Raw genomic sequence first — 137,301 nt, 5'->3', positions numbered from 1 at the left:
AAATAGTTCATATCCATTTATGACAATATTTTTCTCCTTCTTTTTTACTTTAATATTTATGGGTCCCACCATCCACTATACAATTTCAACTACTTTTACTCTTTTTCTCTTACTTTACTAAATTACGTATTAAAACTCGTGTCATCTCTAAAGGGTCTATTTCTATGAGACATAGGGAGTATGAAAAATGAATTGGTACCTACTCCAAGGAAATATATACAAATATCCATTGATATTTTTATAGCTCCAAAGGCTGATTTGCCACTTGTCATGTGATTGGTGTGTTGTACCTAAATCAATTCAATAAAAATCAATAGAAAAGTTTTAGACGTGTCAACTTTGATGTGAAGTAAAACGTATTTTTGTCCAATATATGCGCTGTCTTAACATTTTGAACAATCACAAGTTAATTTTGATTTCATGTACCAATACTGGAATTATTCGTGGTTGTATGGTCTTTTCCAGTTAATTACTACAATTCTAAAAAATTGACCAGCAACAAAGAAAATTAGATTTTTTTTATAATAAAGCTCTATTTTCCCGTCGGAAGAAAACATGCTCCCTTCATCCTATTAAATATGCAACATTTAGGAATCGGGACGAGTTTATATATAGTGTTGTTTTGTGAGTTAATGAAGAGAGTAAATTAAGATAGATGAAAAAATAGAGATAGAAATATTTCCATTTTATTAAATATTTTATTTTTAATTACATAATCTAAAAAGGAAAACGTTTTATTTTTAATGAGACATGAGAATAAAAGCGTCGTGCATTAAGCATTGTAAGCATTATTAGTGGGAATAAGGAAAAAGCGTAAGCATCTAAGGTAGGGTCCATCTCTTATCTGCAAGCAACAATTTTACGCGCTGAGTGAAATGATTGATTCACGAAGCTTCCACCGCTGCCACTATTCATACTCGGCTGACGACGCGTGGCCTTTCCCATTTACCGAAAACGACCTCCATTTCTCATCACTCACACGTGTCACCATCAAACCGAGTCCCGCTCCCTATTTATGACCCATTGCTGCAACGTGCTTTCTCCACAATTACCTACCTTCCTATTTATAGAAATAATAATAGTAATACCAACATAACATTCAATTCAATTCAACCAGTCTTCTTCTACCATTGAAATTAGGAGTAGATACTTCCACTAAAAATACTTGCTAATAATTATAAAATGGGATTGTCGAATTTTCGTAGCCCGGCTGAAGGGGTGCTGCCACTGCTAGTGATGAACATGGCGATGTCGGTGGCTCTGGTGAAGAACAAGCTCAGATCATTGCTCCAAGTGGTGGGTGATGTCGAGGACGACGGATCGAGGACGGTGTCGATAACGCGCTATGGTGGCGGTCCGGCGGCGGAGTGCTGTGTGTGTTTGTGTAGATTTGAGGCGGATGAGGAAGTGAGTGAGCTTTCTTGCAAGCATTTCTTCCACAAAGCTTGTCTCGACAAGTGGTTCGACAACCACCATATTACTTGCCCGCTTTGCCGTTCCATTTTGTAATATTTGCTATTATTCCAATTATACCATTCACATACCTACAATTTTATATTTAGGTATAGAGGAGCGCTATATATAGTCTTGTTTTTTTTAAGTGTTCAATATCAATTACTCCCTCCGTCCCGCACTACTCAAACCTTTTCTTTTGGGCACAGAGATTAAGGAATGAGTGATAGACAAAGTCAGCAATTACGGTCGTAGGTATAAATTGCTACTAAAAATGGAAAGAGTGCAAATAACTTGGGACGCCCAGAAAGGAAATAAGTGCAAGTAGTGCGGGATGGAGGGGGTATATACTAATATTACAGGATTTCAAATGTAATTTCTTTTGTGGTGATGGTGGATGTCCAATTTCATCAATACTAAATATTACACACAAAGCTGTATATATCTAAAATGTTTATGCATGGCTTTTCTGCGGACAGTGACTTGTGTGTCTGTTGGAATCTAGGCTGGTCCAACGCATCTTGGCAAGGTCCTTTACAAATTAAAGGAGTACAGAATTAATTTACGTTATGAGTTAGATAAGTGAGCAGCATTTTGGCATAGACGTTTACAAATTAAATAATGATTATAGAATTGATTTATGTTTTGAATAGATAATTGTAATATACTAATTCTTCTAAATTAATTCTTGATAAGTGAAATATATGGAGTTAAAGTTTATCATTTGAATATAAAGTTATTAGATTATTGAATCAATTCATTCAACAGCTTTTGTTTATAAGAAATTAAACTTTTATTTGTAATAATTACGTGTATAAATGGCAAATGATGGGGTGTAAAATCTACACGTGAGCTGTTGCCACAGCCGGCATGGCGGTGCCACAAACGGGGTCTTGGGCTTGGGTTTGGGTTTGGGTTTGGGCCTTCGACGACTTAGATTTTGTATCATGGCAATTTAGTCTTTAAATTGTAGTACTTGGGTTTTATTAGGGTAGTTATTAGCTTAATCATTTTAAACCACGAAAATAGATGGCATTTTTTTTGTTAACTAACGCAGGCTAGGCAGAGCCTGAAAATAAAATTAAACTACCGAATATAAGAAACGTCTATTCTATCATGCAACAGCCAACTACGGAGCTCCGTAGGGACTGTTTTTAACACACGCATTCTTCTATGAAACCTATAAGCATAATGTAACATAAAGTCAACAGTAAAATTCTCTTCTCTGCGCACATGTTGTACCTCAACTGAATTAAAATCATTCAATAACTCTTGTACCTTGTGCACAATTGCCTACAATAGATGGATACCTCGAGGAGCACCATGATCAATGGGACCTGATTATTTAATTACCATCTAATACATAATACCCAATATACCCTCACATAAACCAAGATGTAATTGAGATTGTGGGAGGAAAGGAGCATGAACACGAAAAGCAATGTTTTAAAAACCGGACTGGACCGGCCGATTCGACCGGTTGGACCGCAAACCGGTAGGTAGTCCGGTCCGGTTCACCCCTTTAAACTACCACTGCATTGAACCGCCATGAACCGGTGGAACCGGCCGGTCGGACCGGTTGGGCCGTGAACCGGAAACCGGTTTTCTGTTTTTTTTCAAAAATTTTTAAAAATTGTTGTTGGTAGAGGTTGAACTCATAACATCTCTTCTAGTTAAGAAGACCTCTACCACTCCACCACATGGGCTCATCGAACAATTTGAACATTAAATATTTTTATACATTAACAATTAATTTTATCTACAAAAACTAATAATTCATTTTAATTTTATTATTCTTTAATATAATTGTTAATTATAATATATATATAATTATCATCCTTTATATTTTAATGATGCTCTACTTACCACCTATATTATTATTAGTACCATATAAGATTCATTATTTACTATAAAATAATTTTTTATATTACATACTTAATTTATATACCCTAGCTATTGACATTAATGAATAATCTTATTTAAACTAATTAATAAGTACTTAATTCGTATTTAATTATATATTATTTTATGAAATAAATTTTATTAAATTAATATAAACATTATCTATTTTAATACATGAAAATGATTAAACAAATGCTATTAAATGATCTTTTGAAGTCATAAATGAAGAGTGGGGTGGGGCCGCAAAACATTACCAGCACAACGGCTAGTAAAAGCAGACACCTAATTTCAGTCTCTAAATCTTTTTCTCAAAGTAGCAACGGCTAATAAAATGGAATGTATTGTGTACTAGTATATGATTTCAACCAAAAAAAGTAATATTACCTTGGTACCTCCAAACTTTGTAGTAGTAGTAGTATTTAGATTACAAGACAAAAACTACTTTTCCTCCACCCTATTTTCCTTTAATTAAAATTGAATTAAATATTGCATTTTTTTAGCACAAATATTCTTTGTCGCCCCGTTAAAGTTGAAATTAAATGCACACTTGTGTAAATATTATTGGTTATATTAATCGGCCGCCTAGAAATTAATTCCATTATTTCTTTCTGAAAATATAAAAAGAAAGTTAGAAAACTTCTTGAATAATTTGGGGTTACTCTTATTTGTCCCGTTTCCTTTTTCATGTACAACTATCTAAATTTTAATTTATACTACGTTAGGTATTACGCCAATTAATGATACGATTGTGATGAGCTACAAGTAGCATTCAATGATTAAAGTTGGGGATAATATCCAGACTGACATTACCAACCTTGAATAAACAGCAAACCATGTTACAACAATATTTGACTTTCCGAATTTTTTTATATTTAGCGTCTTTTTAATACAGGCATCTGGACAATTATTATTAATGGTTAATCAATTGCGGCAGCAACCCATAACGAACACAATAATTTGTGACTAATTCAATCATCCTCAAGTAAAATTGCATAAATATTAATATTACGATTAAATTGCACATCTGATCACTGGGATGATAGTAATCCTACAACAAAATTTTAGTAAGCTACCAAAACTAAGTGAGAAGATAGGCAGAAGCAAATTTTGAGAGGAGCATTCATGTTCAAGGCAAACGAGGGCTAACTATATACAAAAGTCACCATTGGAAACCAAGAACTGTGTCCGATTCCCCCAAACACTCGTAAAAAGAATGATATAAATACGCCCAACAAGCTGTAAAAGCGACACCTCTCGCTTGGTTGAATAAAAATATCCTCCATTTCAATCTATACAAAAAATATATAGATTCCCCACCTCAGCCACTCTCTCTTAAGCAATTCCCAGGTAAGAGGAACTTGAACTGGTCTGCATTCTCCAACAGATAAGCAGGAAGATGCACAGCTGAGTACGAATGTGGCACCGGTCCCATTTTCCCGATTATCTCCTTGAATGTGTACTCCTCAGGAAGCATATCAAACAAATCAGCACCTTTGCAGATTACTCTCTGCACCCTCTTGGGGTTCAAGAAATGAGAGAACCTAACCCGATCCACGTGACTGTAAGCCTTCATCTTGAATACAAACTCTTTGATGCGTCGGAAGCAGAAGCTACAATGCCACCCTGCATCAGCCAATATCTCATCAGACTGTCGATAGTGAGCATATCTCGTCTTCCCAGACTCATATACGTGAATAGAAGCTCTCCAGCTATTGTTGTCAACAAGAAACTCAAAGGAATAGAGATAGTTCCTCAAACGAAGATGGAGGATCGGAGGTATTCCATCGCACCACCTCAAGAGATTAATCGTGTGCCTACTTGGTATCTCATCAACATCCGACATTATTAACAAGTCATCATCCTGAATACCAGCTTGTTTCAGCAGATAATCCAATGCAAGTCTCTGATACGCTTCCTCAATAAACGGATTCTCCCCTTTCTTGAATCTCCCTGGAACTTGACCATACGTTAGCCGTGACTCAAGAAACTTAAACTCATCCCGGGATCCAGCAAACACAAAAGGCTTCGGCAGACCAGTGAAGGTTGAGTTGGACTCCAGCAGGACAAACTCTGAGACATAAGGGTACAACTCATTCCATCTTATCTTGAGGATGTCAAGCTCATTGCTGAACAACACGGCATCAAAAACACGCCTAGGATACTCACGGATTCCCCATCCGTGAAGCTTACACAGATTCTCCATTGACACGTTCTCGTGATAATAGTGAGGGATTTCATGGAAGGGCTTAGGCGGAGATTCCCACAACGGCCGCAAGAAGTAAGTGATCTTCTGGCCGTGCACATAAATGAAAATCAGAGATGTCGGGATCAACATGAATAGGAAAAGATAGGCTTTAATGTCCAATCCACGGAGGAAGCATTTTAATCTTGTCATGCTCGAGCTCTTTCCTGAATCCTGCTCGTTGAGAATACCAGACACATTAGACTCATTAAAGAGTAGCACAATTAATACCAAATAAAGAACACGAAAAATACCATAGTTGGGGGTTTTTATAAAACACAAGAACCCAATTCGACGCATAAGAAGTAAAGATCGAGCACTAGCAAACACCCAATTTAGTGCACAATATTCAGAAATCCATTAACATATAAGAATGCCTCCGAAACAAGGGCGGGGGAACCCTAAAAAAGAATAGGGCAAACAGATAGGAAAAAACACAAAAACAACAAAATTTATAGGGTCTAGAATCTGAAGTATCACAGATGTCTTACCCCATAAAACCTATAATAGGGATACAAATGTATGATCTATCACTGGGTTGTTACATATAGGAGTATTATTCAGAAAAAGATTTCAAAGTTTTCCATTTTTGAAATCCAATTTTGAGCTTCTAATTTCCACGGACTTTATTCTGAGAAACAAATACTACTACTAGAACAGCAATAACACCACAGTTACCTAAAAATCTCAACCTGGGCATCAAATAAAAAGTAGGAAGAAAGAAGAAGAATTGAACAAATATACCTCATCACATATATCATCAGACTTCTTGGAACAATACTGAGATTCCCCTTCCGCCATCATATATACCTTATCACAAAACTTGGTTACACTACACATATCCCTCCCTCTCTAGATCCGGGAATGTATGCCTAGAAGAATCCAATTACGCCCATAAATTGAAAATCTGGAGCAGGAGAGGAGGTCTGAGTTAGTTCCCAGTAATCCTCCCCAAATAGAAGAAGGCGGAGGAAAAGAAAAAGGGAATTATTGAAAGTAAGGAGACAATAAAATAGAGAAGAGAGTAGAAAGGGTCAGTTGTAAAGATTAGAAAGAAGGAAGCCGTTTACTCGTCTTCTTCCCCACGTCTGCTGGTGCTCAATTTACGAACAAGCCCCATTCAATATTTTGGTTCTGGGAATGCTGAAATGGGTATTATTGTCATTTACAGTACTCGGTGAGCGATTGAATTTGATACTGTTAATAATATGTTAACGAAAAATAGCTAGCTAGTGTCTGTCTAATAAGAATATACTGAAAATGTTTGATGGGCCTAGCCCACTCAGTCCAACGACAACCTAACCCCAAAAAAAGGCAAGATCAGATGGGCTTAACTTGCCAAATACTAGCCCAAATAGTTTCGGTGAGCTCTACAATTCCGCACGGTTTATTATTGCCAAAAATAGCATTCATAATATAAAATTATTATACACAAATCTAGGTCATCATCTATAGGAGTGGGTTGTGTAAAAATTAAAACCATTAAAATCACTGCACTCAACATATATAAAGTCATTGTATATTTGTATTCATAATGAACTTAACTACATTCGAAAAATATGAAATTAAATGATGTTTTTGCTCCTTATGGATTCTAACACACATTCAACCAGAAGATTCATCATCCACTTTAGACCTTCATGATTGAACAACTGAAATGATTTTCTCATTTGAATCTCTCACTTATATTATGCACATAGTACGAGCACTATTTGTGAACAATGCCCTTGTTTAGTCTACTCTAGCATTATTTTTTATACAGTTAGTCGAATATTAATGCCTAAATAATTTTTATTGACATTGTTATATTTACTCTAACTCAAAATTGAGCAAAGTGGAAAGAGACGTAAGCTAGAAGTGGGGAGAGATGATGGTGGAGGGATGTGGATCATAATGGGGTCGCATCACAGATTGTAGTGTCAACATTTGGTGTTCCCTTACCAACTGGCCGTTTAACTCTTTTCACTTCCAACACCAATGCATGGCCTTCACTCACACATTCATCACCCTATGCCTATATTCAGCGGCGGATCCAGGATCCGAAAATGGCGGGGGCGGAACTTATATTTAAATATTAAATATTTAATTTAATATTATTTTTAATAATAAAATAAATAAATATCATATTAATATTTAAGTAGCACTAGCTTCATTAATAAAATATAAACATGCTTCATCTTGCAAATATGTATTATTCATTTTAAAATAAAAAATTATATAAATATAAACATGCTTTAGCTTGCAAATATGTATTATTCATTTTAAAATATAAAATTATTGTAAATATATGTACATTTAAAATCACTGTAAATATTATATACAAAAGTGATATAAGTAGAGCACTAAATATTTATATTTCAAAAATATTTAAAATGTTTATTTTGTTACATAGAGAATAATTAAGATGCATGGATCAAATTATAAGTACTTTAGGATAAAAAAGACTTTAACACAAGATTAAAAATGATTTTAACTAAAGAATAAATATAACAACATAATATATGCAACTTAGTAGTATTTAAAGGTATTATTTTGATAATAAGAAGAAATATGAATTGATAAAATTAAAAATGAAAAATGAAAATAAATATGTTTTTGTTGAGGATTGAACCCCAGACATCTAGGGTTAAAAATCCAATAACCAAACCATTGGACTACTACATTTTATATGACATTTATTGAAAACAAAAATATTTCTACACTCTATGGAGGGGGCGGATATGCTATTTTCGGCTTGATTCAATGAAAAATTTAGGCTCTCCGGACGGTCGGGTAGGGGCGACCGCCCCCTCCTGGCCCCCTGGATCCGCCACTGCCTATATTAATTTCAATACCTTAATTTACTAAGAGTACTCCTATCTTTTCTTGCATAGCCTTTTTCGGCATATTTAGAATTATAATGTGACAAAATTTTTAATAGGCCCGACCAACCCCAATGAGTTAACCAATTCGTTTAAAGATTTCAAATATTGCCAGCTAGCAAAGTCCATTTGTGTCGCCGTTTATGGGAAGGCATCACATAACACACTCACACACTCTTTATCTCATTCCACATTACTCTCTTTACTTTGCTACTTGATAAACCATATATCAAAATAATTAGATTTCCCAATCCCAACTATCTAGTACTCCTAACTCCCTCCGTTCTAATATATATGAAACATTTGGTTTTCGGTACGAGATTTTATGCAGTGTTGTTTTGTGAGTTAATGAAGTGAGAGTAAAGTAAGAGAGATATATGAAAAAATAGAAATGTTGTTGTTTCAATTTTAGGAAATGTTTCATTTTCAATGAGATACCCTACAAAGGAAAACGTTTCATTTTTAATAGGACAGAGAAAGTATTACTACTCCACTCTATGTAAATGTCAAATCGTGTATATATAGCTACGCTTGATTTTCCAAAACCTCTGACAAATTTCATCCATAAGAGCATCCACAACCGTGCTCTTGCCAGCGGCACGGTTGTGGGCCCAGGCGGTACTATTCATGCCTGCTCTCTGGCAAGAGCACAACACCCACAACTGTGCTCTTTCGCAAGGACGAGCACAATTAATTTAAAATTCAATTAAACAATAACATTTCCATAATATTAAAATTCATTTAAAAACCACAATAAATATTACAAATGACAAATAGAATTAAACATTACATAATTAAAATCCTAAAATGAAAAATTACATAATTAAAATCCTAAAAATTAAAAATTACATAAATGAGTGATGAATGTGTGCATTTATAGATGATTTTGGGAAAAAAAATTAAAAAAAATCAAAAAAATTCAGAAAAAACGGGGAAAACGGCCATATTTTTGGGATTTGGAATTTTTTTTTTATTTTTAGCATTCTTTATAATTAAATACCGATTTTTTTTTAAAAAAAAGTTTGAATGCAACGGCTACGCCGTTGCCCAATCCCGTGGCGCCACGTGTGCGCCCGTTGGCACGGACGTGCTCGATACATCGAGCAGCGCCGTGCCAGCGGCGCGAGCGCAGCGGCGGCGGATGGCGTCCGTGCCAGCGGCGCGGACGGCGGTGGCGACGGACGCCACCGCTGCGCATGCTCTAATTCGTTAGAAATTGAAATTTATCAATTCCCAAAATTCATAGGTGAAGATGTTACTGTGCTTTAGTAACACTACAGAAATAATGTGTAAGGGCGTTTTTTCATGGTATAGATTTTGTCTTTCTACTATCAAGTGGATAATATTACTGATCCATTGTAGGATAAATCTGAAATATAAAAACTAATGCTATGGGACACAAAATTTAAAATAATGGGAAAGAAGACTAGAACCGACAAATAGATTAAGAAAAGGGTACTGTCCAATTTTCTGTTCATAATGTTTAGTTGAGTTGATTAGATGGATTAATTAAATGTCGTTGGCGATAATACTCAGGCAATTCGATCAAATTCCAAAGGACATGAAGGTTAATTCATAGTATAACTTATTACTATAGTGTATGTGTAATTTATACATAATTTAACACACACTCTTTGTATCTCTCTAAGTACAAAGTACAAACACAGAAATAGTTGATGCTAAATAAGATGCGCATGCAGGGGGACAGCTTATAATTAATCAGTGCCCATATATTCCGAATTTTGTGGTTGATATTTTTATTATTCCTGATTTTTGTATGTATATGCAATGTGCATGCACACATGCAAGAGAGGTGAAATGGATGTGTTAATGCATGCCTAATGCTGGAGATGCATATCTTGTTTTTTGGTGGATTGGGTTTGAGTTGTATACATCCATATATGTGTATTGTGTGACACATGGGGTTGGCTGTATTGACTGGTAATTTCATCCTAGAATAGTTGCTCTCTGCTTTTTTGAAGGGGTTAAATTAATGGGCCATCCCTAATCACAACTTTTGGTTACATGATTGCCACTCTTGGGGCCTCCATTTTCTGAATAATTCATCTCCTATTATTAATAATTTGGATGAATGTCAATCTGCAAAATTAATTATATTGTTGAAAACGATTAAGTGGGTGGGACTGTGATTTTAAAATCAAATTAATGAGTGAGTGCCTCACTCTTTCATTTTGCTTAAACTCAATTTCTCTTGATGGCTTGATTTGATGGGTGCCATATAAATACAACAACTTCCAGCTTATGTAACCAATATTTTTGTTCTGGATAATTCTTAAACTTAAAATCAAATTCTTAATTAGATGTTATGAAAAAGTCAAATAAGAAAAGTTAAGAGTACAAATTAATGAACTTGCAGTTCACATTATCTTGTTTCAGTTGAAATATATATTTCAGAGTGAGAAAATCTTTCTTGGATTTTTAACAAGCAATTGTTATTTGCTAATAATTGTTAATTTGGTTAACTTTAACTTTATTTGAAAATACTAATAAACTTACTTGCATGCTTTTTGCTTGCCTTGGGATCTTGTGCCACAAATCAATTATTCAATCTCTAATTATTTATCAAAGATTGGCGTGGATGGATGGTGTGACATATGACCAAAAGTGAATAACCGACGTCAAAATTGAGCATCTGCTACTACTCACACCATTATTAAATGTGGATTCACACCATTAAAAATGTTTATGTCTAAATTAATATGATTAATTCCATTATAAATTTTGTTTTAATGTTGAGCGAATTACTCACCACGTCAACTAACCTAACCTATTGATGGACAAACTTATCAAATAGAGTAGCCTTGTCGTTAGGGATGAGATGACAGCATTATATCATATGTTTTAAATCAGAATGTAACTGAGCCTCATGAGCATGATAGTGGTGCCTCAGTAAATCAAAATTCTTCTTGTTACTTGATTTTCAAACGCAATTACATTGAATTTAAACGTTTAATTATAAACTTGCAGATGTTTAATTAATACGGAGTATAATATACATATCATTTCATCTTTCTAAAAAAATTTTACTCTAAACAAATAATTCAACAATCCGCAAGATTGAACCGAAATTAAATTGGTAGACCAATTAAATTGTCAGAAATCATATTCTCATGATTCATTTTTTCAGATATTATTTTTGTTAGAAGAAATCACGGAAGATCACAATTAGAAGATACTGATTTATTCTATACCATACTTAGAAGATATCAAATCATGTAATTATGGTAATTAGGTTTTCCTTATGTGGATATTTCTAATTCTATATAAACACTGTACCTATGTAAATCAAAGTAAGAAAATAAAAGATAAAAACCTTCTTCTCGATTTTGATCTCTTTATCATGGCATCAAGAGCAGGTTTCGAATCCGATTAGGGCTCAGAAAAAGCTCATCACCGCCCAAATACCAATCCCGACCAAACGGCATAGATCAAGCCAGAAAACCAAACTCCTATCAAAACCAACCAGCAAAGATCAATAGAAACCATGGCAGAAGATGCTAAAAATGATCCAGAACGGCCAACAAGGTTGAAAGATAGCAAGAATGTCGTCGTGGCATTCAAACTCGACGGAAAGAATTACCCACTATGGTCAAGACTTATGAAAGTCAAGATCGGAGGCCGAGGAGCCTATTCGCATATCAAAACCGAACCCCCTGCACTGGGGAGCAAAGGATACGACGACTGGGAAGAAGACGATCTGGTGGTGTTTTCCTGGATCGTTGACAACATTGAGAACGAAATCATCGCTGATTTCGCTCATCACCAGACATCAAAGGCACTCTGGGACAGTCTCGCGGTGACGTTCGAGAACAAGGCGGACAAGTACCTGATTTACGACCTGGAAGAAAAGGCAATCGAGTTAAAACATGGGAACCTAGACTTGGAAACATACTACCGACGGATCCAAGGGCTGTGGATCAACATCGATCGCTGCCAGAAGCAACCCATTACGTGCTGCGACAAAGGAGTTAATCAATACAGAGCACATTCAAATGAGAAGAGATTGATTAAATTTCTGACCGGACTCAATCGAGAGTATGACTCGATCAAACGGGACATCCTCAAGGAAGACCCCTACCCATCAGTTGAATCGGCCTACGGGTGGGTGAAGACGGAGGCAGCTCGACGTCAAATCATGCCACCGGCATCGCCTCTGCCCACCGTAGACACCACCGGCGATAACACCGGGAATTCATCACTTGGGGAAATCGGACTTGGTCTCGCCGCCCAGAGCAGTCGTCCGCCGCACCGGAGCAGACCACCTCAGCACCCCGCCACTACCAACCGACCGGGAAATCGCCCCGATACATCCAAACTGTGGTGTTCCCATTGCGGGAAACAAAAACACACTCGGGAAACATGCTTTCAGATGGTAGGATACCCTGAATGGTGGGAAGAAAGACAGAAGAAGAGAGAGGCGATGGCAAAAATCGCCATCGCTGACGGAGCAGGACAACCGCAGCCGCGTCAAATCGCAGCCGGGAACAGAGGGCCAACCAATGGGGAACGCAATTCCGGTGGGGCCAGCGTGCGGGGTGCCGGAAATTTGGCCGAGAGAACGGAGATGATGACCGAAGGAGCTGCGATGGGAGAACCCTCTCAAAGGGGGGTAAACGGCGAAAGAGGTATAGGGTTTGGTTATCAACCAAACCCTAAGTCAATTTTTGCAATTCGGTCCCCTAGTATGCTTAAATCCCAATTGTTACCCCATTATATGAATATCCGACCCCCAGACTTCCAGAAATTTGAAATTGAACCCCAGACTCTTGAAAAACGTAAATTAGCCCCTAGGTTGAGTATATTTGAGTCAAACAACCCCTTTGCACCACTAGAACATTTTTCCGCTGCACTTCATGTTCAAACCGGGGTTGAGGGCACTAATAGGGGGTGGATTTTTTACTGTGGGGCTACTGATACTATGACTCCGTATAAAACTGATTTTAATAGCCTGGGTGGAATCACAAAATCATATATTAGAACTGCAAGTGGAGATTTGATCCCAGTAGAGGGGTCGGGCACCGTCGAAATATCCCCCACTCTAAAACTCTCGAATTGTTTATATGTCCCGACCTTGTCACAAAGATTGTTGTCTATTAGCCATGTAATGAGGGAATTGAATTGTACACTTCTAATGCAACCCAATTTCTGCATTCTACAGGATATTCAGACGAGGAGGATTATTGGGCGTGGCACTGAGAACCAAGGACTCTACTACGTGGACGAGATAGCTCAAAATGGTACTGCAATGCTGGCTCACGGATCCACGAGACAAGAGACTTGGCTGTGGCACCGAAGACTAGGACACCCCTCTCCTGGTTACTTTAAGCTTCTTTTTCCAAAACTTTCTATTCCTTCTGATTTTTGTTGTGAAACATGTGTTTTGGCTAAGAGCCACAGACAGTCCTTTAAACTCACAAACACCCGTATGAATTCCATATTCTCTTTAGTGCATGCTGATGTGTGGGGACCTGCACCTATTATTGAGGGGAATGGCTTTCGTTATTTCGTAATTTTTGTTGATGATTGCACAAGAATGACATGGATATATTTCTTGAAACATAAATCAGAAGTAGTTGATAGGTTTATCCATTTCTTTAAATTGATCCAGACACAATTTCACACCACAATCAAAACACTCAGATCTGATAATGGGAGGGAATTTGTGAACAGTACTATGACCGATTTCTTTAAGGAGAAAGGCTTAATCCACCAAACCTCTTGTGCCTACACACCCGAACAGAATGGGGTAGCTGAACGGAAAAATAGGACAATCCTAGAAATGACCCGTGCCCTTATGATTGAATCCCATGTGCCCAAACATTTTTGGCCTGAAGCTGTTGCTACCTCCATCTACCTCATGAATAGACTACCCACAAAAATCTTGAACAAAAAGACCCATCTCGATACCTTATCTAAAATGGCCAAAATTCCTGATCACCTAAACCTCTCACCCAAAGTCTTTGGATGTACAGTATACGTCCACATTCCAAAACACGAACGATCCAAACTATCCCCGTGTGCAACAAAATGTGTGTTTGTTGGGTATGGGCAAAACCAGAAAGGATACCGCTGCTATGACCCTGTCACTCGAAAAATCATCACCACCATGAACTGCAATTTTTTGGAAACCGAATTCTTTTACCTCACCCACCTTAGTAGTCAGGGGGAGAGTGATTCAGGTAGTTCTGCGGACTATCTAAGTTGGGTCGTGCCATTGCCAAGTCCCTCTATCGAGGAACCAACCGAGCCAGTGGTCGTCACTACCGCCGAGCATGTCTCATCTCCACCTGAGTCATCTCATCCATCACCCACCGATCCTCCTCAGACGATATCCGAGGTAACTCTAGACTCAATCTCTGGTGACTCAATCTCATCTCCACCTGAGTCATCTCATCCATCACCCACCGATCCTCCTCAGACGATATCCGAGGTAACTCTAGACTCAATCTCTGGTGAGAATTCAGTTTCCACTAATCTTGTTGGCACAGAAGAAGACAACACTATTGATAGTGATACAGGACAGTACAGACTCCCACATAGGACGACTCGGGGAGTGCCACCAAAACGGTACTCACCTGAGAAGATCGGAAAGAAAAGCAGATACGGGGTGGCAAACTTTGTACAAGGAAATCTGACCAAGATGGCCCGAGCCTTTGAGGCGGCACTATATGAAGATGAGGAGATCCCACAGACAGCAGAGGAAGCCATGAGGCACAAGCATTGGAGAGAGGCGATGTTTACTGAAATGAAGGCCTTGTTGAAAAATGTTACATGGGTGAAAAGCAAGCTACCAGATGATGCAAAGACTGTGGGATGTAGATGGGTCTTCACGATCAAACGGAGACCAGATGGCACTATAGATCGCTACAAAGCCAGACTCGTGGCGAAGGGGTACACTCAGACATACGGCGTAGACTATGCCGAAACTTTCTCACCAGTAGCAAAGATAAACACAGTGAGGGTCCTGTTCTCCATTGCAGCCAACAAGGAATGGCCGCTGCATCAGTTCGATGTAACTAATGCCTTTTTACACGGAGAGCTGCCAAAGCCAGTATATATGGAACCTCCGCCTGGGTTTACGGAAGAGTTTCAGGATGGGGAAGTCTGTCAGCTGAAGAGAACATTGTATGGTTTGAAACAATCTCCGAGAGCATGGTTTGGGAGATTCACTGAAGTAATGAAGAAGTATGAGTACAAGCAGAGCAACTCAGATCATACCTTGTTCCTCAAGAAAAGGGATGGCAAGATTACTTGTTTGATCATCTATGTAGACGACATGATTATCACTGGAGATGATGAAGAGGAGATAGCTGAGCTAAGGAAAAATCTTTTTAGAGAATTTGAGATGAAGGATTTAGGGCAGCTTAAGTACTTCCTAGGGATTGAAGTCCTGAGATCTAAGAAGGGAATCTTCATCAATCAGAAGAAATATGTACTTGATCTTTTGGCAGAAATAGGGATGCTGGATTGCAAACCCGCAGAGACTCCAATGGTACAAAATCATGGACTTCAAATTCGCGAAGGAGGAAAGTTGGCGGACAGGGGGAGATATCAAAGGCTGGTAGGGAAATTGATCTATTTATCTCACACGAGACCCGACATTGCCTATGCCGTAGGGATAGTGAGTCAGTTCATGCACCTGCCTCAAGAAGAACATTGGGAAGCTGTCCTAAGGATTGTCCGGTATCTAAAGGGGACGGCAGAACATGGGTTACTGTTTGAGAAACATGGTCATATGGAGATACATGGTTACACAGATGCTGACTGGGCAGGAAATCCGGTTGATAGGAAATCGACTGCCGGATACTTCACCTTTGTTGGAGGAAACCTTGTTACATGGAGAAGCAAGAAACAGAAAGTGGTAGCCCTATCCAGTGCTGAGGCTGAATTTCGAGGAATCCGAAGTGGACTGACAGAAATACTATGGCTAAGAAGACTGATGACAGAACTAGATCTCCGCTCGACACAATCGTGCCGACTCTTTTGTGATAATAAGGCAGCAATCAGCATCTCAGAGAACCCAGTGCAACATGATCGAACCAAGCATGTGGAGGTGGACAGGCATTTATTAAGGAAAATATTGAAGCAAAAGTGGTGGAGATACCATTTGTGAAATCCGAAGATCAACTGGCTGATATTTTGACAAAGGCTGTGAACTCAAAGTCCTTTCAAGAAGTACTGTGCAAGTTATGTATCGGTAATCCCGTTACTTAACTTGAGGGGGAGTGTTAGAAGAAATCACGGAAGATCACAATTAGAAGATACTGATTTATTCTATACCATACTTAGAAGATATCAAATCATGTAATTATGGTAATTAGGTTTTCCTTATGTGGATATTCCTAATTCTATATAAACCCTGTACCTATGTAAATCAAAGTAAGAAAATAAAAGATAAAAACCTTCTTCTCGATTTTGATCTCTTTATCAATTTTCTTTAATATAACTTTACTTCCTGTCAAACAAATATGCCCATGTATGTGTTCTTTGCAAATTATTTGGTCAAAATTTGCCCCTAAATATGTACATCATGAAAAATATGGTTGATTAAGAAGAGATACAGCATAGGTCAAATTGAAATTAATATTAATGTCAAAATACCTATGAAGTCAAAATTGCTGGCAAATTGGAATGGCTCCATCATATTATAAAAGGCAACAACAAGTCTTCAATTTCGGTGATTAAAATTAAAATCAATTTACCTTCTTTGTTGGGATAAAAGTCTTTCCACAATTAATGATTCCAAGAAAATAGATGCTTTTTATGTTTTTGTGTCTCCTACTCCGTTCACATATGTACCCAAATATTCGTACATTAATAAATAACAAGTTGAACTGGTGTAAACCATGCAGCCCAATTTTTGAAGTTGGGATTAACATTTGTTCTTCGTCCTCTACTAATTGCAAGCGACGATCGTTACACCGTCTATGCCTTCTGATGGAGTACGGACTAAACAAGCCCAACAGCAGTGGCGGCCCATCAGCCCAAAGCCCAAGGAAGAGTATGAGTTCGGCATTACCAAAGAGTTCGGCCTCAGCCTACAGCTCGGTAAAAGCCAACCAATCAAGCTCTGCTCTCAGGTCGGCATCAAGCTCTACTCTCAGATCGACAACCAAAGCAGTTCGGTCTCAGTATTCGACCGAACAAGGAGTTAGTGGACCCATACAGGATTTCCACAACTTCCAACACACCCACTACCACGTGGTGTCAACTCAGGCCACGATCGTAGGCCATGACCTACGCTACATCCACGATCTTAGGCCATGACCTACACGACATCCACGACTTAGGGTGGTGATGCAAGCCACGATCTTAGTTCAATATATAAATAGAACTTAGATCTGATAGACGAGGGTTTTTAAGTTCTCTAGAGATCAAATATCAAATAGCAAGTCTGTATTGTAAGCTGTAGAAAACAGATCAAGCAATACAATCTTGCCCTCCCTTCTTCCCGTGGACGTAGATTTACTTCAGTAAATCGAACCACGTAAATTCTTTGTGTCGTAGTCTTTATTCTCTACCAGCATTTACTAACATCAGAAATTCGCGGATTCATCACTGGCGCCGTCTGTGGGAAACAGAGAACCAAATTTGTGATAAAGCGAATTTTTGACCCTTTTTCCACCCCAAAAAAAAATGCATACCAGATCACACACTACCCGTAATACCGTTCGTGAAAACCATGAGGAAGCTAGTCCAGCCCGCAGGTCCGGAAAACAGCCTCGGGAGACATCTACTTCCAGTTTTCACGATGAAGGAACAAGCCGCTCAAAAGGTCCACACACCGAGTCTTCCCAGCAGCCTGATTTGAATGAGGCTGTCAAGCTGTTCTTGGCTGAGAAGCAGGATGAGTTCTTAGCCTTCCTGCAAAAGAGCCAAGAGCCGAAGACGAAAACGGTGGATTCTCCTTCCTCATCCAGACATGAAAGTCACTACCGCAGTAGTGCCGTGTCTTCCAGGAAGAAGAATCCTCAACCCCGACATGTTCTTGTTCCTCCTCGGTACCGGAATCACAGGAGATCTCCATCTCCTCCATACCGAAGAGATGTCGGGTTCGCCATGTACGGAGCATTGAAGACTCCGTTCTCGGACGATATCACCCGAACTCCCCTTCCACAGAACTACCGAACTCCGTCGATGACTTATGACGGGTTGGTGGATCCTCATGACTTCCTGGGACGCTATCAGTATAACATGGCGAACCAGGGTCTCAATGAGGTCCATATGTGCAAGCTGTTCCCCGAGCTGCTTATCGGGAACGCGAGAAGGTGGTTCGATAGCCTCCCCCAAGGCAGCATTAGATCTTACCGAGATCTAATGGATGCTTTCCACAGGAGGTTCTTTCAGAAAGCGGAAGCCCGGATCACTTCGGCTCAGCTGCTTTCTATACGTCAAGGTCGCGACGAAAAGATCAGCGACTTCATGACGAGATTCCACAAGGAATGCCTACAAGTAGATGATCTCAACGATCTACTTGTCATTTCGGCATTCCAAAATGGAATCCTGCCCGGACCTCTCTACAGAAAGCTCGTGGAATGCAGTCCGCAAACAGCTCAAGAGATGTGGGACATTGCGGACAAGTTTTCTCGTGCCGATGAGGCAGACCGTCGAAAACGGTCTTTAGACAGCTCATCTAGAGAAGACAAAAAGAAGCCCGATCATAGCGATCAGAGGCTTCCTCGCCGAACACCTTCCCCACCAAAGGAGGGATAGCGGTCATCCGAGGTGATCGAAAAAGAGCAAGTGTGTTCGCAGATTGCGCTTAAAAGTGCCGAGCAATCAGTTCGGCACCATCAAGCATAGCAATCACAGCAGCCGGAGTCAGAGGCAGGCGAAATGACCGAAGTCACACCGGAGCCGAACTCGATGGTGTATGGCACTGAAGCCGTGATTCCGGTTGAGATCGGCATACCCAGTCCCCGAACTCAATTTCTCCTCAGAAATGAATGGTGACGGACTGAGAGCCGAACTAGATCTTGCCGAAGAAAGAAGAGAATTGGCCTGCATAAAAGCAGCCAAGTACAAGGAGCAAGTAGCCCGGTATTATAACCAAAGGGTGAAAAAGCTGCAATTTCAAGTGGGAGATCTCGTCTTGAGAAACAACGAAGTAAGCCGAGCAGAAAAGCTGGGCGAACTCGAACCCACATGGGAAGGTCCATATCGGGTGTCAGAAGTCCTCGGCGAAGGGTCTTACAAATTGACTCACGTGTCAGGAGCACAAGTACCCCGAACATGGTACGTTTCCAACCTCAAAAAGTTCCATTTGTAAGAGACAGTCCGGTCAGTCAGTCTTGAGTCCTGTTCGGTCAATGTGCTTTCTTTGGTTTGCTTGGTCTTTGTTTGTCTCTGTGCGTTTTGTCTGTGTGTTTTGTCTGTCTCTGTGCGTGTCGTCTCTTACAAATGTTACTGAGGTATCTTGTTCTTCGAAGGCTGATCCCCTTCTTAGAACATATACAAGCCAACGATTGTGAAGTCCAAGCTTCTAAAGAGGATACAAGACCACAATTCAGCTTAAACAAGCAGTTCGTCTGAAACGAACTGCAATAAGCCAACGATTGTGAAGTCAAAGCTTCTAAAGAGGATACAAGACCACAATTCAGCTTAAACAAGCAGTTCGTCTGAAACGAACTGCAATAAGCCAACGATTGTGAAGTCCAAGCTTCTAAAGAGGATACAAGACCACAATTCAGCTTAAACAAGCAGTTCGTCTGAAACGAACTGCAGTAAGCCAACGATTGTGAAGTCCAAGCTTCTAAAGAGGATACAAGACCACAATTCAGCTTAAGAATCAAGCACTTCGTCTGAAACGAACTGCAACGAAAGTCCGATTCACGCGATAAAACTTGCCTGAATTAGGACAAGGGAAAGTCCGATCCACGCGATAAAACTCGCCGAATTAGGACAAGGGAAAGTCCGATCCCCAAATTAGGACAACGGAAAGTCCGATCCGAGCGATAAAACTCGCCAAATTAGGACACAAGCTTAGTCCGGTCAAAGATGTTTATTTCATCAGACCAAAGACGAGTCCGGTCAAAGATGTTTATTTCATCAGACCAAAGACGAGTCCGGTCAAAGATGTTTATTTCATCAGACCAAAGACGAGTCCGGTCAAAGATGTTTATTTCATCAGACCAAAGACGAGTCCGGTCAAAGATGTTTATTTCATCAGACCAAAGACGAGTCCGGTCAAAGATGTTTATTTCATCAGACCAAAGACGAGTCCGGTCAAAGATGTTTATTTCATCAGACCAAAGACGAGTCCGGTCAAAGATGTTTATTTCATCAGACCAAAGACGAGTCCGGTCAAAGAAGTTTACTTCATAAGACCGAAGACAAGTACGATGAAATTTTTTCGCTAAGCTGTAAATACACAGTGTTAGAAGCGAAAACAAAATTTCATTTTTCAAATCTTGTTCGGCACACAACTCCGCTACCCTACGAGATGGCGTTACGCTATTACAAAGGACTATCCTACTGTCCAGGGTTGCTAAAGTTGAGCCATCTATTCACAAAATCCTCGTGAAGCCGAGTTCGGGCGTTCTCGGCAGCTGAAGAATAAGCAGGTCGACGAGATGCTCTAATCGACCTACCGCCTCTTCCCTGAGCCCGAGAAGCCCTAGCACCTCGGCGGCGAAGAGTCTCTTCACGAAGCATTTGCCGATCTTGCTCACTCATAACCACAGCTCCTCGGCGAACTTCAGTCCGTCCTCGACTTGACGTCTCTGGTTGTCCCTGAGTTCGTTGCTGACTTGGAGTACGGTTTTGAGCAAGTGAATCAGAGGTTTGAGCTGGAGTACTAGCATCTGTTGGCGGGAAATGCCTGAGGAATCTCTCAATTGAGGGGCGCCGGGAAAGAACTATGTCGTACCGAGAAGCCCAGCGCCGCAATGATTTCATGACTTGTTGGCAAGCCGAGCTCTCCAGCGCATTGTTCCTCCGGAGTACATGATATTCCTCCCACAGTTCGTCAACTCGTTCCTGAACTTCAGAGATGGTCATTCCCCCACGCCTGCAGATGAAATCCTCATACGCAGTCCTCTCAGCGACGGCAGTGTTCAGCTCGGCCTCCAGATCCTTCTTTTCGGACTCTAAGTCCTTATTATCGGCCTCCAGCTTCATTGAACGAGCCAAGAGTTCGTCATTCTTCATCTGGTCAGCTATAGCTCTTTTCTCAGCTTCGTCTAAAGCCGAAGAGTACAGCCGCTTCCAGTGAAGTACCTCCAGCTCCTTGAGAGTTAAGAATACAAAGCAGCTACGTCAGTTCGGCATTTCAGCTTACCGAGCAGGTAGTAAACCACAACAGGAGTAAGAGAGTACGAAAGGCTATACGAAGACACAAGAGCAGAAAGAAGAATTTTTTCATTCATAAGAAAAAAAATTTTTCTACACAAGGGCTTCAAGGCCGTTTTACAAGAAGGAAGAAACTAAACTAAGAGAAGGAAGATGAAATCATACTCCGCTAGCTTCGTCTCCGCCTTCTCGGTGAGGTTCAGCTTCCTTCTCCTTGTCTGCTTCGGCTTCAGCCTCGGCCTCCCTGCTCTCCCCAGCCTGCTCGGCGCCACCGTAGCCGATCTGCTGCGCCTCCTGCTCGGCCTGCTCATCGCCGGTCTGCCGCTCATGCTGCTCGGTCTCACCCTCTCCATGGAAAATTGGAGCGGGTGAAACTGACCCTATGGAGGCAAAGATAGCCTCCATGTTCTCATCGCGGTCAGCTCGGCAACTACGAACTTGGTCTGCAGAAAGCAGGACCGAGGACGAAGCAAGCTCCTCAAGCACCGGCAGACTCTGAAGCCGAGCTGCTATCTCTCGGCCGTACAGCGGCAGGATGACTTCAGGACCCTGCTCGGCTTTATCGGTCATCAGTTTCAGCAGATTCGGAGAAGATTTCAAAATCATCGCACCGTTTCGAATCCCACCTTTTCAGGATTCAACGGCCGGATTTTACTGTCGCATTTAATGCAGTCACGCGCAAGGCACGTCCCCTGACGTCAGCCTCCCCCGTACCTTTATCCAGAATGCCGAAGTGACTCGCTTCGCCGAAGTGATTCACTTCGCTTTTCGGGGGGGGTAGTGATGGAGTACGGACTAAACAAGCCCAACAGCAGTGACGGCCCATCAGCCCAAAGCCCAAGGAAGAGTATGAGTTCGGCATTACCAAAGAGTTCGGCCTCAGCCTACAGCTCGGTAAAAGCCAACCAATCAAGCTCTGCTCTCAGGTCGGCATCAAGCTCTACTCTCAGATCGGCAACCAAAGCAGTTCGGTCTCAGTATTCGACCGAACAAGGAGTTAGTGGACCCATACAGGATTTCCACAACTTCCAACACACCCACTACCACGTGGTGTCAACTCAGGCCACGATCGTAGGCCATGACCTACGCTACATCCACGATCTTAGGCCATGACCTACACGACATCCACGACTTAGGGTGGTGATGCAAGCCACGATCTTAGTTCAATATATAAATAGAACTTAGATCTGATAGACGAGGGTTTTTAAGTTCTCTAGAGATCAAATATCAAATAGCAAGTCTGTATTGTAAGCTGTAGAAAACAGATCAAGCAATACAATCTTGCCCTCCCTTCTTCCCGTGGACGTAGATTTACTTCAGTAAATCGAACCACGTAAATTCTTTGTGTCGTAGTCTTTATTCTCTACCAGCATTTACTAACATCAGAAATTCGCGGATTCATCACCTTCCAATGCTAGAAACTACCTTTTGAGTTAAATCCCAAGATTTCCGTTTGTGAATCTATCGTGGCAGTAAAATATTTGAATGTTGTTATATTCGAAACATATTCTCAACTCAATATTAAATTCTGATATGGTCCTCATCTAGCATATCTCTTATTTTAGTTAGTTGTCCTTAGTTATTTTCCACATCTTTTGTAATCTTTTATTTTAATTATCTTTCTTGATTAGCAAGACACATGTTAGGGTTTAAGATTCTATATAATAGAATTCTATCGTATTTTCATTTATTGAGAAATATGAATTAACTTCTGTTCTCATTCTTGGTTCTGGCGGAAATCGCCCCTAGTTGAGGGTTTATCTTTTCCTCTATTTGTTCGTTCAAATCGTGGTGCTCAGTCTCGATAGGTCAAGGACCTATCAAATACCTACCCAAAAAAATGTATGGTTTAATTAGTGAGGTTGTAAAGTGAGTACTTTCCACCCTTTGGGTTGCTAAGCTATATTTAAGAACAAATGAATTGGGATATTGATCTTCTGCATCATGGCTTAGGCTATTGTTGTATGTTGCTGCTTCCGTCCACGAAAAGAGTAACATGAGATTTAATAAATCCTTGATAAGTATTTGATAGATACTTTTTGATATATTCAAAATAATTACACTATGAATTAGAAGGCTGTTTTTCGTAAAAATTGAATGTCTTAAAAAAAAGTGTAACACTATTTAGGGGATATTGAACACTAGCGAGCGGTGAACTATTAAAAGACATAGGAAGTATAAATAAATAAAACTAATACTAGCTAGATGATGATATCATTTTTTTCACAATAATACGGAGTATAATGTTAATGTGTTTCCAATATAAAAATCTAGTCTATAATTGAATTGAACGTCTAGGAAAATGTTGAAATCGCCTTAAATTTTCTACAAAAATATGATGAGAGTGGGCACCGACTGTAACGGTAATAAATTATAAACACGGGGGAAAATTAAGAAATACTTATAATCAATCAACATATGGGGTATTTATGTTGGCCATACAAATTACAGTTTTTTGTTTTATTTATTCTGAGTGGCATTAGGGTACTTTGCCGTAGCCTTTTTTGTGCCAAATTATCCGCACTCACGCTTTGTTTAATTATTTGTTGGAATTTAATGAATATATTACAATAATAGGTAGTAAGAAAGTGCTCGACACAATTCGTGTTTTATTCTTCCACTCTTTTACTTATATCTCTTCCATTTCTCTCACGATTTTATATATACTATAAAATGTCACATTGATCTTCCCAGGAATGGTGCATGACTTAATTAACTCCATATCCCAAATATCTATTGAAAACAAAATTGTTACAAATACCTATTCATACTGATCTTAATAGAAATATTGGATGTGAAATAAGTATGTAAAATGAAAAAGACTTGGTGTATATCCAAATTCCAAATGCACCATGTATCCATCATAATTATCGCTGATTGTTTTGAGGGAATTCGCCAATCACTAATTAGAACTATTAATCAGTATGTGTGATTTATTAATAAGAATTGATATTTCGTGGAGGAAATATAATGGAGAATTTATCATTTTTGTGACACGACACGACTACTACAAAACGATGTGGATGGAATCTAAACTAAAAGATGAAAAAGAAATGGGGAAGTGGGCTGGCATTGTAGAAAATACAAAGGAATTGGGGGCCCAATATACATCTGTTGTAACCCCGTTGGGTAGCACGGATTAAGACCCTGTACGCCGTTGCCAATCTAGAATCCACCACCACTTTTTCGTACCAAACTACCCTTGGTCGGGGATTAAAATTTCGAAATTGCCACTGGTTATATTGATTATCAAGAAAACAAGAACAGCGGTAACACTACAAACACACAAGTTAAATTTGGTTTATGGTTTTATAAACGGGGAAATGATATGTAATAAGTTTATTCTTTTTATAAAAAGGATTTTAGATCAAAATTACGTTACTTAATAAGTTATGTTCGAAATAGGAAACAGTCAATCGATTATTACATTTAAAATTAAAACAACGGTTAACCCCCAAACTAATAAACATTGAGTACTATATTTTGTATGTCATCACGTACCATGGTAAGGATATTTTATGAGTTTCCTTTTTTTTCGAATGAAATCGCCATTATTGCAAATCATATTGATTTCCCTATTACAAATGTATAAACTTTACGCAACTTCACAGTATAATCAAAGGACAACAAACATGGAGATTTATTCCACTGCTTTTTATAATTTTTCCTGTGAAAAATCAATTGAATAATGGAAAGGCAATCTCAATTATTTCAATCATTTCATTCCCTTCAAAAGCTATATGGTTGTAAGTTGACTGTCTGAAAGGGGAGAATCATTAATCGATTGATGACAATTCAGATTATTAATTGATTAACTTGTGTTTGATTATTATTTTTTGTAATATCAATACTGCTTCTATATACTCATGAAGGATTAATCAAATTACTTTTTTTTTTTATTTTGCAATAATAGTTATCTCATTCAATCTTTCTTAGTTTTGGGATTATTCAATCACATCTTTATACTAAAGCAGATTTCTATATTCATTTCGTCGTTATCGTTGACTGACTATCGTCCCACGCTCTATCTCTGTTTTAGGCCAAAATTGTCATATGGTCTATTATTTCGATTAGTTTAGAGCATCTCCAATAACCGGCGTCACCACCGCGACGCCGATTTTTCGCCGACGCCGGTTTGACGCCGAACCATTGGAACCGGCGTCGGCGAAATCGGCGTCGCCATGCCGATTCCCGCGCTGACGCCGGTTCCGACGCCGATCCTCACGGGCGCCATTGTGCGTCCCGGATCGGCGCCAAACCGGCGTCGGATTTAAATTTTTTTTTTGTTTTTCGAAAACACTATATATACGCGCGTTGAACCTCATTTTCATTAGCACCACTTGTTTCCAAGCCACGGCGTCACCACCGCCAACGTACGAGGTGGGGTACCGCACGATGAAGAAGCCCTCCTCCAAGCACATGCCGACATGCGTCAGACGGAGGCTCATATTCGACTGCAAAAGGATTTAGTTGAAGAGTTGTGGGCGCGGAGGATTGCAAGGCGTTAGTTTTTATGCAAATTTATGTAATTTTTTAAATGTATTTTTTTTTTAATTATTGTACTTTTTTAAAAAAAAATTAATGTACTTTTTAAAATTTAATATTATTATTCGAATTTTCCGTATTTGTCTCGTAAATTAAATTCCGTATGTTGATACGAGTGTAAATTAAATTATATAATTGTTATTAGTGATGTGGATAGGTAGTGTGAAGGCTATGTGAGGGCTATTTGATGTCCAGTTGATGTGGCAAGCTGATGTGACAGGAGAATTGTAGAGCTGATGATGTGACAGTGTGAAGGCTATTTGAGGGCTATTTGACGTCCTAACCTATTGGAGATGCTCTTAATGTTTTCCATTAATACTAAGTTTAATAGTAGTACTACTACTCATTGGTTTTCATGATAGAATTGAAGGAGCCCATAAACTATTGCAAACTTATTTTATTTTTATGTTTGCAGTATCCAGTTTTATTTATAAAAAGATCATGTACTAAACTAGTACTCACTTATTAGGATCAGTGGGCCATGGTCTTTATACGGTTATAGAAAATTTATTATATAAGTAGCATGTATATATACTTTATTTGTAACTTTCGCACCATTATAAAGAGATAAATGCAACATCTGTACATGAAACTTTTGACCAGAAACTCTAATGACAAATGCTCACTAAACAGTATGAATAATTTTTTCGGATCAATATCTTATGATGAAAAATTCAAATAGTAACTTTTAGATAAAATAATAAATTTGTAGAAGTGATAATGTCTAGAGATACTACTAAGTAGTAGTACTATTTTGCAAAGTTTTCCTGGAGTCCTATTTTCGCAATGTTTTTAAATTTGAAAATTTATATTTATATTTGTATTATTTAAAAGGCCAGTACCTGAATTATATCCTAAACCATGGTCCATTTTTCAAGTATATATATCTTGAACAATCAACTTTGACCAATTAATGCATGTATCAATTTTTTTGGCAATGCTTAATAAGCTCGTATTTTCATTTCTTTATCTGTCTTCAGTCTTAAAATCACATATAAAAAAAAGTTAGTACTTGGAAAGGTATTTTCGTATATCAAATCCATGGGATACTGCTCAATTTTAGAGTATCAATTGGTCAAGTTGGTTCATAATATTTTCAAAAAATTGATAGCTTAAGAATATACACAAGTTTTTATCCTTTTTTTTTATTACTATTAATTATTTCACCTCACCTGTTTTGGTCCATGATATAATATCATAATTCATCAAGCATTCAAGCTAGATACAATTAAAATGTTTTACACTCCATGTATCATCATCAACAGCTTCTAGCTTTAAATGATTATACTCTCGTATCACAGTTGTAGACTTAGCTGCAAAATCACACTAAAACTTTACTACTACTATTTTAATAGGCCTGCTAATTATATGCTACAATGGAAAAGTTAGTACCAAAAAGAATTCAAGAATAGTTATCTCGTAATGAAAAGCAAACAATGTGATGATTTGCCAGCCAAACCTTATGTACTCATTTCCATTTTTTTTATATACATTGAATAAACAGTCTATTAGTTTCTCTTTTCAATTTTATGTAGGAATATTTATTTAGCGACTATATATGATTTATATTTTTAAAATATTCCTTTTATTTAGTTGCTTTTAACTTTTTGTTAAAAAAACATTTGTGATGCATTATACTAAAAGATTTTGTCATAACCAAGAGAGACTAGCATATGACTCATAAACGCCCATCTATATCTCATTAAGGCACATTTGTTGTACAAGGGAATTCACCCACAAATGGCACATCGTTATCTGCATGGAGTATTACACAAATGTTGTACCAACTTGATAGTGGCTATATTATTTTGTTACAAAGAATTAATTAAAAGCTCTCATGAATTTCTCTGTCTGCAGGTTTTTCCTCAATAAAAAAAACAAGAAAAATCATAACTTTCTCAATAGGAATTAAAGAAACTTGGATAGGAAAAGTTAGCTAGCCAGCAAATTTCAACCCCATGTCAAGAATTGTGTGTATTCATCTTTTCCCTTTTCTTATCTTTCATACGAGCATTAAATATGCATGGCCCTCATGCATTAAATTATGAAAGAGCAATTTATGTTATTTCCAAGAAAAATGTGGGCAATTTCATATTCAACTAATTTATATATACACAAGATATCAACAACTTGAGGTGAGTCAGTATGCCACCACAGTTGCACTCTCAAAATTTAGTTTAGTGATTGATAGTGAGACACAAATCCTATTCTATTCTATTCGTCTCTCTATATTTTTTGGCTTTTTAAATTTATATTAATATTAATATTGATCAATTATATGCATAGAGAGCGGCGTAGGATAGTGGTTATAAAGTAATCCGGGTTTATTGAGGAAACAACAATAGTGGTGTGTGGTGATGAAAATTGGAGTGGCAATGATGAGGGAGAGGGACACAAGTGGGCGCAGGATAAGCACGTGGGCGTCGCCTTTTTCTCACGCTGGCATTGTGGTTTAGCAAGCTAAGCTCAATAGTGAATCACTACTATTTCGGCTCAATTACTTTTGCAAAATTAAAAATAAAAAGGAAAGATAGAGATAGCCACCACCAAATATGATTGGCAGTTACTACCTGTGATTGTGAGTTCAAACACAACCTTAATATTTTCATTTTTTTCCAAGGTTTTGGTCATATAATAATAATTTCTTCTTTGCTTATTTGATGCCGGTGAATGTTTTTGGTTGGTAAAATATGTGTTTTAATCATTTATTGTTTACTTAATTTGATTTTCTCGTTTTAGTTCTAGAGGTTCTTTTTATTTTCCTTTGTTAATGCATGTCTATTTCAAATTTGACTGAAGTGACAGAGATTCTCTCGAATGGTTGAATTTTGATGTACAAATCTCATAATACTTGACTAGGCTATAAAAATTTGCAGTTCTTGGATTCTCCCTTGTTTTAACTTAAAGATAGGTCAAGTTATGGTGAGACCATTTTTTGATTGTGTTTGTTTTTTGGTGTGATTTTGGAACAAGATTGGCGAACAAAAACAGTGAAAATCTAGTTGTGTTTGTCTAGCTTCCGACAAACTCTATTGGTTGCAGCTGGAGGTGGAACTTTCTCTCTTAGTGGTGTTGGAAAAAAGTTGAGGAAGTTGGTGTTTGTCTCACTTTCAAATGCTGCTCTGATCAATTCCTTAGTTTATTTGCAAAATATCAGCGATGAAGTTTATGAAACTTGGATCTCGCCCTGATACTTTCTACACAACAGAATCCACTCGGTAATTTTCAATTTCATACTATTTATTTATTAGTACTGCAAAAGCGAAGCTAAAAACTAAGATGAAGATCACTCTGTTTTCTTGAGTTTAGGTCTGTATCATCTGAAGTGTCAAGCGATCTCATTGTACAAGTAAAAGGAACCAGATATTTACTGCATAAGGTGTGTGTAAACTATATTCCAAATTTACCAAAATTTTGATGTTTATGCAATGTCACAAGTTGATGCTAATGTTTGAATGTGCAGTTTCCCCTGCTTTCCAAGTGCCTGCGGCTGCAGAGGCTATGTGCCGAGAGCCCCGAGGCGCAGCAGCTGCAGATAGTGCAGCTCCCGGACTTCCCGGGCGGGGTGGAGGCGTTTGATCTCTGCGCCAAGTTCTGCTATGGCATCACGGTGACCCTCAGCGCCTACAACATCGTCGCAGTCAGATGCGCGGCCGAGTACCTTCAAATGACAGAGGATGTTGAGAAGGGCAATCTGATTTACAAGATTGAGGTGTTCTTGACTTCCTGCATCCTTCACGGCTGGAGGGACTCGATCGTGACGCTGCAGAGCACCAAGGCGTTCTCTCTGTGGGCGGAGGATCTCGGGATCACCAGCCGATGCATTGAGGCCATCGCTGCCAAGGTTGTTTCCAGTCCCACCAAGGCGAGCTTGTCCCACAGCTGCTCTAGGCGGGGCAGGGATGACTCGTCGTGCAATGGCTCCGAGAGCCAGAGGCATCATAAGTCCACGAGCCGAGGCAGCTGGTGGGCGGAGGATCTGGCTGAGCTGGGGATTGATCTCTACTGGAGGACTATGATCGCCATCAAATCGGGTGGGAAGCTTCCCCCGGGCCTCGTTGGTGAGGCATTACGCATCTATGCGTCGCGCTGGCTGCCAAATGTGTCCAAGTACATAAACATTGATTGTGACTCTAAACCTGAGTCGGTTGGGGAAGTGACTTCAAAGCATAGGTTGTTGCTGGAATCCATAGTTAGCTTGCTTCCGAGTGAGAAAGGGGAGGTGTCTTGCAGCTTTATGCTGAAGCTGTTGAAGGCGGCCAACATGGTGAAAGCATCCTCGTCTTCGAAGATGGAGTTGGAACGTAGGATTGGAGTGCAGCTGGAGGAGGCGTCGGTGTCTGATCTATTGCTACCAGCGTTGGACGACAAGATGATGTACGACGTGGATGGTGTGATTTCGATACTGGAGCATTTCATGGTGCAGGGGCAGAGCCCTCCCACGAGCCCGCGTAGAGGGAAAGGGGAGTTTGAGAGGCGAAGATCGCGGTCTGCTGAGAACGTGGAGCTGCTGTTTCAGGAGAGCAGAAGGTCGTCTTCTGCATCGCACAGCTCCAAGCTCAAGGTCGCAAAGCTCGTGGATGGCTATCTTCAGAAGATAGCCAAGGACAAGAATTTGCACTTGTCCAAGTTCATCGCCGTTGCAGAATCCATCCCAGAATTTGCAAGGCTGGATCATGATGATCTCTACAAAGCTATCGACATTTACCTAAAGGTGGATTTTATTTTATTTTATTTTTTAATGTTTATGAAATTAGTTTTTAGTTGTTTCCAATTGTGTTTTTGTACAATGGCAATGTCAGGTGCATCCAGAGCTGAGTAAGAGCGAAAGGAAGAGGCTGTGCCGCGCATTGGAGTGCAAGAAGTTGTCTGTTGAAGCGTGCATGCACGCTGCACAGAACGAGATGCTGCCACTGCGGGTGGTGGTTCAAGTCCTCTTCTTCGAGCAAGCAAGGGCTGCAATGGCGGGAGGTCAAGTGACGGAGCTGCCTAGCAACATCAAGGCACTGTTGGCAGTGTGCAAGAATTCATCAAAGCCTACTAGTGCTGCGCAAGACCAGTGGAGTGTATCTGGCCTCAAATCACCCAGCTCGAATGTTTCGACCCTCAAAATGAAGCTGGACGAAGACGACAATTTAGAGCTTGGAAAATCATCCAAGTTGAAGGCCTTTACCATGACTCCCAGCAGACCTAGGAGAATGTTGAGCAAATTATGGCCCATCAGCAGAAGTGCAACTGAGAAGAACTGATCATCAGAGATCCCAATGTGTTGTTTGGGATGGGTAAATAGCACTCTGTCTTTGTTTAATCTTTTTTCTTTCCTCTTTTGTGTGATAATTCTTGAAAAACTCTTTGTAACCGTTTAGGAAAGAATGCAACTCACTTGGTGTAAGCTATGCCAATAAAATTATGGAAACTATAGTTTTTTCGAGGCAAAATTAGAAAACGACACAAATAGTAGTTGTACAAGAGAGTGTTGAACTGCAGAAGTGGAAGTATACTGCTGCAGAATTGCTTATGTGCATTTGCGCACGTTTAAACTATTTGAGTAAATTGCTTATGTGCAGTTGTTTAATGAATTTATCAAGTTTTTTCCATAGTAAAGCATAAAAAATGAGTGATTTAAAAAGCACATGACTTGTGTATTATATTCATAGAATGCACAAAATGTGTGCATAGTCGAGAAAAATAAGAGAACATAACACATGGTCGTGTATTTTGTAGATAAGATACTCGGCCCGTGTCATTCGTTCGGAAGCTATCTAGAACCTACAACACTGTTGTGTACAACTTAAATGATTTATGTGTTAATGCAAGATTCGACGGATGAAGATCAATTTAAACCTAAATTCAATAAAATCGAGAGATTTAAGACAAGTTGTTAGGAGTTGCATGCCACTAGTAATTACACGGAGATTTAAGATGTGCATGTGAATATTATACTAGTACAAGTTTTCGTTCTTCCATTCCAAACTGCATACTCAATGTTGATTGCATTACAATTTACACAGATTTGAGAACATATATAGATTACAAATAGAGTAAAAGATACCAGGTATATATCTTTATTTACTGAGCACTGCTTGAATTGCTTATCTGATGAGTAACCATAAGAGGGGCAGCAGTATCCTTAGATTGTGAGTCGGTGGCGGATTCGATGCTCTTAGTCCGTTGGAGGGAGGGGGCGCGATGGAGGCGGCATCGGAAGGAGCCGGCATGGGTGGTGGGAGAGCAGAGGCAGCTAGATTTGGTGATGCTCCCTTGCCTCGCAAGAGCCTCATCCACCTTCATATCTTTGCTTATCATGGCCTCACTCTCCATATCTTCAATATTGTGGGCAGGAGAAATATATACAAGTATTTGAGATATTGGTTTCAACTTAATATAGAAGAGTAGGAATGATTGAATATCCCTTTCTCTATCCTTCCATTTCTTGAATCCCTTCCTTCACGGGATTGATAACTTAGGCTCAATTAATGTCCCACCAAAAAGAAACTACTTTTTTGCTCTGCGTCAACCACTCTATTCAATCTCGATCAAGATCAACATGATTCCCATTTGGGTCTTTTTTTTTGCTTTTTCGTTTCCTTTTCTTATTTGTTCTTGCGATAATCATGAAAATAACATGCCAATGGAAAAGGGGTCCCATTTCCAGTGTTATGGTGATGGATATAGTCTCGATCGAGTGTATTGAATTCCTCATTTCTTGACCTAATAAAGAGGCATTTTCATGATCATATCAAGCGTAACGATGTCCCAACAAATTGTAGGAGTAAATGCAACGGTCATCTTCACATTATCCAAGCCCAACCCAATCCATTTCATCGAATGAATTGCAAAAATACTACTACTCCTACTATTATTTGCGACTAACTGTTTCGATTTTATACTTCTATCTAGCTACATGTATCCTATCCTATATATACTGTATATAGTGCAAGACATTAAGCTACACTATAACAAGTATGATTACTCCAAAACAACATAGACTAAAATGATACAATGAGTATATTTTTTGCCATTGCATTTTATGGAGCAAGCTTTCATCCTGTTGTGTAGGGCTCACCGACGCCATTTGTAAGATTGTACTTGAAACTAGTACAACAACTGATGGAGCATGTTGGCAATTGAAACATAAAAAAATGAATATAATAATATCTTATATCGGTGTACACAAATAGCTTAATCCACTATATAAGTCTCATGGACCTCTCCTCTTATCACCAATTGGTTTTAAGATGGAACCCATGGATTTCTATCATGGTATCAGAGCGGGTCGCCGACTGTGGGTCATATTTAACTGACCTAGCAGTATATCTGGGCTGAAACCGAAAAAAATGACTGACCCAACAGTATAACTGGGCTGAAAATTTGGGCTAGTGGTCCAACCGATCGAAAAAAAAATTGGGCCGATTGTCCAATCGATCATAAAAAAGTCCAACCCCTCCAAGATTCACCTTAAAAAAGTCCAACCCCTCCAAGATTCACCTTAAAGGGTTTGAGGGAGGGTGTTGGCAATTGAAACATAAAAAAATGAATATAATAATATCTCACACACAAAGAGTTTAATCCGCTATATAAGTCTCATGGGCATCTTCTCTTATCACCAATCCACACACAAAGAGCTTAATACACTATATAAGTCTCACCAATTGGTTTTAAGATGGAACCCATGGATTTCTATGGGAAGAATTCGCCTTAACAAATTAGGAAATAAAATAGTGGATGAAGGCATCAAGCAATCTTTTTCCCAAGACTCTCAACAACCGAGCATGTCGGAGAGCTCAACAACCTATAAGCAAGCAAACACAAATCTACTGCGATCCATTGCTGTGCTAGTTAAGCCATCAATAGAAGAATAATGTGATGTAATAATACCGTCTTGAATCTTGATAATCCAGTCGTCGTTTCCAGAGGATACAAAGCACAACAAGAAAGAAGTGACAATAACAAAATGAAAAGAAGCAAAGTAAATAAACAAGCCATCAATGCAAGATAACTCAATTCCAGCATGAGCATTTGCCTAGACAACTCGGAGATACAACAATGTGTCTCTCTGCAAATGAAGACAAAGGTTCAACAAACCAGAGCAATGTACAAGGGCTTCTGGGAAAAGTACAACTAGGAACACACAATCAACACAAAACATAACTCATACTATGTGATCAAAATGTCATATTTGAAACAAAAGAGTGAATGAGTTAATAACATTATCAATTTGTCTCAATAGTAATCTTCATATACAGAGAGATTGAAGAAGTAGAAGAAGGATTTGACTATGTGAGACAAGAAAACTGAATAGATACATTTCAAACAAATTGATTATTAATTACACAAAAATAATTGTGAAAAAATAGAGTTTGTCCCACTTACCACTTGTTGATCAATAAGGCTAGAAGAAGGCATTGAGGACTTTGATTCCATTTCTCTGTAAGCAGAGACGGATACAAGTTTTTGTGAGTGACTGAGTATAGATATAAATGAGGTGAATGAAAATATACACTACTACTTGTTTATAGATCATATTGTAATATGCTCAACTGATTATTAACTGCATGAGAAAACAAACAGATTACTATTAGGGTGCCGTCAATTTTACTAATGGAATTAAATCCCAACCCAAAAATACAGGAAACCAAAATTGATATGCTTGAATCAATCATCTAATATTAAAGTGACAGTTGTTTAAAAATAGCAAGGTTAGTCTATCAGGAGGACAAACCTACGATCTCCAAGACTCCAAGGGCATGTGAACAAAATTCCCGAAAACATGGATTAGAATTATAAGATCCACTAATTAAACACAAAAAGGATCACCTAATTAATAGATAAAAGGAGAGATTAAGCGCGAAGTACAAGTAAACCAGTATCGAATTTGGTTGTGTTGCGTTGGCTACTTAAGTGTAAGGAAGTTGTTAGCTAGGGTTTTTTTGGACTCGGACAGTGGAAAGTGCTGTCTTTACAACTGCGTATAAGAGAGAATGAAAGACTCGATCCATAGCTTTTTACACCTTTTTAATAAGTGAAGGACTAACAACAATAATATCAACATTGAACAGGGACAGTTATGCAAATCAACAAAACATCCAACAATTCCCCATGCACGTTTCACACATGCATACTTACACATCGATACTATTTTGTTAGATATGTTATTTATGATTCTAACTAAACGAATTTAAACATTCAAGATTTTTCATTTTTTTGTTGTATTCATTAATGACCAAATACAAGAAAATTACATACTTCATTGAAGAAGGGGTACATAATTTCCTATTTTTCCGCCAACTAGAGATATTACAATTAATCCACAAATACTAGTACATGATTTAATTAGTAAACATAAATTAACATATCTTAGTTTGATAAGTTTCAAGCATTAGGCGCTCTCTCTGCAACCAGACCTAGAGCTTCTTGGTAGTGAAAAATGTCCCCAAATATTCCACTAGAACTCGCTTGGCCTCCATAAAAATGCTTGCCGCCGGAGTTGAAGCCCCCGAATTGTGAATAAACCGTTTGGTTCTCAACCGGAAAACCTACAAACCCATTTTTTGCTTCAGCTTCATAGATAACCGATGGCGGCTCCGCCTTCACTTTGGGGAAGAAGCCGTGTATAACTTCTTCTAACAAACCTGAATCAGACCTCTCGCTCCAGAAAATTCCAGTAGAATCAGTGTTTGTCGAATTGTTACCTTGGGATTTTGCAGAAGTGCGGTTGAAGCAGGAGGAGGGCTGAGAGGTCGAAAAGGAAGAATTGTTAAGAGGCATGTTGTGGTGGTTTGAAGGGCGATTGAAGGAGCAAGCATCGGAATATATGGAATTGGAGGTGTTGAGGTAGTCGCGGATGAGAAGCATGTTTTTTCCGTTGAGATCAAAATTAGGGTTTGGGAAGGGGTGAGGTGATTTTGAGAAGTGGAAGGGAGGGATGATATTATCGGCTGCGGGGTGGATAGGAGAAGTGGGGTAGACGAAGTTGGTGCGGGCCTTGACGCCGCGCATAGAGCGGGCGGCGCAGTCGTAGGCGCAGGCGGCCTCCTCGGCGGTGTCGAAGGTGCCGAGCCAGCGCCGCTCCTTCGACTGAGGGTCGCGGATCTCGGCGGCGTAGCGGCCCCAGGGGCGGCGACGGACGCCGCGGTACCTGATAGCGCCGGCGGGGGAGGGGGAGGGGCGGCGCTTTGGGGCGGAGGAGGGGTGGAGGATGGGATCGGGGTCGGTGCCGTTGAGCCTTCTCATGGCTTCTTCCATGATTTGATTGAAAGGAATACTGTAGTTTCAGCGGATATATGGGGAGAGGATATCTTCAAAGACTCTGCACTTGTGATGCCTATTTATAATCACAAAATTGAGTAACACCAGAAGCCGCCACTTTTTTCTTTTTCTTTTTGAAGGAAGTATATTTTTGGACGGATAAATTTTTTGTGATGTGTTAATTTGATAAATAGGTTTATAAATATTTTGACAATATATATATGCTTTAAAGCCTACATCTTATATATACATTCTTATACAAAAATGTAGTAAAAAAAAGAACTAGCTAGTAGTATTACTTATTTTTAATGGGGTAATAAATTTAGAATCAAAGAGAACGCACTTAAGACGGGTAGACCTTTTAAAGGCTGGTGTATATCAGTGAAATTTAAACATTAATTATGTTTAATTTGAGGAAAATTCATTCCGCCGTGGTGGTCCTAGGGCCAGCAATTTTTGGCACGACACGAATCCGCACGAAATTAATGAATTTTGGTCAAAGCTTATTGGGTTCGTGTCCTTATCGGGTCGACCATTTAAGTACACGAAAATTTTGTGTCGTGTTCGTGTCGGGTTCGTATTACACGTTAAGAAATAATATTATATTATTATTAATAATATTTAATATTTTAAAAATAATATCTTTTTGTTGGATTTTGTTGCTACGAATCTATTGATGTTATTGTTCACCTGATTAGATTGTGTAATCACATTTTAGGTTTTTAATGATCCGATTCAAAGTTTTGTAACTTTTGTTAATCAAGAGCAGTTCCAGGTTCTAACTGTGTTATCAGGTCGTGTTTTCATAGTGTCGTGTCGTGTACGTGTTGTTATCGTGTCGTGTTGACCCAGGGTGGTTCGTGTCGAGTTCGTGCCGAGTTCGGGTTCGAGAGTAGCAGATCGGGTTTGGGGTTTTCATAACATGTCGTGTTCGTGTTTGCCCTTATTGGATCGTGTCATTATCAGGTTGACCCGATAACGACCCAACACGTACGATTTATACCCTTAGGTGGTCCTATGGAGAATGTATGTTTTATGATCTTGTGCTTTTATCACTTTGAATTGTAAGTACGACCTAAATGATGAGGTGTTTTTATGGATACTATTGAACAATAATTTTCAATTTTTTGTGTGTATGAACGAGTATTTTGAATATTGTGTGATAAGTAACTAAAGCAAATCCGAGCTGATAATATGACTGTGTATAAAAAATATTGAGCCTATGGAATTATGGACTATCCTTTTAGGCCTTGGCTATTAAGTTAGCTGGGCTGATTTAATTGATGGCCAATTTGCTTGATCCAAGTCGGATCCAGTCCAATCTTTAGTGGCTTCCCTGATGGCTGCCACGTGTGCCCTCCACGCGGATCACGGCACTGAGCCGTTGGATTTGAGGTGTGTTTCCTTGGAGTCTTTATTCTTCTCCTCGACTCTTTGACTACTCATTCCAATCTCTACTGTCTCTCTCTGTTCGAGCTCTTGCTCCTGCTTCTCTCTAGAAACCTCTCTTTCTCTCTGAAACTCTGGCTGTTTTTCTTTTCTCCGATGTCTTCGTTCTCTTCTTCTTAGTGAGGATCGAGCGCTATCTCTCAACCTCTGAGTTGATCTGGAGATTTTGTGTGAGTTTGAACGGTTGAGTTCGTCTCCTGACTGTTCTGGGAAAATCTACAGTTGGCTTCTTAGATCTGTGAGTTCTGAGGGTTCTTGAGATCGTGTGGTGGTGATTCTGAGTAATAGAACGAGTGGGGTGGATTTCTGTGGTAGTAATCGGGAAACCCTAGCTCGGGGTTAGATTGTTTCCACTGTGCTCCTTTGAGACTTGTTGGATAAGACGGAGGAGGTCTTTGGCCCTTGTGAAGTCGTTGTTGCGACCCGAGCCATCCTTTGTGCTTGGTGTTTCAAGTTTCGTTGTTTACTGTGTATACTCGCTTAGATCCGGTTAGGATCTGTCTATTGTGTTACTAACAGGCTTCTTGAGTGTGCAGGTGAATTGTGGTGAGAAGCCCGGTACTATTGCGAGAGGTTAAGTTCTTGTAATAGATTAGGGTTCTTGGCTAATTCTTGTACTCTCTGTATTGTTCTTGCTTGTAATACTCGACAGTGTAATTGGCTTGTATCTTCTGAGATTAGCCATCTCAGACATTACCAAATACAAAGAGGTTCCGATAATTAGTGAACTCGAGTGATCTGATCTCTACATAGCCAAAATACTCGTGTGATCAAGTAATTAGAAAGCAAAACCGAGCTGATAATATAATTGGGTATTAAAAGTATTGAGCCTTATTCGAAAATGATAGGGTAAGCGTAATTGGATAATATTTTAATTTTAAAGATATAAAGTTTCAAACTAAGAAAAGGTGAGCAAGAGTCCAAACAACAACACAATAAAAAAGCAGTTATAATAAGTGATTACAATCAAACCCTATAAATCATCTCATCCCCATTTTCATCATGTCACATCAGCTTTTCGTCATCTAGTCCAAAAATCTTCAATACCACCCTACAATTCCACCCTATAAATTAACACATCCTCATTTCTACACCAACACTATTTATATTCATTTTAATTATTTTCATTTCATTCCGTCTAGTATATGTAGATCTGTTCTATTTCCGGCTAATTGCAAGTTTCCGACGTCCGAACTTTTACATTTTGTTTGAATCTGGATTTGTGCTATGTTTTCTTCATGTTCGCGTTTGATTCAGGTAATGAGATGCACGTCATTGTTAGTTAAATTCTGAGTTTGTTAGTTGCAGCTTTCTTCCGTACTTTCTGTTTCTGGAAAATGGTTCCCACTGTTTACTCGCTTTCTGTCTAGCTATATTAGGTGGTCGTTGGCTCGGTCTAGGAAATTAGTTTGAGATCTCGTGGCTATAAGGATGTTCGACGTCAGCATGATGCTTTCAGTTCCTAGGTCCAGTGTCTGATTTTCGTGCTTAGGTCTAGTAGTAGTTAAACTTCAACCCAAAATTGCGTGGCAGCAGCCAACAACCTGCCCAGAGTCTTCTAAATGCTTTCTTACGCGTCCATCTTCGTGGGATCGACCTCTGCTTCCCTATACTAATCCATAGTATAGCTGGTTGAGGGTTTTTGCAAGCGCGAGGGGGTTTGTGTGTCCGACGATCGAGACTTCCAGGAGCCTCTAAGTTCCTAGACCTTGTGATCTAGCAGATTCTCTGGACCTGAGGGCTCGACCTAGCATAAAAGTATACACGAATCTTCGGTTAAATATGCTGCTTCAAATGGCGTCGTTGCCGGGGATGGATGGCGTAGTTTATGATTGTGTTTAGAGATTTTGGCGTATATAGTTTTGATTTGTTTTTCTTTATCTTTATGTGCAGTTTATGAGCAGAGGCTCACGGTTTGGACACTGGGGTAACTCATATGGGTAGAGGAACGATCAGTTTACTTGGATGGTCAGGGACACAGATCTACGGTCACCACCAAATCAGGGTTATCTACGGGAGATCCATTCCCGTTTGGTTCGGAGAGTGACGACGATTGGAGTTCGTCAGGAAAGGAGGATCCAAAGTCAACTTCATAAACAGATACAGAGGAAGCAGAGATCAGAGACATGGCACACGTAGTCGATCCAGATCCGGAGATCGGTTCGCTCACTGTCCATCTAGATGGTGAGTCAGCTCAGGCTATAGTTATGAATCCGCGTCAAAGGGCCATCGATATTAAGACAAATGTGTTAGGCATTCTACCAACGTTCTCTGGACGCAGGAACGAGTGTCCATACGAGTTCCTAAATGAGTTTAGCAGGCTGTGCAGTATTCAAAAAAGGCCAAACGATGCGACGGAAGAGGGCTACCGCTTACGTGCAATTCCGTTCGCCTTGAAGGGAGAGGCCAATACATGGTTGGTGAGGCTGCCCCGGGATTCTATCCGTACATGGAGGGACTTCAAATTGGAGTTCCTGGATTACTTTTTCCCTTCGAACAAGACGAACGCCCTCAAGAAGGAGATCGTGGACTGCAAGCAGGAGTACGATGAGTCTCTGAGTCAATATTGGTCGCGATTCAAAGGATTGCTAGATGCTTGCCCAAACCACATGATGATCGAGACAGAGATTTACTATCTGTTCTATGAAGGAGCAAACTCCAAGTCAAAGGATTTGATGAATTCCTCGAGCGGGGGAAATTTTACAAAGAAAAAGGGAAGTGAAACAAGAGAAATTTTGGGAAAGCTAATAGAGGCTAAGAAGGCGAACGACATTTCGATGAATGTTATGAGAAGATGGACGGAAAACGCTCTGAGAGAGCAAGATGACGAAAGAGTCGAGGCAAGGATAGATAGGCTTGAGAAAGCACTTTTGAATGCAATCGAGAAAACCACCTCACCAACCACACAAGAGAAAGAGAAATCTCCGGGTCAAGGAGAAATCTTACCCCAACAGTACTATGGCTCTCAAGAAAGAGATTATCAGGCTCAGGTGAATGCAATGGGTAGTTGGAATCCTGATGGGAGTTGGAACTCTGGGAAACAGAGGGATGCACCTTGGAGGAACCCCAAAGGCTCGAGATGGAGATGAGAGAATTGCTAATATAAAACGAGCTATTTAGCGGGGGCAAAAGAGACAATGTACGAGGAAGAACAACCCTAATCCTAAGGTAAGTCTCCCTATAAATAGAAGGTCACATGAAGAATGAAAAGGAGGGACTCAAATCATTTTAGAAAGCACACCTACAAATCACTCACGGAAGTCCTAGTTCCAAAGTGGAGGTTAACTCCATACCTTTCGTTCCTCGCCACCAGTCATGATCACTTCAAGATATCCAGGATTCCACCGGAAATCATTCACCGTCAACTCTTCCAGCCGTTTTAATCGCCAGAAACTGTTTCATCACACAAGTGGCGAACACACTCTTTACTTGCTTTCTTAGTTTAGCTTCGTATTTCTTTTTTTATCTCGTTGGATCTTCTTTTGGAACCTAATCGCTTGTTGCTTTCGAAGTATTATGCCGGGATCCAAACGCTATGATATGGAAGTTATTTATTTCTCATCTTTTCGCTGCAATCGTGTTTCATTCTGCCTAGATTAGCTAGATCTGGTTGTTTGCATAAATATTCTAAGTGTTGAAACTTGATTTCATTTGACTAGGCTAGATCTGAGTTTGCTAACTAGGATTTCAAGTGTTAATCGTTCGATTTGAAGTTTAATGCATTAGATTTGTGATTACGTGGCTGTTGCCACCATGAATGTTAGTCAGTATGTTTAATCTGGGACTATCAGTAGTTAGTTTTTAAGTTTGATTTTTAATTGTGGATCATAATTTGTGAAAAGTGTTTGTTTGAACTGTTATCCATGGAATCTGTGTTTATCTGAGTTTTGTGCATACTTGTTTGAGAAGACAACATCTATATCCAATTTGTGGATCACTTTTACTTTTCAGCTACTTTATCTTTGTCCTTCCCCTTTTTGTCTGACTTTCTGCAGATCTAGCAGTCCATCAGCCAGTTCCTTTAGATATTCACTCCAGCTTTTGTTTAACCACTTTTAGTAAACTTCTACTTTTCACATGCACTCCAGTAGAGTATTTCTTCTCTCTCACATATACCACCTTACCCAAATATGAGATAGTCTCATCAGCCAGTAGAGTCCAGGTTACTTGCAAGTTTAGAAGTTAAGAAAACCTCAACCCGAAGCGTGGTAGCTAACCAACCCTTCCAGATTATCACCACAATCACCATTTGCATTCATCCATCTCAGTGGGATTCGACTCTTACATCCACTATACTAGCCAGTAGAGATGGGTTGAGGAAATTATTGATACCAGGGTTTGAGGCCATCGTGTCAGCGACACGGCTAGATTAGGAGTCTCCTCCTGATCAGTTGAATACACAAACATCAACCACTAACTCTGCAGCAGTATCAATATGCATAAGTAGCCCAGCCCAATAAGAAGTCAGCCCAAGAAGATTAAAAGAAGAAGCAAGTTCAAATCTTGTGAACTAGCCGTTTAGAGAGTTTGTTGAAAAGTCTGTTTGTTTTTTCTTCAGCTTGTTTCAGTCGTTTGAGGCAGTTAGGAAGAGAGGAATATAAAGTGTGTTTCTCAACTAGTTTTGAGATGAGATCATTCTTGTAGTTTCAGTTTTAATTGAATAAAGATCACACACATTTTCCCTCAAATCTCTCTTAAGTTCTTAGCTGCAAGATTATCACTCTTCTTCGCAAAAACCTTACTCAAATTATAACAGTTTGGCGTCGTCTGTGGGAACTCGCTGGAGAAGAGATCGATTGCAAAATGGCAGCACGGTTGGAGGCTGAGAAATTCACCGGACGTAATGACTTTGGTCTATGGCAATTAAAGATCAAAGCATTGCTGATCCAACAAGTGTTATCTGCAGCATTAGAAGAAAATGAGGCAGATCTGAAGGGCGGGGAAGTGCTCGATGAGAAGGAAAAGGTTAAGCTAGCTGAGATCCACGCTAAGGCGCATAGCGTGGTAATTTTATGCCTTGGAAATAAAGTATTAAGGGAAGTTTCAAAGGAAACTACAGCAGCTGGAATCATGGCCAAATTGGAGAGTTTTTATATGACAAAATCTCTTGCTAACCGGCTGTGTATGAAGCAAGAGGCTATACTCGTATAGATTCTTAGAAGAAGGGGGAATCAGGGAGCAGTTAGAAGAGTTTAACAAAGCTATGGATGATCTTGAGAACATTGATGTTCAGATCAATGATGAAGATAAGGATATCATGCTACTAAACGCCCTGCCGAAGAATTGTCATCACCTAAGAGATGCAATGGTGTATGGAAGGGAATAGATCATCACTCTCACTGAGGTTCAATCAGCTCTACGGGCAAAGGAGCTATAAAAGGTATCTGCAAAATCTCAAGAAGCAGTCCCTGGAGTCTCCATGCGAATCAAGAAGGGGAAATTCAAGAAAAACGGTGATGAGGGAAAGGCTGCTGCACCTGATCAGAGGGAGACCAGGTCATGTCACTGGTGTAAAAAGCGTGGGCATATCAAGAAAGATTGCTATGCATGGAGGAGAAAGCAGACTGAAGGTAATTCTCATCCCACCTCTGGTTGTGTTGAAGAATGTGATACTCCCGAAATTATAAATGTTATGGAGAGTGGTTTGAATGGTGTGTGGATTATGGATTCTGGTTGTAGTTTTCATATGTGCCCCAATTAATCTTGGTTACATGACATGAAAGAAGCTACCATTTCAGTCTTATTGGGAAATAATCATGCATGCAATGTGAGGGGAATTGGTACAGTAAAACTCAAGATGCATGATGGATCTATTAAATTGTTAAGTGAAGTCTGGTATATCCCAGAGATTAAAAGAAATCTAGTTACACTGGGATTATTGGAGTTAAAAAGGGTTTACATTCATCTCTTCTGGTGGGAAAAAGGAGGTCAAGAAAGGGCATCATACTGTGATGGTTGCTGAAAGAAGAAATAACCTCTACTACCTGTTAGTAGAAGCAATCACTGGTGATTCTAACTTTGCTATGATTGATGATATGAAGCTATGGAATAATAGGCTTGGGCATCCTGCAAAAGGTAATATCAAAGAACTTGTAAAGTCAGGCTTAATCCCAGGAGATGTTGCCTCAAAGCTTGATCCATGTGAGCACTGTGTAGCGTTTTCATTTTCTTTTTCTTTTTTTTAAAAAATTGAAAATAATACCAAAAATTAAAAAAAAAATTGTTTTCGGATTCCAAAAATTATAGTTGTTTTATTACCATTTTTTGATTTTTTTTTGAAATTTTAAAAAAATTCAATTCCAAAATCATCTATAAATACACACATTCATCATCCATTTGAGCGAAATTTGGCCACGAGTAGTGGTTTTTTAAATTTTATGAATTTAATTATGTAATTTTTAATTTTTAGAATTTTAATTATGTAATTTATAATTTTTTTATAATTTGTAATACTATTCCTGGTATTTTAATGCATTTTAATATTGTGGAAATGTTTTTAGTAATTGAAGTATTTAAATTAAATAATGAAATGGTGGGAGGCATCAGCAGTGGGGCGCCCTAAGGCGCGCCCTAAAGCCCGCCCTATGCACCGCCACGTCAGCATTTTATCCTCTACCCTTTCACCTGCAGTGGGGCGCCCTAAGCATTTTCTTTTATTGAATATTTAAATAAATACAAAAATTGGGAAAAACCTTCATTTCATTTATAAAATTAATACATTACAATACGAATTAAAAAAAATACGCAAACTCAGCGACGACGGTTACGGGCCCACACTTATTCAATCTCATTATTCATGAGCTGAGTCTGGTCTTGTTGGTTGTGCATTGAGTCCTGTTTAGATAGAACCTCATTGAAGCCCGTTGGTAATCCTCGAGCGGGGGGCGCGGTCGCCGTGCTGGAGGAGCTAGGTGCACCTTCATCATCGGTCCAATCGGTGATGCTCCCATCTTCATGTTCGACTATCATGTTGTGCAAGATAATGCACGCATACATGATATCGGCGAGGACTTCTTTGAACCAGAGACGTGTCGGCCCTTTCACTATTTCCCACCGTGATCGGAGCCCCATTGGGCATTCTAAACCGGCGGCGGAAAACAGTCTGGCCCCACTGTGGTTGCTCGGCAAAATAGTCTGCAACTAGACGTTCGTGAGCTGCGGCGTGTTCGCGGAGGACAAACGTCCGACGTCGAATAGGCATGGGAATCTGCTCTGCCGCCGCTTCCGCCTCCTCGCGCTGCATTTAAGGCTTGAGTCAAGGTCGGACTACCGCCCTCCGAGGAACTCCAGTAGTCGTCGTGGTTCATTTTGGTTTGTGAGAGATGGAGAAATGTGAGATATGAGAGAAATGAGAGATGCGAGAAATGTTCGTATGAAAATAGAATGAGAAATGTGGTTTAATAAATAGACAAAATTCGGAAAAATAAAAATAAAAACGCGTTGCATCGTCCACGCCATCGTCCGCGTCGCCAACAGTGGGCGGACGATGCCATATCGTCCGCGCTTCCTCCGCGGACTATCTGTCGGGCGAGGACGACGCATCATCCATCGTCCGCGCACCCATAGTGGCGGACGATAGCGTGCCCGAGGCATCGGGCGGCCTATCGTCCGCCGCACTGTGGATGCTCTGAGTATGTCCTTGCGGAAGAGCATGAACGTAGGTGTTGTGCTCTTGGGAAAGAGTAAAAAAATATTAAAAGTGGGTCCGGATCCAAATCCGTGCTCTTGCCGGAGAACATGGATTAGGATGCTCGATCAATAATAGCAGCAGCACACAGCATTTAAGGCAGTTGATGAAAAGAATCACATGCAGATTCTGTTCAGATTACTTTTGTATTTATACCTATATTTTATTTATCTTGTTAGTTCAACCTATGATTTTAATTAGGTACACATGCACAAAATAAATGTGTGCAAAATTTATGATAAACAGTGTGTCTCGGGTTAAATCTTGATTTATCAGCCATTATAATTTACACACAACAAATTCAAGGATTAAAGGAATTAGGATATTGACTGATCATGTAATGGTTTTTCATTTTTTTGGCAATTAGTCCAAATATCAGCTAGATGCAACTTTATTTTTACAATTACGACATGAAATTTTAAATCTTAGAATATGATTCGTGAATATTTTTTTATCTTTTGCCAATTCGATCATATATCGATATATTATTAGTGAAAGCTAGACGCAGACGCACACTTCTTACTATTGTAACATCGCTCGTATTAAAAACATGTTAAAATGAACTAAATACTATTAAATTGTTTAGGAAACCCTGCTGCAGTGCTAAATCTAAAGTGTCACTATATCTACCATCCCATAAAGAAAAATAGAATAATTTAATTATCAACAAAAGCAGACCTATTCCTACTTAGTTTGCTCTATAGAGAGAGTATTGATCGATCAAACAATCAATTTTCTTATTCAATTTTGTGCATTGAATTCGGATAACAATTTTGTACATGCAATACGGAGTATTATTTTTTCTATGATAACACTTTTTTAGACATACAATTCAGCTTTTATATACTCCTAGTAGTAATATTTGTATGCATACAATAACATTTTATTATAAAAATATACTTTATTAGCTAATTAATAGAGTAGAGAGTAGTATTTTTTGCTTTAACTAGAACCCAATTCTATAAATAATTCCATAAGTTAAGTGCTTGTACCTTCCTTCTATTTATTTGTTATACTATGAGTTATCATCATTTTGTGATTTAAAAGCCTTGTTATCTAAAACTCTATACTACAATTGAAACTATGCCTAGATTATAACTTTCACATTTAAAGAGGGATTTTATCTGCTCAACTTGGTGAAATAAAAAGCAATTCCTAATCATTCTATGGATAATCAAACATAAATGGATGAGACTATATTTTGTTCACACAGTCACACTCCGAAATGAGAAAAACGACACTTACAATGTAGTTAAAGCCCCGTATATCTAAATGATTTGGAGATCTTTGATTTCATAGATAAGGTAGAGAGGATTGATAAAATAAATTAATACTATTTTGAATTATTTGTAGTAGTATTATTTAGTACTCCACTACTATTGTGTTTGGATTACGATTGAATTATTTGTACACAAAATATATAAATCGAGAATAAGTAAAACGAATAATTTGTGAGGTGAGGCTATTTTAACATTTGGATTAAGATTGAATTATTTGTACACAAAATATATAAATCGAGAATAAGTAAAACGAATAATTTGTGAGGTGATGCTATTTTAACATTTTCTACTGTGGATTATGATTTCCTTTCGAATTCTATAACATATTATATACTAGTACTTGAATACGGTAATGTTTTGTTGATTAATATGTTTCGTAATTAACTTTCAAATAAAAAAATTAAGGTGACTTTTTATTGAAAATCGAGAGAATTTCTGAGCAGTCACGGTTTTTATATAACAGGTATATATATAATAATTTTAATGTTCTCGTTTTTCAAGAACTTCATAACAATTAGGCTAAAAAACTTTATTCTAATTCTATTAATAAATTCCACAGCTGTTATTTCCTATAGGCATATTCATATTCACATACCGATAATAAGTTCGCAAACTACAACAGACGAGCCATAATTCGTAATTACTTTCTTAAATTATTGAGCATATATACACGTTCAACCACGTTAAAAAAATTTATATCATTCTCTCGTGTTTTGAGCCATCTGCACCGGAGAATAGTTAAGCTCACCAACAAACATTAATTAGGTTAACGTACACGCTTTTCTAATTAACTCGAAATTCAATTTTGATTAAAGTTAAATAGTTCCATTTTTAAATGTAAGCACTTGACAATTGCCTATTTCCAAGAAAACCCCAATTTACTTGTACATGAATTTTTTCCGGATGTCTGAGTATTCAATAAAAGAGGGTAGTGAAAACATAAATAAACCAAACTTTTTAGACGGTCAGTACCTTTTTGGATAATTGCAGCCTTAATTTTATTTTTAGTAAAAATCTTGTCCCTACTCGACTGTATTTACTTCGTCATTCTATGTATTTTACAGTTCCATGTAAGTTATGGATAGGCATAAAGTATTAGGCCCAAGATGAAGCATCCGTAGAATCTAGGTTTCATGTTAATTAACATAGTAGAACTACTCTCTTCCCTTCGTCCCATTTAAGGTGACCATATTTCTTTTTTTGTTCGTTCCAATCAATATGACCACTTTTCAATTTTATAAATAACCTTATCTCTCCTCTCTTCTCATTAAAATATTTAACTATCTTTTTACTCTCTACTTTATTTCACCTATCAATACTTCTTAAAATCCCGAGGTACTTGAGATGGCCACATTCTTATATATATAGAGATAATACAATTGAGTCCTTATGTTTACTAGTCTTTAGTTGTGCAGTAGATGATATACTAGTAAATTAATTGTATTTAAGAGATGGAGCAGTTATTATGAATAATGAAAACACAAATCCAGTATGTATAGTATGCACGTGCGAGTAAGGAGATGGAAATAAAAAGGGGTCAGCATCAAATCAGAGGTGAAATCGGAAATTTCGGGCAGCGAAGATTGGATTTAGGGATTTTGTTTAGTAGTTTCAAGGAAGTTGGGATTTTCCATATATCCATTCTGTGAATGATTACACTGGCGGCGCTCAGATTTTGTCTCCCTCACTTTGGTGTACTTTGATATACTGTTTGTTTTATCATTTTCGCTTACAGAGTGATCCTAAGAGCATCCACAATGGCGGCGAGCTGACCGGCTAGCCGATCTCCGATGCTCGCCGATTCGCTCGTCGAACCATTGTAACCGGCGAGCTCCATTTCGGTGAAAAAATCGGCGAGCGCACGCCGATCCGCTCGCCGCCATTGCAGGCTCCGGACCGGCAAGCAAAATTTTTTTTTTTTTAATTTAATGTATTTTTTTAATGTACTTTTTTTTAATTTAAATAATATTATTGAATTTAATCGTATCTGTGTCGTAAATTTAATTCCGTATTTTGTGTGATTGTCAATTATTATTTGTTTTATATAATTAGGAGTGATGTGGCTAGGCTATTGTTGGGTTATTTGCTTGTCCTGATGATGTGTCAGGAGGATTTTTAGTGATGTGACAGGATGAGTTTATGGCTGGACTATGGCTGGGTTATGACTGGGCGAAAACAATTGTGGATGCTCTGAACGGCCACATTATGACCGGCCATACAAAAATAATTTAATTAACTTACGGATATTAGAAATTTAAATTTACTTAAATGTCCTTCTCTTGTTCAGCCTTTGTTTCCCTCATCGATGATAGAGAATTGGGGGTGGATCCCCTACTATGCACACACAAAAAAAAAATTTAATAATAAAAAAATTATTTTTTTATTCCCCTGTCTGTGCACAGCACAGCAGGGGATCCAAATCCTAGAGAATTCAAACTCTTCGATTGTGCACAACAGGAGATCCAAATCCTAGAGAATTCAAACTCTTCAAAATTTCAAATTTCATATTAAAGATGCATTTATTGCTCCTTAATTGTAGATTTAATTACTAGTACAATGGAGTAACTAAATAAGTAGCATAAATGAAAGAGAATACTCACGTTTACCTTCTTTTCAGCAGGAAATTTTAGAAAGTTGGATTTAGTCAATTAAATAAAGTAAAAAAAAAAGTAGATGAGTGAATAAAATAAGAGAGATATAGAAAATAAAGTAAAAGAAACAATAAGGTTGGTGTGATTAGATGTTTTGTTTTTAATCCAAAATTTTTTTTTGTGACAATCTAAAATGGAATACGACTAAAGTAACGTGAGACGGAAGGAGTATTTTGCGCCGCATTTCTTTCACTTTTCTACTGATATTCTCTTTTTCTCTCTTCATTATTTCCACTCTTTCCATTTACTATGAGATACTCCCTCCGTCCGCCATTAGAAGTTTCATTTTTTGGCGGCACGAGTTTTAAGGAATATTAAGAAAAGTGGATGGAAAAAATTAGTGGAATAGATATCTCACTTATATATAATTATATATTAGTTTTAAATGAAATCTCAGTGAAATGAGTTAGTGGAAGATGAGACCCCTATCATTTATGGAAAAAGTGAACCGGAACTCCTATCCACGGATTGACTAAAATGAAAAATAGGATTCCGATTCATGGACGGAGGGAGTACTATCGTAGGGATTGAAAGCTGATTTTTTTGTTCACTCCATTCGACCAAAGTCCTCATTTCGTGCATTTTAATTTGCTTGGATACAAAGTTCCCAATTTCTTGTTATTTTCAGTGGAGACTCTTAGCATACACAACAATTAATTTTCTTTTGAAATACTCAATAAGTTACTATACATATTTAGTCTTCTAGGGTGATGAATTGTGTTATTTATTTCTTTTAGAGAGATGAAGAATTTTAATGACGAGGGTGTCTATCATCTTTTGTGATGATAGAGCATCTCCAAGGTAAATGGAAGGGTAAAGTCATATAATTACTATATTTATTTTTTTTCATGAAAAATCGTTCTTCAATGGGAGAGGTACTATTTGAGAAGGTATTATACCTTTTTCCATTTTAAATAGGTATCTTTACCTCTCCATCAATGGAGATGTATAATTATAATAACCATCATATTTGTCTTCTTTTCATGAAAATATCATTCTTCAGGGGAGAAAGTATTTGAGAAGGTATTACACTTTATGTTTTTTAATGCATTTTATACTATTATTTTAATTTTTTAAAATTATATACCTTTCTATATACATTTTTTCTTTTGGAATGTATTACTTTTTGGAAATGTATATTTCACTTTTGAGAAGGTAAATAGATGATATAGTAGTACCTCTTTTGTATACCTTTCCTTGTAGGAGATGCTCTTAGTGTTGTTGCTAAGGAAAATTCTTAAGATTTTAGTAAAAAAATTCCTTCTTACTAGTATATTGTTTGCAACACTATAATTAAATTATAGATTAACAAAAAATTATATTTATAAATTTGAAATATGTAATAGTGAATCTTAGTTACTAATTTTAAAAAGAAAAAAAATTAATAATAAACTCAATTAAAGAAAATCAATCCTAATCGAAATGATAACTGAACAAATTAATCTACTACATTGTATTCGATTTTTTAAATGTAATTGAACAATTAAGGTGGTTTTAGAATCAAATAAACAATCATAATGATTAATGTACTCCTATAATTTTAATTTAAATAAAAATAATAGTTGTTTAGTTTAATCTAAATTCACATTTAATATTGAATTAAATCTAAACACTATTGAATAGTTCAATTGATTATATGTTCAACTAACTCTAAGTTCAACTAAATTGCTTAGTTACACCTTATAATCGAGTGAATCTAAGCAGTATTGAATTACTCAATTGATTTTATATTCGATTAACTCTAAATTCAAATGAATTGTTCGGTTACATCTTATAATTTAATCTAAGCACTATTGAATTAACTCTAAGTGCAATTGAATTGTTTAGTTACATCTTACAATCAAGTGAATCTAAGCACTATTGAATTGCTCAATTAATTCTATATTCAAGTAACTCTAATTTCAATTGAATTATTAAGTTAGTGGATCTAGCCACTATTAATTGATTACATATTTAATCGAATTATTTGGTTGCATCTTAAATTCAAGTTAATCTAAACAATATTGAATTGTTAAGTCGAATACAACTTAATTGATTCTATGTTCAATTGAATTATTTAATTATATCTTATTTAATATTTAAGTGCATCTTGTGTTGTTTGCTTATATGATAATAGTTATTGTTATTTTATTAATAAAATTTTAGTTATTATTATGACAATTAGTTAATTTTGTTATTATTTCAATTACTAGTTCACTCTTTAACTATTCTCTTCATTTTTGGCCCTTTTTTGCTGCAGCTCATGTTTCTTCACACACACGTACTATTACTAATTACAGTATCTACTAGGAGAGTAGTACTTATAAAATAATTTAGGTGCAGTGCAGTGATTTATGTTAGGGTTCGAAAACCAAGAGTTAAAAATATCACATGGCTTTGTCTGAACTAGGTAGGATTTTTCTCTGGGTGTAGGGCGGATTTATGGCAGATGGTGACCAAAAGGTGCAACCCCTAGTCAGATAAAGGATGGAGCTTGTCTATTCCTTTTTTAATTAATTTCTCGTGTCCATCATTTTGGATTTATTACTTTGCCACTTTTTTATTTTCAATTTTTTTTATTACTTCTCGCTCATATATTCGCTCTTCAACTTAATAAAATGAATATCACTCCAATCTATCTATCAATATATAAAGTGCCACTTTTTTAGACTACCACTTGACACTATTTTTAGCGGAAAACTGACATTAATTTTCTTTTCTTTTTTTAATACTTTTTACAGGCTTTATAGTAGAATCTTTTTAGTTAATTTTTTAAAGGTTATGTTTTAGACCAGTTGCAGCAGATTTAGTAGTTACACTTTTGGTAGGGGGCGCATGAACATGTGGGCTTGGTTGGAAAGTTAAAAAAAATCATATTTTGTGTTGCGGACCTATTTTCACTTTCTCGGCCTATTTTTTACCTATTTTCTAAACTATGGCACATTATACATCACAATTACACTAATAATACAATATTTTCTAAATTGTTATGCAATAAATGGCTCTCTTAAAATTGGTGCTTAGAGCATCTCCTATGGCGCCCCTCCGGTAGGACGTCCGGTCGGACACCGGGAAGGGCGACGGGACGTCCGCCGTTGGGAGGTCGGAGGTCGGATACGGACGTCCCGTGAGGACGTCGGGTGTCCTCGGACGTCCCGGGGACGGGCGGGTGGACGGGCGCCACTGTGGCGAAGGTCGGACGTCCCGGTCGGACGTCCGATATTTGATTTTTTTTTTTTTTTTTTAATTCTATATATACGGCTCGTTGAACTTCATTTCATTTGCACCACTTGTGTTAACAAGTTTCTCTCTTCTTTTACTACAAATTTCATTTCTACTTAATGGAGAACGATAGGAACTCCCCGGCCACGAGCGAGTCGCAGACTCCGGCGTTTCCCATAGATCTGGAGGGAAACGTTAGCGGAAGTGCGTCAACGGTTCCGGGAATGTCGGGGATGGGTGGGATGGGTGGAATGGGTGGAATGGGTGGAATGGGTGGGATGATGTCCCCTTATATGTACAATTGGATGGGTGGTATGGGGGGTATGACCCCAAATATGATGATGCCGGGTATGGGGATGGGGGGCATGACCGTGGGAAAACGTTGCGCTTGCAAAGGCTTGGGTGGCAATAGTCGAGGATCCCTATGTCGGTGCCAACCAGCATATTGACAGACTGTGGCATCGTATCGCTGAAGCCTACCACACACACAAACCGGCTGGGGCGAAGCGTCGCGTTCCGGAACAGTGCAGGAAACAGTGGGAGCGGTTGAGGCCTAAGCTTAGTCGATTCGCTGGTATCTACCAAAACAACCTCTGCCAGGCAAGCAGCGGTATGTCCGAGGAGGATGTCCGGAGCCGTTCCTTTTCTCAGTACCCCGACAGAGCCTTGAAGTTCAAGCAATTCGACCAGTGGGAGGCCTTTCTCGTGGTGAAGGATTCCCCAAAGTTCTGTGGGGGTGTCGAATCGGGCTGGACGCGGACGAAGATCAACGCTTCCGGTGAATACAGCAGCAGTGCTGGTTCGCACGAGCTCCCAGAAGCCGATGAGGTTTCCCCGCTACCTCAATCAGACGCTCGCCGTCGTCGTCGCCCGGTTGGGCAAAAAGCAGCGCAGCGGAGGGGTCGGGGAAGCAGCAGCGGAAGCGGGTCGTTCGAGGTCGAATCGGGGGCCCCTGCTGAATCGGAAGATTTCAACCGCCTCGCCCGCGCACAAATAACCCAAAATTATATCCGGACCATGCATAGGTGGCATGGCGCGACCGATGCGACGTACAAGAGGATGCTGAAGGAAATCATCGATGGATGTCGGCGCGATTTGGGGATGCCACCCATTGGAGATGATGGCGCCGAGATAAGCGGAGGGGACGACGGGCCCGGCACGGGCGACGGGGGCGGCACTGGTAGCGGCGACGGCATGGGCGACGAGGACAGTGCGGAGTGAGCCGGGGATGTTGGACTATGTATTTTTTTTTCATGATTATGTATTTTTCTTTTTTTCCTAAATTTGTTTTTTTTTTTATGTTTTATGACTTTGTATGTTTGCCCTTTTCAAGTATTTCCCGTAATTTTTCCGTATTTTGCTTTCCCGTACTTTTTGTTTATGTTAAAATTAAATTATTGTGATTTTTTTAATTGCGGGATGTCCTAGTGGGAAGGGCGATGGGAAGGGCGGATATGCAGGGGATGTCCTAGTGATGTGGCAGTGGGGTGGGATGTCCTAGTGACGTGGCAGGAGGTGTTTTTGGGATGTCCTAGTGGATGTCCGAGTGGGATGTCCGCCCACTGGAGATGCTCTTAATCTTCCCTTTCCTATGCAACCTGATACATAAATGGAAAAATATATTTTAATTAGTTAACACTATAATTAGTGAACTATTTTTATATAAATCGGTATTAAAATATGCTTAAATTGTTCTGGAAATTAAAAGCAGAACAAACAATAGGCATGAATTTACTTTCTTTAATATTTTTTTAAACTTCTAATTGATTTCTAAAATTGCAATTATTTGATATAATATGAATGATTAAAATCACAAGTTCATTTTTGTTTTTGGAAACCAAAAACTAATGTTTTGATGCATCTAAATATTGGACTTTATAACATATTTTTCAGCATAGTGAAATAAAAGACTAATAATGCATCTAAGTCTTATGTTTATTGCTTAATAACCCTAAACCCTAATCAATTGAATGAAATCTATTTTTAATCTACCTCTAAGACTACTACTGAAGTATGATTAATTATAAGAACTTTAAGTTTTAAACCTGGAATGCATGCATGGATGATAGAATCAGAAGTTATTTGGTTTGTAATATTAATGAAAGAATATAATACCTTTTGTATCTTCTAATAACTTATTATTAGTTCATGTTGTTTGCTGATCATGAAATATAGTTGCTTCAGCTTCCACGCATGCCATGTCACCTGTGGAAGATTGTAATAATTGTGTATCTTGGCTTTTTTATCTGACTGCTTTCTCTCTCCTTTTTGCTGCAGAGAGTGGCGGCTGTTGTGTTCTAATAGGGTTTTAGGCTGGCTTTTATTTCACTGACATGACACATGTATATATATTAGAAGAATAGGTTAGAAATGCAAATAATAAAATTGTCTTGGGTTGTATGTTTATAACCTTATGAAACTAAATGAGTCTAAGCCTACTATAGTCATATCCTAATTTCAATCCTGTACATATATTATGCATAAAATGAGTGAGAAATATTTTAAAAACGTTTTTTTAAAAGGATGCAGTCCAATATTATTAATTACAGAAAATAATATTTAAGATTTTTTTTGTTTTGATATATGGAAATACTCACTCATTATTGTGTCTTATTGGGAAACAACATTGGTTTATTAAACAGCATGCTTAGTATTTTTTTTCCAATAAATACCTTAGCAACTCCACAAATCTAGCTGAACACTCATTCGTATTCCACAAATCAGTAATATCAACAAGTGAAAATTCAGTTAGCACCAGTTTCTCTTACAAAATCACCTCTTTTAGTTCTTTGTTTCTGTTCTTGGCTATGTTCAAGTTATTTTTACATTTTTTGTTGCTGTGAATAGTCGTTTATTATGCAAGCACTTCTTAGCTGACTAAAGAACAATTATTTTTACCTCATCAAACATTTTGTTTGCATTCTTTGATTCCTTAATCGTGCTGCCAGTTGTTGTGCCTCCATTCTTGATCTGCATTTTCCTAAATTGAAGTTATTTTAGTAGTTTGTCAGCTCTTTTCATGAATTACTGATCCTCCTATATTTGTTTGTTTAAAACAGGAAGTAGTAAATCAAGAATGACACCTTTCATAACCTTCCTCGACCATCTTCATCCCAGTTTCTCTAACTCTATCACCAAGGTCAGATGTGTCCGGATTTTTGATGGATATTCTGGTGACAAGAATGATTACAGTTTAGAAGTTGTATTTCATGATAGTAAGATATGTTTAGTTTGAGAAAGCAAAGTATGTTGTCAAAATTGTAAGGAGACAACAGTATGTTTCAAACATAGGAATATCTTTTCTTTTTTTATGTATAGGGCAGTAGAATACTCTTTTACCTACTGAACATACTATTTTAATTAATACACACACATGTTCTAACCTTCTCAATGTCATTGCTGCAAATGAGCTCTGGTCATGCTTATCAAGATCAATCTACCCTTTCTGCGATCTCATCTTTCTTCCTGTTTTGAAAGGTTATGACTCTGCAGAATATGACATAATCATTTGCTTAGATAAGGTCAAAGGATACTCCCATAGATTTATGTAATGATATAAAGCAATAAAAAATTATATTACAGGTTAATACCTTAGAGACTATTAATCAGTTTTAGACCAGCACTGTGTGGAGTTTTATTGAAATGCTAATCTTTTTACCATTTTCAGATATTGCTTGAGGTATACCTCAAGGCTTATGTTATGCATACCAATTTCCTCACCTGCTCTAAGTCATCTTTACAGTACAATTTCTAGACTAAGTAATTGCACCTTCAATATTATATCCTCCCATAATGTTCTAACTGATTTTATCTAAGTTTAATTTCCTTAGCAAATGTAAGACCTATGTGGAGAGCAAGTATAAGTATGAATTTAAGCACAACAATCACACGAAATATGAGCATAAGCTCATTGCTAAATCATGTATTAAATCTTTAAATAATCTGAAAGTGTGAAATAATTTGTGGTTTACATTCTGCTTCAACACTGAATGCCACTGTCACTTTTTATGTCCGTTGGTAGTTTTGTTATACTACTAACTAATATAGGAATATATACAATACTAAATGATTTTTACAGATTTTACTCTCTACGTATTTCACTTATCCATTATATCCTTATATTTTTGATTTGGTCCTCCTCCCAGCAATTTATACAGAACTAAGATTTTTGAATAGATGGTTAAAGAGATGAATAAGAATTAAAAAATTAAGAAAAAAAAAGAAAAATTAAATCTTGAGACAAGTGCAGTATATTATTGAATCTTGGTAAGACTGAGATTGAAATATTTCCAAAAAATTTTGCACATGAAATATTTTAAAATTTTAAAATATTGTCATATCAAAAAAGAGATGTTGCACATGACAATGTATTTAAGAAAATTCTATAAATCTACAAAGTGAATAAAGAATTGGAGATGGATAAAGAATACAAAAAATAATAAGAAAAAGAAGGATAATGAATAAATAATAAAAAGTGCAACAAAACAGAATCATGACAAAAAAAAAACAAAGACCACTTACTAGACGTAAAGGCCAATATCTGAAATGGTTCAGATTTATTTTAAAATTTTAGAAAACCAATGTCCAAATTGACTTACCAAGGAAGTTTCGGTTCTCTATAAATACCACTTCCAAACTGACACTATTTGCACACTAACTGCTCAAATGAAAACAAATAACACCATATTAGAGGTATTTTTTCACCAATCTGCATTCCATCAGGAAATATTAAAAGCCATCACTGCAAAAACTCAGGCTTGGATTGTTAGGGACACAGGGAAGAAACAACCATTACCTGATGCTAGCCAATGGCGGAAACATATAGTTTTTTACAGTATCATCTTGCTTCTATATATTCTTTGCATTCTCATTCTTCTTCTTTTTCAATTAGAGGTGCTTGCCAATTTCTACAATAGAGAAAATCGAGTGGTTGAAGTAGTTAGTTTCACACAAAGGAGAACATCTGCAGGTAGCTTTATCATTTTCTTACTCATTACCAACTACTAATATCTTAACTGAAGATCAATTCCAAAAATTGTTGTGAGCAAAAGAAATCATCATGCAAGGTCTATTGTCTTACAGTTTTGTCATGGAAATAATTCTTTGAAGAGCACAAGAAAGTACCACCAAGGATAGGGAGAAGAGCACATAGCAAACCCACAGTACAATCATGTCAAATAGACGAGTCTTTCAGAATTTTGGAAAGCACAATTCGTGCAAAAATCAACAAAATATAAACTTAATTACAAGAACGGTTATGGAGATTTGTCAGTGTTATGTTTGATTGGAATGATCAGATTTTAGAGATTGTAGGCTTCAACTTTAAACGCATAGGTATCAAAGCAGGGATGGATCCAATTTAGCTCCACAATGGGCAACTGTTCCTCCTCAAAAAAGGAGAAGGTTGCAATGAGAAGAAACAACCACGTATCGAATATTGTAAACCAAGTTGGCCAAATCAATAGCTTACCATAGCAGTTTTAACATTGTAGGCTACAACTTTAGAGATTGCGGGCTTCATAACCAACAGAATAATCTTAAGCATAGGACAAACCTACATAACAAGGGTTCCAAGGAAGTTTAACATTGGAAATGGAACGATCAAGAGACCATGTTTCCAACTATAAGAAGACAAACATATGGACAACGAAAAAAAATCATCACTACAAAAGTACATTCGCAGTCGGTAAGCCTTGATCAAATGCATCCTGCCTTCCACTTTATTTCCTGCCATCCATAAAAACACTGTTATAATTTATATAATTATATATACAAATTACTATATGAATTTTATTCAATATCTATATCACTTATCTCATTATTTCTTGAAATTTTTGGTTTATACCTCTAGCGAGTTTTTGGTTTATATATCTAGCGAGCAATCTGCAAAGTATCTAATACTATACTATTAGAAGTATTTTTCACATATATGATTTGTATGTTTACAGAGAATAGATGACTAGCCTATAAATTGTGTTTGAAATCCTACAGTTTTCGAATTTATAGCCACAAGTTGCAGTTACTTCTTTTTTTGCATACTTCTTTTTTTAAGAGTAGAGTGTCTGAAACCCTATAATTTTTTAAATGATATCCTAAATGGGTCAGCCCGAATCCGTTTTCTTTTTTTTACATTTTTGTTATGGTTTCGATCTAGGGTTTGTGCCGTTCTCTACTTAGACTCTATATTGCTTCTAAAATTAGGGGAAAAGCATTGTCAATACGAGTATAAAAAACTTCTTGATTTTTTTTAAAAAAAAATCGATCTAGAATTAGGTGATTTATGCAGATTAAGGAACGGAAGGGCAAGAAGTCGTTACCTTTTTCGGCTGATTGTGGTGAGGAAGGTAATTTCCTCTAATTTTATCTAGGGTTTGGAAGAAATCCAAACGGTGCCTCTGTTGTAGTCGTGTAGGGGATGCATTTGGTCGATCTATGGGAGTGCACGGTTTCGAACGGAGCCTGAATCTTTTTGTTGATCACGTCGTCGCCGAAAAACGAAAAAAATAAGAACTTCTTGGTTGAGTAGCTGGAGTGGTACACGGTAGACGTCACCACGGTTCGGGAACCGGCGGTTCACGGTTCGAAACCACCGGTTCCGGTTCAAGATTTTCTTGAAACTGAATCGGCTCGTCCTAGCTTGGACGGTTTCGGTTCCTGAACCGTGAACCGGCGGTTCACGTCAAGGTCCGGAACCGTCGGTTCCTGTCCGGTTCCGAACCGGTTCAGCGGTTCATGTTTATTTATTTATTTTTTGTTAAAATTGTAATTCAAGTAAAAAATGTAAATATACTTGCATAAATAAAATTAGAATAATGCGATGTACAAATGCAATTTTATTGATACAAATTTCAACTATATTACAAATTACAACTTTAAAATTACAAATTACAACTTAAAATTTACAAATTACAACTTAAAAATTATAAATTACAAAAGACTTAAAGTCTTGATTACAATTTACAAATTACATATTCGAAATAAATGAGAGAAAAAAGAAATAAAGGAAAAGGACTTGAGCTCAACTTAAATTTAAAATTTAAGTTGAGATGTCTACGTATCCTCAATGCTCAATTGCATTTTGGAATCAAAGTCCACGTAGTTTTCTTACCTTGCTTACCTATTTGGCTTGATCGGAGGAATTGGCCTACTCTTCGTCGGGGAAGTAGTCTTGGTCGGGTTGTACTACTTGATTGTCTCAATCCGGTTCTTGGTCTCTAATTTCAGCGGAGCACCAATTATCAAGTAACATGGTGGCTTCCATGTTTTGCCCGGTGAGTCTACTTCTTCTGTCATCCAAGACGTTGCCTCCAACACTAAGGCGGACTCGACGGCGACTGTGGAAGCCGGAACCGAAAAGATCTCCTTGGCCATTGATGCAAGGATGGGAAAATCTTTCTCGTTGATCCCCACCAATCTAGGACGTCGATTTGTTGGGGAACAAGACCTACTTCTTCATCATTGAAAGAAAAGTGTGAGTCAAAATATAAATCTAACTCACTTGCCGAATTTGCCGTCCTTCCTCCGCTGCTGTAGCCGTATAGGTCCGCCAATTGGGATTGGGCGTCGGGGTCATCAACTTGGAAGAAGCCAAAGTTATGTGTTTGACGGGGGGTCTAGGTCTCACTTGGTGGGTACTGTTGTACTTGGCTTCGTAATCATGAAAGAGAGCCCGCAAGTCGAACTCAAAACTTCTTTGCAGGGTTGAAAGGTGGGGGAGGTTTATTTGGAATGTTTGGGCTAGGTTTATGTTGTTGTCGTCGTCCTCGTTATTCAATTGCAAAGCTCGGAGTGGTTCAAGATCAATAGAAACCAAATTGTTGTAATAAAATTCTAAAATTTTTAAAGTACCAACTAGGCGGTTTTTTGGACGGAACCGCCGGTTTCGTCAACGGTTTCTGACGAAAACCAGCGGTTCCGCTGACGGTTTCTGAAAAGCCTAGTGTGTAGGTCGGAAATAGGCCTGAAAAGCTGTCGGAACCGCCGGTTACGGTTTGCGCACAATTGGAACATGAACCGGCCCGGGGGAACCGGCGGTTCCGGGCATGGTTCGAACCGTCGCCGACGGTTCCTGTTCCGGTTCGGAACCGCCGGTGACGGTTCCGGGCCGGTTCGGTTTGGTTTGGGGACGTCTACACGCCGCCACCAATTGAGATTGTGTTTGAGACGTCGCCGACTGAGAGTGCGATGTAGCTGTAGCCGTCGCCATTTCTCTCAGTTCGTTAAAGCGGAATAGGTAGGGTTTCGTCGAGGAAGGCGGTGCTTGAAATTGAGAGGAAAATGTATTTATATGGTGTATATTATATGTTAATAAATCCTAATGTATTTTAATTAGCCGATTTAATTGTATTAGTGTAATCTTAAGTTTATCAAATTTGGAGAATACTGTGTTGGGCCAATTTCAATTTTAATAGTTATTGGGCTTATCATTTATTTTGCCCTATGATTCTTAATAATAGTATCATTCTTTATTTATATGTTGTTAGATGATCTAGGTAAAATGTGCGTACTCATTTGTGAGAAATAAGGATTAGTAATTTGTGTTTTCACAATATAGACTTTTTTTTAATGGTCCATTGTAAAATTGTTCCATTATTTTTCTGTTATTTGCTTTGGCTGCTGACCTTTTATTTGGTCCATATTTTTGGAGCTTTTATATATTCTAATTCCAACTTTGTAATATTATTCAAGTTAATTATTATGTTAATAGTTATTAATTTATTATTAATTGTTTAATTTCGTATGAAATTTTTTATTTGACAAATTTAATTTTCTTATTTTATATGTTGACATATATTTGTTAAATTGAATGAAATCATGAACTATTTTTCGTTCATATAATTTTCTTTTTTTCTCCTGTGATTAGGAATACATTTTCCTTTATTTGTATATCTTATTCTATTTAATTTGTGTATGTCCTTATTTGTTTTTTTTATGGTGCTACCCATGTATTTGATATTGGAAATTGTATATTTTAAAATGTAGTGTGCTGAATATGAAATGTTTCATTATAGAATGTTAAGAGAATTTAAAATGTATGTTTGTTGTTGTTTATAATATTTTAAATTGTTTATAATCTTATTAATACTATTTTTAATTAGTTAATATTTGTCTTTGTGATTTATTTTTCTATTTGATATACCGGTAAAACAAAATATTGTTAGAAGTATAACAACAAATTTCTTAAATCCAATTAAAATCAATATAAATATTCGATTTTTAAACCTATCTATTGTAATTGAGATATTCTGAGAATTTGTTCATCAATCAATTTCAAATTTTTGGAGATGTATATATGAACTATATATGCAACATCAATGCATCCAAAGTCTTACATTTTAGTCCTCGATTTTTGCTTTAAATTGACTTATTTATCAAGAAATGTTCAGTAGGAGTAGATTTTATCACTTGTAAATTAAACAGTCTTACCATACTTAGGCTAAAACATTAGATATGTGGATTGGGAATATAATATATAGTGGTTGCAGAAACTGGCTCTCTCTTGTGAAGGAAACCTATTTGGGCTTCAGGAATTAAATCGAGCTCAATTTGTTTGGGGTGGGAAGATAGCTTAATAATAGTATTTTGACCATATTTGTTTATCTCATTTTAATAGATTATGGAGTATCATATTTGAGGCTTATGGAATCGCAACATGTGATGTTCAAACTTCAAATTAAGGAACTTTACTAAGTAGTACTACTCCAGTATAAGTTATAACTGTATAAGGATTGCAGTTGAGTGAGAATATCACTATAATGTAAATATTGGAATCTAGGTATAACAATATGTAGTACAGCAGCAGTACTTTATTATATGGAGTAAATTTAAATTAAATAGTGATTGCATGTTTGTAGTTAAAAATGGAGGAGGAAGAGCAAATAAGAGGAACAATAAAGGGAAAGTAGATTTAGAAAGGACAGGAGGGAGATAGTGTCAGAAAATGTGTAGATTAGATTGAATGAAAAAACCACTTCACCAGCTTTCCTTCTTCAGTTTTCACAGATTTTATAAAGCTTTTAGTGAGACTGACTATCGTACTATACATGAGATGAGAATGTATAGCTTTTCCATGCATGCTTCTTCTTGCTGCAGATATCATATCCTCCTATTCCTATATATTAATTACCTTCCTTTTTTTACTTCATTTAATAAATGCGTCTCAACACTTTTTGGTCTTGTCTATCACCTCTACTTTTATTATTCTTAAATTTAATCAAATAGTAGTACTATAATCAAATGGTATGAAGACGTTCATGATTTTCAACCTCTTAATGTTATTGAAATCAGTTCATCAGCTTCATTGGTATTGCACGTTTTTTGTAATCTGGATAGTTATATAGTTGAATTTTATTGTAAACATGTACCGTTTTTAGCCCTTAAAAATAAAAAAAAATACTCATATATGGATTTTAGCTAATTACTCCCTCCGTCCTAAAGAAAATGACTCCTTCCTTGGGCAACACAAGATTCTATGCAGTTTTATTTTGTGTGTTAGGTAGAGAGAATAAAGTAAGAGAGATAACAACGTAGAGATAAACTAAAAGGAAAATGAATTATCTTCAGTAGGACGGAGGGAGTAAAAATACGTTATAACATGTTACCTTTAGGGTTTACTAGTAATTAACAAGGGAGTACTATGCAACTTACAACAAATGGTTAAAAATTAAGGACGACAAACATAGAAATCCAAAAAAACCCATGCATGGGAAGTAGACAATAGCTAAAACAAAATGTGACTAATCTTTATTTAGCAACCAAACACATATAGGCATCCTAGCTAGGGACCCTGCATTCATTTCAGCATCTCTTTGCAGGAATGGGTTTGTACCCTCCTATTTTTATTATTAATTGTTTATGAAACTACTATCAAATTATTCTAATTCATATAAGACTGTGATATAATTAACTCAATCGATTTGCAACTTACCTTGTTTTGTACTGCTTTAGATATTTGACAAATACTAATAAACACTTGAAAATTCCAGTGAGCACTTAAATAAAAGTAGGAAGGGTTTATAAGATGGGCTTTGTCCCCATCTTTATTAAGATTTTCTTTCCAGCTAGAAGATTGTATAGAAAGTATGGTATGTATTGAGTGTGTGTTTGTGTGTGTGTGTGTGTGTGAATACGTGATTTAAGAAAACAAAAATACTATTATTGCGAATTAAATGAGTTGCTTAAAATAGTATACGTATTTGGAAGATGATGGTCGGGCTTGGCTCTTGAGAAGTTGCTATCTATACTCAGAAAAAGTGAGCATAAAACAAAATGCAAATACAATTGGTATGGCTGATTTAAATGATGAACACAATAATGGAAAATTGATTAATAATTAATAAATTAATTGATTGATTGAGTAAATTAAATTAAGGTCTGGCAATGCAGGGTGTTGACTTTCTCTATTTACATACACACGCGCATTCTCAAATTTAATGAAATTCTTTATTTTGTTGTAGTATACTCCAACTATATGTAGTAGATTGAATTTTTTTTCCATCCATAAAAATAGTTCATAGTAATTTATTTGTAAAAAACTTTTCTCTTTTTTTTACTTTACTTCTACTCCTATTATTTCCTTGACCCAAAATCCACCATTTAATAGTACTATTTTAAATATTTCTTTTCTCATTCTCTCTTACTTTATTAATTATCCATTATAATTTTTATCATTCTCAAAAAATCTATTTCTATGAAACGAAATGAGTATGAATTAACAACTGAATTATTATTTAATTATATATTACGTAATCGTTCTTAGTAATGAAATCACACTACTATAAAATGAACAGGGCCTCATGAATTTTGACTCACGTACGATTCACGAGAGATTGTGTTAATCTTGTTTATGTCTGAGATTTTATTAGCTTATATCATGGTAGTGATCTCGTCTACATACATTATACTAATATTTATCTTGTTATAGTGTAACGGTCCCATTTATTTACATTGTGTCTTAATTGATTACATATTTCTGAAAATGATAAAAAAAATATCTGGCATATAATAAGCATTTATTTAGGGTCGTTTGATTTCAAGATCGGATAGTATATACCTAAACTGCCATTTGGACTGTGAAAATACATTAAAAAATTTGTTATTTTCAATAAAAAAGGGTATGGACGTAATCTACTTTAAAAGCAGTTTCATTCACATCCCTAATAATATTAACAATTTAACATTCATAAGGTGAGTTATCTTCTTCTTATATTTAAGGTTGACATTGCAATATTGAAACGGTTACAATCTTTCTCATAAATTCATGCGACTAATTAGTACTCTAATATATTTTCTCACAAGCATTGGTTATATAAGTGCATCACTCAACGTCGAACCCAATGTCATATTATAAAATACTACCAAATATACTTCATTAAAAAGATTTTCAAATTTTCATAATCGTCACTAGAAATTCATATATATATATATATATATTGTTCAAGAACATAAAAAAGCAAATCCATAATTGATAAATTGTCTTTCTGGTAATCAGATCACTCAACCTTTTATCTTTATTCTTGTCATAGCTTCTCGTATTTCCTTAACTACTTTAGCCCGTTTGTTTTCCGTAAATCAATTGTCTAAGTTGAAATGGTGAATTACAAAATCAACTGCTTTCTGACGTCTAATACATATTTTTAGTAATGTAGACTGTAGTAGTAGTAGTAGTACATTATAACTCAATGTAATGCAACAAGCTATATATAGTACATATGATGCAATATTAACACGAATCATGTTCATAATGCAAATTATACCTATATGTAATGCGACTTTAAAATAAAGTAACTATAATTTGATATCATATATTGGATTATTAAACAATATTTGGCCATATCTTCTATTCAAAAATATCTGTACAATAGAGTTTTTGGCGATTTTAGTGAATCCATGTAAAAAAACTATATGTAAAAAATGCAGAAATCTAAAAAAAAAGTCTTCAAACTCAACAATAATATCTCATCAATTGAAGTGATGCCTTTTTTGGCAAAATTCCGCCAACGATAATGCTGACTTATGAGTTATGACGACGATATTTTCTTTGCTTCTTCAAAGTAGCCCTATCATGTTTTAGGGTTTTGGAAATTAGAGAGAGTATGGAAGGAATTAATTTCAGGGTTCTTCGATATTTTCTTCGCTTCTTCAAGTTGTCGCTATCTGCCATCTCTTGAGTTTTATTTGTTGATAGTTTTATTTTTCATTAAGTGTTTTATTTTCAAATTTCATAGTGTAATAAACTTGTACTATCAGTTTTTTTTATTCTTGTAAGTCCATGGAAATTCATTACTACTTTTTTGTTTATTTTATATTTATCATACAATTTTATTGTGATTCACTGCAAATTCATCAAGTATGTCTTTGATATTGCAAGTTGGAGTGACGGGGTGACACAATGGAGATGGAGGCATATAATTTGAACCAGTAACATTTATGTATTAAATAAACATATTTTTATAAAGTACACTATGATTAAATGGAATTTTCTACGTAATTTTATTCCTTCGTATACACATACATATATGCATACACAAAGTTTACAAATTTTTTTTTAAATTATGCAACGAGTAGTGATAGTTAACTAAAAAATGTGGATATAATAGTACAAGGTATTACCCATAATTTTAGTGGACGTTGATTTTGGTGATAATAAATTGTAGAAAACAGCAAATATATGTGGTTAGTTTATGGCAGACGCGTGCAAAGAGTAGCTACTAGTTATGTCCTACCTTTATTGTACATAATTTGTAGCAGTAATCATAACCTTCTTTAAATTACGCAATATGATAGAATGATATGATACAGATCTTGTTGTGGTGATTCCTACTCTGGCTGTCACGGACCAGTAGATTCATAGTACCAAAACTTCTATATTCTTAATGGCAAAACTAAATCAAAGATACTAATAACATACAATCAATTAAAAATCAAGAATTTAATTGAATACAAATAATACACTTGTATTTTAAATTACGAAATCCAATCAATCGTTTGAAATTGAAATATTAAATCATGATTTTTCAAATTTTCACAGTGGTCAAATTTGTGTATTTAACAGCGTCATTCGGTGATGTAAAACGACATCCCATTAAAATAAGTTTATTCCTTTCTTATTTTTAATCATAGAAAGAAGTCATTTTATACACCAATAGATCAATTGAGTGGATTTTATGATTTAATATTTCGTTTTCTAACCACACGTAGGATTAACCAAAAATTGATCAAATTTCGCTATTGAAATAGCTACTATCCCAAATAAATATAATTTTGAGGGTCAATTATACTGCTTTGTCTCATTATACTTGAGTCATGTTTTTTTATCTGCCCACTCTAATTTAGTCATTTTTTATGGGAAAAAAATACTATGTAGCTAATGTAGGAGTAACATTTAGACAATTTTTTAAATATTCATTTATTGATCTTCGTAACCATAAGAAACGGTTCAATTACAGTGAGACGAGGCAGAAGGAAAGATTTATATCCAGATTTTCGGGTATGGAAACGATTTACAAATATTGTATGTGCCCATAGTTTCATGTTGGGTAGTGGCTGAATTTCGACGTAAATATTGTGACTATTTTGTAAATAACAGTATTCAAATGGCATCATTTAAGTTGTGTTGATGCTCATACTAAATCAAAATAACTAATAAGTATTCGTGTTCGGTTCATGCGTTTTGGGTCCAGCCTAAAATGTAGGGTTCAATCTCAATCATATTCCCAACCCTGTGTCTAAAGATAGGTTTATTTTTGGAATATTTCAACTATTACTACAACTAATGTACTTATTCATGGCCCATGGGCGTGCATTGTAGTATGTTCATGCAGAGCACTCCATATACTGTAACAAACTTTTCACCTATAAGATTTGTATTAAAATCATACTACATAAAATAATACAAAAGCACTCCAAATTAAATACATGGGCCGGATATGCTTCTCATTGAATAGACCATTAAGAAGGACGAAACCAATCCATGAAATGATTAACACTCAAGAAAGCCCAACCCACAAATGCACTCATAAATGATGGTTCTAGGCCTAAACAATGGAAAAGAAAATATATTTTCACCAATTAAATACTACAGTATATTAATAGATAACTAATAATTTTAAATCTATTGTGATTTTATGTATATGTACGGAAGAATGATAGCTCACACATCATTAACTTCAGTTATCGATCACATAATCAAACATTCATAAAAATAAATAAATGAGATTCAAATGATGGCCTTTCTGTAATAGTATAGTAGTACTACGATATCATAATGATTTATATTCCTCGATCAAACGAGATGCATGAAGGCGGGATGTCGGCACTATTGTGCAACCAAGGCTTTGTAAATAGGCAATCTGTCATTTGACAAAACAAGGGAAAAGAATGAGCATAAAACAAACTTCTACTATTGTGTGAAGAGGAAAAATGTCAAATCATGAACTACAGGAAAAATTATCAAACACCTGTTTAGAACTAGGCTCGGATGAACTCATGGCGCTCTCAATTCTCAGTTTCTGAAAGTGTTCCTGAATGATGAAAATGGTGGTTGCATTATAAACTAAAACATGGAGATGGGTTTGTAGAATGTTTATGTCAGTGTGTGTGTTTGAGAGAGAGTGCGAGGTTGAGATACCTGTTTTTCTCTCATCAAATGAGCACGCTTATCAGGAGGTATTTGCAGCCATGACAGAACCTTTTTGAACAAATAGACAAATCATTTGAGCTTGAGGTATTTAGCCTTGTTCCAATATTCAGACACTCAGTATATGCAGAAGCAGAAACTTACCGATACAGCATAGTGATGAGCCTCATCAGATGTTAAACAGGACTTCAACTCACGCAAAACATCCTGTAAAATGAAAATAAGTCAAATTTCCTAAAACAATTGACAACTTGATAAGTGATTTTAGGAAATCCCAGTAAATGTTTATACCAGTCATATTAGTTTTACCGATATATCCTAGTTAAGGAAGAGTGAAGAACTTAACAAGTAACTTCTGATTCCTTTTTCCTGCCCAAACCCAATCCTACCTTGACTAATGAGTTTTTCGTTCATTTACCTCAAAGTATCCACTACTACGGATGCTAATGTCAGACTGACTTACAAATTTGAACTAAACAAAAGAGATGGAATAACGGGGCTTGCTTGGAAAGTGCAATGGGGATTAAAGTTCAAGAAACAACTTTAAAACAGTGAAATATTAAGAATGAAGACTCCCACTACCACAACCTTGTTTGCACACTTTTTTGCTCGCAGGCGTTCATCAATGACAAAAGAAACCTGTATCAGCACGAATTAGATAATTGAGTACCTTAATATTAAACATAGTAATTGATTTAGTTCCATTGAACTAGAAAATAGAACTGCTCGTGAAAAGCAACACAAATGCAGATTTCATGATGAAGTTTTAGATGTTACAACATAACTATTTGTAAATTGCAATTTTCATACAGAAGAAAAGGTAGAAGTACGGTTCACTGTATGTCATTTTCTTCTGGGGAAAACTGCAGCTCAGTTTCTAGAGCATTATCAGTCCAATGCCAATTCTCTCTATATTCACCCAAAGCAACACAAAGAAATAGCCAAATTTGGAATTAAAAATTAAAAATGGGATCGTTTTAAGGGGTCAAGAGCCTTTTGCCTTGGTGAGTAATCTCTTGGGATCATGAAACGCAGGCTTCTTCGCCCACTGATGGAATAAATGAGAAACAGCAGCTCGGTTCTCTGGACTAAACCTACAGGATTAAAGACGAGCTAAATATCCAGGAGAACTACCATGTCGCAGTTGCAGGTATGCATTCAGAGAATACCTTTTTAAAAAGTTACTATTATCACTTTGTTGCAGAGCAGCAGTTTCATTGCATATTTCATTCAATAAATTGTCAACAGAACGATGTTTTGTATTGTTGTCGGGGGTTTCTGTCTGCGCAGCTCCTTGCTCAGTTGGGCAATGAATCATATCAGAACTCACAGTAAGTGGCTCTTCCTACATGAAAGTAAATAGATGATAGGTCTTGGAGTATATGGCCAAGAAAAATAAACGAAACTTGTTGGTATATAAGTGATCTAGCAATACATTTTCACTAAATAAGAGGTCCACAAAATCTAGTGAAAATTGAATGGCAAGTTCAGTAGGCTTTGTTAGCGCTTCATGAAGAGGATGAGCATAGTAATGGGAATATATTCACTACGAAAAGAGCAATGTTTAACATTTCATATATGTAGATGAAAAAGTCAAGGAAAGTTTTATGCTAATCTTGACCTTCGAATTCCACCAGAATTTTGAGAGTACATGTTTTAAACGGGGCTGTCATAAGTAAATGAACTAAAACTGGAAGTACGCAAATATGATCACATAAAAAGTCAAAAACACAAAAATAGGCTTTACAAGACAAATTTTGTTATGAGATGTACACCATTTTGACACCTCTAGTCTCACTTGAAAGTTTTTATACAAGGAGAAAGGAGTCAACAACAACTTCCATGATTCATTCTATTGTTACCCTATTTGTGCAATCATATGCTTGTCGAGACTATAATAAAGCATTGAACATTTGTCATACATTATCCCAATGAATGTTGATGCAGGTTCCACAACAAGAAGAGGGTGGAAAAGGTACACAAGGTAAATGACAGCTATCACAAAATGAGACTGAACACTGAAAGAAACATGTAGTATGGCACTACTGCACTAGTATCAAACAGTAACCAACTAAGGTTTGTGCATATGCTATGTAAAAATATAAATAATAAAAACACTACCAAGGATTTGTAAATGCACTTCTAAAAGGTATGCTATCACTAGATTTTGACTTCTATGATTGTTTCCTGTATGTCAGTACTAATTTAGAATGAATGGTTAACATCCCTTAGTACTACCATTCAAGTCCAAAGGTTAGATGGTGTTGTTTTATATCTCCATGCTATTTTCACAATTTAACCATCTTTACTTACAGGGACCATAAATGGTTTTCCTCATCAATTATTGAAGATAAAGAAACAGCAGAACGAGTTGAAAACAGTCTAACTTGTAGATATACAATAAAATGCCGACACGTTTGATAATTGAAAGTAAAGTTGGACCTGGTTCTGTAGCAGGTGGCGTGGAATTTCTCTAAGGAACCGTGATGGCTGAATGACCTGAGAATAAATGATTTGATTCATAAACTAAGGCCATAAACAAGTAGAAGAGATCTCAAAAGCTCTTTGTTGATTTCACCTGCCAATTAGAATCCATAATGACATAGAGCAGGATAAGATTTTTGCGCGCCCGAGTCATTGCTACATATAACAAGCGCCTTTCTTCCTAAAAATAGTGAAGCAGCTCATATTGAATAAGATAATCTTAAAAGGTGGTTAATTGCAAGCAATAACATGATTTTACCAGAAATGGCACTGTAGCATGGTTTTTAAAAAATTGCAATTACAACACCACTTTTTTATTTTAGTAATTACAACATCCACAAATGTTTCATTGGCAGAACAACATTATATAGTGGTACATGTTGTAAAAAAACTGAAAAGGTCGACGATGTTGTAATTGTAAAATATTAAAATGTTAAATTGCAAATTTTGGTTAATGGTGTTCTATTTGATGCAATAAAGCTTTTTACAAAATGTGAAAGGTTTTGAAATTTGAATTATAATTTTACCTCAACCGAGACATCATCCTCATTTAGAATTCCATTATACTCATGCAACAAGGGAATCTCAGCCTCATTTGCCTGAGTAACCAAACAGGAGGACTATAAGCAATAAATATGACATAATTAATCATGGTTAGCAGTTTTCTGAAAACTATTTTCATTATGACTATACAGCATGAGAAGAAACTTGAGATAAAATCTCAATTGGTACCTTTACAATAAAAACTGTGTCCCACTCCAAACCTTTTGACTGCAAAATTGAAAATACAAACGAAGAAACGATAAAACAGAAAGTCATGGGGTTAGTTGGAAGGCTGAGCATGATAAAGCATCATATAGAAGGACAATACTAAAATATAATGCAGTAGAACCTGATGGATTGTAGTTAGGGTAACAGAGTCTTCATTATCACGCTTTCTTGATTGAAAATTTTCACTCTCCCGACCAGAGATATAGTCAAGAAAAGCTTTTAGTGTGCTCATGCAACCTTTCCCCTGTGTGGCACTACAGTTACCCAATTCTTCAGCATTGTGTATTGTTGTCAAAAACAAGGACACATCATCTAGAAGATACTGCAACACCTGCATCCACAGGAAAAACTGATTACATTTCTTTACCTACAAATTGATATGCTCTACGCTTCAACCAATAAGTTCTCCATGTTGCTGCAAGAATATTAGCCCATGAAATACTTTAGTAATAAGTACCAAACTGCTTGTGAGGCTTAAACAGTTTTTAGATAATACAAAAACACTCAAATGTCTTCAAGAGTTATGGATAATGTACTTAAATTTTGTATCTTATAGATCGCACCTGTTGGTTGATTTAATATAAGAAGCTCAAAATATCTAAAATGTAACGCCCAATTCAACTTACACCTGAATAATACTCCTACTTAAGAATTGTATCAGGGATATATTAAACAAAACATTCACAGTAAAAGATCCAAGATATGATAATATTCTCTCCATCCCACTCAAGATGGCCACATTCTCGAGTGACACGGAGTTTTAGGTGGAATAATTGTTTGTGATAAAGTAGAGTGAAAAAAGTGATTGAATATTTTAATGAGGAGAAGGGGAGAGGGATTTAATTCCAAATATAGAAAGTGGACATCTTGAATGGAACAAACTAAAAAGGAAAGGTGGACATCTTGAATGGGACGAGGGAGTAAAAAAATATTGTCGCAACTTATTCATATACAGTGCAAAAATACAAATAATATAACTTGCAACAATGAAAAAGAAACAACCAAGCATTGTTCATCCTCTCACCAAATGTACATCTCATTTATGTATGCAGTGATAATTGTGAATAATGCAGTAACTTACACATTTAGTGCAATAGTTGACATGCTGTACAATACATTAACTTTGCGTAGTCAGCAAAAATCGTGAATTCTGATATATAATGTGAAGTCAATTTATTGCATAACATGTACAATTTACAGCACTGAACATACTAGTTACAGCAGTTCACAGTTATCATAATAGGACTTTGAATCATTTCCTATGTATGCATTTGTAATTGTATATACATTTGCATATATATTATGAATGCATATAAATAATATACGTATATAGATACTGTTGTCTAAAAGACAGTAAAATATTATGGATCGTATAGTACGCTGGTTGATGAAATGGATGATTGATATTTAGTTAACCTATTAACAAAGTTCTCTTATCACTTCTATCTATCAAATTATAAGTACGGATTAATGGATTATTGTAGTTTATAGCCCAAACTTATAGCGAATTTTGATTTATAGCCTCAACTTCAGTTTATTTTTTATAGCCTGAGTTTGATAAATTGTTTAATTATGGCCAACAACAAAAAAGTGTCAAGTTTCCGGCTAATTTCCGACAGTTTATAGCAAAATTTGTTTTTGTCGGATTTGTGACAAAGCTCAGACATCAATCGAACGAATCTTATCAAAACTTAGCTGCAAACTTGACGTGGTTGTTGCTGACCATAATTATTCAATTTCTCAAAGTACAGGCTCTATACAAAAAAAAATTGAAGTTGAGGCTATAAATTAAAATTTGGGTTAAGTTCAGAATACATTATAATTGACCCTAAAATTACTAAAGAAGAAAAGGTTTGCGCTCACCGGTCGAACATCATTATCTTCATTCAGCAACTTGCCTCCATCAACATCACACACTGCTCGCTGTTCGAGAAGGTATTTCTACAAAAGCAATGATAGAAATGAACACGTGTCGCTGAGACAGTATAGTAAGAGACTAATTTGTGCATTCAAAAGGTTATTGTCATTCAGATAATGCTTAATGCACAAACAACTGAAAGCCCCTGTATGTTTAACATTTTCAAGATAATAGTAATAATAAACATAGAACAAAAATCTGACATTGTAGAACAAAGTTATACAAGTATTCTCAAGGTTATAAGTTCCAAGTCATCCACATATTAGAACAAACAAACAGAACAACAAAAGAGCTAGTACAGTAACTTACGTGAATCATTGACTTTTGGTGCTTGAGGCCAAAAAAATGTTAAACAACAGAACATATATACAAAAAACAAATAAATGTATAGCTACTTAGCATTTCATTTCTACATGCAACAAAACCAACCTGAGGTATCATGTTTGCTACAAAAGTGATAACAGCAGAAATTGACTGTTCCTGCAAGCACAGATGTAGGGAATGATAAGACACAATTGAAAGAAAATATGGAGAAAATCTTGGTTTACACGTCACAATAGGCTAGTCAAACTCATGAAGTTGACTTACCCTTAAAACAAGCTTTGATATCATGTCCAAAGTGTCCAACACCTTACGCCCTTGTGTGAGTTGACTCCTGAGGTCAATTAGCAGAATTGAAATAAATTAACGTTTATAATGACTTTACATACTTTATGAATCAACTAAAAGATATACACATTAAACTAACTTGTATTTAGAGCTAGTAAAAGTGATTCAAAAAACCTGCAGAATGTGGCATCCATACTTTCTTTTATAAAACAATGGATTTCATAATTAGGAAAAAAAGGAATTATACTTAGAAGGCTTTTACTCACGCACTTTCTGTGAGAAAATGCATAAACAATTAAATGTAAGATGCTATATAATTCTTATCTAACAAGCACGGGAAAGCAAATGAAATACGAATATGATACAAATATGTCCAAAATAGGCTTAATTTATTTATAATATTTATTTTATTAATATAAAAAATACTACAAGCCATCAAATCACCCTCCTCATTATCATCCATTGTATGTATCCTCATTTCCATCCTAAGTTAAACATGACAAGGATTATTCTGGATTGCACCTCTAAATCTAAAGGCAAGCATAAGCATGTGCAAAACAACATTTTTCAATGTAAAAAGTCTGTTTTCATGAGAAAGAGTTAAAATAGTAAGTATGGATTGCTACTTTCTTGTACCTCTTAATCTAAACTATAAATATTAAAATGTGCCGACAAGTTTTATATTGTAAAAGGTCATGAGAAAGACTTATAAGACATACCTCTTAAAGGTTCCCGATATTTTTGATCTAAATATTTCACGTGCTACTGAAGTAAAACTGCATTTCCTTCTTGCTGAAATCTTGTCAATGTGTTCAATTACCTGAAGGAAAGAGGGTATTAGAATTGGACTAGTCACTAAACATAGATCCTAGAATTTGAAAGATGGCACCAATAAGTGATACGTACAATGAAACAAATTGAGAAAGAGATACCTTATTTTTCTCCTCCTTATCGAAAGGAAGTAAGGCCTTAAATGCTCGACGACATGGTCCATCGTCACAACCAGGAAATGCAGTACTCAACATGGCAATAATGGCTCGGATTACCTAGTTATATGACAAAACTTGCATAATTAAACAGAAGAATGAGAGAAGTATGCCACCACCATGAGACCATATCATGAGCATGATATGATACAAACAAGGAGAGTTTGCTTGAGGAATTGGGCTTCGCTATCGATGAACCTTTATGTATGCATTTTGATAACAAAAAACCAAACTACATTGCAAATAACTCGGTGTTATTTGAGAGGACTAAACACATTGAGGTTTTCTGTCATTTTATTCGCAAGTACACAATGAGCCATACTATAATACTCCGTTCAATTTTTCGTCGCACCATATGCTGTATCTTCACCAACCCGTCGCTTCTCAAAAATTTGTATCAAACTGGAGATGATAAATATATTATGATCCAGCTAGCGAGGGAATATAGTAGAATATTTATCTAGGTTTTCTTTTTTCTTATTTATCTATTGCTATTTTAGGAATAGATTTAACCTAGTAGTAGAGCTAGCTTTCTACTTCATATATATATAGGAGACTCTCCTGATGTGAACAAACAATATGTTCTGCTCCCCTATATGTCTCTACTTTACTACTTTACATAACCAAACAGATAATTCTGTAGTAAAATGAGGTGGTGTAATCGACAGCTGGCAGATTTCTTTGGTTTTGATTTATGAATTTATCTCCAAGACCATAGATGATTAACTTAAGGTTGGCAAATCCTTGGAACTCCAGTAGATTGCCTTTGTTTTCCACGTAAATGAAATTCATGAAACAAACAAGGAATGAAACAGAATTTGACAGTAAATCATAAAAATTGCTACCTTTTTGCGATAAAAAGCTACGCCGTGGACGTTAAATGGAATTTTTCTATTGCAAAATGCAGTTTGGAATATTTTCCCTGTCACCTGCACACATGAGAGTCGACGAGTAGATTTTAAAAAGGCTGGAAAACTTTACCTTGTGCCAGACACTGCTTTTTATTACAAATTAAAGCATCAAAGAAAGTAACTTAACCTGCCTGCGGTAGAGAACAGCAATATTACCATAGGAGCATTTAGCAGATGAACCATCTGATCCAGCTTCCAATATTTTGTCAACCACAAAAGCACACTGTGCCTCTTCATTGCAACACTCCTTAATAGTTATCTGTTCAACCCATCTAAATTAGTACAATATAGAAAGGGCGAGACTGAGTGTCTTTGAAGGATGCTTGCTTGCCTTTGATCCAGAGGAATTTGCTGTTTGAACTTCATTTGAATTGCACCGTTTTATATTATTTCTAATAAGACATGATGCAGCTTCCACGATACATCGTGTGGACCTGTAATTTTTATTTAATCTTACCTACAAAAATGATAAGATAAATAGTTTAATGGCACCTGAAAATTCAAAATTTGTACTATTATCTTATTAATGAATGAATAGGTTGGGTACTAGGGAACCAGGAAAGTTTGATATTAAACTTACCTCTTTGTAAATTGGAAAATCTTTTCTAAATGAATCAAAACCACAAACATCAGCACCGTTGAAACTGAAAATTGACTATAGAGATAGGTTGATTAGTTAAAATGTCTTTGACAAGGTTAGAGGGAGAATCTTAGAAAATGATTTCTAGTTTCAAACTGGAGGGATGTACACACCTGGTCTTCATCACCAACAATTGTTATACGTTTGTGGGATCCAAGAATTCGAAGCAAGCTATATTGCATGGCACTTGTGTCCTGAAACTCATCAATCACAATCGCTTGCCATGTTTCTTGACATTCCACGAGTACTTCAGTCAAAAGCAAATATCAGTCAAAAAAAGTCAATAAATCAGAACATGTCGACCTCCAATTTTCTACGGTTGGGTGGTGCAAACCTTCTGGAAAGTCAGTGAACAGCTTCACAGAACAGCTGATAAAATCATGATAATCTAGTGCATTACAAGATTTTAGTATGTCCTCGTAATTCCGAAGAATAGTTGCCTGGAGTGGATAGAAAATACATAGAATGCTGGGTTCAAAGACAAAACAAAAGTACATATTAACCACAAAAACTGTTTCAAGGATAGCTTACTCCAGTCTCATCACCAATTTTATGAAAATCTTCAGGTGACCTTCCAGCGGCTTTGGCCTGATATATAAAGAGTTTATAGGGTGAAGAAAAATTATATGATCATGAGGCTGTATCTAAGCACATTACCCTTAACGGCTGTTACAACCTACAATAATCATGGACTCGTCTATGTTCTTGACATTTATGAAATTGCACTGAATTCCCCACTCATATAGGAGTATGTTCTATTTTCTTTGACTAGAAGGGTTTTGTGGTGGTCTAAGATAAATTTAATTCTCATACTACCAGTCTACTACATTAATAATCCAGAAGATTGAGTCAACTATTGTACATAAAATGTATAATGAAAATTTTAAAGGTAACAGACAGTCGGACACATCACCTGAGTTACAAACTTGAGCCATTTCTTTGACTTGTCCTTAAAATTTTTTGGAGAATTAACATCAGACAACTCAGTAAGCTTGCGAAGCTCGGGATTGTCCCTTCTCTTCCCGTCCTCCAACAAGCGGACAGCTTCTATGATAGCTTTTCTCTGTTGTCCATGCCCATATATTAGAAACTCAGGGGTTCGACCTAACCTATTGGATAAAATTATGTGTTATTCCAGTAGACATATTTTCATTAAAAAAATTTAAGCTTTAAATACCATCAAACAGCTTAGAAATTGAGGGAACTTCAGAGTTCAGATTAAATTCTATAAAATTGAACAAAATTCAAGCTTGTCACGCTTTAGTAGTATATACAATGTCCGATTTTTTATTAAACCAAAATTTGACCAGAGTCATGCATCTTATGGAATAAGTCCAACAATTTTAACTGGTGTCCATAAAACTTCTAGCATTTGTAAGTCATAGAACATAAAGACAGACAAATACATATTATTAAAAGTATTTTAAGGCATCAAATTTTCAGTTTTCAAAAAGAATGTGGATGATCTTAAACTCAAGAAGATGCGGTAAGCCAAATAAAGGTTGTGGCAGATAATTCAACCTCAATCTGTTATGTATTTTCTCACTAATAGGCTGACTGAAACAAAATAAGACTGGATACTGAACTTGGTTAACTGTTCAAACTTCAAAGAAATTTTATCAGTTGCCGTGCATACATTTGATATGTCTGATTGAAACCTTTCAAATCAGATGGAAAAACCTAATAACAGGCAAAGCTTATAGGATCTCTCTGTGAAATGGCATTTTAAATAACTATGAGAAGGAAATGAAGAAACAAGTAGAGTACTGATTTAAATAAAGCACCTAACTGAGAAAAGGGCAAGCTCATGATTGGGAAGTGATTTCCTGGCCAACCATGAAAGTACATTTTAATATCTTCGCACTTCGCAGTGATCTGTGATTGCCAGGAACCGAAAGAAAAATAACGAACAATAACAAAAGGCCAAGCCTAGTGAATCTGGTATAGAGAGGGATGATAGGGAACCAGCATCATTAAACCAAACATGGTATGCTTAAGATATAAAAGGTGTTTTTAATGTATCAGATGGTTTACCTGTTTGATAGAGTTCTAGTATGCTAAATAAGCATTAACAACAATCTTGACCTCACCCTACTCAGTATATTAAATTGGTTGAACGCATTCAATAAAAGAGATGTGATTAGAAAAGCAGATTACCAAATGCCAACTTTCTATCCATCTGCTAACTAAAGTACCTCGTTCTTTTGCACATTGAGTGCGACCAACCAAAAAAACTTCACATTCATATTAAAACAATATTAAGCCAAAACTTATCCTTGATGAGTGGGGAAATACATACTTCTCAGCATGCAAGCGACAAAGTTGCAAAGAAAATGAATGGAAAGTGCTGATAGTGAGCTCTTTTGCAGCTCCCTTTCCAGCAATTGATCCTATCCTCCCACGCATTTCTGCAGCCGCAGCTGTAGTAAATGTCATTGCCAGAATGTTGGATGGACTGATGCCCTGGAATTAATGAAAGATGCAGCCAGGACCCGCACAATAACCAAGCAGACCAGTTAAGCCAGTCAGTGAGCAGCGCATACAACAAACATGACTATGATAATAAATCATAGGATGGGCTTACCTCAGATAGAAGCACCAGAACACGTCCAACCATAGTAGATGTCTGATATAGAAACCAAATACTGAGATCATTAAAAGTAAAGAAGATGGATTTCCAAAATTTAGAGACGAGTATACCTTGCCGCTTCCTGGTCCAGCAACAATGACCAATGGAATTGAGATGTCACTACATGCAGCTTCCTGCTGCCTATCGTTAAGAGACTGGATATATGTCATATACTCCTCAGGCATATTATTGGTCAGTTTACTTGCTGATTTATCCAATTCTATGACTCCAGATGATTGCCCACCAGCCGAACTGGAAATTTCTTCAGATTTTAAAATCTCACTTGTAACGTTGACATCTGTTGTGGATATATCATCCTTGCAGCCCTTGATAACAAAGTCTTCCAGTTTCTCCATTGCAGAATCCTTTTCGGGATTATCAGACAATTTTTGTTCGCACAGAGCATCAATTTGTTCAAAAAATGACTCGTCAAAATCATCATCAAGAAGATGAGATGTGGAGATGGAGACATCCTTGTCAGGTAAAGCTGGTGCTCTTATGAAGTAACTGTCTGAACTCGAGTTGCATTCATATGATCTATCTGGCTGCCTCAATGGAGTAGAGCACGGGCTTAAAATCGATCCATCCTTCAAAGAATGACCATGTTTCTGTACATCAAAACCTTCACCATTTAAACCAGTTTTAGAGGAATATGCATTACTCGAAGCTACTTTCTGGGAGCGTTCAGCTTTGACAACAGGAGTTAGAAACATTTCACAGGATAACCCATTTCTTGCACCATCGCTCTTCTTCGACAACATGCCACCCTTCGGTGCTATTGGGGTTGATATGTTAGAACATATCATGGATAGAGGATGCCTCTTAATCTCATCAGCTACAACTAAACTTTTGGCTTTTCTCTCATCTCCATACCTGTACAATTCACAAATTATGCAAGTCAAAACTCCATTTCTTGTCAATTATCCACTAGTAATTTTGTTTAAGCACATTTAACACAATCCAAAAATTAACAAAGAAAATAACTCACGCCTGGATGCTGAATGGTGAATCGGAGGCGGCGGCAAGGTCAGAGAACGGGCGTTTGCGAGAGAGGCGCGCCTTGGCGGCTCGGAAATTTTGGGAGATTCGAGTGCGCTGCTCCGCTGATAACTCCCCGCCGGTGGGAGCAGCCACCGCATTCTCTTTGTTGTTCATCTCTTAATCTTCATAGATACAGAATCAAAAGTTCTGAAATAAATAGGAAATCAAATGAGCAAGCAAAATTCTACTGCAGTCTGCAGAGTGAAGAGGGGGAGTCGACATTTAAAAGTTCACTCTTCCCTCCTTTGGAACATTAATTTCGCTTTTGCATATATGATATATGTATGCCACATATAGCCCTAAATTTTTATTTGCGATTTTATATTTAGACCTAATCTTTATTTTATATTATTATTTTTAGTACTTTATTATAAAAATAATCATAAGTATATTTTTAGGGTATATTTGAAAATTTTAATTAAATAGTATCAAAAAATGTGATTTCTTTTTTTACCTTTCTTCTTTCTTTTTCTTCTTAGTTTATATTTTCTCTTCTTTCTTTTTTCGTCCTTGTCATTTTTTTAGTATTTTATGTATACACCTAATTGACATTCATAATATAAATTAAGAACAAAATATCTAATTAAATGAATTATTTAAACTAATTAAATCAATTGAATATTTTTAATTTAATTATTTTATATCATTATAAACATAATTCATAATTTTAAATTTTATTAAGATTATATTAATTAGTTATTAATAAGATAAAATTATTATTATTATTTAATATTATATAATTCATATGTTAAATAAGTTTATTATAATTATTTATTAATTACTAATAATGATTAAATATAATTCAAACTATAACTATAATTAAGTATGAGTCATAATTTGAATTACATTAAAAAATAAATTAAATTTTAATTTATAACATCATAATAATAATATTAATAATAATTATTAATAATAGTATTGAACAAAAAGATAGAGAAGGTATCATTTTAGGTCTTATTTTGAGGTGAAAATTAGCATCAGATGCTAAAAATGTGATTTTTAGGTACCAAAAAAATGATATAAAATAAAGATCAAATATCATTTTTGTGTGAAAGTGAAAGATCAAGTATTATTTATGTAGTTAACTCTTATATTTATAATTTTAGAAAGTTACTTAGTAGTAGTGCTTTTTTGTATAGATGTACTCCATATTCTTTTTTTCACTTGGGCAAACGGAAAATTTGCTATATATATTCACATCCTCCGCCCGTAAGAATATACATTTTTTGTTGAGCACGAGTTTTAATGCATAATTGGTAAAATAAGATAAAGGTAAAAAGAAAAAATAATTAAAGTATTGTAAGTAGAATATGAGTCTCACCTCATTAGAGATAAAAAAAATTTTCCAAAATTAGAAAGTGCAGAGTCTTGTGAAACGGACTACAAAGGAACTAATGTACACTCTTGTAGCACGGAGGGAGAAACATTTAGAATTATATCATAGATTGTTCCCAATAATCTGTATATACATAGTACATACATACACACAACATGGACAACTATTCACAAAATATCCAAACACATATAACCCTAATAAGTGCTTAGTGGCGAACTGGGGCACACAGACCAAATTAGAAACAAAAACTAACGCGGTTATTGCCCTCGAAAGGACATTGCACATACCACCACCCATTCAAGGATGCAGCATGCATACAGATAATACCGGGAATAGATCAAACTGCCCATAGAGTGCATATCAGACAAACCAGATAACAATGATCCTCATTTTGATTATCCATAAGAAAGATGATAACGAATAGTGCATTTGATCTCACTTGGAAAGTCGTTAAGAAATTTGAAGGAATTAGTATGATTGATGCGTAAAGCTAATATGGACATAAATCATCATTTCACGTTCATCATAAGTCATTTGTAAGGCATTACCTTGTCAGCACACCTTGAGCGCAGTGGAGCCGTCACTCTTTCTTGACTTGCTTTATTAGGAATCACGGAATCTTGATTTTACTTTATCAGCAACATTTATATCTAACATGCAGCTAATCGTCTGCGGCAATAAGAAAAAAAAAGTTCAAGTGATTCAACAAATAATTAGAACCCCAAAGCTAGAACCTTGTATCATCCTCCGTCACAACATTTAACCTAAATTCTAATACAGATAAAAAGAATATAGTTAAATGTTTCATTCAATAAAAAATAGTACTCCGTACCTAGTAAAATAAGCAAAATGAGAACCTTTCCATATGGGGTAATATGTTGGCCAAAAATCTTCAATTAAGAAAAGAATTTACACACAACTTGGAATTATGTCACCTTACTAGTTCTTCACATGGCCCTTCATGACCAATTAGGGCGTGTTCACCTTTGAAAAAATAGCAAGAAATAGGGTTAGTCTTATAATTTCTTACAGTTTGTTGTCTTCGAATTAATTTTGGAGAGTCCAAGCTCGCATGCGAATTAGAGGAGAATTCATTTCTTTGAAAAAGGCCGATACTTGCTATCTGCATTGAAAACTCAATCAAGATTTGATGCTGAAATTCCAAAATCACCCTTAACTTTCCACCTCATCCTCCTCTTACCCAGACTGAATTTTGGTGAATTTTGGAAGGGGCTAATTTCATCCTTCCACTTTGAAAATTAATAACAAAACCCAAAGGGTTCGATTGGTTGCCTTGAAACACTAGGTTAGTGGAATGTTTTCCTGCATTTTCCTCTGTTTGGTTCACTTTTGGAAAAAGATTTTTGACCCGGAAAACTATCCTGGCCCGTTTTAGTTTTTGGGATAGTTAACCACTTTATTGAGTTATCTCTAACCTCCTACCACCCCTGCGATATAGCTGTATCCATGGCTCCATCAATTAATACTAAATTAGATTTTACCAATTTATCCTTCATCTATCTCAGCAAAAATTGCTGCAATCTGCTTCATTGAGCGGAAGAATTCCTAACGCTTGGGCGCACAGAAATTGGGTAAATAGAATTTGGGAAAAAGAAACCGCGCAGCTCGTTGTGCTCCCTTGACGAGGACGACGCCATAAGCTTCAAGCATGTCTGATTCAGACTTGATTCGGAAGGTATCGATTTCTTTACAATCCTAATTACTTATCGACCTAGGTATATTTTGGTTGAGGAATGAATACAAAGTCTGAGATTTATGATGGCTTGTCTCCATCCACAAAATTGGAGTATGATTTTGTTGTGCATTCACAAAATTATTGTTATATGCCTCGATGTTAATAATTTGTTGAATGAGTGATATTTTTTGATTAGTAGGTGTTTATGAAAATCACTATTTTTTTAACTTTTGTGTTACAGTGTTGAACTAGTGACATTGATGAATGCAGATGCTAATTACTCCATTTTTGTTATTTTTTATCTTTTGCTTTGCATTGTTGAGGTGTCTATTTGTATCTTTTGGAAGGAATTGTTGAGATGCCGATTTGTGGCAGTGATGAATGACTATGCTAATTACTCCATTTCTGCATTTTTTTATCTTTTGCATGAATGATTATGCTAATTACTCCATTCCCAAACATAGGATGCTTCGTCCCGGAAGAAAATGGCTGAATACATGTTAGTGTTGGAGGAAATTGTTCGTAATTACAAAACAAACTTGCTTCTTATGTGCATCCTGGTTTCGGTAATTAGATGCAGGTCCAAAAGAAAGGAACGAGCTGGGGCCAATGTCAGTTATAGTTTGATAAACAAAAGGCCTAAACAAGTATATCATATCAACAGAATGGTTAGGCTTACAGACAGGTCATGTATAGATAATCTGAGGATGGATAGGAACACTTTTGGAAGGCTATGTCGCCTCCTACGGGACTACAGTGGGCTTATTGATCACAGATTTGTAACTGTCGAAGAGCAAGTGGCCATGTTTTTGGGGATTCTTTCTCATCACAAGAAAACTCGTCTTGTGGGATTTGAATTTATGCGTTCTTCATATACGGTTAGCCGCTATGTACACATTGTACTACGTGTTGTATTGAACCTTCAACATACTTTGTTGGTTAAACCCGAGCCAATATCTGATGGTTGCAGTGACGAACGATGGAAGTGTTTCAAGGTTTGCCCGTATTGGTAGTTCTTATATCCTCTGTTGGATGGTGTTTTATTCCAAAAACATATGCTGATTTCAAACCTTGTATGCAGGGATGCCTAGGAGCATTGGACAAAAAGACACCAAGCAATTTCTTATTCAACAAATACACAGTAAACTTAAAAAATATTAACACAATCCACACATTAGCATAATGTTAGGTCAAATTTAGAACAAATAATTCGGACAAAAACACAAAAATTAAACCATGAAACCCAAAATACTCCATATTCTGATAAATAATTTTAACGAAGAATTGGGATAATGCGAATATATACTTGTGCGATCAATCACAGCATAAACCACCATTTCACCATAGCACAACAAAATTTAAATCGACTCACCGGTAAACAATTTATATCTACTTGGATGGACCGAAGTTTGTGCTTCGTCCTTAGAGCTCGAACCCACGCGCAGAGATTGGAAGGAGGCTTTCCAATAGTTCTACACTGTCAATGAAAATGGGAGGGAGAGGCTGAAATTTTAATATATGTAGAATGGGTGAAAAATATGGTGGCGGGATTCTGAAATTTTTGCCTCCCTTTTACCGCTAAATTTGGGTTCAAGGGTAACATGGGGTTTACAAATTAATTTAAGGGATATAATGGTCTTTTTGGTTGCATATCATATTATTTTGCTATTTGAACCAAATATACAAAAATACTGCAGAAGAATTCCTAATCTGCAACCAAACAATAAATAGGGTTACCTATCTCTACCATGAAAAGTTAGAAAGTATTGTAAAATAATGATAGTATTTGCTTCAACTACATTTTCTAACATAGGCAACCAATCGAACCCAATAATCTGTATATACATAGTACATACATACACACAACATGGACTACAAAGGAACTAATGTACACTCTTGTAGCACGGAGGGAGAAACATTTAGAATTATATCATAGATTGTTCCCAATAATCTGTATATACATAGTACATACATACACACAACATGGACAACTATTCACAAAATATCCAAACACATATAACCCTAATAAGTGCTTAGTGACGAACTGGGGCACACAGACCAAATTAGAAACAAAAACTAACGCGGTTATTGCCCTCGAAAGGACATTGCACATACCACCACCCATTCAAGGATGCAGCATGCATACAGATAATACCGGGAATAGATCAAACTGCCCATAGAGTGCATATCAGACAAACCAGATAACAATGATCCTCATTTTGATTATCCATAAGAAAGATGATAACGAATAGTGCATTTGATCTCACTTGGAAAGTCGTTAAGAAATTTGAAGGAATTAGTATGATTGATGCGTAAAGCTAATATGGACATAAATCATCATTTCACGTTCATCATAAGTCATTTGTAAGGCATTACCTTGTCAGCACACCTTGAGCGCAGTGGAGCCGTCACTCTTTCTTGACTTGCTTTATTAGGAATCACGGAATCTTGATTTTACTTTATCAGCAACATTTATATCTAACATGCAGCTAATCGTCTGCGGCAATAAGAAAAAAAAAGTTCAAGTGATTCAACAAATAATTAGAACCCCAAAGCTAGAACCTTGTATCATCCTCCGTCACAACATTTAACCTAAATTCTAATACAGATAAAAAGAATATAGTTAAATGTTTCATTCAATAAAAAATAGTACTCCGTACCTAGTAAAATAAGCAAAATGAGAACCTTTCCATATGGGGTAATATGTTGGCCAAAAATCTTCAATTAAGAAAAGAATTTACACACAACTTGGAATTATGTCACCTTACTAGTTCTTCACATGGCCCTTCATGACCAATTAGGGCGTGTTCACCATTGAAAAAATAGCAAGAAATAGTGTTAGTCTTATAATTTCTTACAGTTTGTTGTCTTCGAATTAATTTTGGAGAGTCCAAGCTCGCATGCGAATTAGAGGAGAATTCATTTCTTTGAAAAAGGCCGATACTTGCTATCTGCATTGAAAACTCAATCAAGATTTGATGCTGAAATTCCAAAATCACCCTTAACTTTCCACCTCATCCTCCTCTTACCCAGACTGAATTTTGGTGAATTTTGGAAGGGGCTAATTTCATCCTTCCACTTTGAAAATTAATAACAAAACCCAAAGGGTTCGATTGGTTGCCTTGAAACACTAGGTTAGTGGAATGTTTTCCTGCATTTTCCTCTGTTTGGTTCACTTTTGGAAAAAGATTTTTGACCCGGAAAACTATCCTGGCCCGTTTTAGTTTTTGGGATAGTTAACCACTTTATTGAGTTATCTCTAACCTCCTACCACCCCTGCGATATAGCTGTATCCATGGCTCCATCAATTAATACTAAATTAGATTTTACCAATTTATCCTTCATCTATCTCAGCAAAAATTGCTGCAATCTGCTTCATTGAGCGGAAGAATTCCTAACGCTTGGGCGCACAGAAATTGGGTAAATAGAATTTGGGAAAAAGAAACCGCGCAGCTCGTTGTGCTCCCTTGACGAGGACGACGCCATAAGCTTCAAGCATGTCTGATTCAGACTTGATTCGGAAGGTATCGATTTCTTTACAATCCTAATTACTTATCGACCTAGGTATATTTTGGTTGAGGAATGAATACAAAGTCTGAGATTTATGATGGCTTGTCTCCATCCACAAAATTGGAGTATGATTTTGTTGTGCATTCACAAAATTATTGTTATATGCCTCGATGTTAATAATTTGTTGAATGAGTGATATTTTTTGATTAGTAGGTGTTTATGAAAATCACTATTTTTTTAACTTTTGTGTTACAGTGTTGAACTAGTGACATTGATGAATGCAGATGCTAATTACTCCATTTTTGTTATTTTTTATCTTTTGCTTTGCATTGTTGAGGTGTCTATTTGTATCTTTTGGAAGGAATTGTTGAGATGCCGATTTGTGGCAGTGATGAATGACTATGCTAATTACTCCATTTCTGCATTTTTTTATCTTTTGCATGAATGATTATGCTAATTACTCCATTCCCAAACATAGGATGCTTCGTCCCGGAAGAAAATGGCTGAATACATGTTAGTGTTGGAGGAAATTGTTCGTAATTACAAAACAAACTTGCTTCTTATGTGCATCCTGGTTTCGGTAATTAGATGCAGGTCCAAAAGAAAGGAACGAGCTGGGGCCAATGTCAGTTATAGTTTGATAAACAAAAGGCCTAAACAAGTATATCATATCAACAGAATGGTTAGGCTTACAGACAGGTCATGTATAGATAATCTGAGGATGGATAGGAACACTTTTGGAAGGCTATGTCGCCTCCTACGGGACTACAGTGGGCTTATTGATCACAGATTTGTAACTGTCGAAGAGCAAGTGGCCATGTTTTTGGGGATTCTTTCTCATCACAAGAAAACTCGTCTTGTGGGATTTGAATTTATGCGTTCTTCATATACGGTTAGCCGCTATGTACACATTGTACTACGTGTTGTATTGAACCTTCAACATACTTTGTTGGTTAAACCCGAGCCAATATCTGATGGTTGCAGTGACGAACGATGGAAGTGTTTCAAGGTTTGCCCGTATTGGTAGTTCTTATATCCTCTGTTGGATGGTGTTTTATTCCAAAAACATATGCTGATTTCAAACCTTGTATGCAGGGATGCCTAGGAGCATTGGACAAAAAGACACCAAGCAATTTCTTATTCAACAAATACACAGTAAACTTAAAAAATATTAACACAATCCACACATTAGCATAATGTTAGGTCAAATTTAGAACAAATAATTCGGACAAAAACACAAAAATTAAACCATGAAACCCAAAATACTCCATATTCTGATAAATAATTTTAACGAAGAATTGGGATAATGCGAATATATACTTGTGCGATCAATCACAGCATAAACCACCATTTCACCATAGCACAACAAAATTTAAATCGACTCACCGGTAAACAATTTATATCTACTTGGATGGACCGAAGTTTGTGCTTCGTCCTTAGAGCTCGAACCCACGCGCAGAGATTGGAAGGAGGCTTTCCAATAGTTCTACACTGTCAATGAAAATGGGAGGGAGAGGCTGAAATTTTAATATATGTAGAATGGGTGAAAAATATGGTGGCGGGATTCTGAAATTTTTGCCTCCCTTTTACCGCTAAATTTGGGTTCAAGGGTAACATGGGGTTTACAAATTAATTTAAGGGATATAATGGTCTTTTTGGTTGCATATCATATTATTTTGCTATTTGAACCAAATATACAAAAATACTGCAGAAGAATTCCTAATCTGCAACCAAACAATAAATAGGGTTACCTATCTCTACCATGAAAAGTTAGAAAGTATTGTAAAATAATGATAGTATTTGCTTCAACTACATTTTCTAACATAGGCAACCAATCGAACCCAATAATCTGTATATACATAGTACATACATACACACAACATGGACTACAAAGGAACTAATGTACACTCTTGTAGCACGGAGGGAGAAACATTTAGAATTATATCATAGATTGTTCCCAATAATCTGTATATACATAGTACATACATACACACAACATGGACAACTATTCACAAAATATCCAAACACATATAACCCTAATAAGTGCTTAGTGACGAACTGGGGCACACAGACCAAATTAGAAACAAAAACTAACGCGGTTATTGCCCTCGAAAGGACATTGCACATACCACCACCCATTCAAGGATGCAGCATGCATACAGATAATACCGGGAATAGATCAAACTGCCCATAGAGTGCATATCAGACAAACCAGATAACAATGATCCTCATTTTGATTATCCATAAGAAAGATGATAACGAATAGTGCATTTGATCTCACTTGGAAAGTCGTTAAGAAATTTGAAGGAATTAGTATGATTGATGCGTAAAGCTAATATGGACATAAATCATCATTTCACGTTCATCATAAGTCATTTGTAAGGCATTACCTTGTCAGCACACCTTGAGCGCAGTGGAGCCGTCACTCTTTCTTGACTTGCTTTATTAGGAATCACGGAATCTTGATTTTACTTTATCAGCAACATTTATATCTAACATGCAGCTAATCGTCTGCGGCAATAAGAAAAAAAAAGTTCAAGTGATTCAACAAATAATTAGAACCCCAAAGCTAGAACCTTGTATCATCCTCCGTCACAACATTTAACCTAAATTCTAATACAGATAAAAAGAATATAGTTAAATGTTTCATTCAATAAAAAATAGTACTCCGTACCTAGTAAAATAAGCAAAATGAGAACCTTTCCATATGGGGTAATATGTTGGCCAAAAATCTTCAATTAAGAAAAGAATTTACACACAACTTGGAATTATGTCACCTTACTAGTTCTTCACATGGCCCTTCATGACCAATTAGGGCGTGTTCACCATTGAAAAAATAGCAAGAAATAGTGTTAGTCTTATAATTTCTTACAGTTTGTTGTCTTCGAATTAATTTTGGAGAGTCCAAGCTCGCATGCGAATTAGAGGAGAATTCATTTCTTTGAAAAAGGCCGATACTTGCTATCTGCATTGAAAACTCAATCAAGATTTGATGCTGAAATTCCAAAATCACCCTTAACTTTCCACCTCATCCTCCTCTTACCCAGACTGAATTTTGGTGAATTTTGGAAGGGGCTAATTTCATCCTTCCACTTTGAAAATTAATAACAAAACCCAAAGGGTTCGATTGGTTGCCTTGAAACACTAGGTTAGTGGAATGTTTTCCTGCATTTTCCTCTGTTTGGTTCACTTTTGGAAAAAGATTTTTGACCCGGAAAACTATCCTGGCCCGTTTTAGTTTTTGGGATAGTTAACCACTTTATTGAGTTATCTCTAACCTCCTACCACCCCTGCGATATAGCTGTATCCATGGCTCCATCAATTAATACTAAATTAGATTTTACCAATTTATCCTTCATCTATCTCAGCAAAAATTGCTGCAATCTGCTTCATTGAGCGGAAGAATTCCTAACGCTTGGGCGCACAGAAATTGGGTAAATAGAATTTGGGAAAAAGAAACCGCGCAGCTCGTTGTGCTCCCTTGACGAGGACGACGCCATAAGCTTCAAGCATGTCTGATTCAGACTTGATTCGGAAGGTATCGATTTCTTTACAATCCTAATTACTTATCGACCTAGGTATATTTTGGTTGAGGAATGAATACAAAGTCTGAGATTTATGATGGCTTGTCTCCATCCACAAAATTGGAGTATGATTTTGTTGTGCATTCACAAAATTATTGTTATATGCCTCGATGTTAATAATTTGTTGAATGAGTGATATTTTTTGATTAGTAGGTGTTTATGAAAATCACTATTTTTTTAACTTTTGTGTTACAGTGTTGAACTAGTGACATTGATGAATGCAGATGCTAATTACTCCATTTTTGTTATTTTTTATCTTTTGCTTTGCATTGTTGAGGTGTCTATTTGTATCTTTTGGAAGGAATTGTTGAGATGCCGATTTGTGGCAGTGATGAATGACTATGCTAATTACTCCATTTCTGCATTTTTTTATCTTTTGCATGAATGATTATGCTAATTACTCCATTCCCAAACATAGGATGCTTCGTCCCGGAAGAAAATGGCTGAATACATGTTAGTGTTGGAGGAAATTGTTCGTAATTACAAAACAAACTTGCTTCTTATGTGCATCCTGGTTTCGGTAATTAGATGCAGGTCCAAAAGAAAGGAACGAGCTGGGGCCAATGTCAGTTATAGTTTGATAAACAAAAGGCCTAAACAAGTATATCATATCAACAGAATGGTTAGGCTTACAGACAGGTCATGTATAGATAATCTGAGGATGGATAGGAACACTTTTGGAAGGCTATGTCGCCTCCTACGGGACTACAGTGGGCTTATTGATCACAGATTTGTAACTGTCGAAGAGCAAGTGGCCATGTTTTTGGGGATTCTTTCTCATCACAAGAAAACTCGTCTTGTGGGATTTGAATTTATGCGTTCTTCATATACGGTTAGCCGCTATGTACACATTGTACTACGTGTTGTATTGAACCTTCAACATACTTTGTTGGTTAAACCCGAGCCAATATCTGATGGTTGCAGTGACGAACGATGGAAGTGTTTCAAGGTTTGCCCGTATTGGTAGTTCTTATATCCTCTGTTGGATGGTGTTTTATTCCAAAAACATATGCTGATTTCAAACCTTGTATGCAGGGATGCCTAGGAGCATTGGACAAAAAGACACCAAGCAATTTCTTATTCAACAAATACACAGTAAACTTAAAAAATATTAACACAATCCACACATTAGCATAATGTTAGGTCAAATTTAGAACAAATAATTCGGACAAAAACACAAAAATTAAACCATGAAACCCAAAATACTCCATATTCTGATAAATAATTTTAACGAAGAATTGGGATAATGCGAATATATACTTGTGCGATCAATCACAGCATAAACCACCATTTCACCATAGCACAACAAAATTTAAATCGACTCACCGGTAAACAATTTATATCTACTTGGATGGACCGAAGTTTGTGCTTCGTCCTTAGAGCTCGAACCCACGCGCAGAGATTGGAAGGAGGCTTTCCAATAGTTCTACACTGTCAATGAAAATGGGAGGGAGAGGCTGAAATTTTAATATATGTAGAATGGGTGAAAAATATGGTGGCGGGATTCTGAAATTTTTGCCTCCCTTTTACCGCTAAATTTGGGTTCAAGGGTAACATGGGGTTTACAAATTAATTTAAGGGATATAATGGTCTTTTTGGTTGCATATCATATTATTTTGCTATTTGAACCAAATATACAAAAATACTGCAGAAGAATTCCTAATCTGCAACCAAACAATAAATAGGGTTACCTATCTCTACCATGAAAAGTTAGAAAGTATTGTAAAATAATGATAGTATTTGCTTCAACTACATTTTCTAACATAGGCAACCAATCGAACCCAATAATCTGTATATACATAGTACATACATACACACAACATGGACTACAAAGGAACTAATGTACACTCTTGTAGCACGGAGGGAGAAACATTTAGAATTATATCATAGATTGTTCCCAATAATCTGTATATACATAGTACATACATACACACAACATGGACAACTATTCACAAAATATCCAAACACATATAACCCTAATAAGTGCTTAGTGACGAACTGGGGCACACAGACCAAATTAGAAACAAAAACTAACGCGGTTATTGCCCTCGAAAGGACATTGCACATACCACCACCCATTCAAGGATGCAGCATGCATACAGATAATACCGGGAATAGATCAAACTGCCCATAGAGTGCATATCAGACAAACCAGATAACAATGATCCTCATTTTGATTATCCATAAGAAAGATGATAACGAATAGTGCATTTGATCTCACTTGGAAAGTCGTTAAGAAATTTGAAGGAATTAGTATGATTGATGCGTAAAGCTAATATGGACATAAATCATCATTTCACGTTCATCATAAGTCATTTGTAAGGCATTACCTTGTCAGCACACCTTGAGCGCAGTGGAGCCGTCACTCTTTCTTGACTTGCTTTATTAGGAATCACGGAATCTTGATTTTACTTTATCAGCAACATTTATATCTAACATGCAGCTAATCGTCTGCGGCAATAAGAAAAAAAAAGTTCAAGTGATTCAACAAATAATTAGAACCCCAAAGCTAGAACCTTGTATCATCCTCCGTCACAACATTTAACCTAAATTCTAATACAGATAAAAAGAATATAGTTAAATGTTTCATTCAATAAAAAATAGTACTCCGTACCTAGTAAAATAAGCAAAATGAGAACCTTTCCATATGGGGTAATATGTTGGCCAAAAATCTTCAATTAAGAAAAGAATTTACACACAACTTGGAATTATGTCACCTTACTAGTTCTTCACATGGCCCTTCATGACCAATTAGGGCGTGTTCACCTTTGAAAAATAGCAAGAAATAGGGTTAGTCTTATAATTTCTTACAGTTTGTTGTCTTCGAATTAATTTTGGAGAGTCCAAGCTCGCATGCGAATTAGAGGAGAATTCATTTCTTTGAAAAAGGCCGATACTTGCTATCTGCATTGAAAACTCAATCAAGATTTGATGCTGAAATTCCAAAATCACCCTTAACTTTCCACCTCATCCTCCTCTTACCCAGACTGAATTTTGGTGAATTTTGGAAGGGGCTAATTTCATCCTTCCACTTTGAAAATTAATAACAAAACCCAAATAGTGGATATTGTTTGGCTCATAATTCATCTCAAAACGAGCTAACTAAACAAAGGTGCCGAGATTTAAATATGTGGGTCATAGTACTCCATTTTTGGACATAATTCATTTCTTGGGTTTATTAGAATCGGGAAACTGGAAGGGTGAACACGCCCTAACATCTTATGTAGCTAGTGTCATTAGGGTATCCACTATAGGCGGACGGCCACAATAGCCCCGCCTCCTTTTTTGTCTACATGCTTGTAATCTTCCTAAAAAAAAATTCACCTACCTCGTATCTGGGGCGCCGCGCACCGCCTTGCTATAGGCCGGCGCGTCCTCGCACTCTTCTCGCCGAAGGGCCGTCCGCCCTAAAAAATTCGTCCACCTCGGGGCGGACGATTCTCGCACTATAGGCCAGCGGGGCGGCGGCGGATTGGGGGCGGCCGGCGCGCCGCCCCGGACACTCTTAGAAACCCCTAGATAAGGTTCATCAATTGCTTTTTGGAAACATGTCGAAGTGATTATAGTTGACAAATGAAACATATCATAACTCGTATTTCAGAAATAAAGCTAACAAACCTCGCATATCATTATAGTCTATTGTAAAATAAAGTCAACAACGAACGCCTAATTAAATGTGAAAATGAGCCCCCATCAAAGGACCATTCCTTCACTTTATTCTCGACAACAATCTCTTTTTAGTTGTTTCTACATTGTAACCTCGAGGTTTTTCCAATAAAACTTTACTATCTCCATTACCAAGTTAGAAAAACTATAATCATCTCTTCCGAGTTTATAAATTTGGTTATGCAGACATTTTCAGAATTTATAAGATATTTGTTAAAACTCAATAGGGGAAATCATGTTCTTATTCATTGTATATAGAATACATAGATTACAATGTTATATAGGCTACAAGATCCTACAAATATGGCAAACCTAATTTACAATAATTACAATGAGATATATATGGCATAATATATTCTCGTATTAATTCCATATGATTTGTTGCCTGATTTCGTGTGATATGATTCTAACACTCCCCCTCAAGCTAGGTAATGGGATTCCCAATACTTAGCTTGCACAGTACCTCTTGAAACGACTTTGAGTTTACTGCCTTTGTCAAGATATCCGCCAGTTGGTCTTCAGATTTGACGTAGGGCATTTCTACTATCTTGGCTTTCAATATTCTCCTTGATGAAGTGCATGTCCACCTCCACATGTTTGGTTCTATCATGTTGTACCGGGTTTTCAGAAATACTGATAGTTGTCTTATTGTCACAAAACAATCTACACGGAAGGGCCTGTCGAAGACTACTAAGGTGAGTGTGGTAGAAGAATTTGGTTTCCAAAAATTACAGTTCATGATCGTGGTGATTTTTTTGGTGTTGGGATCATAGCATCTGTACCCCTTTTGGTTCACCCCATATCCCACAAAAACACATTTGATTACACAAGGGGATGGTTTCATTCTTTCATGTTTAGGTATGTAGGTGTAAACGGTGCAACCAAAGACTTTAGGAGGGAGGCTGAGGTATTCGGGAATTTGGGCTTGTTTGGATAGGATATCGAGGGGGGTTTTCATTTTCAGGATTTTGGTTGGAAGGCGATTGATTAGATAGATAGATGTAGCGTCGGCTTCGGGCCAAAAATGTTTAGGAACTTTGGATTCGATCATAAGAGCTCGGGTCATCTCTAGAATCACCCTATTTTTCCTTTCTGCTACCCCATTTTGTTCAGGTGTTTAGGCACAAGAAGTTTGATGAATTATCCCATTATTTTTAAAAAAAACTGGATCATAACAGTGTTAACAAATTCCCTCTCATTATCTGACCTAAGGGTTTTTATGGTGGTGTGGAATTGTGTCCGGATCAGCTTAAAAAAAGATGCAAATCTATCAAAGACTTCTGACTTGTGTTTCAAAAAATAAATCCATGTCATCCTAGTATAGTCATCCACAAAAATCACAAAATATCGAAAGTCATTTCCACCAACAAAAGGCGCAGGGCCCCAAACATCAGAGTGTACTAAAGAAAACATATATTGCATACGAGTGTTTGTAGGTTTAAAATTCTGTCTGTGGCTCTTGGCCAAAACACAAGTCTCACAAGAAAAATCAGAAGAAATAGAAAGGTTCGGGTAAAGTAATTTAAAGTAACCAGGAGAGGGGTGTCCTAGTCTTCGGTGCCAGAGTCAAGTTTCCTGTTTTGTGGATCCGTGAGCCAGCATCGCACTTCCATGTTGAGCTATCTCGTCCACGTAATATAGCCCTTGCTTCTCAGTGCCACACCCAAGAATCCTCCTCGTCTGAATATCCTGCAGAATACAAAAATCAGGATGCATTAGGAGTGTGGAATTCAACTCCTTTGTCACATGACTTATAGACATCAATCTTTGAGACAATGTAGGAACATAGAGACAGTTCTTAAGCCGGAGTGTGGGTGATATTGCAATCGTGCCAGAACCTACAACAGTAATTAATTCCCCATTCGCAGTTCTAATATATGATCTATCAGCATCTTCACTATAATCAAGAAAATCATTTTTATCCGGAGTCATGGTATCAGTTGCCCCACAATCAAATATACAACCTTTCGATTTCTTTTCAGTGATGTCATAAACATGAAATGCATCGGAAATCTCTCTTAAGGGTGTAAAAAAAAATTTTGAAACAAAATTGGGGTAGTTTTCGGATTTATTTGCAGCTGGGGGTCTTTTTCTAATTTTCTGGAAGTCTGGGGTTCATATATATGTAGATGGGGTCTTTTTTTGTATTTTGCAAACTTCAGGGGATGAAACTTATAATTCTGCAAAGTAAAATGGGGTCTTTACCTCCTTTGGCTGTTGCGCCGCCTCCGACTTCCGTCCATTCCGCAAAATTACTGGCGCCCCTCATGTTGCCGCCGGCCGATGGAAACTCCTGTCGCATCCCCATTCCGACTCCGGTTGATTCCCCATGATTTCCGGCCTCGATTCATCGCGGGACCCCCTTCTCCGTTTACGCCGATGGCGATTTTCGCCTAGGCTGGGGAGGTTCTCGCCTTCTGCCGTTCCTCCCACCAATCCGGTTTGAAGCACTTCTCCCAAGTGTGATTATGCTTTCCGCAATGTGAGCACCATAGTTTTGATGTATCAACCATGTTTCCCGGCCGGCAGGTGGCCGCGGGGGGCGGTGGTGGCGCGCTGCTTCGGTGTGGCGATCGTTGATTCTGTGCGACGAAACCTTATCTGATTCCCCTGCCAAAGGATGATTCGGTTCCGCCGTTGGCTTCATCAGTGGGTGAGGACGACGCCGGTGGCATGATTCGACGTCGAGCCGCCTCCGTCTTCACCCATCCATACGCCGCCTCCACTGATGGCGCCGGCTCTTCCTTCAAGATCTCCCTTCGGATTGAGTCGTATTCCTGATTTAATCCGGTCATGAATTTGATGAGCCGTTTGGAATTTGAGTAATTCCGGAATTGGTCGATCCCCTTATCACAACAGCTAATCGGTTGTTTCTGACTCCGATCTATATTGATCCACAATCCGTGAATCTTTCTGTAGTATGTTTCTAGGTCCATGTTGTCTTGTTTGATGTTAATTGCCTTATCTTCCAGGTCATAAATGAGGTATTGATCGACCTTATTCTCAAACGTCACGGCGAGGTTGTCCCACAAGGCCTTCGAGGTCTGGTGATGGGCGAAGTCCGCGGTGATGTCGTTTTCAATATTGTTGACGATCCACGAGAATACCACGAGGTCGTTCTCTTCCCATTCGTCGTATCCCCTGATCCCCGGTTCTGGGGGATCATTCTTGATATGTGGGTAGGCGCCCCTGCCTCCAATCTTCACCTTGATCAATCGTGCCCACAACGGGTAGTTTCTACCATTCAGTTTGAACGGTACCGTGATGCTTTTGCTGTTTCTGAGGCTTACTGCTTGTTCCACCTCCTTCGTATCTTATGTGTCTGACATGTTTGGATGTAGGTTATGGGTATTTTGGATCGATTTTGGTTGAAAAGGTCGAGAAATAGGTATTATCGGCTATGATGATATTTTTCTGAGCCACAATCGTTATGCTCTGATACCATGTTAAAACTCAATAGGGGAAATCATGTTCTTATTCATTGTATATAGAATACATAGATTGTTATATAGGCTACAAGATCCTACAAATATGGTAAACCTATTTTACAATAATTACAATGAGATATATATGGCATAATATATTATCGTATTAATTCGATATGATCTGTTGCCTGATTTCGTGCGATATGATTCTAATAATATTAGTACTAAAACATTACATACTTAGTTCTTAAAACACCTTGTTTCTATCAAACGAAGTCTATCAACATTGTTTGATTGACCCTGTAAACAACTTATAAATATTAATCTACTAACAATAAATTGATTTCCATTCAAAATTTGTCATTAAATGATACGAATCCATTATAAAAACTAAAAAGCGTAGAAAATTTATTAATATTGACAGCAAACATGAAATGTTTTCTACGATAAAAAGGCGGTTTCATCATTTTTATGCCTTCTGTTCATCTGCAGCTGCTCTTTCAACTTTGAAGCGAAAGCCCTATTCAACCAAACACAATCGCCTCTGCTCTCACAAGATAGTAAGAAAGCTGGATTTTCTAAACCAAAATCTCTCTCACGTTTCAGTTTCATTGTTTATTTCTAAGACTATTTATCGCAGGTAAAAATCACCTGCTTTTGAGACGGAGAAACCGACACACACCCATAGATAGAGGAAGAGAGACCTATGGAGTTCCGAGGGCAGCAGAAGCCAGATGATGATGTTTACGGCGGTGACGTGCCCGAACAAGCCTACATGGAATCCGATTCTGACCTAGTTACCGACGCTGAAGCCGCCGCCGCCGTTTCCAAATCAGAGGTATATGTTTGCTTCTCTGCATGCCTCCAGATTTATGTATCTATGTATGTGTGTGTTCTTGATGCCTGCTCTCTGATCTATAGGAGCTGGAGACTATGAGAAAAAGATTGCAGGAGATTGAGGAAGAAGCTGGGGCGCTTCGCCAAATGCAAGAAAAAGTGGAGAAAGAGATGGGCGCAACTCAAGGTTTCTTTCCTTATCTCATCTGTTAACTTGTTGTTTTTGTGGAGAGAGAAACGGTAAATAAAAATTGGTGCGAGGAGACAGGGTCAATTCAAAGGCAAAAAACTTGTGGGCATGGGGATGTTTGGTGCATTAGCCCTAGTTAAATCCAACTAGGGTTTAATAATCCTAAATTGGGTTTATTAATTACTATTAGAACTTAATTAGGGCGGAGCTTGTGCATCGGGATGCAACGGAATGTGCCTTAAAAATAAAATTGGTGCTAATATGTAAATTGGTAAATGGATTCTGTTTTGAAAGTTTAGATTGCAGAGCTTGTACTATGATGTTTGAATGCCCACAAATGGATATAATGGTTATCGTTATATTCTATTGTGTCATGTATTTGGTGTATTAGATGCCCGATAGATACAATCATTGAGTCTGGAATTCATTTGAGACTTGGAACTTTTTTCGTATGTCACAACACGGGGGATGGGGTGTTATTGTTTGTTGTCAGATCTCTAGATTAATTCAATTAAAACAACAATCATCAGGAATTTTCACACACATGGCTTTATTAGGTAAAGCTGAAATATGAGGCGAATATAATTTCTATACGAAGTGAAATATGCAAATCCTTTGCATCTTATGTTCAAGATATGGGATAGCTTGGATTTTAGTCAAATGCTTGATATTTGTAATTTCAGGATTCACTAGATTTTTCATTTTAAATTTTTTGTTTCAAAGATTTGCGAAACACAAGTTAAGTTAATGTAAATTCAAGTGATATCATTAGCATAGTTGGTATCAATCTGAATATGCAGGCTTGTATCTAGACATTATTTTCAATATCGGATAAGTAGTCAAGATATCTCAATGATGCCCATATTGATAAATAAGCTTAGTCCATGACTACCAATAAATATCTATCTAAAGAACTCAGTCTAAACAATATTTACTCCGTAAATTGAAATTTCAGTTTAATTAATTCTCAAGGTTCTCTTGCGATCAAATATGGTGCCAGTAACTGTAACTAACCTTCCTATTAAAGTTCTTTATTTTTTTCTATCGGGCGAAGTAATAGTGAAAAACTAGTAGGAGTATAATTTAGAATCTTAGATGATTAAGGAAGTGTTCTTGCACTGATTATATACGCATAGTTATTGCTTGCTTTGTTTCTATTGGAATTTATTTGCCATCATTCTGCCATAAGGTTTATCTAACCATTAACTTGAATAATTGAATGCCATTAAAAGGATGATTCACAATATTGTTTTCTGGTGCTTGTTTGAAGATTCAACGATCGCATCTGCTACAGAGGCTGAAAAGGAGGAAGTTGATTCTCGTTCCATTTATGTTGGTAATGTGAGTTTCTTGTCCTTGTATCTTCTTCCAGAATCAATGTTTTTCGTTGCAACAAATTTGTTGTTTTCCTATTTATGATGTCTATATAGGTAACTGGGTCAATATACCATGAATCATAATGAACTATGGCTAATTCTCGGTCATTACAATTTACAAGGCAATATATCATGATCTGCTTATTTATTTCTCATGCCAGAATTGAAATGCTGTACTATACATTATGTAAGTGTATGGATTTTGTCCTTTCCATTTTTCAATTTGCTTCATTACTTTATCCATCACTATTCTATTATAGAAGTTTTTATTCCTTAATATATAAGGACAATTTAGTGTGTGTGTGTGTGTGTCTGTGTATTTAACTTTTTCATTTTTACATAAGATAAGAATTATTTTGTATCTAAAATTGTTTAAAATTGTGACTAAGCTAGTTGTAATAAAAGATAAGAAAATGCTGAATGAATCAACTCAACATTAATCTAGTAGAAGTTGTTACTTCATTGGAAAAACTTGACCAAGGTGGGAGTGATAGTGTTACAGATGTCCATAGTTTGGAGCGTCAGGAGACAGGAAAAGACTTGTGCTTCAGTTGTATGTATGCAAACAAAGCTGAGCATATTCTTATCCCTATACAGGTTGACTATTCATGCACACCTGAGGAGGTACAGCAACATTTTCAGTCATGTGGGACTGTCAATAGGGTAACTATTTTGACAGATAAGTTTGGGCAGCCCAAAGGTTTTGCATATGTAGAATTTGTGGAAGTTGAGGCTGTTCAAAATGCTCTACTGCTCAATGAAACAGAGTTGAATGGTCGTCAACTGAAGGTTGGTTTTTGCTTGGTCTGGTAGCAGAGCTTAATGAATAATTTTAATCGATTATATATTTGGAATTGAACAGGTGTCTGCCAAACGAACTAATATTCCCGGAATGAAGCAATATCGAGGGAGACACCCAAGTCCATATTTTGAAAGGCCTTATATGCCTGCGCCTTATGCCTACCCTCCTTATACCTACGGGTAAGAAATGCTGAACCCCTTTTTGTGGCTTAGAAAGCAAAGGATATAATTATGTCTTAGGCTAATTTTTATGTCATGTTGAAATAATATTTTGAGCCGCCCTTTATATGGAGTAATATTTTGTGCTTGCCCTAGCATGAATCTTAACTAGTGACTTAAACTTTTGGTGCTTAAAAATTTGTTTTATACTCTAAAATTTGGATAATTCTTGGGTGCGTGACGCTCATACCCTTTGCGCTACTTATGACTTTATTTCTGATAGGAATTTAAAGTAGTTATGAATTACTTATTTCATTAATAATTTGAATTGAATTGATATTTTTTTTTGTAGGAGGGTTCCAAGGTATAGGCGTCCGATGTATTACAGGCCATATTGATGCAATTGCCCGAGCTCAAAGTGGTTTTTCCTGAAGCTTTTCAGGCATACCGATTTATAGGCCAATTTTACTTGCTCATCACATTTAACTCTGAAGGCATGCTGATTTATAGGCCAATTTTACTTTTACCATTTAAACTACTTGTATCTTCAGAGTTTGGAATGTTGTGCCCTTAGTTGCTGCATTCAATTACAACCCCTCATACAGGACATAGAAGAAGCAAGAAATCAAATTGGTAAGATGATTACGTACCTTGTTTAGGTGCAGCTGGGTTGGATATCATATTGCCATACATTTGTTAGAGAAAATTTCTTATTAAATCGAGAAGAATATTTCATTCTTGCAATTTCATCTCTTAATCTCTCAAAATATACTTAGATGAGCAGAACTGGGATTTACTCATTTTGGTGAGAGAGAACAAAAAAAAACACCCTTGGATGTAGAGGCCCAACCCCAACCCATCGAGTGTTTGCTTTGGTATGTTATTTTCCACTTTTTTCTTCTTTGGTTCTAATATAATCTCATCCACCAAACTTTGTTATATATAGAAAGGGGGAGTGTTATCACCCTTGATTATCAAGTAATATCAATTATCATTGAACCTTTTGATATTCAAATTGTGAACGAAAGACCTCACTAAATTGAGTGCTTGCATCTAATAAATTGTGATAATTAGCTCTCTATATCGGTCACGATTCAAAAATTCAAGATTGATATTGATGTCATTGTCTCACTGATTCCTCCTTAATTTAAATTCGTCCAAAGATTAAACAAAAAGAAATACCACTAAAAAGTAAGATTATTTTATTTGTTCAATCTTATATAAATATTACTTCATTTGTCTTACAAAACCGTTTACTTTTGTTATTTCGGTCTCTTTCCAAAAAAAATTACTACTACTTTTAGTTCATATTCATTTTCAACAATTTTTTTATTTCTAATGAGGTGATGGATCAAATTCTCAACTAATAATTATATTTCAATAATTTTTTCTTTCTATATCTCTTCTATTAAGTACTCCTACCAACTTTTCACATTACAACTTATGATATATCTAAAAATTTTATTTTTATAGAATACATGGATTATACCAGTAGGACTATCATTTTTATATATCCACTTTCTCCGGTGGTTAGTTCAAAAAGGGCCACTCCATAATTGGGTGTTTGGGATGACTTTAGTTAAGTGAAGACTTGTGATAAAATATCGAGGTCACCTCCAGAGTCAAGACTACAAGTAGGTACCAACTGATTATCCACCACAACTTGGCTTCTTAATAAATCTGATATTTCCAATCTAGATTGCTCACACTTTCGACACCAAATTTTTTGCGCTGCCAATTGATAACAGGATGGAATGTTATAGGTTTTAGTTAGAATTTTGATCAATATAACTATGTAGATGACAATATTCAAATTCTACTATTTAGTCTCACTCGATTCACACTAAATTATGTTCATATATTGGATGATACTCGCTCCGTCCCATAAAAGATGTCTCACTTTCCCTTTTAGTTTGTCCCACTAAAGATGTCACATTTCTATTTATGAAAAAAGTTCTCTCTCGCATTAATATAAATATTATATCTTCTCTCTCCACTTAACACACAAAATAAAACCTCCTAAAATCTCGTGTCGTCCAACAAGTGTGACATCTTTTGTAGGATGGAGAGAATAGAATATTGATTGATAATGAAAATAATAACTAGTTCCATGTTATGATTTCATTGTCGAATGTCGAACTAAAAAATACACCACTAGTATTACATTACTTTTTAGTAGTATTAACCAAAAATTTAATTCACAATTTAAATTATTTGGTAATTTTCTGTTAATCTGTTATTCATGGTTCAACTTTAAATTGAATTTGAGATAATTAGTTCACTAATTTAAATAATTTTTTACTAGTATATTAATTTAGTTTATAATAAGACAAATATAAATTGTTATTAACACAATTTTTCGTCGTCTAATAGTCATAAAAATTGGTAATGGATACATTCTCATTATTCAACATTAATGACGATTCAATTATTAGAAATTAGGATGTTGAAAAAAATAATATCAACGTGGGAGCAGTTATAAAAATATAAAAATATTGAGAATTGATGAGTCCGGTATAATATTAAACGGTAAAAACAATAGAAAACGAATGAAATTCCTTAAATGGGAGTTTAGGCAGAAGCCGTCATATACATTCCATCATCAATCATCATATCCCACTTGCGAGCATTGTTGCATTTTATCACCGAACAGCTGCACATGTCGTTATACAATTCCAGCCAATCCAAATTATTTAGAAAAGTATTATTTATATAATTTATTTTCAGAAAGATATTTAACAATGCAGCCATCATCCTCGACAAAACACTGTGTACTTATCTTTTAATTTCCTGTGGAATAAAATCGCAAGGCTTGATCATATTTATATATTTAAGCTCCCCATTTCATTTATTCCAAACTTATTTTCTCAGAAAATGACAGCCTCGAACGCATCATCGCGCATGCTGGAGCTGATCCGCCAGCACCTCCTCGAAGACGCGGACTCGTTCTTCGACAACGTGACTACACTCTGTTTCTCAGAAATCGAGTCTCCTTCATCCGGGTCGGATCTCAAATCTCCGGTTGCCCAGGATGATTTGCAGATAATTAAGGAGGAGGAGGAGGAGGAGGTGAAAGGTGAAGTGAAATACAGTGCGGGGAGGCGGTACAGGGGAGTGAGGAGGAGGCCGTGGGGGAAGTATGCGGCGGAGATAAGGGATCCGACGAAGAAAGGGAGCCGGGTTTGGCTGGGGACGTATGATACCGATGTGGATGCAGCAAGGGCATATGACTCTGCTGCTTTCAAAATGAGGGGCAGAAAGGCTATTTTGAATTTTCCGTTTGACGCCGGGAAAACGTCTCTGCCCTCCAACGCCGGCCGGAAAAAGGATACCAACAACTGATACTAATTAACTGCTAGTATTTGGAAAATTATGTACTACTACTACTACTACAATACTTGTGTGTGAGATGCTAGTACTACTATTTTGTATGGTGAAAGTTTTACAGTTTTGAATAGTGGAGGAGTAGTTCAATGTAGACGACAAATCTCCCACCCAAACTTAAATTCTATGCATCTTCATTTAATTATCATTCAGACTTACCATTATATTGGCTTGTCCCATTATAAATGTCCTCACGTACAAAAATTTGAAGCCAGTTTATATAAAACGTGATTTTAGTACTCTTATACATGTTGAGTACGTGTATGCCACTAATAATGACACTTAGAGAGTACATATTAACATATATATATATATATATATATATAGGGTCATGATCTATGGCAAACACTTCTTAACCATATAACTAGAGAACAAATAATAGCCACAAGATCAAAAAAATCAAGGGCTAGTATTAATTTTTGAATTTAATGAGATATTAGTTCCCTCAATCACAAATTTACTCCACAATAATAAGGCAGGGGTATAATGGTCATTGCACATCCAAAATTAGATTACATCATTGGCATTTGAAAAAGAAACCGCATTCTTCTCTTCTCCTCCTCTTCCTTCTTCTGCAAAATAGTTCTCAGCTCTCCTACCGCCGATTCGTCCGATTGAAGAGGAATTCGATTGGAAATTATCAATATTTTCGCGATTCAAGTGACTCTCTTTCCCCGACGAAGGAATCTGCATCGGTGTCTCCAATCATCACTCTTCCAGCGGCCAACAACACCGCCACCGTCAACAAGGCGGCGGCGGTGTCACGCCCGCCCACCCCAGGGGTGTTACAAACGAGACGATCGTGACCAAGGGACAAACATTTAAGAATAGCATTTAAGGATAACAGTTCATAAGAAAGACTCAATTAGCTTAAAAGAATAATATATATCAGAGTGTATGATACACAGAGTGCAAACTCGACTTTAGCTCCAAACAAATGGGAAAAGCTCGAATAAAATCAGAGTGTCTTTTCAACAATCAGCAACTCGAGATAAAATTATCTCAACAATACTTGGCGGAAGCATTCGAGAGTAGAATACTATTATGTATGAAGACATAATATATTCAGAAAGTTTTATTTACAATCTTCTTCACTTTCATGCTCAACACCCACCGCGCTCGTCACCGCTCAACCTGCACATAGAGAAAACACATGCAGGGCTGAGTACTTGGTGTACTCAGTGGACACGTGCCAAAATATATTTTATAAAAATAGATTTTGTCAAGCCACTCCTTGAGTGAACTCGGGATTTTAGGAAAAGTCCGAGAACACTAAACATTTTTCTTTTCCTTTTTCAAAAGCGATCTTTCGATCTATTTTCCTGGAACATATGCCGTATCTGACAAACCCGATTTCACTATCTCTTGTTCATTCATCAGTCCATTCATCATTCATCTTTCCTTTCATCATTCATCATATCTTAACATTCAAGTGCCTGGGAAGTGGTTACCTCCCACGGTCACCCATCAATCCATTCCATTCAAGTGCCGGGGAAGTGGTTACCTCCCACGGTCACCCATCAATCCATTCCATTCATCATTCATCGTTCCTTTCATCATTCATCATATCTTAACATTCAAGTGCCTGGGAAGTGGTTACCTCCCACGGTCACCCATCAATCCATTTCATTCATCGTTGCAGTCAGATAGGCATAGTTCCAAAACAAAATATGGCTTGACATAACCTTTTCAACTTTATTTTTCTGTAAGACCGTTTTTTTTTTTTACATAACTCATCTTTCTTTCATCAAAAGAAGCACATATAACCTTCAAAACTTCAAAACTTCATCTCTTTTTTTTTCGTCGTAAACGTATTTGGATCAAAACTCATTTCTATCGGTCAAAGCCGAACTCAAGAATCAACGCAGGCTACACTTCATAAGCAATCGTAAAGCAACACATAACATCATATAATAACACCAAGCAAATAGCACTTTTCATAATACTTCACGTTAATTAGCAAGCTCGCACTTAACATCATATAATAAATAGAAAGCACATAAAACAATTCTCATAACCACTTTATAGTAAACTAAAAACCTTCATAAAAACATTTTAGTTCGAAAGCTCACATAAATATACTTTTCGTAAAAAAAACTGTAACTTTAACAGAAAGCCCACCTCGTTTGCTTAAACCATTCAATATCCATTTAAGGCAACCCTCGTTCCTTGTGCTCACGTACACACAATAATCCTTGCCAACATCACAACATAAGTCAGCCTTCCATAAACCCATTTTTTTCTATGCATGTCCTATCGTTCCTCTCTCATCGTTTTTCTCAATTTACCCAACCCAATGTTCAACACAAGAGGGAAAAACACACACTAACATATTTCAAAGTGCAACACCTAACCACACCAATAAACACACTCCTTAGATATACATGCATCATATAACACCATATATCTTGAAAATAAGCACTATTTTATTAAGGCATAAAACTGGCAGAACTGCGCGACCGTTTTGTAAAAATCACTAAAAATCCATCCGACCTCATATGAAGCTCAAATTTGGTCACAACACAGTAGACACATTCAAGTTCACCCAGTTAAAATTTCACACCGAAATCGTGTCATTTGGTCAGTCAAAACATTTATGCAACTCTCTGATCGGAACATAAAATTCTAGCAGCACTGCGCAGTTCATTTGAAAAATTCACCGTAAATTCATACGATGTCCAATAAGGCTGAAATTTTCACAAAACTCAGAAGACACTCCAAATTTTCATCTAGTTCAAGAATCAAATCGATCGGAGGTCATTTGGTCGGTCAAACAGATTTCGAAACATTCTGGCCGAGAACACATGTTACTGGCAGAATTGCGCAGTCGACTTCAAACATTTTTCAAAAATACATTTTTCGACAAAAAGGGCTGAAATTTATACGAGACACAGAAATCACCTTGAAATTTACTCAGTAAAATTTTCGTATCAAAATTCGACCGTTTGGTCAGTAAAATACACGTCGGAATCCACTGTCCGAACACCACAAATTTCATACTCAAAATTTCGAAATTTGAGTTTCTTCCACAATCATCCAAACAAAATTTTCTCATGCTTATAACACACAATCATGCTTGATAAGACTCTCTTAACATGTTTGCACATAAACTTAGATCATTTACCAAGGATTCAAATCAAACTTCACACAACTTAATCAACAATAGCATAACTATCAAAGTTCTCAAGCAAACTCACTTTCCCACCGATTAACTTTGCGATCTATGATTCCTACACCCTCTATATGCATGTAGGATTCAAGAATAAAGTTTCAATGAAGGAGATGAGAAGGAAATCTTAGTTATACCTTCTTGAATCAAGAAAACGAACGGTAGAAACAAACGTTGACACGATTCGTCCCTCTCCCTTCACTGCTGCCGCCGCTGCCACGAATCCGCCGTCGCGGATCCGCCGCCATCGGCTTCTCCTCTCTCTTCTCTCTCTCGGATTCTCGATTGCGAAAGAAAAGAAATGAAATGAAATGAAAGGAGGTTGTATTTATAGAAAATATTTTCATAAAAGACAAAAATTCACGTCTTTTCGTTTCGATGTGACGCGTAATTAATGCGGCGTTGAAAAACGTGCCTGATGTGACGTGGTTCTTATCCACTTGGAAAACGTGCCTGATGTGACGCGGTTCTTATCCAACTTTTCGTCTCGATTTGTTGTCGAAAGTGTATTTGATACGTGGTCTATTCTTTCGTGTAGGTATCATTTTGGGCTCGTAACAATTGGGTTTCAAATTGGGCTAGGAAGAATAATTGTTTGGCCTCAAAAGTGAAATACTTCTTCGACAAAAGAAACAAGGTCGAAAAAATTTTCAAGTGCACAAACGACAGTCCTTTCAAGAACTCAATAAAAAGGTAGAAAAAGTCGGGGTGTTACAATCTACCCATCTTAACAAAAATTTCGTCCCGAAATTTGCTTACGTCATTCGAAAAGCTCAACCTCACCCTTTCCTCCAAGCCTAGTATCAAGAACTCGAAAATTGATCAAGCAGTCTTACTTGGATATGAACTGATTTCAAAATCGTAGCAACACTGTTGAAAGTGTCTTAATCAGAAAGGTTGCAGAATTAATCAAGAAAACAAGAACAACACTTCTAGTTCGACTCTTTTAGATCTCATCACCAACTTGTAGAAATTGGTTTGAAAAAAATAAGGCAGGGTCTAAGTTTCATTGATCTTGATCATGTTCATTCTGGGAATTAAGGTTTCAGATGAACTCATAAAGGTTAAGACTTTACTTCTGACGAGAGCTCGAAAGAATATGAGATTGCCTTGAAAACAGGATGAAACTGAATCAGGTCTCAAATTCCATAGTAGGCTGCCAAATAAGATATTTCAATTGTCAAATCAAATTTGCAAAATTTTGGCATCAATGAATGATGGTTCCAACATGTCATGACATGAGATGATCAATCGTGGGAGGATTTAGAAGCATAGACAAATATCATGAGGTAGCACTGATCATGATTCGACGACATCATGTTACTGAATAATGATGTCACATCAATGGATTCACAGGGTTGCAACCAACGTGAAGTGAACTTTTTAGAAAGATCGGCTAGATCAACCACGTTAAGGAAAAAGAGACACAATAGCCTTAACTTGGTGTTGCAGAAAGAAAATCATGGAGCATGAAACAATATATGTAGTGAAACTGAGCTAAAAATTTCACTTCTGCAAGGAAGAACTTGTCGCATGCATAGTTACGAAATAAAAAGGTGTACAAAAGTTTCAAGAAGAATATTCCCTCATTTGAAGAAACATGTTTGGGAATGAGATCGTACTGAAGGTCATAACTACAAACAACTTTAGAAATGAAGTTCAAAGGCGGAAGTTCATAAAGTCAAAATATTTTCCTTACGAAAGATGAATCAAAGAGGACTACTAATCAAGATGTCCAAAGTTACAAAGACAAGCACAAATTTTCAAGAACTGAAAAATGAGTCATGACTTGACATAGGAAAAAGAAATAATGAGCATTACTTGCAAGGTTTGAGTCAAACAGGGTCTTAAATTGACAAGGCTCCCTGTTAATCGAAAGAATGTAGAAAGAATTTCTTAGGATCCAAGTAAGTACTGCTGATTAAAATTTTCATTCTAGTTACGAGGGTCACACTCCCTCGCTCGTCTTTCTGAGGCCAAAATGGTAACATCGTTTTAAGAAACATTTTAATCATAAGTCGTATCTTCATAATATTCTTTGCACGTGATAACCGTCATTCTTTTAAAACGTTGTAGTTATTCTCGCGCTCTCAACATGCTATAACGGTCGTTTTTGTTGCATCGCCACCTTTGGCCGAAGATCGGATTTATCTTATTAGATCGCAGGTATGATCTCTACCTCCATTGTAGGATTACATCATTTCGCATCTCTTCTTGCCTCGAACGTTTTCTCGTTTGGAACATCTCTTCAATTTGCACTTCTTCTTTTCTTAAACTCTTTATCATATGCTATGTCTTTTCGCATTCTCCTTGTTCTTGTCATTCAGGGAAAAACAATACTGAATTTGTAATCATTCGATAAAGTTCGAGTTCACACCACATATTTCCATTTGTCCTATCACTCGGAAAAGTGATATTGCAGTTGTCAACAACTAAATTCGATATCATTCAATCTAACATATTTCTTAGGCACTCTAGGTTCACAACACATTTTAACATCTCATATCTCAACAACTTAGTATAACACACACAACACTTTCACATCCCAAAGCAAAACACTTTCACACTTCACATTTACATTCAAAACTTTAGAAACAAAAATTTTCCTTTACACTTTCACACTTTCCTTAAAAAATTTACAATCTTAATTTCAATTTTAAAGTAAAAGTTTTGACTCAAAACTCAAAACATACTTGAACATCAACTTTCATCTTTCATGTAAAAACAAACAATCAATCGTTCCTCTTCACAACTCGCTTTTTTTTTTTTTTTAAACATCAGCAATTACTCTTCTCAACTTGAAATCGATCCCTCATGGAAAGAATCTACTTCCTCGTTCTTATAAAATTTTCTCCTCTTTCCTTCTCAAAAATTTTCTCGTCGTCCTTTCTCCGAAACTTTCTCATAAAAATTTTCAAATAAAAAAAAAATATACCTCTTTCTTGGTTGAGCGTGGCGAAGCGGGATGTTGAGCCTTCCAAATTTAACCTTATTTTAGTCTAGCGAATCGAATCTAGACTAAGACTGAAAAAGACTATCGGGTCCAGAGCGGAAAGAAAAATTGCTCTGATACCATTCTGTCACGCCCGCCCACCCCAGGGGTGTTACAAACGAGGCGATCGTGACCAAGGGACAAACATTTAAGAATAGCATTTAAGAATAACAGTTCATAAGAAAGACTCAATTAGCTTAAAAGAATAATATATATCAGAGTGTATGATACACAGAGTGCAAACTCGACTTTAGCTCCAAACAAATGGGAAAAGCTCGAATAAAATCAGAGTGTCTTTTCAACAATCAGCAACTCGAGATAAAATTATCTCAACAATACTTGGCGGAAGCATTCGAGAGTAGAATACTATTATGTATGAAGACATAATATATTCAGAAAGTTTTATTTACAATCTTCTTCACTTTCATGCTCAACACACACCGCGCTCGTCACCGCTCAACCTGCACATAGAGAAAACACATGCAGGGCTGAGTACTTGGTGTACTCAGTGGACACGTGCCAAAATATATTTTATAAAAATAGATTTTGTCAAGCCACTCCTTGAGTGAACTCGGGATTTTAGGAAAAGTCCGAGAACACTAAACATTTTTCTTTTCCTTTTTCAAAAGCGATCTTTCGATCTATTTTCCTGGAACATATGCCGTATCTGACAAACCCGATTTCACTATCTCTTGTTCATTCATCAGTCCATTCATCATTCATCTTTCCTTTCATCATTCATCATATCTTAACATTCAAGTGCCTGGGAAGTGGTTACCTCCCACGGTCACCCATCAATCCATTCCATTCAAGTGGCGGGGAAGTGGTTACCTCCCACGGTCACCCATCAATCCATTCCATTCATCATTCATCGTTCCTTTCATCATTCATCATATCTTAACATTCAAGTGCCTGGGAAGTGGTTACCTCCCACGGTCACCCATCAATCCATTTCATTCATCGTTGCAGTCAGATAGGCATAGTTCCAAAACAAAATATGGCTTGACATAACCTTTTCAACTTTATTTTTCTGTAAGACCGTTTTTTTTTTTTTTACATAACTCATCTTTCTTTCATCAAAAGAAGCACATATAACCTTCAAAACTTCAAAACTTCATCTCTTTTTTTTTCGTCGTAAACGTATTTGGATCAAAACTCATTTCTATCGGTCAAAGCCGAACTCAAGAATCAACGCAGGCTACACTTCATAAGCAATCGTAAAGCAACACATAACATCATATAATAACACCAAGCAAATAGCACTTTTCATAATACTTCACGTTAATTAGCAAGCTCGCACTTAACATCATATAATAAATAGAAAGCACATAAAACAATTCTCATAACCACTTTATAGTAAACTAAAAACCTTCATAAAAACATTTTAGTTCGAAAGCTCACATAAATATACTTTTCGTAAAAAAAACTGTAACTTTAACAGAAAGCCCACCTCGTTTGCTTAAACCATTCAATATCCATTTAAGGCAACCCTCGTTCCTTGTGCTCACGTACACACAATAATCCTTGCCAACATCACAACATAAGTCAGCCTTCCATAAACCCATTTTTTTCTATGCATGTCCTATCGTTCCTCTCTCATCGTTTTTCTCAATTTACCCAACCCAATGTTCAACACAAGAGGGAAAAACACACCATAACATATTTCAAAGTGCAACACCTAACCACACCAATAAACACACTCCTTAGATATACATGCATCATATAACACCATATATCTTGAAAATAAGCACTATTTTATTAAGGCATAAAACTGGCAGAACTGCGCGACCGTTTTGTAAAAATCACTAAAAATCCATCCGACCTCATATGAAGCTCAAATTTGGTCACAACACAGTAGACACATTCAAGTTCACCCAGTTAAAATTTCACACCGAAATCGTGTCATTTGGTCAGTCAAAACATTTATGCAACTCTCTGATCGGAACATAAAATTCTAGCAGCACTGCGCAGTTCATTTGAAAAATTCACCGTAAATTCATACGATGTCCAATAAGACTGAAATTTTCACAAAACTCAGAAGACACTCCAAATTTTCATCTAGTTCAAGAATCAAATCGATCGGTGGTCATTTGGTCGGTCAAACAGATTTCGAAACATTCTGGCCGAGAACACATGTTACTGGCAGAATTGCGCAGTCGACTTCAAACATTTTTCAAAAATACATTTTTCGACAAAAAGGGCTGAAATTTATACGAGACACAGAAATCACCTTGAAATTTACTCAGTAAAATTTTCGTATCAAAATTCGACCGTTTGGTCAGTAAAATACACGTCGGAATCCACTGTCCGAACACCACAAATTTCATACTCAAAATTTCGAAATTTGAGTTTCTTCCACAATCATCCAAACAAAATTTTCTCATGCTTATAACACACAATCATGCTTGATAAGACTCTCTTAACATGTTTGCACATAAACTTAGATCATTTACCAAGGATTCAAATCAAACTTCACACAACTTAATCAACAATAGCATAACTATCAAAGTTCTCAAGCAAACTCACTTTCCCACCGATTAACTTTGCGATCTATGATTCCTACACCCTCTATATGCATGTAGGATTCAAGAATAAAGTTTCAATGAAGGAGATGAGAAGGAAATCTTAGTTATACCTTCTTGAATCAAGAAAACGAACGGTAGAAACAAACGTTGACACGATTCGTCCCTCTCCCTTCACTGCTGCCGCCGCTGCCACGAATCCGCCGTCGCGGATCCGCCGCCATCGGCTTCTCCTCTCTCTTCTCTCTCTCGGATTCTCGATTGCGAAAGAAAAGAAATGAAATGAAATGAAAGGAGGTTGTATTTATAGAAAATATTTTCATAAAAGACAAAAATTCACGTCTTTTCGTTTCGATGTGACGCGTAATTAATGCGGCGTTGAAAAACGTGCCTGATGTGACGTGGTTCTTATCCACTTGGAAAACGTGCCTGATGTGACGCGGTTCTTATCCAACTTTTCGTCTCGATTTGTTGTCGAAAGTGTATTTGATACGTGGTCTATTCTTTCGTGTAGGTATCATTTTGGGCTCGTAACAATTGGGTTTCAAATTGGGCTAGGAAGAATAATTGTTTGGCCTCAAAAGTGAAATACTTCTTCGACAAAAGAAACAAGGTCGAAAAAATTTTCAAGTGCACAAACGACAGTCCTTTCAAGAACTCAATAAAAAGGTAGAAAAAGTCGGGGTGTTACAGGCGGCGCTCCGGAAGGAGCTCATCGCGGTGATCAAGGAGAAGAAGGAGGCGATGGCCAAGGGCGGGCCGCTCTACGACATCTTGTCGCACATGATCGTGGCATCTGACCCCGAGCGGGAACACACAGATCTATGATATAATTTAGCCTGCATTTCCCAATTTATCTTCTGTTTTTCTTAGTTTTGATTTCCTTTAATTAGGGAATTAACATTAGGTGATAAGCTATCGTTGCAATTTTTATGATGGGATGTAGTGTAGTATTTGAATTTTGTGAGATTTTAGCTATGCATTTCAGATGTAGCCCCTTTCTGTTTCTTCTTGCTCTGATCTAATTATAATATCAATGTTGAATTGTCCCAAAAATAATCATGCTAAGAGTGAAGAGTGAAGTAAAATCATGCTAAGAGTGATGTGTTTTGTAAACAAGAGTGAAGTAAAATCAGAACAAGAGTGATGTGTTTTGTGAACAAGAGTGAAGTAAAATCAGAACAAGAGTGAAGTGAAATCAGAGCAAGAGTGATGTGTTTTGTGAACAAGAGTGAAGTGAAATCAGAACAAGAGTGATGTGTTTTGTGAACAAGAGTGAAGTAAAATCAGAACAAGAGTGATGTTTTGTAAACAAGAGTGAAGTAAAATCAGAACAAGAGTGATGTGTTTTGTGAACAAGAGTGAAGTAAAATCAGAACAAGAGTGATGTTTTGTAAACAAGAGTGAAGTAAAATCAGAACAAGAGTGATGTGTTTTGTGAACAAGAGTGAAGTAAAATCAGAACAAGAGTGAAGTGAAATCAGAACAAGAGTGATGTGTTTTGTGAACAAGAGTGAAGTGAAATCAGAACAAGAGTGATGTGTTTTGTGAACAAGAGTGAAGTGAAATCAGAACAAGAGTGATGTGTTTTGTGAACAAGAGTGAAGTAAAATCAGAACAAGAGTGAAGTGAAATCAGAACAAGAGTGATGTGTTTTTGTGAACAAGAGTGAAGTGAAATCAGAACAAGAGTGATGTGTTTTTGTGAACAAGAGTGAAGTGAAATCAGAACAAGAGTGATGTGTTTTGTGAACAAGAGTGAAGTAAAATCAGAACAAGAGTGATGTGTTTTGTGAACAACAGTGAAGTAAAATCAGAACAAGAGTGATGTTTTGTAAACAAGAGTGAAGTAAAATCAGAACAAGAGTGATGTGTTTTGTGAACAAGAGTGAAGTAAAATCAGAACAAGAGTGAAGTGAAATCAGAACAAGAGTGATGTGTTTTGTGAACAAGAGTGAAGTAAAATCAGAACAAGAGTGATGTGTTTTTGTGAACAAGAGTGAAGTGAAATCAGAACAAGAGTGATGTGTTTTGTGAACAAGAGTGAAGTGAAATCAGAACAAGAGTGATGTGTTTTGTGAACAAGAGTGAAGTAAAATCAGAACAAGAGTGATGTTTTGTAAACAAGAGTGAAGTAAAATCACAAGATACATCAGTAACATTAAACGTAGACGGAAACTAACTATATCGAAGACGAATCTTAGAGCCTACAGCCACCGCGCCCCGCTCTTGTTCCGAAACTCCGCTTCTCTTCTACGGCAGCTCATCGTTGCGTCTCCTTACACGCCGACGCTGATTCCGGTGAGTCCGACGTAGAGGTAGGTTTTGATTTGGGGTTTGTTCAGCATTGGCGCGACGATTGAATCCGCCAACAGCCCCTCCGCCCCGATCGCCTTTGCCAGCTCCCCCACCGCCGCTAGTATCCTCTCCGGCGCCACCCCCAGCTCAGAATTACGATTTGGAAGAAGAAAGGATCGCAGATTTGGAAGATTTCGCGTAATTTGATCGCATGTTTTAATTCAGAAAGTAATTTCCAAAAATACCCTCAGCATATTTTATTTTATTAAAATTAATAATATTTGTTCCATTAAGATGTGTGGCTGAGATTTATTCTCTAGTTATACACTTAAGATTAGTTATACATTGATCACTACCCTATATATATATTCCCAAATCCACAAAGAGACAGCAGTATGCAAGGGGCTGAACAAGTGTCATCGCGGTGGGGCTAATGCAACACACGGCAGCCACACAGAGGGGAAGCAGATGACAATGTTCATATCATTACACAACAAGATAATAGTGTCATGGGTAGGGTGAGATGAATAAATGTAAGATATAACAGGTCATTGGGTTAAATTTGACCCAACAATATATCTACCCATAAATTATTAGGTTAAATTTGACCCAACAATATATCTACACATAAATTAAAAAAGAATGAACTACGCAAATGGTCGCTGAACTATGTCTTTTACACACCAATGGTCCCTGAACTTTAAAAATATCGTGGATAGTCCATGAACTAAGGTGTAATCACATTTATGGTACTTTTTCACTATTCATCACAATTTTACACCCAAAATGCCCCCAAGGCATGAAGGCCATTTTGGGACTTTCATATCTAGGTATTGAATTTGATATTTTCTTTATCTAGTACTAAATATGATATTTTATTATAGTTTGAGTACCTAAAATGATATTATTCACTTCAAGTACCTAAAATGATATTATTCACTTCACTTTTTCAACATTTCTTCTTTTTCTCTTTCTCTAAAAATAAAAATAAAAAATAGTACTATGAAATTATTAAATATATTAATTATAAAAATCAAAATTATAAATTTAATTATAAAATAATTTTCGCAAAATTTAATTCTGATTGTGATTTGATTATTTTTTTAATATTAAAAATTGATTTTTTTTAATTAAAACTAAGCATTAATTTTCGAAAAATTCTTAATTTTTGCGAAAATTCTTAATTTTTGATGATATATTCTCTTGATCTATTATTGTTCACTCACATGAAGATTGATTGTTGTCAGTTGAGTGTGGAGGGAAAACTCTTGTAATTCACAAAGTATTTGATGTTTTGGGAAATTATGGAAGTTTTATTTTTGGCCAAGAATCTATGATTGTAACTGTTTTTTGACCATGAGAATTGGGATATAGTCATAACTTAATAACCTTGCTGATTGATGAGCCTTGTATATGCATTCGTACTCAAGCGTCAAAAATTTCTTTTACCATGTATGTAGGGATGGCTACAACGACTTCAACACATTTTACATGCAAGTAAGCTTATTAATTTTTTACTTCCTAAAAATTAATTTTGCGAAAATTCTTAATTTTTTCAAAAATTAATGCTTAGTTTAATTAAAAAAATTAATTAAGAGAATATATCATCAAAACTTATAATAGATCAAGAGAATATATAATCAAAAATTAAGAATTTTCGCGAAAATTCTTAATTTTTTCAAAAATTAATGCTTAGTTTTAATTAAAAAAATTAATTTTTAATATTAAAAAATAATCAAATCACAATCAAAATTAAATTTTGTGAAAATTATTTTATAATTAAATTTATAATTTTGATTTTTATAATTAATATATTTAATAATTTCATAGTACTATTTTTTATTTTTATTTTTAGAGAAAGAGAGAAAGAAGAAATGTTGAAAAAGTGAAGTGAATAATATCATTTTAGGTACTTGAAGTGAATAATATCATTTTAGGTACTCAAACTATAAGAAAATATCATATTTAGTACTAGATAAAGAAAATATCAAATTCAATACCTAGATATGAAAGTCCCAAAATGCACTTCATGCCTTGGGGGCATTTTGGGTGTAAAATTGTGATGAATAGTGAAAAAGTACCATAAATGTGATTACACTTTAGTTTAGGGACTACCCACGATATTTTTAAAGTTCAGGGACCATTGGTGTGCAAAAGGCATAGTTCAGGGACCATTTGCGTAGTTCACTCATTAAAAAAAATGACCTTGCGCCAGTGGTCCATTGACCAGAAAAAAGTTCAATCCCTCCAATGTTCACCTTGAATGGTTTGAGGGAGGGTATGAACAATTGAAAAAAAAATAGTACTTCCTTCATTCCTTCATAGTTGAGTCATTTTTCCATTTCAGAAAGTTTCTTCATAGTTGAGTCATTTCCATATATGGTAACTTTTTCTCTTTCTTACTTTTCTCTCTCTACTTTATTCATTTTATACTTTATTCTCTGCATTTTCCTTTCTCTTACTTTTTTATCTATTTATTTAACACACCTAACATTCCTTTCTAAAACTCGAGGCTGAAAAGTTTCGCCTCAACTATGAAGAAACGGAAGGAGTAGTAACATATAACTTAACTATCTCACATCAATGTCAAGAGAAAACTAATAAAACTACTATATAAGTGTCATGACCCACTCATTTTATTACCCATTGGTAGTTTATGTCTTTATACCAAGATACAACTCAAGAAAAAAGAAGACCCCAACTATAAATTTGAAAGTGGGGAAACCAAATTTAATTCGGAATTGATATAGGAAATGAGACACTTAGACAAGACGCTCACATGCACACAAGTAGTACCCTCAACAAAAGTGTCAATCCTTTCCAAATTAGCTCATCAAAAAAAAATAACCATTCATTTTCATGTCTGACTATCACAATTACACACTGATAAATTTATATTTCAAATGTAATTTGCATACTGTTAAGAAATGAGAATTTACTATGGTACACACTGATAAAGTGATAATAGTGATTGCAAATTCATAAAGTCAGGGCAACATGCATTCAAAGGAATATTTTTCTTTATGCACACATTTATACATCACTTATTTATTTCACACCACAGCACCTCCAAAATCTATCATGTGTACGAACATAAGCAAAAAACAGTAAACTTTGAGAAAATATTTGAATTTTGAGAAACTATTTTGAATATTTATCTAGTTAGGCATAATACTATGCTGAAGAATTTAAACTATTCAAATATATACTACTCCACTACTTAAAAATCAAACACATGTTCGACAAAAACAAAGAAAATGTGAACTTCAAGGAAAGAAATGTCTTTGGAGAACACAAGTAATTTTAACTTTTCAAATATACTATCTTAAAAATCAAATGTGACGAATACTGACATAAAATCAAGAAACATTGAGAAGAATTATCCTAAATTCCACCATATCTTCCACATTTAATATTTATGACTAGTATAATTACACCAAATCATCCATCACGCTACGCTATGGCTAGTATGCTAGGAAATAAAGTTCAACGTGTTTTTCATGTAGTCTTGATCAAGTGATAATTAAGTAGTACTATTTGAATATTATTAGCAAATGTACTAATTGGCTACGTACATGCGCACTTAAGTTCCATGTGACTTGCGTTATGAAATTCCACACCATTAAAATAGAATTGCCTTTGGGAAAGTCTTCCACCAATTTCAAATTAATATTACTCCACTTTTTTATCCATGGAAAATTTTGTTGGAATTCCAATATGCATATTTTACTCAATACATGCACCATACCACCGCAATCTTCCCTTAGCTCGTCACATTTTTTAATCATTTGGTCAATTATTTTGTTTTCTACTTGGAATTATATAAAGAAAGAAGATGAAATGAAACTAGCCCACTGCCCACGAATTGGGATATGGCAAGTTCACGCTATTTCAAGCTAGGTAAATATGTGGTGTTTATATTGGATAATACTCTCTGAAGAATGGAGGACTTATAAAACTATTTATGCTGAATATTTCTAACTCTATTTTGTGAAGTCACTTGATTGATTTATCCTTTTGGAAAAAAATGCAGACTTTTTCGGTCAAGAGCTAAAACTAACAATCATAATATATATCACTGTTTGGAAAATTTTCTAACAAAAATACTACTCCATGTCCACAAAATAATACTCCATCGTCTACAAAAAAATAGACTAGTTTTACTATTTTGGGGTGTCCACTAAAATTAGACTTAGTCTAAAAATGGAAAATTTTCAACCAATACTAATCATACACATCATTTTAAAGGTGGATCCCACAGTCCGCTAACACTCATTCCACTACCTTTTTTCCTCCATCTCTCTTACTTTTTCCTATCTCTATCTTACTTTACCAATTATATATTAAAACTCGTGTCATTCATAACCTTTTCTATTTTTGGTGAACGGAGGGAGTATCTCGTTTTTTCAATCGATGACATCCATGATTAATTAAAGTCTCATTTACTTTTTTTTTGGATAAATTGGGTCCACACACCTCTAAACCATTAATAATTCTATTTTATGCATATAAAAGTGAGACTTATATTTACTAAATTTTCATAAACTTTTCTTCACATTTTAAAATTCGGTAAAGTCAAAGTGAAACTTTAAATCTTGAACGGAAGGAGTATTAAATGTTGTCATAATGGTTGGATGATATTGGGATATTAAAACAAACTACTACTTCCATCCATCCCATGTTATTTGACTCATTTGTTGGGGCATAAAATTTAAGAAAGGAGTAGCTAATGAATGAGTCTGGGACTATGGCTTTAGAATTTGGGTAAGGATATGTATAAACTGATTATGTCGGGTTCAAAAAATGTATTTGGGCTCAAAATATTTGGATTGAGATGTTAAAACTAGCACCTTGCTTGGGCCACTAAATTAATAGGAGTAGTAATACCATGTCAGAAGATTGCTTAAGTGTTAACTATGTGCATGAAATATTTAAAGAAGCGACTTGAGTTGTGTGTAGGTGTATTTATCCGGCTAGGCCCAAGCACAAATTGCTGAAATTGGGCTTGGACAGTTTGTTCTTATCAGGTGGAGTAATTTATTTGGGCTGATAATTAATTCCATTAAGCATTTTTTAAACACATTTTACAAAAATCATCTATGTTATGGATTATTATAGTATATTATAAATTCTATATTTGGTTTTGCAAAATGTTCCTGTGCGTGATTTTTGAAACGGGATTATTTAAAAAAAATATTCCAAATTATTGTGTGTAAGGATTAATTGGTTGTAGTGATCCTAAGTTATACGTTGCATACCTATACTTTCCTCTTATTTTCTTTGTTTGATCTGCTTATAGCTTTGCTAGATTATCTTATTGTTAAGGTTCCTATTGGACAGTCTCTTAGGCTTTTGTGTTAGACCGTGAAGGACTTGTGTACAAACACCAAGATAGATAAGAAGGATTCAGCAATATTGAAACCAATCATTCAATATTTCAACCCCTCTTTTTTGGCTTCTTCTGTATTAGCTTGTTTTTCAATCATGACTCAAATCATTAAATATTTTGACACCAGGTCACTCTTTGTTCCATGCTTCAAGTATTTTATGGATGGCTGTGTTTAATCATGATTGGTAGTGGAAATTGGCCATTTCTTGCACTTATCCAATCTTATTCAACTAAATCTACTTGGATTATCGCTCTAAGTAAGCTTCTAGTATTTACAATTCAAATATCAACGCACATATAGTAGCTAAACAAACCAACATATATAACACTTAATGTTTTAGTTCCCAGATCTTCCTGTACATCATTCAAATTTGACAAACAATAGATTTACAAGCAAGTTACAGATATTATTGAATGGTAAAAGAATAGATCAAGGAATGTAATACATGGGATTTGGAAGCTTGAAAGAACGTATGGACATGGAAGACCCCAACAAATCACTCCACTGGTCTCCAGAGTTTCCCACTATTTCGTAACCTTCCTGCTCCACCTCTCTCCTCTTCTCCGACTTGTACACCATTGCTGTCTTTCCATGATCCTCCGACGACCTGTGTAGTAAATGTTGTTTAATTTTTCACATGTTTTAACCAAGTTCCATGAACTTAAACACTGAAGCATCACCATTTGGATATATCTTTTTAAAGAATTAAGTTCCATAAATTCAATCAAGAACAGTTATCATCTAACTGCATATATCGATGTCTCTGTCTCCCTCACTTAATTCATCTAACAGCAGATATCGATGTCTCTGTCTCCCTCACTTAATTCATCTAACAGCAGATATCGATGACTATATCTCCCTCACTTAATTCATCTGACATAAGATATCGATGACTATGCCTCCCTCGTGTAATCATAATCTATTCAGAGACTATTATACTGCATCCACAAATGTTATAGCAGCCTAAGTGTACATTTGGTGATTGTAAATCAATCTACGAGGATGCATCTGCATTTCCATCACGGATTCATGGGGATTCCCAGCATTAGGATTAGGCAGATGGTGCCATTAATCTTACATAGGCACTACTCACACTCACATGCTATGATTCGTTATCAACCAGATAAACAATTAAGCAGATGAAAACATGAAACCAAATTGTTGTTTTCTTAATAGTCCTCAAATCTTCCATAGGAATGCAGCAAAACCATAAAGCAACAGATCATGAAAATGGCTGAGTGCATTTTGGGGCGTTTACTATAGTGGATTAGCATAGATAGATAAAAACAGTATAGACTATCTAATCAGAAACTTGGGATATCCTTAAACCCTTGATTACTTCTACAATTTGGTTATCTTGCTTCACTCACATTGTAGAAATCCTTATCATGAACATCAAAATATTTGCTAAATCATCTTATTCAAGCTCAAAATCATTTTCACACAATTACAAGATAATCCATAAATACAGAGACATTGAAATAGAAGGGAAGGAATAACCTGAGAATGAGCATGCCCCAATCCCGGAATCCAGATTGGAACAAATTCTCAACCGTAACACCCCTATACCTCTCGCTTCGACCAGTCAACAAAATGACCTTAAATCCCAAATTCAATACCTCTTCGTACACCTTCAAACTAGACTCTATAGCCGGCGCCCTCCCCATCTCAACCCACTCATCAAATTTCCCACCGTCAAATATCTCCGACCTACACCAATAATCATAATTCAGAATCACATTCTAATGTTTAATAAAGTTATGAAGAGTAATTGACAGCGACACATACCCGTAACCATGTTGAGCATAATAGGGGAGATTCGAAAGCAGAGTCTCATCCACATCAAAAACCCAGGCGAATTTCCCATCCCCGTTCAACTTAACACTTCTGGCATACAATACAGCCTCATCGGCGACCCTCTGGAGATCGAGGAGGTACCCTCTCCCTCTCATATATTGCATCACATAATCACGGCACTCTTCCGGAACCGTCTTCCAAGGGGTCAGATTGTTGGCCTCCACAGCCACCCTCCAGCTCGTACAATGTGCTTGGGCGTCGAGTTTATCCAGCTGTGGCTGGTTGATTTGGACGATCAGAGATGGTTCAGCGTCGTGAGGGAAAGCGAACGGCAAAACGAAGGACAAGAGAAGGAGCTGTTTCAATAGAATCATAGCGCACCAATGGAATAATTCCTTTTGATCCAATTGGGGATTTTTAACTGTTGAAGAAATGCTTTTCGTGACGTGAACAGAAAATCTTTGTTTTTTTTTTCTTTTCTTTTCTTTTCTGGATTTCAACTTCCCTGCTTTCAATTTTATGACCTCAATTCGTTGCCATGAAAATGGCGTGTGAGCAAAGTAAATGGAGTAGTCAATGTGAGAAAGTGCATCTTATTTAATTACGTTGCATTTTTAGTATTTAATATACTTAATATTTTGGATATATTTGTCTAATGATATTTTTAGTATTTAATATACTTAATATTTTGGATCTCATTATAAAACAAGTGATAAATTTGAGTGAATGCGTGTTTCATACTTCCATCCAATCAAATTAGCTTCTTATATAATCGCCAGCCGGTGGAACCCGCATACGTTGTAGGTGAAAATTACGAGTAAAAATTACATGATCCCTCCATACCATGTTGGCATAATGACGTGGTGTATCTTACCATTAACTTCTTGACAAATGAAAATAAATAGACCCACATGCCATATGAATTGAACACATATATTTTATAAATTGAGGAACAATAAGAGAGGAGTAAACATCCATTTGCATTTTGCTCATTTTATGGAAACTCTCCTAATAATATTAATTATGGAAGTGAGAATTGTGTTATGTACTAGCTATTATTGAAGTTTGACAGAATTAAACTTTTTGGCAACCTTTATACTATTCTAGTATTTGAAATAAGATACGAATATTTCCTTTTTGTTTTTTTGATTTTTGATTTTTATTGTTTTAAAATCTCAAATTTTTTCGTATATAGTAGTACTATATAAGTATATAACAAGAAAAAAGTTAACCCATAAAATTTCAAAAAATACTATCTTTTTTATTTTCTATTTTTATTGTTTTAAAATCTTGAATTTCTATATGCTAATAAAAAGATAAAAAAAATTATAGGAGTACTTTATTATACTAACAAAATATAATTTATAGTCATAATTTTTATTTTAAAAAATTTTCGTATATAGTAATATAAGTATATAACAAGAAAAAAGGTTTTACCTATAAAATTTCAAATAGTACTATCACAAAGAGTTGTAGTATGACTTTGTTTCCTTGACATGAAAGTAATGCAATATGAATATTTTTAATATGTTTAATTTATTATAAAGCGAATTTTTGATCCATTTTTGATCCATTTTTTTCCACCCAAAAAATGCATACCAGATCGCAGAGTACCCGTATTCCTGCCCGTGAGAACCAGGAGGAAGCCAATCCATCTCATAGGTCTGGAAAACAGCCTAGGGATAAATCCACCACCAGTTCTCATGGCGAAGGAACAGGCCGCTCCAAAAATCGTCCCACTGAGTCTTCCCAGCAGCCTGATTTGAATGAGGCTGTCAAGCTGTTCTTGGCTGAGAAGCAGGATGAGTTCTTAGCCTTCCTGCAAAAGAGCCAAGAGCCGAAGACGAAAGCGGAGGATTCTCCTTCCTCATCCAGACATGAAAGTCACTACCGCAGTAGTGCCGTGTCTTCCAGGAAGAAGAATCCTCAACCCCGACATATTCCTGCTCTTCCTCGGTACCGGAATCACAGGAGAACTCAATCTCCTCCATACCGACGAGATATCGGATTCGCCGTGTACGGAGCACTGAAGACTCCGTTCTCGGACGACATCACCCGAACTCCCCTACCACAGAACTACCGAACTCCGTCGATGACTTACGCCGGGCTCGTGGACCCTCACGATTTCTTGGGGCGCTATCAGTATAACATGGCGAACCAGGGTCTCAACGAGGTCCACATGTGCAAGCTGTTTCCCGAGCTGCTCATCGGGAACGCGAGAAGGTGGTTCGATAGCCTCCCCCAGGGCAGCATCAGATCTTACCGAGATCTAATGGATGCCTTCCACAGGAGGTTCTTTCAGAAAGCGGAAGCCCGAATCACTTCGGCTCAGCTGCTTTCCATTCGTCAAGGTCGCGACGAAAAAATCAGCGACTTTATGACAAGATTCCACAAGGAATGCCTGCAAGTAGACGATCTCAACGATCTGCTTGTCATCTCGGCATTCCAAAATGGAATCCTGCCCGGAGCTCTCTACAGGAAGCTCGTTGAGTGCGGTCCGCAGACAGCTCAGGAAATGTGGGACATTGCGGACCAGTACTCCCGGGCCGATGAGGCAGACCGTCGCAAACGGTCGTTAGACAGCTCATCGTCCCGAGGAGACAGGAGGAAGCCCGATCATAGCGATCAGGGACATCCTCGCCGAACTCCTTTTGGCGATCAGGGACATCCTCGCCGAACTCCTTTTGAAAGGATTCAAAGGACTCCGGTGCAAGACAGATTGGGACCCCGTCTCAATCCCGAGAAGCCGCTCGCTCAGTTCGTACCGCTGAACAAGCCGAGAGCGGAAATTTTCGAACTACACTCTGACCTGTTCGAAAAGCCAAAGCGGATGACGAAATCTGCCGCGCGCCGACCCCAGGATAACTACTGCTCCTACCATCAAGACCACGGTCACGATACCGAGGAGTGCAGAAACTTGGCTGCAGGTATCGATGTTCTTGTGAGGGCAGGGACATTGAAAAAATACCAAAGCAAGCAGTCAAAGAAGAATAAGAAGCAGAGAGGTGCGAACTGCGCTCCTCAGGATCCGAAAAGGCAGCCGGATCCCGAAGACGATGACGAGCCGCAATATGATGGAGTAATCCTGACTATTGACGCTCTCCCTGCCGGGAAGACCAAGTCGTCCCTGAAGTCAGAGCGCAGAGGCTCCAATCGAGAAGAGCCAACGCATAAAAGGCTGAAGCAGGACGAAGTGATTACGTTCTCGGATGCTGATCCCGTCCCGGCCATCTCTCCTCACCAAGACGCCATTGTCATCCAAGCCGGAGTGGCAAACAAACTGATCCACAGGGTGTTTGTGGATACAGGAGCGTCAGTCAGCATTCTTTTTAAAGAGTGCTTCGACAAACTAGAAGTGGACCCAGCTCGGCTCAGCCCGGCTCCGCTTCCCCTGAAGAGCTTCGCCCAGGAGGACACCCGCCCTGAAGGTATTATCAGCCTTCCGATCACGGTGGGGAAAGCGCCTACTAGCTCCAGTACGATGATTGAGTTTTTCGTGGTGAAAGCTCGGTCCCCGTACAACGTCATCCTGGGAAGAGACTGGCTCAACACAGTTCGGGCCATTTGCTCCACTTATCACCTCACCATCAAGATCCCTACTAAAGGAGGGATAGCGGTCATCCGAGGTGACCAAAAGAGAGCAAAGGAGTGTCTGCAAATTGCGCTTAGAAGTGCCGAGCAGTCAGATCGGCACCACCAAGCATAGCAATCACAGCAGCCGGAGTTAGAGGCAATGACCGAAGTCATACCGGAGCCGAATTCGATGACAGTTCAGCTGTACGAAGACGATCCATCCAGAACGGTTAAGATCGGCTTCGCGGGAACGCCTCTACTTCGGGAAAAAACCATCCAGCTCCTCAAGGAGTGCAAAGACGTCTTTGCATGGTCTCCGTTGGACATGACCGGAGTGCCCCCCGAGGTAATCACTCATCGTTTAAATATTGATCCTTCGGTCCGGCCGATAAAACAGAAGCAAAGGCTCTTTGCGGCAGAACGAAGTCAAGTCATCCATGACAAAGTCCGTCAATTATTGAAGGCGGATGTGTTATTCGAAGTGAAGTATCCTTCGTGGGTGGCCAATCCTGTCATGATCAAGAAAAAGGAAGGAGGATGGCGGATGTGCATAGATTTCACCGATCTAAATAAGCACTGTCCCAAAGATTGCTATCCCCTTCCGAACATAGATAAAAAAGTAGAAGCTCTGATAGGCTTTGAAATTTTTTGTTTTCTTGATCTATACAAAGGATACCATCAGGTTTTAATGGATGAGATTGACGCTTCAAAAACGGCCTTCATTACTGATTTCGGCATTTTCGCTTATAAAAAGATGCCATTCGGTTTAAAGAATGCCGGAGCCACTTATCAAAGGATGGTAGACAAGCTTTTTCGGCACCTGATTGGAAAGGAGGTCGAAGTATATGTTGACGATATAGTCGTCAAAAGCAAAAGCACTTCGGAGTACGAGCACAACCTCAAGTCCACTCTCAACGTGCTCAAGAAAGCCAACCTCAAACTTAATCCCCAAAAGTGTACCTTTTTGGTAGATTCGGGAAAGTTTCTGGGTTGTTGGGTTTCAAAGGACGGACTCAAGGCAAACCCCTCAAAAGTTCAAGTCGTTCAGAACATGGCAATGCCGAAGTCCATACATGACGTGCAAAGGCTAACCGGATGTCTAGCCGCACTGAATCGATTCTTTTCCCAAGCAGCCGAAAAGCAACTGCCGTTCTTCAAGGTGTTGAAAAAGGCACCAAAGTTCGAGTGGGGAGCCGAGCAGAAAAGGGCCTTTGACGAGCTCAAAAGTTATCTAGCCGAGCTTCCTATTCTCTCTGCTCCAACCGAAGCCGAAGTAATATTCTTATACTTAGCGGCATCGGATCAAACCATCAGCGCGGTGCTTGTACGAGAAGAAGGCCTAAAGCAGCTTCCCATCTATTTTACAAGCCGAGCATTAAGAGGTCCAGAAACCAGGTATCAACCTCTGGAAAAGATTGCTCTAGCATTAGTAAATGCAGCAAGGAGACTGCGGCCATACTTCTATGCTCACAAGGTATGCGTCTTAACTGATCTGCCACTTCGGCAAGTGTTGACCAAACCAGAAGCATCAGGCAGAATCGCCAAGTGGGCTATAGAGTTGGGAGAGCACACAATTGAATATCTACCTCGGAAAGCCATCAAGGGACAAGCCTTGGCGGATTTTCTTGCAGAAGCGAAGTTCGATCAAGCAATTCCCGTTATTGCCGAACAGAAGAATTCTGCCAATGCCGAACTAGCACAGCCCTTGGAATCCGAAGTAGAGCCGCCGGACTGCTGGAGCGGATTCGTAGATGGAGCTTCAAACAAGATGGGAAGTGGAGCTGGTATTTTACTTGTCGCTCCCGACGGACACGAGGTAACCTACTCACTTCGTTTCCTACTCCCCACTACTAATAATGAAGCCGAGTACGAAGCCCTCCTGGCCGGACTCCAGTTAGCGCAAAGTCTGCTCGTCAAATCTCTCAAAGTCCATTGTGATTCACAAGTCATAGTAAATCACATGTTGGGTACAAGTGAAGCTCGTGACGAGAGAATGAAGAAGTATTTGGACAAAGCGCAAAGCATCAGCCGAAGTTTCTCCTATTTTCGGATAATCCGCATTCCCAGAGCGGAAAATAGCCGAGCAGATGCCTTAAGTAAATTGGCCTCAGATCCGAGCTCAAAGGCGGAAGAATTAATGCATCGAAGCATTGATGAAGCCGAGGTACATTCAGTATCCAGCTCGCCGAACTGGATGACGCCGATCTTGCAGTATCAGGATCAAGGACAATTGCCCGAGGATAAGAGAGAAGCTCGGAAGATCACGTGCCGAGCTCTTCGGTACGAACTTCATGAAGGAGTCCTCTTTAGAAAGTCTTACCTCCAGCCGTTATTGCGGTGCGTAGGACCAGAAGAGACGGACTACATCCTCAGAGAAGTTCATGAAGGATCGTGCGGTAGCCACATCGGAGCCAGAGCTTTAGCTAAAAAAGTTCTGAGATGGGGATATTATTGGCCAACCATGGTACAAGAGGCAGTGCAGCTCGTCAAGAAGTGTACGAAGTGCCAAATTCATGCAAATGTCCCAAGGATGCCGCAGACCGATCTATACACTATGCAAAGCCCTTGGCCTTTCATGCAATGGGGCATAGACATAGTGGGACCACTTCCTCAAGCTCCTCGGCAAATGAAATTCCTTATCGTTGCCGTGGACTACTTCACGAAGTGGGTGGAGGCTGAACCATTAGCTACAATAACGAGCTCAAAGGCATTGGACTTCGTCTGGAAGAACATAGTGTGCCGATTTGGCATACCCCACATCCTCATCTCGGATAATGGGACTCAGTTCACCGACAAGACGTTCAAGAATTGGTGCCAAGAGCTGGACATTCAACAGCGGTTCACTTCGGTCTCCCATCCCCAAGCAAACGGACAAACGAAAGTAACGAACCGGATTCTGGTGAAAGGGTTAAAAGCTCGGTTAGAACAAGCCAAAGGACAATGGGTAGAAAATCTCCCTCAAGTCCTATGGTCCTACCGAGCTACACCCAAAACCTCCAACGGTGAAACTCCGTATAGTCTGGTGTACGGCACTGAAGCCGTAATTCCAGTGGAGATCGGCGTACCCAGTCCCCGAACTCTAAATTTCTCCTCAGAAATGAATGACGACGGACTGAGAGCAGAACTAGATCTCGCCGAAGAAAGAAGAGAATTGGCGTGCATAAAAGCAGCCAAGTATAAGGAGCAAGTAGCCCGGTATTATAACCAAAGGGTAAAAAAGCTTCAATTTCAAGTGGGAGATCTCGTCTTGAGAAACAACGAAGTAAGCCGAGCAGAAAAGCTGGGCAAACTCGAACCCACATGGGAGGGTCCATATCGGGTGTCAGAAGTCCTCGGCAAAGGGTCTTATAAATTGACTCACATGTCAGGAGAACAAGTACCCCGAACATGGCACGTCTCCAACCTCAAGAAGTTCCACTTGTAAGAGACAAAAGTCCGGTCAGTCCGTCTCGTGTCTAGTTCGGTCATAGGGGTATGTGTTTTTATTTGTTTGTTTTTTACTTGTACCTTTTACTTGTCGTTTTTTAAAAAAAAGGGTTTAAAGTTTTTTTCCTTCGTCCTTTTCATTTTTTCTCTATGTGTTTTGTCTCTATGTGCTTGTCGTCTCTTACAAATGGTACCAAGGTATATCGTTCTTTAAAGACTGATCTCCTTTTTAGATCGATTATTAAAGACTATTGTGAGTCCAAGCTTCTACGGAGGATATAGGACCACAATTCAGCTTAACAAGCAGTCCGTCTGAAACGAACTGCAATAAGCCAACGATTGTGAGTCCAAGCTTCCAAGGAGGATACAAGACCGCGATTCAGCTTAACAAGCACTTCGTCTGAAACGAACTGCAATAAGGGAAAGTCCGATCCACGCGATAAACCTCGCCGAATTAGGACGACCAAGTTCGGTCAAAGAAGTTTACCTCATAAGACCGGGGACGACCATGTCTAGTCAAAGAGGTTTACTGCATAAGACCACTTCGGTTAACAGGGAAAGTCCGATCCACGCGATAAAACTCGCCGAATTAGGACAAGGGAAAGTTCGATCCCGGCGACAAAAATCGCCAAATTAGAACACAAACCAAGTCCGGTCAAAGATGTTTATTTCATCAGACCAAAGACGAGTCCGGTCAAAGATGTTTATTTCATCAGATCAAAGACGAGTCCGGTCAAAGATGTTTATTTCATCAGACCAAAGACGAGTCCGGTCAAAGATGTTTATTTCATCAGACCAAAGACGAGTCCGGTCAAAGATGTTTATTTCATCAGACCAAAGACGAGTCCGGTCAAAGATGTTTATTTCATCAGACCAAGGACCAAGTCCGGTCAAAGAAGTTTACTTCATAAGACCAAGGCCCAAGTCCGGTCAAAGAAGTTTACTTCATAAGACCGAGGACGAGTACGATGGAATTTTTTCGCTAAGCTGTAAATACAGTGTTAGAAGCGAAAACAAAATTTCATTTTTCAAATCTTGTTCGGCATACAACTTAGCTACCCTACAAAATGGCGTTACGCTATTACAAAGGACTATTCTACTGTCCAGGGTTGCTGAAGTTAAGCCACCTATCTGCAAAATCCTCTGGAAGCCGAGTTCGGTTGTTCCGAGCAGATGAAGAATAAGCAGGTCGACGAGATGCTATCCTCGACCCAACGCCTCTTCCCCGAGCCCGAGAAGTCCTAACACCTCGGCGATGAAGAGTCTCTGCAATAAGCATCTGCTGATCTTGCTCGCTCATAGTCACAACTCCTCGGCGAATTTCAGTCCGTCCCTGTCTTGACGATTCCGGTTGCTCCTGAGCCCGTTCTCGTCTTGACGTTTCCGGCTGTTCCGGAGTTCGTTGTTGGCTGGGAGTAGGATTTTGAACAAGGGAACCAGAGGTTTGATCTGGAGTGCGAGCATCTGTTGGCGCGATATGCCGAAGGAATCTTTCTATGGAGGGGCGCCGAGAAAGAACAATGTTGTACCGAGAAGCCCAACGCCGCAGTGATGTCACAACTTGTTGGCAAGCCGGGCTCTCCAGCACATTGTTCATACGGAGTACATGATATTCCTCCCACAGTTCGTCAACTCGACTCTGAACATCTGATATGGTCATTCCCCCGCGCACACGGATGTAATCCTCATACGCAGTCCTCTCAGCAATGGCCGTATTCAGCTCGGCCTCCAGATCTTTCTTATCGGACTCTAAGTCCTTGATATCGGCCTCCAGCTTCACTAAACGAGCCAGAAGCTCGTCATTCTTCGTCTGATCGGCTATAGCTCTTCTCTCAGCTTCGTCCAAAGCCGAAGAGTACAGCCGTTTCCAGTGAAGTATCTCCATCTCCTTGGGTACAAAGCAGCTATATTAGTTCGGCAGCTGTACCGAGCAGATAGTAAAATACAACAGGAATAAAGGCAAGTACGAAAAGCTATACGAAGACAAGTGTAGAGAATTTTTCATTCACAAGGAAAATTTTTTACACTAGGGCTTCAAGGCCATTTTACAAGGAAGAAACTAGACTAAGAGAAGGGAGACGAAATCATACTCCGCCAGCTTCGTCTCCGGCTCCTCGGTCTGGTACAGCTTCTTTCTCCTGGGCTACCTCAGCCTCAGCCTCGCCTCCTGCCGGCCTCGCCTCCGCCTCCTGATCGGCTTCCTTCTCCGGATGCCCGGCCTGATCGACTTCGGCCTCCCGCTCCAGCGGCTCGGCCTCACCCTCTCCGTTGTAAGTCGAAGCGGGTGAAACGGGTCCCACGGAGGCAAAGATAGCCTCCAGGTTCTCGTCCCGATCAGCTCGACAACTCCGGACTCGGTCTGCAGAAAGCAGGACCGAAGATGAAGCGAGCTCCTCAAGGAGCGGCAGATTCTGAAGCCGAGCCGCTATCTCTCGGCTGTACAGAGGCAGCACGACATCGGCCCCCTGCTCGCCCTTATCGGCGATTAGCCTTACCAGACTACCGACAAAGGCCGAGAACTGGCTGCTCAAAAAGAGTTTCTCCGTGTAAACACGGAGAGCCTCCCCTTGGGCAACCACGGCAGCAGCATCCCTCCGTTTCGTCTGCTCCCGCTGGATGACGAGCTGGTTTTTGGCAAACTGAGCTTCATCCTGGGCCGAAATCCTAGCAGCTCTGGCCTTCTCAAAGTTAGCCTCAGCCTGTTCGGCCCGATGACAAGCAGCCGCCAACTTCCTCTGCATCTCAGCATAGTCATTGGACGCTTTGGAGAGTTCGACGGCGACGAGCTTGGAGAGCATATCGTTCCTCTGAAAATGAATAAAGAAAAAAGTCAACAAAGGGACCACAAAAAATACAGGAAAAAAGCAAGGCCAGAAAATCAAGAAGAGAATTCACCTCGGCGAAGTCCGTGGGCCATAAAAACGGCTCACAGATATGTTCCGAAGGAGGCGCCAAGACCACGTCTTTCTCTGGCGCTCTCGGGGGCTTCTGGGCCTTCCCCCTCCCCTTTGCCGAAGTTGACTCCGGCTTCTTCGGATCCGAAGAGGTTTTTTGCCTTTTCGGAGTCCTCTCGGCATCAGACGCCGAGCTGGTGGTTTTCGGCCTCTCCGGCTCCTTGGACTCCGAAGATTTTCGGGTAGCCTTGTTCAGCATGTACACTGCCAAAAAGCAAGAAAGCAAGGTTAGTTTTCTTCGTTAAAGCAGTAGAACATAAAGGTAAAGAGAAATCCTCACCCTCGGCCTCTTCGTCCGAAGACGAGATGTCGAACACGACGTCGCCCTTGACGAGCTCAGACTCCGTGTATTGTTTCCTAACTATGGGAATCTTGTTGAGCTCGCCATCGAGCTCGGCCAATGGTTCTAACCGAGGATGAGGAATCACGGACTTCGGTCCTCTCCAGGGGAAGCCCGGAGCCGCTGTCCTATTATAAAAAAAGAAGCGGTTTTGCCATTTCGGCCACTTGGTTTTGCAGAATGCCCTAAAAGGCTGTAAGGGGATCAAGTAAAACCAAGATCCCTTCCTTTTAAATTGGAAAAAATTAAGGATTGCCCGCAGAGACAGATCCTTATCTAACCTACGGAGTTCGGCAGCAAAAGCCGACAAGTGCCTCCAAGAATTCGGAGTCACCTGACCTAAAGGGAGTTGAAAAAAATCAAGAAGCTCTACAAAAGGTGGGGGAAGAGGGAAACGAAGCCCGCATTCTAAGCAGGCTTCGTAAACGGTGGCATAACCCTCCGGCGGGTCGTTAGCCCTATGATCATCGTCGGGAACCACCGCCTTCCCCCCAGGAAAAGAGTATTTTTCGTAAAGGGATATCACAGTATCCTTACTCAAGATACTGTGAAAATACTCTACGGTCTTCTCCCCGGATTCTTTCCGGCTAGAAGACCCCTTACCCCCTTTTCTACCGCTACCAGACTCAGACGAAGAAGAAGCAGACATGGTTCTTACTCTTTGAAAGTTTGAAGAAATCCTGAGGAAATTTTTGAAAGCGGAAGGAAATTTTTCACGCAAAAGATAGAGAGTGCAGAAGAAGCCAATAGCAAAGGTGTTCAAATGATGAAGAAAGGCGGTATTTATCAGATTGGGAAAAGATTTCAAATCATCGCACCGTTTCATATTCCACCTTTTCAGGATTCGACGGCCGGATTTTACTGTCGCATTTAATGCCGCATTTAATGCAGTCACGCGCAGGGCACGTCCCCTGACTTCAGCCTCCCCCGTACCCTTTTCCAGAATGCCGAAGTGACTCGCTTCGCCGAAGTGATTCACTTCGCTTTTCGGGGGGGGTAGTGATGGGGTGCGTACTAAACAAGCCCAACAGCAATGACGGCCCATCAGCCCAAAGCCCAAGGAAGAGTATGAGTTCGGCATTACCAAAGAGTTCGGCCTCAGCCTACAGCTCGGTAAAAGCCAACCTATCAAGCTCTGCTCTCAGGTCGGCATCAAGCTCTACTCTCAGATCGGCAACCAAAGCAGGAGTATGAGTTCGGCATTACCAAAGAGTTCGGCCTCAGCCTACAGCTCGGTAAAAGCCATCCAATCAAGCTCTGCTCTCAGGTCGGCATCAAGCTCTACTCTCAGATCGGCAACCAAAGCAGTTCGGTCTCAGTATTCGACCGAACAAGGAGTTAGTGGACCCATACAGGATGTCCAACACACCCACTACCACGTGGTGTCAACTCAGGCCACGATCGTAGGCCATGACCTACGCTACATCCACGATCTTAGGCCATGACCTACACGACATCCACGACTTAGGGTGGTGATGCAAGCCACGATCTTAGTTCAAGATATAAATAGAACTTAGATCAGATAGAAGAAGGTTAAGCTCTCTAGAGATAAAATCATATAGCAAGTCTGTGTTGTAAGCTGTAATCCCAGATCAAGCAATACAATCTTGCCCTCCTTTCTTCCCGTGGACGTAGATTTACTTCAGTAAATCGAACCACGTAAATTCTGTGTGTTGTAGTTTTCATTCTCTACCAGCTTTTACTAACATCAGAAATTCGCGGATCCATCATAAATCAATCTACGAGGATGCATCTGCATTTCCATCACGGATTCATGGGGATTCCCAGCATTAGGATTAGGCAGATGGTGCCATTAATCTTACATAGGCACTACTCACACTCACATGCTATGATTCGTTATCAACCAGATAAACAATTAAGCAGATGAAAACATGAAACCAAATTGTTGTTTTCTTAATAGTCCTCAAATCTTCCATAGGAATGCAGCAAAACCATAAAGCAACAGATCATGAAAATGGCTGAGTGCATTTTGGGGCGTTTACTATAGTGGATTAGCATAGATAGATAAAAACAGTATAGACTATCTAATCAGAAACTTGGGATATCCTTAAACCCTTGATTACTTCTACAATTTGGTTATCTTGCTTCACTCACATTGTAGAAATCCTTATCATGAACATCAAAATATTTGCTAAATCATCTTATTCAAGCTCAAAATCATTTTCACACAATTACAAGATAATCCATAAATACAGAGACATTGAAATAGAAGGGAAGGAATAACCTGAGAATGAGCATGCCCCAATCCCGGAATCCAGATTGGAACAAATTCTCAACCGTAACACCCCTATACCTCTCGCTTCGACCAGTCAACAAAATGACCTTAAATCCCAAATTCAATACCTCTTCGTACACCTTCAAACTAGACTCTATAGCCGGCGCCCTCCCCATCTCAACCCACTCATCAAATTTCCCACCGTCAAATATCTCCGACCTACACCAATAATCATAATTCAGAATCACATTCTAATGTTTAATAAAGTTATGAAGAGTAATTGACAGCGACACATACCCGTAACCATGTTGAGCATAATAGGGGAGATTCGAAAGCAGAGTCTCATCCACATCAAAAACCCAGGCGAATTTCCCATCCCCGTTCAACTTAACACTTCTGGCATACAATACAGCCTCATCGGCGACCCTCTGGAGATCGAGGAGGTACCCTCTCCCTCTCATATATTGCATCACATAATCACGGCACTCTTCCGGAACCGTCTTCCAAGGGGTCAGATTGTTGGCCTCCACAGCCACCCTCCAGCTCGTACAATGTGCTTGGGCGTCGAGTTTATCCAGCTGTGGCTGGTTGATTTGGACGATCAGAGATGGTTCAGCGTCGTGAGGGAAAGCGAACGGCAAAACGAAGGACAAGAGAAGGAGCTGTTTCAATAGAATCATAGCGCACCAATGGAATAATTCCTTTTGATCCAATTGGGGATTTTTAACTGTTGAAGAAATGCTTTTCGTGACGTGAACAGAAAATCTTTGTTTTTTTTTTCTTTTCTTTTCTTTTCTGGATTTCAACTTCCCTGCTTTCAATTTTATGACCTCAATTCGTTGCCATGAAAATGGCGTGTGAGCAAAGTAAATGGAGTAGTCAATGTGAGAAAGTGCATCTTATTTAATTACGTTGCATTTTTAGTATTTAATATACTTAATATTTTGGATATATTTGTCTAATGATATTTTTAGTATTTAATATACTTAATATTTTGGATCTCATTATAAAACAAGTGATAAATTTGAGTGAATGCGTGTTTCATACTTCCATCCAATCAAATTAGCTTCTTATATAATCGCCAGCCGGTGGAACCCGCATACGTTGTAGGTGAAAATTACGAGTAAAAATTACATGATCCCTCCATACCATGTTGGCATAATGACGTGGTGTATCTTACCATTAACTTCTTGACAAATGAAAATAAATAGACCCACATGCCATATGAATTGAACACATATATTTTATAAATTGAGGAACAATAAGAGAGGAGTAAACATCCATTTGCATTTTGCTCATTTTATGGAAACTCTCCTAATAATATTAATTATGGAAGTGAGAATTGTGTTATGTACTAGCTATTATTGAAGTTTGACAGAATTAAACTTTTTGGCAACCTTTATACTATTCTAGTATTTGAAATAAGATACGAATATTTCCTTTTTGTTTTTTTGATTTTTGATTTTTATTGTTTTAAAATCTCAAATTTTTTCGTATATAGTAGTACTATATAAGTATATAACAAGAAAAAAGTTAACCCATAAAATTTCAAAAAATACTATCTTTTTTATTTTCTATTTTTATTGTTTTAAAATCTTGAATTTCTATATGCTAATAAAAAGATAAAAAAAATTATAGGAGTACTTTATTATACTAACAAAATATAATTTATAGTCATAATTTTTATTTTAAAAATTTTTCGTATATAGTAATATAAGTATATAACAAGAAAAAAGGTTTTACCTATAAAATTTCAAATAGTACTATCACAAAGAGTTGTAGTATGACTTTGTTTCCTTGACATGAAAGTAATGCAATATGAATATTTTTAATATGTTTAATTTATTATATTATATTATGAGATCAATGTGTATATATATATATATATATATTGTCATAGTATATGAGCGCCAATTAGATATGGAAATTTCCATAATTAATATTATTAGGAGAGTTTCCATAAGATGGAGCACATGGACGCTTACTCCTCTTATTGTTCCGTCAGTTTATAAAATATGTGTCCAATTCATATGGCACGTGTTCCTATTTATTTCCATTTGTCAAGAAATTAATGGTGAGGTGCACCACATCATTATGTCAATATGGTATGGAGGGATCATGAAATTTTTACTCGTCGTGTTTAATAAAGATTTGGTATATACATTGACTAAATGACTATTGTTATA

The 137,301-nt window shown here is 37.3% G+C and overlaps 9 protein-coding genes across 11 annotated transcripts; 4 read left to right on the top strand and 5 right to left on the bottom strand.

Annotated features, from left to right (window-relative positions):
- Positions 1–1,182: 1,182 nt before the first annotated feature.
- LOC121795782 (probable E3 ubiquitin-protein ligase XERICO) lies at positions 1,183–1,509 on the top strand. Its single transcript, XM_042194385.1, has one exon. It carries the CDS (start codon positions 1,183–1,185, stop codon positions 1,507–1,509), a length of 327 nt encoding a protein of 108 aa, XP_042050319.1.
- Positions 1,510–4,433: 2,924 nt separating this feature from the next.
- LOC121797129 lies at positions 4,434–6,649 on the bottom strand. The gene is made up of 2 exons (XM_042195859.1): positions 6,341–6,649; positions 4,434–5,770 (listed from the first exon to the last, which is right to left on the bottom strand). Exons 1-2 carry the CDS (start codon positions 6,434–6,436, stop codon positions 4,673–4,675), a joined length of 1,194 nt encoding a protein of 397 aa, XP_042051793.1. The 5' UTR covers positions 6,437–6,649; the 3' UTR covers positions 4,434–4,672.
- Positions 6,650–28,897: 22,248 nt separating this feature from the next.
- LOC121794504 (BTB/POZ domain-containing protein At1g67900-like) lies at positions 28,898–31,751 on the top strand. Its single transcript, XM_042192687.1, has 4 exons — positions 28,898–29,531; positions 29,623–29,692; positions 29,777–31,027; positions 31,116–31,751. Exons 1-4 carry the CDS (start codon positions 29,473–29,475, stop codon positions 31,560–31,562), a joined length of 1,827 nt encoding a protein of 608 aa, XP_042048621.1. The 5' UTR covers positions 28,898–29,472; the 3' UTR covers positions 31,563–31,751.
- Positions 31,752–35,525: 3,774 nt separating this feature from the next.
- LOC121795771 (ethylene-responsive transcription factor ESR1-like) lies at positions 35,526–36,558 on the bottom strand. The gene has a single exon (XM_042194369.1). It carries the CDS (start codon positions 36,556–36,558, stop codon positions 35,686–35,688), a length of 873 nt encoding a protein of 290 aa, XP_042050303.1. The 3' UTR covers positions 35,526–35,685.
- Positions 36,559–67,923: 31,365 nt separating this feature from the next.
- Positions 67,924–80,689, bottom strand: LOC121794503 (ATP-dependent DNA helicase SRS2-like protein At4g25120). Of its 3 annotated transcripts, XM_042192684.1 has the most exons (29): positions 80,403–80,689; positions 79,486–80,287; positions 79,370–79,411; positions 79,085–79,248; positions 77,699–77,894; positions 77,317–77,373; positions 77,120–77,225; positions 76,899–77,032; positions 76,726–76,800; positions 76,477–76,602; positions 76,273–76,404; positions 76,080–76,163; positions 75,181–75,294; positions 74,968–75,068; positions 74,228–74,294; positions 74,069–74,119; positions 73,585–73,662; positions 71,843–72,052; positions 71,683–71,721; positions 71,478–71,549; positions 71,045–71,131; positions 70,909–70,965; positions 69,636–69,811; positions 69,467–69,560; positions 69,055–69,105; positions 68,611–68,673; positions 68,458–68,517; positions 68,288–68,350; positions 67,924–68,179 (listed from the first exon to the last, which is right to left on the bottom strand). In XM_042192684.1, exons 1-29 carry the CDS (start codon positions 80,567–80,569, stop codon positions 68,090–68,092), a joined length of 3,558 nt encoding a protein of 1,185 aa, XP_042048618.1. In that variant the 5' UTR covers positions 80,570–80,689; the 3' UTR covers positions 67,924–68,089. The 3 variants fall into 3 exon arrangements, 2 of the variants coding, with proteins under 2 accessions (XP_042048618.1, XP_042048620.1); XM_042192686.1 differs by lacking the exons at positions 69,467–69,560; positions 69,636–69,811; XR_006049300.1 differs by lacking the exons at positions 67,924–68,179; positions 69,467–69,560.
- A 17,386-nt stretch (positions 80,690–98,075) lies between these two features.
- On the top strand, positions 98,076–101,779 carry LOC121797314 (polyadenylate-binding protein 1-like). The gene is made up of 7 exons (XM_042196066.1): positions 98,076–98,232; positions 98,313–98,510; positions 98,594–98,696; positions 99,970–100,040; positions 100,673–100,864; positions 100,938–101,056; positions 101,388–101,779. Exons 2-7 carry the CDS (start codon positions 98,379–98,381, stop codon positions 101,431–101,433), a joined length of 663 nt encoding a protein of 220 aa, XP_042052000.1. The 5' UTR covers positions 98,076–98,232; positions 98,313–98,378; the 3' UTR covers positions 101,434–101,779.
- A 1,989-nt stretch (positions 101,780–103,768) lies between these two features.
- On the top strand, positions 103,769–104,567 carry LOC121793816 (ethylene-responsive transcription factor ERF106-like). The gene has a single exon (XM_042191856.1). It carries the CDS (start codon positions 103,910–103,912, stop codon positions 104,375–104,377), a length of 468 nt encoding a protein of 155 aa, XP_042047790.1. The 5' UTR covers positions 103,769–103,909; the 3' UTR covers positions 104,378–104,567.
- A 16,519-nt stretch (positions 104,568–121,086) lies between these two features.
- On the bottom strand, positions 121,087–123,666 carry LOC121793513 (acid phosphatase 1-like). Its single transcript, XM_042191532.1, has 3 exons — positions 122,578–123,666; positions 122,290–122,499; positions 121,087–121,396 (listed from the first exon to the last, which is right to left on the bottom strand). The coding sequence occupies exons 1-3, from the start codon at positions 122,958–122,960 to the stop codon at positions 121,219–121,221; spliced, it is 771 nt and encodes a 256-aa protein (XP_042047466.1). The 5' UTR covers positions 122,961–123,666; the 3' UTR covers positions 121,087–121,218.
- An 11,347-nt stretch (positions 123,667–135,013) lies between these two features.
- LOC121793714 (acid phosphatase 1-like) lies at positions 135,014–136,520 on the bottom strand. Its single transcript, XM_042191755.1, has 2 exons — positions 135,413–136,520; positions 135,014–135,334 (listed from the first exon to the last, which is right to left on the bottom strand). The coding sequence occupies exons 1-2, from the start codon at positions 135,793–135,795 to the stop codon at positions 135,064–135,066; spliced, it is 654 nt and encodes a 217-aa protein (XP_042047689.1). The 5' UTR covers positions 135,796–136,520; the 3' UTR covers positions 135,014–135,063.
- Between the last annotated feature and the right edge of the window lie 781 nt (positions 136,521–137,301).

This window comes from Salvia splendens, chromosome 3 (assembly GCF_004379255.2).
Source record: "Salvia splendens isolate huo1 chromosome 3, SspV2, whole genome shotgun sequence".
NCBI classification, from domain to species: domain Eukaryota; kingdom Viridiplantae; phylum Streptophyta; class Magnoliopsida; order Lamiales; family Lamiaceae; genus Salvia; species Salvia splendens.
The sequence above is the reverse complement of the archived record's forward strand: the minus strand, read 5'-3'. Positions and strand labels throughout refer to the sequence as shown.

Coding starts and splice junctions, on each gene's coding strand:
- LOC121793513 (XM_042191532.1), bottom strand. CDS start 122,960: ATGATTCTATTGAAACAGCTCCTTCTCTTGTCCTTCGTTTTGCCGTTC. Junction 122,500..122,577: donor TATGCTCAACATGGTTACGG/GTATGTGTCGCT, acceptor TTATTGGTGTAG/GTCGGAGATATTTGACGGTG. Junction 121,397..122,289: donor TGGGGCATGCTCATTCTCAG/GTTATTCCTTCC, acceptor TTTACTACACAG/GTCGTCGGAGGATCATGGAA.
- LOC121797314 (XM_042196066.1), top strand. CDS start 98,379: ATGGAGTTCCGAGGGCAGCAGAAGCCAGATGATGATGTTTACGGCGGT. Junction 100,041..100,672: donor GTTCCATTTATGTTGGTAAT/GTGAGTTTCTTG, acceptor ATCCCTATACAG/GTTGACTATTCATGCACACC. Junction 100,865..100,937: donor TGAATGGTCGTCAACTGAAG/GTTGGTTTTTGC, acceptor GGAATTGAACAG/GTGTCTGCCAAACGAACTAA.
- LOC121795782 (XM_042194385.1), top strand. CDS start 1,183: ATGGGATTGTCGAATTTTCGTAGCCCGGCTGAAGGGGTGCTGCCACTG.
- LOC121797129 (XM_042195859.1), bottom strand. CDS start 6,436: ATGTGTAGTGTAACCAAGTTTTGTGATAAGGTATATATGATGGCGGAA. Junction 5,771..6,340: donor CTGATGATATATGTGATGAG/GTATATTTGTTC, acceptor CTCAACGAGCAG/GATTCAGGAAAGAGCTCGAG.
- LOC121795771 (XM_042194369.1), bottom strand. CDS start 36,558: ATGGAAGAAGCCATGAGAAGGCTCAACGGCACCGACCCCGATCCCATC.
- LOC121794503 (XM_042192684.1), bottom strand. CDS start 80,569: ATGAACAACAAAGAGAATGCGGTGGCTGCTCCCACCGGCGGGGAGTTA. Junction 77,226..77,316: donor AAATTGGTGATGAGACTGGA/GTAAGCTATCCT, acceptor TATCCACTCCAG/GCAACTATTCTTCGGAATTA. Junction 74,120..74,227: donor TATCAAAGCTTGTTTTAAGG/GTAAGTCAACTT, acceptor CTGTGCTTGCAG/GAACAGTCAATTTCTGCTGT.
- LOC121793816 (XM_042191856.1), top strand. CDS start 103,910: ATGACAGCCTCGAACGCATCATCGCGCATGCTGGAGCTGATCCGCCAG.
- LOC121794504 (XM_042192687.1), top strand. CDS start 29,473: ATGAAGTTTATGAAACTTGGATCTCGCCCTGATACTTTCTACACAACA. Junction 29,532..29,622: donor TACACAACAGAATCCACTCG/GTAATTTTCAAT, acceptor TCTTGAGTTTAG/GTCTGTATCATCTGAAGTGT. Junction 29,693..29,776: donor CCAGATATTTACTGCATAAG/GTGTGTGTAAAC, acceptor TTGAATGTGCAG/TTTCCCCTGCTTTCCAAGTG.
- LOC121793714 (XM_042191755.1), bottom strand. CDS start 135,795: ATGATTCTATTGAAACAGCTCCTTCTCTTGTCCTTCGTTTTGCCGTTC. Junction 135,335..135,412: donor TATGCTCAACATGGTTACGG/GTATGTGTCGCT, acceptor TTATTGGTGTAG/GTCGGAGATATTTGACGGTG.